The following is a 144,179-nucleotide window of genomic DNA, read 5'->3' on the forward strand; positions in this document are numbered from 1 at the left end:
TTGTCACAGGGTGAGTCTTTGGGAAGACTAAGAGGAGGTGGTGAACCCACTCTATACTGCACAGGACCACTGTCAGATGCACAGCAGGGAGAAATCACAGGCCTTCAGGTGGGTTGCAAGTCGAGTGGATACAGGATTTCACTCCTGGGGCTTCTAAGAAGGCTGTCTGCCTTTTGGGGAAAAGCATTGAGCTCCAAAGAAGAAAGGCATGTGCGATTCAAAGAGCAAAGTGGTTTGTAGAAGAGTCAAAGGGATCAAGGCACCCATAAGGAAAATTATAGGTAGTTTGCTCCATGGCAGAATTTCCCTCGTCCCATAACAAGGGGAACTGCTGATACATAACACTCTTGCTCTTCTTTCTGTCAAAGTATACCATGGTGAGAGAGAGTGCCACCCATTTCCAACATAATAATCTTCTTGACAAAAACACCCTTCTCAATGGCATATCAGGTACTGGGCCTAGTGTTCCTAGTGTGTTCCAGAAAACACCACAGGAGGAGAAGGCAGCTCCTCAACACATCTTACATGATGTTTTGACAGCAGTATCCATGGTGAAGGCAAACTAGTCCCTGAGGAGGTGAACCTCTTGCTTGAGGACTTTAAGAAGATGCCTGCAAGAGTGGCAGCCACAGACATAAAACACTCCCAATGACATGTAGACACTTAAGGTCTCTGTTCAGACCTATTGAAAGAAATTCCATGTGCTTATCTGCTGAGTCAGAGTCAGCGGTGAGGTCTAGAAGAACTACTGCCTATCTCATAGGGGTTGCAGAAGGGTGAAATGGCCCAGTGTAGAAACTTTTGTTGACAAATGGATTTCTAAAAAATAAAAACTTTCAGCCAAGAGGCCTGTCAAAATTCATCTCATTGGAGCATGCCCACTGGGCTCTGTTCCAATGCTTTCACCGGGGGGGGGGGGGGGGGCTTATTCTGCTCTTACTTAACTTCATGGATAGAGACACCATCCTGCACACCACCAGGCAGAAGGGAACAACACTACATTATGAAAACATGAACACAGTCTTTTTCGTGGACTTCACTCAGGAGCTGCAGAAGCTGAGGAAAAACTTTGGCTAGGGACGTAAAACATGATGTTATTCCCATTGCACTTGAGAGTTTGCATGGGTGGCAGGGCACTATGTTTCATAAATGTGGGACTGCTGAATGGTTGATGAGCCAGTAAAATGAAAAATAGAACCAGATGGGTGTGAAATGTGGATTCAGTGGAGCATCCTTACAGAGAGGAGATTGAGCTCTCAAGACAAAGCAGAGAAGCAGATGAAAAGATAAAAAGCCTAACAGGTCTGGAGACAAGGGTTGAGTTCTGAATCAATTAAGGGATGAAGACGTCTCATTTTGCAGAGTTAGATCTAACAGGGCATCCCAGTCAAATAGATCTCGACAAGAAGTTGAAAGGAAAGATGGAGATAAACGATCAGTGACCCTGTTGTACCTCTTTACCCAAGATGGTATGTTTCTGCATAATGATTATAATTATAGACTTAATGCAATAGAAACATCTCTCAAGAAGGAGGGTAGAGTAGTGCAGGTGCGGGGTCTCATGTACACGCCACGCTGTGTTTCACTGCTGTAAAGTTTTTAGCACTTAGTCCCCTGAAACACTAATACTTAGTCCACTATATATTGACAATTGGATTTCTTAAAATAAATTCCAAAAGTTTGGGTGAAAGATGCTTACCGTATTGAAGTGTGGGCACTTCGGGGTCCATCGCATGTGAATGTGTGGAATGGCACTGAGTTAAAGTGGGAAGATAAAAAGTTGAGAGGGATTATTTTTGATTAGCTTCTTCTCCTGCTTAGGGACAACTGGTGGTGGACGTGTGGCATCAGATCATGAAAATGGGGACAAGACACCAATGGTACTGTGAGACAGTAGGATGTAGATTCTTAAACTGTGTTCCAAAATGTGGCATAGTGATGACAGGAATTAAATTGCTGTTAGTGGAAGAAGATCCCAGAGCCTTTATGGCCTCGGGGACCCCATTACCCAGGGCCTTAGGTGAGTGCCCCAGTGCCCACTTTGGGCAAGCACGGGCGTCTTGAACCCCCCGCTTTAGCAGCAACAGCGGGGGTGGGGTGCTTTATGGGTCTCTTATCTGCAACTTAACAGGTAAAAATGTATAATTATCACTAAAAGAAAGAAAGATAGGCTGATAGAAAAGGGAAAGGAAGATTTTCAAATGTATGCATGGGTAAGTGAAAGGATGAATGATGATGAAAGGGTGGGTGGATGAAAGGATGGATGAGTAGGTGAAAGGATGTTGGGTGAAAGCATCGAAGGATGAGTGTGTGAAAGAGTGGATGGGTGGATAAAAGGATTGATGGATGCATAAGTGGGTGGGTAAAAGAATGGGTGTGTGGATGAAAGGAAAAGTGAGTAAAAGGATGGATGGATGGATGGGTGGGTTAAAGGTTAGATTGGTGAATGGGTGAAAGAATGGGTGGGTGAAAGGATGGCTGGGTGGGAGAAAGTATGCAAGGTTAAACGGATTGTTGGATGAGTGGGTGAAGAGATAGGTAGAGGAGTGGGTAAAAGGATGGGTAGATGAGTGGGTGAGATGGTGGGTGGATGAAAGGATGGCAGAGTAAATGGAAATCTGTGAGGATGGAGGGTGGATGAAAGTTGGAGGGATGCATGGGAATCAGAGAGGATCGATTGATGAATGAAAGGATGGGAGAGGAAATGGAAAACATGAGTATGGGTGGGTGGATGGGTGGATTGAAAGGATGGCACAGTTAATGGGGATCTGAGAGGATGGATGGATGGCAGAGTAACTAGAAATCTGAGTGGATGAATGGACGGGTGAGTGAAAGGATGGCAAAGTAAATGGTAATTTGAGGGGATTTATGGATAGCATAGTGCATTGAAGTCTGAGAAGATCGATGGCAAAGTAAATGAAAATCTGAGTGGATAGATGGAAGAATTGATGGGCACAATGTTCAATTAATGAATGGCTAAGTCAAATGATGGAAGTAGAGGTGAATATGATGTACAGATTGATGCAAGCATTGATAATGGATGTTTGTATGGGTGGATAGATGGAATAACCAATGGATGGATGGAATGGTGAATGAATGAAGGATGAAAGAATGAATGAATGAGTGAATGTAAAGAAGAAATGGTGGACATCAGCGAGTGGATGGAAAGGAGAAGAGATGAATAGACTGATGTTTGGATGGTAGAGACAAGAGACTTCTAGGGAGGTTCGGGCACACATGCCTTGCTTGCTTGGTGTCATCAGAGCTTTGGTTCAAAGTGGGGGGGGGGTATTTTAATTTCCTGACTACTCCCATGCCCACAAGACACACCATTGAGGGTAGTGGGAGCCCCAGAGCCACTATGGGCCCCCTCATGCACCCATTCTGGGGGCATCAGGAGCCAGTATAGCTCCCGCCTAGTGAGAGCAGGTGTTTTTGCATGCTTTAGCTGAGAGAGAGCAATCTGTGTTTGTCTGGCTGCAAGAGCATGGGCAGGGATATCAATGTCTGCTCCCACCCAGCGGGAACTCTTTTACAACTCCCCCCCCCCGCTGGGAACAAACAAGTCTTCCCTGCCTGTGCTCTCGCTGGCAGGGATACAGTGTCCCTGGAGTGGGCTCCCTGTGACACAATGCAATGAATGAGACAGCCCCAGAGGGTGGGGTCCCAGGGAGCTTTGTTGACTGCATGCCCCTCTTCCTTTTGAAAATACCAGGCCTTTAGAGACTCAGGGAGTGGGAGCACGCCACATTCCTTTTTTTAAAAGCTTGGTTCTGGGGGTGGGATCCATGGGCATTTAAGATGCCCCAGGAGGGGGTCCACTTTCTCCCACCTCCTATAGCATGCTTATGTTGGGCCCCAGTTGATGGAATTGGGGAGGAAGGCTGCCTTACACTCTACTTTTTAATTAATGTGATGGGCCAGAGAAATGGGAGTCACCAGGGCAAAGATCGGCTTGAGATGGGGACCCAGGCATGACCACCTCCCCAATTCACTTTATATTTTGACCCCCATCCCTGGCCTACCTTGGGGGTCATATTAATCTTTTTAAATGGCGTACATTTTGGGTTTTTTCCCCCACCATGCCGTAGGAGTACTACAGAATCGTGGCACAAAAAAAATACTTCTTTTGGACAGAAGAAAGGTCTCAGTCCCTCTGCACCGCTTATCCCCAAAAGGTCTAGGGGGCAGGGTATGTCTACCCTGCTCCCTTATAGTTTTTTAATTTTACTTCTCATCAGGGCAAGTCCTTTAATGGCTGCTGCAACATTTTGTTCATGTTGCGGCCAGCCAGAGTGCTCCCTCCTACGGGAGCCTCACTCCCCCTGGGCTGAGAAGGACCAATGGATAAGAAATCCCACTCCGCCAATCAGAAGTCTGTATTTTCTTGAGTTTAGCTCATGGTACTCTCACAAGAGTCCCTCAAACCAAACTGTCCAGATTTACAAATATTGTTTCAGCTTAATTTCTCGTAAACTTCTGAATGCACTTTCACAAAAACAAAAAAGCATGCTTTTCTGGCTCAAGATCTAGCTCCCTGCCAAATTGGGTGCACCTCTGTTTAGCCATTTTGGCTGTGGCCCTTTTCAAAAATCCCTATGAGAATTAATTGGGGATTTTGTGTTTGGGACTCCCTACCCCCCAACTCTGCCCCACGCCCCCCTTGACGAAGTTTTTGAAAGTTTTGTGAAGATTCTACAAATGTCACTAAAGTTACTAGCAAACCAAAAAAGACATTTCCTAAACAAACTCAGACCTAAATATAACTACACAGTGGTGACTGCCATTGGGTAAAAAAACATTTAAACAAATACATTTATATATATATTCCTTCACCAAACTTTCCCCACTGGGCCACTCAGGGTGGTTGCTTTTTACCAAACACGAGAGGGGAACTTGCGTGCTACCCAGACACTTCAACATGCATTTGCAATGCAATAGGTCTGGCATTACTGAAAGTTTGAGCTATTGGCGTTGCATTATTGTTTGCAACAGCAATAGCTCAAACTTTCAGTAATACGAGACCTATTGTTTTGCCAATGATTGTTTATCGTAAGGCCTGAGTTTAAACTCGGCAGAAAGGGAAAACCTCTTGGGCGACTGTGCCAGAAAGGATACATGAGGTAAAACCTCACTGCGTGAGGACTGGGATGAGGAAGGAAGAATTGAAGTAATGGAGATTACTGATTACAGGTATATATTCCGAGCACTCCACACCGCCGTTACTGCTGCACCGCTGTTGGTCTCACCGCCGTCCGGCCCCTCTGGGCGAGGCTGGAAGATGAACTTGTGAATCACAGTGATCTGAGGCGTTGTCTGCACATTCCTCGCCGCATTCCTTCCGAGTGGAATCTCCCTTCCTTGGCAGGCTCGTGTGATGAAAGTTGCTGCTTCTCTCTCCAGCGTGTAGCTCATGCACACGCACTGATGTAGACGCGCAGGGACAGGGTGCGCAGATGTACCGCCAGAGCGTCGCTGTAATGAAGAATCAGTCCGTTTACGCGTCCTGTCCTGACTCGCACTCGTGTGCAGTTTACTCAGTGGCGACCCAGTGTGCCATTGGCTCTAATCCAACGAAGGAAATGCAGCCTCCTCGCTGTTTGAATTGTAAAACACAACAATGACCGGAGTACAGGGTTCTAAGCCCCGGTGCCACTGCACCTGCTTCACCAACGGAAGCTACTCCCCTGGTTTACCAGACCCAACTGTTATAAGGTGCAGTTAATTGTATTGTCTAGTGCAACAGCCGCGTGTGTTTCTCCCGTTCAAATCCAAGTCACTTTTAGAAAATGTCAAACGGAATGACGTGACTAGCCATGTTTGATGTACAGTAAAAATAACATAAAAGGCTATACCTGCCACATAGCCCCAATGTCATTACCAAATAACCAGTCAGTTGGCAGTGAAGAAGGGTCAATCGTTCATTAAGCAAAATACTCTATAGAGGAGCCTCTCTAACCCTCACCCATCAGGTGCGCGAAGAAGACTGCTGGCTTACAGTCAAAACCAAACATATATACTTTCAGTTCAACACATTAAGTCACAGTAAATGGAAAAACTCCACTCGGCCCTTGGGCCCCAAGGAAGGACCATATATGGCACCCATGATTGGTTCAAACCTTTACTATTTATTATTGGGAAGGTCAGGAGGGGTGACTCCCTTTCGTCCTGGTGCCCGGGATGTGGTTCTGAAATTCTGGACCCCGCTGTTATCCCGGTATCGAGATGCAATACCTGTGCCACAAAATATCAACGTACCATGACGAATTTGGTGTCGACGGACCGGTAATGATTAGGACATCATCCCTATACATTTGCGTCATGATTGAGGGATGCCAACACCCCTAAATCGTAGTTTCCGTCCCGACCCTTAGACTCCATTTTGTGAACGACATCCATCTTGTGTCTTGCCCTCATGATAAGTCAATTGAGTAAGGTCGAGCTTGATCTAAAAGGACACGTCCACCTTCCCTGACTTCTCCCTGACCTGTCCCAACTGACTCCATTGCCTCCAGCCGAACCTGTTTGGGCAGCTCCTCGCCCAGTGGCCAAATAAGATAGCATCAATGCATAACATGCCACAAACCATTCACTACGTACAGATCATGTTTTCTACACACACACGCACCTGTCCACGTTCCTCGTTTATGGCCAGTTTTATGACTAGGAGGTACCCTGCTTTATTGGGGTTTCATCGATATCTGATGGGAGTTCCGGGCCTGGCCGGGTAATCCGTCACAAACTGGACGTCTAAAATATGGGTTGGCCTACATGACTTCGCTCTTTGTATTATTGTAGAAATATGTGTATAACCATATCGTAAACTCAAGAATTCTTGCTTGCAGCTATTATTTCTGTATATAAGGAGGAAGCTGGTTCTGTAAAAACGAACAGTCTCCTGGGAATACGCGACCCGGGTTGTCGTGTTTCTAGGACACGTGTTACTTGGTAGCTGCCAATAAAACTCGATCTCTGACTTCAACTAGAAGACTCCGTGTTTCTGTGGTCCGGAACAGGGAGAACTCAGAGGTCTTCGGGTGTTATCCCCTGGCACCACCGGGTTCCTAAAAACCCGTTACCTCAGTTGGCGCCCAACTCGGGGCGGTATCAAGCGGCGACGGTCCAAGCCAGATGTTCGTGAGGAGCTTCGTGTGAAAATTCCAGAGGACGGCCAGCCACTTCAGCGACCCCTGTATGTCAACGTGGTTCCGAAGGTCTTTGCTGCGAGGTTCCCCGCGTCCCAACGGCTACGAAGGACTGCTGCCCTGACTATCGCCCTGTTTTGGACCCAGTGATCCTTGGTAGAGCGAAACGATAGACGAGTCTTCTAGTGACGTCATCGATCTTCAAATACTTCAGTTAAGTATAAGTGGAGCGTCTCCCAGTCCTTAGTTTGATCCTTAGTTTTTGGTATCCTTGAGATACGTTTTGATTTGGTACTTGCAAGCCCCAAAGCCGAAGGACTCGTGTATTCACGAGAAATATCGTAATCGATAAATCCTTTGAAGTTTGAAGCTAAACTAGTGAGCAAAGATGCCTTGTTTTAGCAGATTTGGAAACTTGTTTTGTCTTGGTTGTAGTAAGGACTCCCGATTAGAGGATTCTTATCCAGTTCCTCCGATTGGAACTCCAACATATGAGTTATACGTAAAACATGGCGTAGGTCCTATCACATATAATGAAGTGTGGATAAAATACACCCGCAAGGATGGTGTTTTAAAATGGCCCCAATATGGTAGTTTTGACTCCGAAATTTTAGATAACCTCGAGGTCAAATTGTTCAAGAAAAAAGCCCAGCCGGCGATGTTTGACTCTTTTCGCTTATGGCGCAAAGAAGCCAAACAGAAAGAAATAAAATTAGCAAAAAGGAATAAAAGAGGTATGTCGATGGTGCAAGCTGCCGTTGCATACAAGGATAACGAGGAAGAGCAAGAAAGCGAACAAATGCTTAGGAGCAAGAAACTAGCAGTAGATAAATGCTACCCAATGTTACCTCATAAGGGACAAGGTCAAGAGGAAAGATCCGAGAAAGATCCATTGATGTCCCACTTATTAAACTCACCACCGCCGTATGCGTTAGACGCTACCGCACCCCCAAAGCATTTTATTATACCGCGCTCCGGCGCACGAAACACAGCTCTTGCACACACGCCAGCTACTCTTCAGCTGGTTCCTACTTCTCCGGCGCAGCCTTCTCAAGGGCCGCCGCCTCTGCTACATACTCCATCTACTTCTACTACTTTGCCTACCGCTCCAACTGTTCCCTATGATACTACGTCTGCCACTGCTTCAACTTCCTCTGCTATTGCCTCGATTTCTTCTTCGCATCAGCCTGTCTTTTCTGACGTATCTGCCCCTCCGCAAGCTTCTCCTTCTATTAGACAGAGAGTGGCAGGTACTGTCACTGGTCTGCTTTCACCTTTCTTTGGGCCGCCTAAAACGACCCCTAAAACAGAACGTAGACAGTTACGTAGTCAGCTGCCTGATTACGAGGAAAGAGAAGTGCTGAATGAGCTAGCACGCCAATGGATTACGAACACTGTTAGATATGATGTTCAGTCTGTTATGGAAGTTTTCCGTCAATGGGATGCACCCACTCAGAGATACGTATTCGAAGAGATGTGTGTATATCTGTGTGAAGATTTGGAGACAAATGATCCCAAACGCAAAATGAACGAACTATGGCGTACGCGTTTTAAGTTCCATGAAGGTATGATTATAGGTGCCGAAGTTGAGGAAGCGATAGATTTATTGTTCTCTTACCGGAGTAAGGGAAACGCCTCTAGATCATTGTACGAAGACAACGTATCAGGTAGAAAGAAAGCGAGACAGTACCCCATGAGAGAGGTTCCTCCGGTTTGGAGGGAAGGTGATGCGAATGTAAACCCACCAATTCTGCCACATTTCCAGCGTGTATGGGTACATGTCCCCTGGAAAAGATCCGAAGTTTTAGCACTCAAGCAGACATTACCTGATCCCCGTAAAAATCCGACTGGGTATTATAAGGAGTTATCGCAGACTGCCAGCTCATGTATAATGAATTTAGCGGATGTAGATATGTTGTTTGGGAATGTTGTTCCACATCCTTTATGGAGTAAAATCCGTCATACGGATCATGATCGAGAACTAGGTGACTCATGGGCTAATATTACCGCTATAGATGCTAGACAAATAGGTGGTTCTAAACCTGAGCCGTTAATAGCCGAACTTCCCGGTAGGATTATCGCGTACATGAAAACATTAATGCCTGAATTACGCGTAAATTGGGACAAGCTGTCTGCGTGCAAGCAGAAGAAAGATGAGAATGTGTCTGACTTTTTCATGAGATTTGAGGAGATTTTCACGGATCATAGTGGTCAGGATATGGCTACCGAGGGTGGTCAAAGATTGTTTGTAGACAAATTTGTACATAATCTGCTTCCTGAACTGTGTAATAAACTGAAAGATTCAGAGAGTGCTTGGGCTGTCTCTACGTCAGCACAGATTTTAGCTACAGCCCAGTACTATGAAAATAGGCGCAAAGACGAGCTAGATGAGGTAGACAAAAAGACGAAAGATTTAAAAACTAAAGTTCTTCTCGAGCAGGCCTATCCGCCTCGTACGGCTAGTCAGCCTAATTATCACCAACCACAGCAGTATTCGAGAAACGCGCAAGGAAACGAGTTTTCCCATCAGCGTCTTCCGTATGGCCCGAATCAATGTGCATATTGCAAGGAAGAGGGTCACTTTAAAGGTAATTGTCCGGCTCTTGCGCGACGTTTTAACGGTATTTCAGGTATAAGGGGTAGAGGTGTTCAACATGCTCCTAGGGGTAGGGGCCGTGGAAATTTCCCCCAGAATACAACTCCTTTTCCGCCTCAGAATTCCATGAACAGCTTTGACCAACAGAATAATGCATCGTCTAGGTCAGCTCAGTACTATGCTGACGACTATTACACCGAAAACGAGAATGAGGGAAATAATTGCTAGGACCGCCATGGACAAAGAGAGGGAGTCGTTTCAGTTCCAGTAGATCAGAATGGACCTTATGTCGAGGTGATTACCTCAGGAGTGTCAGAGCCATTTCTGCTGGATACTGGTGCTACAAAAAGTTCTATCATCTTTCTGTTGGCCCATGTGAATTAGAAGCACCCCTCATTCTTACAACAGGTTGCGGTGAAAATTTGTTAGGTTTGGATTTGCTAAAGAGGTTATATGCGACTCTGTACTGTTCTCCCTTGGGAGTACAACTTACCTTAGGTAAGAAAGTCATTTCTCCAATGTATTTGTCAAAGGAAAATATTCCAACTGAATTGTCATCTCTTCCGGATATACTCTGGGCTAATGGTTCCAATGATGTAGGCCGTTTAGAGATAGCACCGTATGTCATAACATTGAAAGCCAACGTTGGGTTGCCACGTACTCCCCAATACAAAATATCTAGCGAATGCGAAAAGGCGTTGTTGACGATTGTTTATGATCTGATCGAGAAAGATGTCATCGAAGAAACAACAGGCAACGTTTGTAACAGTCCAGTTTTGCCTGTTTTAAAGCGTACCGATCCTTCACAGCCCCCTGTGTACAGGTTTGTGATCGACCTCAGAGAAGTGAATAAGGTGGTTATACCACAGTTTCCAGTTGTCCCCGGCATTACTGCCTTGTTGACAATGGTTCCAGCTTCAGCAACTTGGTTTTCGGTGATTGACCTGAAGAACGCTTTCTTCAGCATCCCGATTGCTGAGGAGAGTAGAGATATTTTCGGCTTCAATTTAAGAGGACGAAGCTTCCGCTTCAAGTGCGCTCCTCAAGGCTACTGCGAAAGCCCATCAATATTCAGTCAGGCCCTGAAAACACAGCTAGACACAATTATTCTACCTAATGGGTCTACTCTGATTCAGTATGTCGACGATCTGCTGATCGCTGCAGACACTGAAGAAATTTGCAAGCGAGCTACATTGTCCTTATTGCGTCACTTATGTGACATGAAGCACAAAGTCTCTCTTTCAAAACTGCAATTTTGTCGACAAGAAGTAACCTACCTAGGTCACATCTTATCGAAGGAGGGAAGGAGACTGACACCAGAAAGAATACAGGCAATTGCAGAACTGAGTGCCCCAAGGACACAGAGAGAGGTTCGGGCCTTCTTGGGCATTACATCATACTGTAGACAATGGATACCGAATTTCTCACTACTAGCTAAACCCTTGCTGGCACTACTCTGTAAAGACACACCCAATCCTATGCCCTGGTCTGAAGATTGTCAAACAAGTTTCCACGAGTTGCGTGATGCATTATGTTCGGCTCCTGTGTTGGGAAACCCCAACTACAGTAAGCCTTTTACATTATATGTCCACGAGAAGGAAGGTTGTGCATTATCAGTCCTAACACAATACTTTGGGGACAAACAGCGCCCATGTGCATATTTTTCGGCAACTCTAGATCCTGTGGCTAAGGCACTACCAAGTTGTCTGAGGGCCACCGCCGCAGCGGCTGTCTGCATTCGACAGTCCGCTGGGTTAGTCATGAATAATACTCTGATCGTTATGGTCCCGCATGCAGTAGACATTTTGCTAAACAGGACAAAGACACAACATCTTACTAGCGCTCGACCATCCAGTTACGAACTAACACTATTAGCGAGTCACATTCACATAAAGAGGTGTGATACACTCAACCCCGCTACGCTACTACCTATCTCGGCAGAGACAGACGAGGTTGAAAAACATGACTGCTGCTTTAGGACAGAAGAAGAGACCAAAGGGAGAGTAGACTTACAGGACACTCCCCTTCCTAAATGCAATGATACTTTATGGGTTGATGGTTCATGTTTCAAGTTGCCGAATGGGGATACGACTGCAGCATATGCCGTAACGACATTACACACCATTATAGAGACCGCGCTCATTTCCCACAATTCCGCACAAGCCGCAGAGCTTCTCGCACTTACAAGAGCATGTGTGTTGGCGAAAGGAAAGCGAGTGAATGTGTACACTGACAGCCAATACGCCTTTGGCGTGGCTCACATTTTTGGGAGATTATGGCGTGAACGTGGGTTCCTGACGTCGCATGGTGCAAAAATACAACATGGTCAGCTAGTTAATGAGCTCCTCGAGTCACTGACCTTGCCACTACAAGTTGCAATTATAAAATGCAGTGCACACAGAAAAATTCAAGACGATGTTGGCCGTGGGAATGCATTTGCAGACGAGGTTGCGAAAGAGACTGCAAGGAACACAATGAGTCGGATGTATGTTGTAGGTCCCGCTAGATGGATTACTGATGTGGGGATGTGTGAGGACACCATCGAAAGCGTGAAAACTATCCAAGCCGAGGCCACCGAGAAAGAGGTGAATGAATGGAGAGAAAGCCAGGGTAGATTAGATACGAATGGTTGTTGGGTCGAATTGTCAGAACACCAGCGATGGCTATTACCTAACGCATATGTACTTGCAGTGGTAACAATGGCCCATGGAATTGCGCACATCAGTACGAAAGGAATCTGTAAACTATTGGCCCCAGTATGGCAGAATAGTAATATTCCAAAATGTGCAGAGAATGTGGTCAGAAACTGTATGGTGTGTTTAAAGCACAATCCCGGTAGGGGAACCCCAACTCCAGCTGGTCATTTTGCGCCTCCAACGTATCCGTTCGAGGTTTTGCAGCTCGATTTCATCCACATGGAGAGGTGCAACAATCTGAAGTATGTGCTCGTTGTTTGCGCTTTCTCCAGGTGGGTGGAAGCGTACCCCCTTAAGGACAACACCGCCTTGTCAACTGCCAAAGCCCTTGTCAAGGAGTTCTTCCCTAGTTTCGGTATGCCTAGAATCGTTTGGAGTGATAATGGAAGTGAATTCGTGGGACGTGTGATGAGGAGAGTGTGTGAGTGTCTAGGCATACACCAGAAATTCCACGCTGCAAATCACCCCCAATCAGCTGGATTAGTGGAGTGCTACAATGGCACGTTAAAACTCAAACTAGCCAAAATCCAAGCCAGTACAGGCCTTAAATGGCCTGACGCCCTGCCTCTAGCACTCCTGTCGACCAGAATGACTGTCCATTCAGATTAGGACTTAGCCCCCATGAAATAGTGTTTGGCCGCCCAGCCAACGTCTGGGGCCTGCTTGACTATTTGTGCGAATTAACAACTAAATTGCGTGTTTTACACCAACAGGTTCACAGTTCCTCTCCGCCAGCCTCTGATGATCCAGGTCACTCCATCGAACCAGGCACCTGGGTGCTGGTGCGGAATTTTCAGCGCACGAACAACGAACAGCCCAGGTGGACCGGACCATACCTTGTTCTTCTGTCCACGAGATCAGCCGTTCGGGTGGAAGGAAAGAAGAACTGGATCCACGGGACCCATTGTAAACGGGTCCCTCTGCCCCTTCCATACGACCGGTGGGTCAAGGAAGGAATTGCCGACTCCGAGACAGAGTCCATACCTCGCTTCATCCCTTTCAGCGATGCACGTTTGAAAGGAACTGGTACCGAAAAGGAGAGTGATTATATTTTACAAGGACTTGTACCACCGTCAATGCAGTTGGACACTACAGAACCTGAGACATTGTTTGAAGACAACACCGTACCTGGGAAAGAACGATATAATCTAAGGTCGAGACAAAGAGACTAATAAAAAAAGGCAACTTAATGCGATTTTCCTTTCCCCCAAGAACTATTTTTGATTTTTCAGCTCTCTCGCCCAGGGAACTTGCTCATTTTTGATTTTCGAACCGCCATCCGGTTCTGCTGCTAGGGTCGCGGTTGAAGTCTGGGGAGTGCAGCTGGGGACGTTTAGGTCAACGGTTCTGGTTGGTCCAAGGGAGTTACCCCGGACTGAACGGAGCGCACTCCCTGGCAGAATCAATCTCCCACCGCGGGCAGCAACTAGAGGATGGAGTTTCCATGGGTAGAGAGACCTACCAGATTCACGAACTTTGAAAGACAATTATGCACAGTACTGGCCAGAAAAAGGTTTCTGATAATATGTAGTTTAATGTTGTGCAGCATAACAATGTTTTTGATTGGTTATACTCTATTCACATTTCAAGTTACCTTTGCAAATGACACTCGGCCAACACCTCCTCCTACTATCTCTCCACACTCCTTTCACCCTCTCCCTGAACACGAGTCTGCCAGAAGACTCGAATTTATAAATAACTCATTCATCCAACTCCTACACCAACACCAGTCCATAATGAACACTTCGAACTGTTGGATATGCGGACTCATGCCGCACACAACTGATAAGGGTATCCCATACTTCATCCTGCCATTCAGTTATTATGGTTCTCTGTGGGCTTTCCAGACTCTGTTCCTGTTCGCCCTAGAACCATACCCGCCCCGTTCCACTGAGAGCGATTCCAGCAACAAGGCACTAGTGGCAGGGATAAGAAATATGAGTAGGGATATTGACACATATCAAGCGATTCCAAAGATGAACTCACTCCATACAGTCGTTGGAACGTAACTAAGTATGGGGATTCCTTGAGTAAGGACAGCAAAGAAATCCCACCCAGTTTGGATAGTGCCCCACCGAGGTCACTTATGTCTGCAAGGTATCGTCAGGGATCCTAAAGCACAATTAGGAAAGAGCGTATGCACGGAAACATATGTATTTGCCTCCCGAACTTCCCCTCTATTCTTGGCAGCTAAAGGCACCTATTTCGTCTGCCATGACCAAGCCTATACATGGTTGCCCCCTGACTTCTCGGGCACGTGTTTTATCTCATTTCTGCTGCCACCCACCTACACGGCCAGGGCAGATTACCATCGGACAAGAACAGCTAGGGGTGTCGTGAGTAAAGACGACACTGCGGGTCAGGAATTTGCAGACTTCGCAAAGGGTTTTCTCCCATTTTGGGGGCCTATGGTGAACAGCAGGAACATTCGCCAGTTATCAAGGATAGTTGAATCCGCCGTGACTGAAACGGCCGGAGCCCTTGGCAACTTAACAACTGAGCTTCAGTCGGATCGACTTATGACCCTTCAGAACAGGGTTGCCCTAGATATCATACTTGCGGACCGTGGTGGTGTATGTAGAGTGATCCAATCCAGTTGCTGCATTTTCATCCCTGATAATGCACCGACAGTGTACCAGGCCATCTCTAAGCTACACGAAATATCTGGTTCCCTTCATGTAGAAAAAGGGGATTGGTCTCTGCTAGGGTGGTTCTGGGAACTGATCACTGCCTGGGGATGGAAAACACTGATCTTCATTGGGATGATCTTAGCGCTTCTGTTTATGTTCTGCCTGTGTGTACAGTGCGCTCCTGCACTATGTGGCATTTGTGCTACTCCATGTGTAAGGAAGCCTGTGTCAAGGGACGAACTGAGCAACAGAATGATGCTACAACAGCATCTCCACGAATTCATTTATACAGATTTGGACTCAGATTAACATGAGTTATTGCCTTATATGAGGGCAAAAGGAGGGTCTCTGGTTTTGAAATTCTGGACCCCGCTGTTATCCCGGTATCGAGATGCAATACCCGTGCCACAAAATATCAACGTACCATGACGAATTTGGTGTCGACGGACCGGTAATGATTAGGACATCATCCCTATACATTTGCGTCATGATTGAGGGATGCCAACACCCCTAAATCGTAATTTCCGTCCCGACCCTTAGACTCCATTTTGTGAACGACATCCATCTTGTGTCTTGCCCTCATGATAAGTCAATTGAGTAAGGTCGAGCTTGATCTAAAAGGACACGTCCACCTTCCCTGACTTCTCCCTGACCTGTCCCAACTGACTCCATTGCCTCCAGCCGAACCTGTTTGGGCAGCTCCTCGCCCAGTGGCCAAATAAGATAGCATCAATGCATAACATGCCACAAACCATTCACTACGTACAGACCATGTTTTCTACACACACAGGCACCTGTCCACGTTCCTCATTTATGGCCAGTTTTATGACTAGGAGGTACCCTGCTTTATTGGGGTTTCATCGATATCTGATGGGAGTTCCGGGCCTGGCCGGGTAATCCGTCACGAACTGGACGTCTAAAATATGGGTTGGCCTACATGACTTCGCTCTTTGTATTATTGTAGAAATATGTGTATAACCATATCGTAAACTCAAGAATTCTTGCTTTCAGCTATTATTTCTGTATATAAGGAGGAAGCTGGTTCTGTAAAAACGAACAGTCTCCTGGGAATACGCGACCCGGGTTGTCGTGTTTCTAGGACACGTGTTACTTGGTAGCTGCCAATAAAACTCGATCTCTGACTTCAACTAGAAGACTCCGTGTTTCTGTGTTCCGGAACAGGGAGAACTTAGAGGTCTTCGGGTGTTATCCCCTGGCACCACCGGGTTCCTAAAAACCCGTTACCTCAGGGAGTGTAGGCACGGCACCTCCAGGAATGCGCTTATCGCACCCAAAGCCAGATGCGACCTTGAGTCCCAGGATAGAGGGATAATAGTTTACCTTCAGCTGCTCTCAGTAACTCAAATGAACTGGGACTCGACAACTACTGGAGAATAACACGTGATCACAGCTTGTGTTCTGACACTGAGGAAAGAAGATGGCGTCGGTATGGTTCTTAGCCTGCTCTACTAGTATGGAACATAACTCTAAGAATAAACCTTTCCTACCGGCTAAAGCATACTTGGGTTATGTTGTGTACATATTAAGCAAAGTGGATATATAGATACATCATGCTACCACGATATTATGTCCGATACTCCCCATGTATACAAAATCTAATTTTTATCCCTCAGAACGGCCCTTTTAGTATGATGTAGCTAACTAAAATTATTCAGTCTTCAAATATCCCTTCATCAATCTGCATTATAGCCTTTTTTTCTTGCTGAACTAATTGGGCTTTTACCGCTGCGGGGGAAGGACCAGCCACAGAGGAGGTGAGTTTAGTAGCACAGTAAAAGCAACATGCGGGCCCACATTGTATGCAAAGGCAACATGTGAATATGATACCAGCTATACCTGCCAGCACCATCAGAATCTTCCATCCCCAATTGGACAACAGACCCCAGAACCAACCAGAGAGGGACCAGGTACCAGTTTCCGCATGTACTTCAGACACCAGTCGATGTAACTTTTGAATGTCCAAATGAACAGAGGGGGCGGAATCAGGGATATATACGGAACAGGAACTGCCGATCACGCAGCATGCTCCTCCTTGATCAGCCAAGATAACATCTAAAATAATACGATTCTGAAGCAAGACGCGTCTCGTTGCTTGAAGCTCTACAGTTAAAATGGTTAATATGCCAGCAGAAGTGTTAATCACCCTTTCAACTACTCTGGATAAACGCCGTACTTCCTTACTAGTGATTATAGGTCCCCAAATAGGATATACTCCCTTTACAATATCGATGAAATGCTGTTCAGGGGTATCTGTTTGGTCTACGTCAGTGGTATCTATGTCTCTTTTATTCCTGGTAAGTGTCAGGTTTCGTTTATCTAAACGATGATCCTTGTGATAATTAGAAGGGGCTATATAAACTGGAGGGTACAAGAAAGGCAGGTAACAACGGCCGATCCAGCCGCGGGAAAGCCAAGTATAGGCATTTTCACCATAGATTTAATCTACATTAGGGGGAGTCAACCATAGTGGACTACTAAAGGTACGTAACCGATAGGTATAATTGCATCGACTTTCCCCTACCGAGATGGACCCTGCTCCCTGAACACAAAATGCAGAGGTTCTATTTAATATAGGTACTGGAATGGCCCTATCATCTGTAACATTTCTTTCCTTGAATTGTTGAAAATACAGGGTGAAGTTGAACTCTGCAAAACCCAAAATGTCATTCTTTAACCAGGTGATGTTTTCATGTGTCTTATACATATTCATACACACATTTGGATCTAAGGATCCCTCCCCATCATTTCCCTTTGGCTCACATCCTTGGTGTATTTCAATATATGCTAGAATCATCTCATAATCCTTCTCCGAATATCTTTGAGTATCTACTGTATAATGCATATACATCATAGAGAGTAATTTAAACCAAGCTTCACAACTTCCTAAATAAGACAGGGGTAAAGAATTTAAACAAAGCGTGCGTGTGCATAAATAACAGAGGGCAGAAGGCCACAAACCCAACAATTCGTAGTATTGGTAGCATTGTGTGTTTGATGAAGCATTTCAACAAATTCATTTTTCGTCTAAGTCTGATGGTGCCTTTCCTTATGTGGGGCCAAGGTATAAAATACATCTTCCGGAGGCGGGGCAATGGTTCCTAAGACAGTATGCATAGGGTGGTGAAATTCTAAATATATAAACACTCTCATCAATATTATTAACAAGGTCGCTATAATGACCACAAATGCGACTTTGACACGTTGGGTCCAACTAGAAAAGAAAGGCATATTTACAGGGAGATGACGTGGTGCAAAAGAACACTCCTCTTCAGGGACAAAACGAGCAAAAGAGTATATGCTAGCTAAAAGTCCAAAAATAAATTTGGGCAATGCAGTCCAACCTGCCAGACGGTGCTACTTTCCTGCGTCCGTCTAGAGCCTAACAGGCAGGCTCCTATCGTTCATCACAATTAAAACCAAGGAACTTCTCACGTTGGAGTTATGTTCTCAAACAACCCTTGAAGAAAACACAACCTGGGTTTTTTTAACAGAAAAATTCAGTCTTTCTTTCTGAACAGAGCAAGCAAATGTTCAAGGCTCTCAGCGCGTTCAGTCCAGTGTCTCGCTCAATACCCCAGAAGCGTATCTAACAAACCCTAATACTCAAGTCTCTCCATATCTCCTACCATCTTCACCTGGGATATCGTGTTGTTTTCTGGGCCGCAGGTTGTATCGAGCATAGCCAGGCGTTTCCTGATCAGGGAACAAAACAGAGGATGGTGAATCCACCGCAACAGGGATATTACGAGCCTCTCGTTCAACTGAAGGGGCAACAGAATCCGGGGCAATCACTTGTGCAGATGACAAAACCCCTTCTGAGCCAGATGCTCCTTCTCCTTGCCCTTCTCCAACTTCCTGGGCATCAGAAAAAGGAACAAAGCGAGGGGCTCATTCACTTTCCTGGGTCAAAACTCCTTCCTGGTTTCGCTGATCATAAGTAAGCGGGAGGGGCAGTTTCTTTACGTGTGAGACATGGATCAAATGTCTCTTGGCGTTCACCTTAACCGCCGTCCACGTGGCCAGTAGAATCTGGAAGGGCTCAGACCAACGAGGGTCCAGACTGGATTTCCGCTGATAGTTACGGACCAGATCCCACTGTCCTGGTTCCAGGCGATATCCGGGACCCTCCGGCAGGGGCTCTAAAACTGCTGCAACCTGTTGATGAATAGAACGAAGATCTTTAGTCAGGGCATACAGATAATCTGTCATCATAGGGTATTCAATATCACAAAACGTTCTGGGTCTCGGGACCCCCCAAACATTGGCAGGGCGCCCAAAGATCACCTCATAGGGAGATAAGCCAGAGAGAGAATGTGGGGTAACTCGTATTGACATCATTACAAACATGACTGATAAGATATGCATTAAAGTGACCCCCGTTATCACTCCAGATCACCTAAGGCAATCCATAGTGTGGGAAGTACTCTTTTATCAGAGCCTTTGCTGTTGCCAACGCAGTTTTGTCCTTGGTCGGGTAGGCCTCCACCCATTTACTGAAGGCACACACCATGACCAGGACATACTTTAGATTATTCACACGCTCCAGCTGGATATAATCCATTTGGAGCACCTCAAAAGGCAAAGATGGTGGTGCAAAATTTCCACTCAGAACAGGTTCCCTACCTCCAAGATTATGTTGTAAACAAGCCATGCAATAGTGCACCAAATGAGCAGCAGTTCTTGGGATATTAGGATTATTCCACGCAGGGTCTAGAAGTGCACAAATACCCTTTGCCCCAATATGTGCTGAGTCGTGTGCCATGGTCACTACAGCATTCACTAATGCATTGGGCAACAACCATCGCTGTTTCTAAGATAAATCAATCCAGCAATCATTTGCATCTAATTTCCCCACTTCCTTCTCCCAGTGAGCCAGTTCAGTGGAGGTAGCTTCTTTCTGTATTTCTCAGACACTCTCCATTGTATTGTCAAACATGTCCGTCTCCACCACCCACCTAGCAGAAGCAGTCACGAACATTGAGGTCATTTTGGATTTTGCAGTTTCTTTAGCAATCTGATCAGCAAAAGCATTACCTTCACCTAATGCATCCACCACTGTCTTATGTGCACTACATTTAACTACGGCCACCATTTCTGGTAACGTCAATGCTGTCAGTAATCGTAGAATCAAAGGGCCATGTTGTATTCTCTGACCATGGGAAGTGAGAAAACCCCTTTCCACCCACAGTCGGCCGAAGCAAGAGGCACGCTGAAGGCGTATTGGCTGTCTGTGTAAATATTTACTCTAAATCCTTCACTTAACTTACAGGCCTGAAGCAATGCCACTAACTCAGCTGCCTGTGCTGACTGATAGGGTACTCGGAAATAAGTATGGGCCCAAAATCCGTTCCGCTCGTGAAATTTGCGGATTTTCGGCAATTTTGGGATCCGCAAATCTCGCGAAATTGCCGCAAAATTTGCAAATTCGCTCGCAGGTGGATTTTCTTTTTTTTTGTGACCTGGAGGCTGCTTTCTCCTCATCTTCTGCCCTGCTCGCTCTCTGACCCTTACAAGAGGCATGTGAACACGCATAGAAGCCCTGTGTCACTCTCTGCTGTCATGAGTTTCTCGAGCGCAACCCCTGTGTAGTTCCTGTGACCAGGAGGCTGCTTTCTCCTCACATGCTGCCCTACTTGCTCTCTGACCCTTACAAGAGGCATGCGAACACGCATTGAAGCCCCGGGTCACTCTCTGCAGCCATGAGTTTCTCGAGCGCAACCCCTGTGTAGTTCCGATGACCAGGAGGCTGCTTTCTCCTCATCTGCAGCCCTGCTCGCTCTCTGAACCTTACAAGAGCCATGTGAACACGCATAGAAGCCCCAGGTCACTCTCTGCAGCCATGAGTTTCTCAAGCGAATCCCCCGTGTAGTTCCTGTGACCAGGAGGCTGCTTTCTCCTCACCTGCTGCCCTGCTCACTCTCTGACCCTTACAAGAGGCATGTGAACACGCATAGAAGCCCCGGGTCACTCTCTGCAGCCATGAGTTTCTCGAGCACAACCCTCGTGTAGTTCCTGTGACCCGGAGGCTGCTTTCTCCTCACCTGCTGCCCTGCTTGCTCTCTGACCCTTACAAGAGGCATGTGAACACGCATAGAAGCCCCGGGTAACCCTCTACAGCCATGAGTTTCTCGAGCGCAACCCCCATGCAGTTCCTGTGACCAGGAGGCTGCTTTCTCCTCAACTGCTGCCCTGCTCGCTCTCTGACCCTTACAAGAGGCATGTGAACACGCATAGAAGCCCCGGGTCACTCTCTGCAACCACGAGTTTCTCGAGCGCAACCCCCATGTAGGTCCGGTGACCAGGAGGCTGCTTTCTCCTCATCTGCTGCCCTGCTCGCTCTCTGACCCTTACAAGAGGCATGTGAACACGCATAGAAGCCCCGGGCCACTCTCTGCAGCCATGAGTTTCTCGAGCGCAACCCCTGTGTAGTTCCTGTGACCAGGAGGCTGCTTTCTCCTCACCTGCTGCCCTGCTCGCTCTCTGACCCTTACAAGAGGCATGTAAACATGCATAGAAGCCCCGGGTCACTCTCTGCAGCCATGAGTTTCTCAAGCGCAACCCCCGTGTAGTTCCAGTCACCAGGAGGCTGCTTTCTCCTCACCTGCTGCCCTGCTCGCTCTCTGACCCTTACAAGAGGCATGTGAACACGCATAGAAGCCCCGTGTCGCTCTCTGCAGCCATGAGTTTCTCGCGCGCAACCCCGTGTAGTTTCGGTGACCAGGAGGCTGCTTTCCCCTCATCTGCTGCCCTGCTCGCTCTCTGACCCTTACAAGAGGCATGTAAACATGCATAGAAGCCCCGGGTCACTCTCTGCAGCCATGAGTTTCTCAAGCGCAACCCCCGTGTAGTTCCTGTGACCAGAAGGCTGCTTTCTCCTCCCCTGCTGCCCTGCTCGCTCTCTGACCCTTACAAGAGGCATGTGAACACGCATAGAAGCCCCGGGTCACTCTCTGCAACCATGAGTTTCTCAAGCGCAACCCCCGTGTAGTTCCAGTCACCAGGAGGCTGCTTTCTCCTCACCTGCTGCTCTGCTCGCTCTCTGACCCTTTATACACAAGAGGCATGTTACTTGACACACATAGAAGCCCCGCCCGTTTGACCCCGCACCACACACTAGCGGTATCAAACGTCTTCCCGCCCTTTCCCAAGTATGATGGACAGCTCACTCAAGGGACCTCGGCGCCTTTTGGTGCGGTGGCAAAGTTACAGGCACACATGGTCAGTGGCGACAAATCTTCTGGCCCTTTACGCAGCTGCAGTGTAGGGAAAGTACAATACATTTACCCAACGAGGTAGCACTTACTGATTAGCCAGTAGAAACTACTCCAGATGAGTAGAGGGAAATCGCAAAAAAATCCGCGATTTCGCGGGAAAATCCGCAAATTCACAGACTTTTTTGCGATTTCGTGTGAATTCGCGGACCGCAGATCCGCAAAAATCGCCCATACTTACTCGGGAAGCCTCAACTACGATATGTAAAGTAGTTATCGCATATGCAGCAGTCGTCCTGCCATCTGGTCATTTGAAACAAGAGCCATCGACATACAATTCCCCTTGAGGGTCAGATAGAGGAATGTCTGTGAGATCTACCTGTCCCTTCGTTTCTTTCTCCGTCCGAAATATACAATCATGTACATCTTTTTTTTTCTCGTCCGAAGGGAGGGGAAGTAACGTGGTGGGATTCAGAGTGGCACAACGTTTAATCATAATATGGGGAGCAAACAAAGCCAATTCGTAGCCTGTAAGACGCGCACTCGTAAGGTGCTGGGTCTTTGTTTTGTTCAGTAATGTATCCACAGCGTGCGGTACCATCACTGTGAGGTCAGTATTCAGAACTAGCCCTTCCGACTGTTGAATGGCCACCACGACTGCAGCAGTTGCCCTTAAACAGCTAGGAAGCGCTCTGGCGATGTTATCCAACACCGCTAAGAAATAGGCACAAGGTCTCTGCTTACCACCAAATCCTTGTGTCAACACAGAAAGCGAGCAACTGTCCACCTCGTGTACATAAAGCACAAAAGGTTTTCGGTAATCAGTAGTACCCAAGACGGGTGCAGAGCAAAGCGCAGATTTCAAAGAATCAAAAGCTTTCTGACATTCATCAGTCCAGGGTAGAGATTCCTGCACATCTTTAGTAGTTAAGTACAGGAGAGGTTTAGTGAGAAGAGAAAAATTAGGAATCCACTGGCGACAGTAAGAAGGTATGCCAAGAAATGCACGAACATCACGCTGAGTACGAGGTATAAACATGTTAGAAATGGTAGTCACTTGCTAAGGGGTTAGTCTCCTCCGCTCTTTCGACAGTAGATGACCCAAATAGGTCACCTCCTGTCGACAATATTGAAATTTGGAAGGAGATACTTTATTACCATTGGCCACCAAGTGAGACAATAATTTAACAGTGGCTGCTTTACATCCTTCTTCAGTGTCGGAAGCCACCAACAGATCGTCAACATATTGCAAGAGCACATTACCAGGAGGCTAGGCCAAATCATCCAATAATGCTTTCAGAGCCTGACTATAAATACTAAGACTCTCAGTGTACCCCTGGGGAGTGCGACAAAACCGGTAGCTGCGACCAGATAAGCAGACCCCAAAAATATGACGGCTATCAGGGTGAATCGAAATGCTAAAGAAAGCATTCTTTAAATCAATAACGGGGAAATATCTAGCAGTGGGAGGAATCAACGTGAGGATAGTAGTGATGTCAGAAACCACAGGGTATTGCGGAACCACTATCTTGTTAATTTCTCACAGGTCAATTACAAAACGGTAAGTATCAACATGGTCAGAATCGCTCCTGACAGGGGCCTTTTTCAAAATCGGTAAAAGGGGACTGTTGCATATATTGGCAGCCATTTCCTCCACCACACCATTTTCGATCAAACCTTGTATGATGGACAGCAGAGCTTTCTCGCCTGCCGGAGAAATCTTGTATTGAGGTCTCCGCGGTAAACGAGCATTTTGTTTCAAAGTAATAGAAACGGGTGGAATCTTTAACAATCCTACATGTGTGTCTCCTGTGGCCCAGAGTGTCGCTGGGATAGCAGCAAACTCAGGAGAGAGGGGTTCATTTTTAGGGAAGCACTACAAAGTATGTTTACCAGGGGATTGGATGGTCAGATAAACACCATCAGGGGAACAATGAATCTGTGCATGCAATTTCTTCAACAGATCCAATCCTAATAGATTCTCCCCACAATGCGAAGTCAACAGAAACAGAGAGTCCACTGTAACCGGACCAATTGTATACCGAATATGTTTAGAAATGGGGCTCACCACCGGAATTCCAGAAAATCCTACTGAAACATTATTCTGCCCGGACAGAGCAGCCCCTGGGACCAGCGAACGAGAAATGGAACTATTTATTGCACCCAAATCAACTAAAAAGTTATCAGATGTCCCCATCAACCGCCCTTGCACATAAGGACCTTGCTAATCAACGGGTACTGACACCTGGCCCCCACTCTGTCCTTGGCTGTCCTATGTATAAGCATACCCTTCGGTCCCATCAATCACACAGTCTTCGTTATAGTACTGCCTACCTCTTGGATGATCAAAATAATTATTTTTAGCTTCACTGTGCATTGTCTCCTCTTTCCGCATATCACTCCGATCCACACCACCTCTACCTCTTCCTCTCCCTCTTATTGCCCCATTCTGAGCCAGCAACAACGGACACTGAGACCGCCAATGACCTTCCTGTTTACAGTAGGCACACTGGTTTATTCCTAAATGCAACAGCTGGTCCTCCGCCTTGTCCAATTCCCGCCCCCCCTTGAAACGAACCCTCTACTACCTCTCTCTCTGCCTTGTCCCTTGATGGCTTGCTGTAACAACACTTGTGTCTTAAGATCCTTTGTTTTCTTTTCCATCTTATCCTTACTCTCATTTTCCCTATGTTCGTAATACTGAGCCATACTCAGTATAACCAAAGGTGTAGATGTGGTCCAAGTACTCTCAGCAGCTTGTAGCCGCGCAGAGACTTCTGGTAACAGATTTGTCACGAAACGATTAACAAATAATCGTATACCATCCTCCACTGACAAATCTTGCCCACTAAAGTCAATAAATACACATTCAAATCTAGTGAAGGAATCCGAAACACTTTCGTCCATCTTTTGTTTACACGCTGTCAATTAGTCCCATTCTACTTTACGGGGCGGGATTAAGGAATGCATATAGGTAATAATCCGACCCGGTAAAGCCAATAGTTCGATCCTTATCCCAATCTTTAATCTGATCCCAAGTCCCGCCCAACTCTGCGGAATGGTCATGAGCATGCACCTGACGCCACACGTCAACGGGGACTAGTAACCCAAAAAATAGCTCTATGTCAGCTAAGGTCATAACAGCTGAGGAGGCCGCTTCTGTAAACTCCTTATAGTAAGCCGAAGGGTTCTTTAGGGGGTCGGGCAGTTGTGACTTTAGCGAAAGGACTTTGCTCCTTTTCCAAGGGGTATAAACCCATTGTTCTTGAAATCGTGCATCCACACCAGGTCTAGTTTCTACGTTCTGATTGTTTTTAATTCCGGTATCTCAGGATGGAAGATAGGATGGACTTCCCTCATAGGGTGCTGAGAGTCTCAAGTTGAACATTTCGAGTGCATCCGCTCTCGATAATTCAATAAAACCTCGACGTTCCTGTACACTTCCTCTAATCCTAATTCGAATTTATGAGCCCGGTCCTGAATGTCATACATCACTTGTGGGGCCTTACCTCCCGGGAAACACTGCTCCCATAGAGAAATAAGAAGTATGGCCATGTGCTCTAAGGCATGCTGCTGCATTACGGGTTCATAATATCGAAGTGTACTCCATACATCAGCTAAAGTATAGATAGGATTGTGCATCCACTGGGATGACAGATTCGCAATTGTCTGCTTTTCTTCTAGTCCTACCGCCGAACGAGTAAACAACTTCTGTGTGCCAAGATCCCCCAGAGCACGAGAGGGAGTAGGGTCAGCTAGAGTTGGGGTCGTGCTCGAGGACTGGGAAGCCCAAGCGGAAGTTGGTGGAGACAAAACAACTGTGAACATGGTTGGAGATGGCAATGCATCGGGCCATAAAGTAGCCGATCCAAATGCTGAGGGAGATAAAACAGAGGATGTTCCCAGAGGGACGGGGGAAAAGGAAACAACAGGCGCAGAAGCCATTGGAACCGGAGCTGGAGTTAAAGGAACCTCAGGATATATGCGTTGTGGAGCATAAGGGGGAGGTGGACGCGCATCCAATAAATCCTCTATCTCATCCACTGGCTCAGTACTAGTTACGTAGCTTATATCCACTTGTAATCTAAATTGTCTATCTGCACAATCTATTCCTTTTTCAGTTTGAGCCTTATCGTAAGCTATGGCTTTCTGTGTAATCGTCTGACCACCTTTCATTTTACCTAACTTTTCCTCCCTGATGCGCCTACGCTTTGCTTCCTTCTGCCACATATTTAAAGAATCAAACTTTGCCTGCCAACTTCGTTTAGAAAACAATCGATCCTGCAAGAAATGTATCTTTTTCTCATCAAAAGACCCGGTTAAGGGCCATTGCAGCTCCACATTGTCTTTAGTATATTTATGCCATAGCGAATTAAAAAGAATGGGTGAAATACCATGTTTAACATACATATCAGAACTTAGGCTGCCCTCTGGCGGGGCAGGTTGACTTTCATCCAAACGTGTGCCTTTCCGGCGACAACTCAGAAAAGGGGGTGGTGATGAACAGAGTGTCTGAATTAAGCAGACCACTCTTACCCAGTCCAAAGATCAGGGCTTGATCCATCACCGTTATTTAGCTCACTGCCCCATCCCAGCTCAGAACCTGGCTATATGCAAATTAGTATGTCCCTGGCCCAGTGCATCATGGGAACAGGGCAGACCAAACTACCAAGCCAATTCTTCACCAGAAAGGAGACAAGCTACCGGGGACCGGTTTCTGGCATTTCAGCCTCGTCGGACGGCTTGCTTGAATCCTGATGGAGCAGTGAGCAAGGGACTCATGTCTGAGTATACCCTGCCACACCTATAGTGGCCAAAAACGATTCAGAAAAGGGGGTGGTGATGAACAGAGTGTCTGAATTAAGCAGACCACTCTTACCCAGTCCAAAGATCTGGGCTTGATCCATCACCGTTATTTAGCTCACTGCCCCATCCCAGCTCAGAACCTGGCTATATGCAAATTAGTCTGTCCCTGGCCCAGTGCATCATGGGAACAGGGCAGACCAAACTACCAAGCCAATTCTTCACCAGAAAGGAGACAAGCTACCGGGGACCGGTTTCTGGCATTTCAGCCTCGTCGGCCCGGCTTGCTTGAATCCTGATGGAGCAGTGAGCAAGGGACTCATGTCTGAGTATACCCTGCCACACCTATAGTGGCCAAAAACGATTCAGAAAAGGGGGTGGTGATGAACAGAGTGTCTGAATTAAGCAGACCACTCTTACCCAGTCCAAAGATCAGGGCTTGATCCATCACCGTTATTTAGCTCACTGCCCCATCCCAGCTCAGAACCTGGCTATATGCAAATTAGTCTGTCCCTGGCCCAGTGCATCATGGGAACAGGGCAGACCAAACTACCAAGCCAATTCTTCACCAGAAAGTAGACAAGCTACCGGGGACCGGTTTCTGGCATTTCAGCCTCGTCGGCCCGGCTTGTTTGAATCCTGATGGAGCAGTGAGCAAGGGACTCATGTGTGAGTATACCCTGCCACACCTATAGTCGCCAAAAACGATTCAGAAAAGGAGGTGGTGATGAACAGAGTGTCTGAATTAAGCAGACCACTCTTACCCAGTCCAAAGATCAGGGCTTGATCCATCACCGTTATTTAGCTCACTGCCCCATCCCAGCTCAGAACCTGGCTATATGCAAATTAGTCTGTCCCTGGCCCAGTGCATCATGGGAACAGGGCAGACCAAACTACCTAGCCAATTCTTCACCAGAAAGGAGACAAGCTACCGGGGACCGGTTTCTGGCATTTCAGCCTCGTCTGCCCGGCTTGCTTGAATCCTGATGGAGCAGTGAGCAAGGGACTCATGTCTGAGTATACCCTGCCACACCTATAGTGGCCAAAAACGATTCAGAAAAGGGGGTGGTGTGGAAGGGTATACTAAGATGTGAGTCCCTTGCTCGTTGCACCATCAGCCAACAAGCCGGGCCGACGACGCCTGAAATGGCAGAAACCGGTCCCCGGAAGCTTGTTTCCTTCCCAGTATAAGAATTGGCTTGGTAGTTTGGTTTGCCCTGTTCCCATCATGCACTGGGACAGGAACAGACTAATTTGCATATAGCCAAGTTCTGAGCTAGGATGGTGCAGTGAGCTAAAAAACGGTGATGGATCAAGCCCTGATCTTTGGACTGGGTAAGAGTGGTCTGCTTAATTCAGGCACTCTGTTCATCACCACCCCCTTTTCTGAATCAATTTGTCCACCATATGCGTGGAAGGGTATACTAAGATGTGAGTCCCTTGCTCATTGCACCATCAGGATTCAAGCAAGCCAGGCCGACGACGCCTGAAATGGCAGAAATCGGTCCCCGGAAGCTTGTTTCCTTCCCAGTATAAGAATTGGCTTGGTAGTTTGGTTTGCCCTGTTCCCATCATGCACTGGGACAGGAACAGACTAATTTGCATATAGCCAAGTTCTGAGCTGGGATGGTGCAGTGAGCTAAAAAACGGTGATGGATCAAGCCCTGATCTTTGGACTGGGTAAGAGTGGTCTGCTTAATTCAGGCACTCTGTTCATCACCACCCCCTTTTCTGAATCATTTTGTCCACCATATGCGTGGAAGGGTATACTCAGATGTGAGTCCCTTGCTCATTGCACCATCAGGATTCAAGCAAGCCGGGCCGACGATGCCTGAAATGGCAGAAACCGGTCCCCGGAAGCTTGTTTCCTTCCCAGTATAAGAATTGGCTTGGTAGTTTGGTTTGCCCTGTTCCCATCATGCACTGGGACAGGAACAGACTAATTTGCATATAGCCAAGTTCTGAGCTGGGATGGTGCAGTGAGCTAAAAAACGGTGATGGATCAAGCCCTGATCTTTGGACTGGGTAAGAGTGGTCTGCTTAATTCAGGCACTCTGTTCATCACCACCCCCTTTTCTGAATCATTTTGTCCACCATATGCGTGGAAGGGTATACTCAGATGTGAGTCCCTTGCTCATTGCACCATCAGGATTCAAGCAAGCTGGGCCGACGACGCCTGAAATGGCAGAAACCGGTCCCCGGAAGCTTGTTTCCTTCCCAGTATAAGAATTGGCTTGGTAGTTTGGTTTGCCCTGTTCCCATCATGCACTGGGACAGGAACAGACTAATTTGCATATAGCCAAGTTCTGAGCTGGGATGGTGCAGTGAGCTAAAAAACGGTGATGGATCAAGCCCTGATCTTTGGACTGGGTAAGAGTGGTCTGCTTAATTCAGGCACTCTGTTCATCACCACCCCCTTTTCTGAATCAATTTGTCCACCATATGCGTGGAAGGGTATACTCAGATGTGAGTCCCTTGCTCATTGCACCATCAGGATTCAAGCAAGCCGGGCCGACGACACCTGAAATGGCAGAAACCGGTCCCCGGAAGCTTGTTTCCTTCCCAGTATAAGAATTAGTTTGGTAGTTTGGTTTGCCCTGTTCCCATCATGCACTGGGACAGGAACAGACTAATTTGCATATAGCCAAGTTCTGAGCTGGGATGGTGCAGTGAGCTAAAAAACGGTGATGGATCAAGCCCTGATCTTTGGACTGGGTAAGAGTGGTCTGCTTAATTCAGGCACTCTGTTCATCACCACCCCCTTTTCTGAATCATTTTGTCCACCATATGCGTGGAAGGGTATACTCAGATGTGAGTCCCTTGCTCATTGCACCATCAGGATTCAAGCAAGCCGGGCCGACGACGCCTGAAATGGCAGAAACCGGTCCCCGGAAGCTTGTTTCCTTCCCAGTATAAGAATTGGCTTGGTAGTTTGGTTTGCCCTGTTCCCATCATGCACTGGGACAGGAACAGACTAATTTGCATATAGCCAAGTTCTGAGCTGGGATGGTGCAGTGAGCTAAAAAACGGTGATGGATCAAGCCCTGATCTTTGGACTGGGTAAGAGTGGTCTGCCTAATTCAGGCACTCTGTTCATCACCACCCCCTTTTCTGAATCAATTTGTCCACCATATGCGTGGAAGGGTATACTCAGATGTGAGTCCCTTGCTCATTGCACCATCAGGATTCAAGCAAGCCGGGCCGACGACGCCTGAAATGGCAGAAACCGGTCCCCGGAAGCTTGTTTCCTTCCCAGTATAAGAATTGGCTTGGTAGTTTGGTTTGCCCTGTTCCCATCATGCACTGGGACAGGAACAGACTAATTTGCATATAGCCAAGTTCTGAGCTGGGATGGTGCAGTGAGCTAAAAAACGGTGATGGATCAAGCCCTGATCTTTGGACTGGGTAAGAGTGGTCTGCTTAATTCAGGCACTCTGTTCATCACCACCCCCTTTTCTGAATCATTTTGTCCACCATATGCGTGGAAGGGTATACTCAGATGTGAGTCCCTTGCTCATTGCACCATCAGGATTCAAGCAAGCCGGGCCGACGACACCTGAAATGGCAGAAACCGGTCCCCGGAAGCTTGTTTCCTTCCCAGTATAAGAATTGGCTTGGTAGTTTGGTTTGCCCTGTTCCCATCATGCACTGGGACAGGAACAGACTAATTTGCATATAGCCAAGTTCTGAGCTGGGATGGTGCAGTGAGCTAAAAAATTGTGATGGATCAAGCCCTGATCTTTGGACTGGGTAAGAGTGGTCTGCTTAATTCAGGCACTCTGTTAATCACCACCCCCTTTTCTGAATCATTTTGTCCACCATATGCGTGGAAGGGTATACTCAGATGTGAGTCCCTTGCTCATTGCACCATCAGGATTGAAGCGAGCCGGGCCGACGACGCCTGAAATGGCAGAAACCGGTCCCCGGAAGCTTGTTTCCTTCCCAGTATAAGAATTGGCTTGGTAGTTTGGTTTGCCCTGTTCCCATCATGCACTGGGACAGGAACAGACTAATTTGCGTATAGCCAAGTTCTGAGCTGGGATGGTGCAGTGAGCTAAAAAACGGTGATGGATCAAGCCCTGATCTTTGGACTGGGTAAGAGTGGTCTACTTAATTCAGGCACTCTGTTCATCACCACCCCCTTTTCTGAATCATTTTGTCCACCATATGCGTGGAAGGGTATACTCAGATGTGAGTCCCTTGCTCATTGCACCATCAGGATTCAAGCAAGCCGGGCCGACGACGCCTGAAATGGCAGAAACCGGTCCCCGGAAGCTTGTCTCCTTCCCAGTATAAGAATTGGCTTGGTAGTTTGGTTTGCCCTGTTCCCATCATGCACTGGGACAGGAACAGACTAATTTGCATATAGCCAAGTTCTGAGCTGGGATGGTGCAGTGAGCTAAAAAACGGTGATGGATCAAGCCCTGATCTTTGGACTGGGTAAGAGTGGTCTGCTTAATTCAGGCACTCTGTTCATCACCACCCCCTTTTCTGAATCATTTCCGGCGACAACAGCGTCCAAAACATAATTTACTAAAACATGGTATAATGATGGTTGACAATTAAATCTCATTCAACAAACAATCTTTCAAACATGGCCATGTTCACACATCCTCACCATTATCACTTATTCTCAGAATCAAACGTGGACAAAACGATACATACATATATACTCCAAAAAAGAACAATTTTCAAGGATTAACGTAGGTTCTCAGGGGAAGTAAATGTAATCATTCAAAACAGTTGGAGGTGCACACCTGGGGAGAGGGGTTGGCCTAACGGCTAAGGCGCTCGACCTCGGACCTGGGGAACTTGGTTCGAGTCTCGGTAACGACGCCAAAAAACCCCCTGTGATTCTGGGCAAATCACTTAATCTCCCCGTGCCTAAAAAATGAAAGTGTCCTCATGTAACGTAACTGGTGCTATGTAAAGCGCTGTGATAACTGATTCGGTTTGGTTCAAGTTCGCGCTATATAAAACTCTAAAAAAAAAAAAAACCTGATAACCGTCCTGCTGACATGTGGTAACAAGACGTCAGCGGTTCTTTCATGTACTTGCTTCCCTGAGAAATGGATCCAGAAAGAGAACAATCCCACGAGTGGTGCGCCCACGTGTGCCACAGCGAGACATGTGCTTTCAATTATCGCACCCGTGTCTGGGCACGATAATTGAAACCACATTACGGCCGGTGCTTGTAACAGACACCAATAGGCCATGGGCGGATCAATGCTCCCGCCTTTGGTCTATTACGTGCCGTCTTAGTGAAAAACACGCATGCAAAGCCCAATAGCGTGCCACAAAAGGAAAAGCACATGCTTGTGCCTGTGCCATTCCTAGGTCAGCTTCTCAAACCCATTTTTACCTACTAAATGTCTTGTGCTGCGCGAGCACTGCTGCATACTGCGGGCTGAAGACGGCTGTAATGCCAGAAACCGGTCCTCGGAAGCTTGTTTCCGGTCCAGGGAATGCATGGCTTGGCAGTTCGGGCTGGGCTGTTCCCATGAAGGCACAGGGTCAGACTGATTTGCATATAGCCATGTCTGAACTGGGGTGGCAGAGTGGGCTAAAGAACGGTGATGGGTCAAACCCAGATCTTTTGACTGGGTGTGAGTGTTTGATTGGTTCAGATGCTCCGTCCATCACCACCCCCTTTTGTACCGCTTTTGGCCGCCATAAGTGTGGCAGGGTATGCTCAGACGTGAGTCTCTTGCTCACTTTGCCACTGGATTCAAGGAAGCCGGGCTGAAGACGGGTGTAATGCCAGAAACCGGTCCTCGGAAGCTTGTTTCCGGTCCAGGGAAGGCATGGCTTGGCAGTTCGGGCTGGACTGTTCCCATGAGGCACAGGGATAGACTGATTTGCATATAGCCATTTCTGAACTGGGGTGGCAGAGTGGGCTAAAGAACGGTGATGGGTCAAACCCAGATCTTTTGACTGGGTGTGAGTGTTTGATTGGTACAGATGCTCCGTCCATCACCACCCCCTTTTGTACCGCTTTTGGCCGCCATAAGTGTGGCAGGGTATGCTCAGACGTGAGTCCCTTGCTCACTTTGCCACTGGATTCAAGCAAGCCGGGCTGAAGACGGCTGTAATGCCAGAAACCGGTCCCCGGAAGCTTGTTTCCGGTCCAGGGAAGGCATGGCTTGGCAGTTCGGGCTGGACTGTTCCCATGAGGAAACAGGGTCAGACTGATTTGCATATAGCCATGTCTGAACTGGGGTGGCAGAGTGGGCTAAAGAACGGTGATGGGTCAAACCCAGATCTTTTGACTGGGTGTGAGTGTTTGATTGTTTCAGATGCTCCGTCCATCACCACCCCCTTTTGTACCGCATACTGCAACGCTAGGCGCGAGACCTAAAAAGGATTCTGGAGCACTTGCGGGGTCCTTCAAGATCTTTATTCATTGCAATAATTTCGGAATTACACGTTTCGGCGTTTTTGCCTTCTTCAAATGCCGTTCAATTAGGTCAACTTGAAACACTGCCTAATATTTGCTAAAATGCTGTGTCGACCATCATCATTGTTCGGCCCTCGGCCAATGAGAGAACCAAAGTCCCAATTTTTAGTAACACGTTTCTCCTTCCTTTGTGACCTTGCCACCCCATCCACGCTTCAATCAATTTGCATGCGAGCTCTAATGCCCCAACACAATTATATTCCGTCTTTTTCTTTCCCTTAGGCCTATACACCTGTTTCGGTCTTATCTAAAGGGTTAGGTTATCTTGCTGCCTCCTAAAAATCGTAAAGGGGAGATTGCTGTATTATCGTCTGTTTGGAGAGCCTGCCTCTGCCTCGCTTGAATGGGCACATTCCTCACAGTAATGAGGTATTTGTGTCACACATTGTTGATAGAATATCTTTCCGAGTAAGTTCAGCTTCATCTTTAAGCACAGTCGCCACTGTACGCTTTCCTCTGACTCCATACAGGTGTTATCTACCTCTCAATCCTGTAGAAAGTCCTGTCTATCCATCTTACTAAAGTGTTTTTGTGGCATTGTAACACTGTAGCTGTCTGCAATTTTAGTGCTTAGTTAGATCGTAAATGAATCGTGTCTCCTTCACAAACAATAGCAATAAAATGCATTGCACTACTAAAAATCTTTTTAGTATAAAAAAAAACATAACTACAAAAATGGCCTCAACAGTGAATATTTCTTAAATGCAAATACTTTTTCCGAGCTTTTGACGGCAATGTTTACATGGTGTTTTCTTTTCTTATTTTTATTTTTGTGACATAGGGTCGCAGTAACGAAATACTAATAAATAAATATATCATCATCGCATTTGCTTGCAAGATATACCTATTGACATTTCCCATGTTGTGTTACAGGCATCTCCAAGTATGCCTCTGATGTCTTTGTTATATGGCACAAATCAATGTCATTAGGGGTCATTCTGAATACAGGAAGGAAATAATGTTCTCCCCTGTCTGGTGCTCTGAGAGAATTTGACAGTGGGAGAAGTGAAATTATACATAAGAGAGACACTTTCTGAGCTGTGGAAAATGTCATGACTAATGACAGTTCAAAGTTGTTTCAGTGTATTTTTCTGTGGAAAATTCACATTCCTTAGCCCCACATACATTTCTTATTTCCCACTATGTTTTGAGATTTTTGTCAAAATCCCACAGATGTTTTACATTTTTTGAGATTTCTGAACGTTTTTGTTTAATCTGAATCTGAATTTCCAGAGAGAATGCTTGCAAACGCCCCAGAATAATAGGTAAAATGTCTAGGAAGTTGTTGCGAGGCCTAGGGCCAGAATGTAATGTGGGACCTTTTGAATACTTCTTCCATTTTTAAGGAGTGCCAAAGGCACCTATTTCTAAATATTTTTTAAACAAAGGTACCCCAGTGAAAGAGAAAACATGGTGCATGATGCCATCTAAATGTGTGACCATGTAAGCCTCCTCATTATTATGTAAGACGGAAAACTTATTTGCAGTATACCTATTGGTGGGCGTAACATGCAGAATTACTTATGAATTTTGAAAGATTACGCAAGAAGAGTAATTATTTATTTAGCGCGGGGCGTGGCTACGCGGGCGAGCGGAATGGCCGCCTGAACGTAGAGCTCCGCCGAGCGGGCCGCAACCGGGGCCGTTTCCAGGAGATCCGACACTGCACAGGGGTCGGAAACTGCGAGATGCCAACCCCTGACACCGCCTGATGGAACTGGCCGGGATTGGAGGCCGGGGGACGGCGAGAACGGGTGCAGCTGCGGAGGGGTGGTGAGGCCTCTCGGGCCTCGCCGGACGTTACCCTGCTGCGCCGGAGCGCCTGGTGAGTCCTCTGGGTGGCCCCTTGGTTCCCCCCCATGGCACTGGGGTTGCTGTCGGGATCTCCCGGGCCCGCTGCTTGCCCCCGGTGGTCTCCAGTAGTGGAGGAGAGGACCCTCGGTTCGGGACTGGCCCTTGCGGCCTAGTCCGGCCTTGGGAGCCGGGGCCTCGATTTTGGTGGCTGCCTGGGCTGCGTGGCGGAGGGCGGGGGAGGCGGGCGGCGGGCCCTGCATGTGATTGGGGGGTGACGATGGGTGCAACCGGGGGGGCTCTAGGGCGACTTCCAGGCGGCCCCGCATCCCTGCATTTGGTGGGGGTTCCACATCTTCGCCCCCACCACCAACACGCTTCCCCGACTCGTGCCTGTCCCCCAACACGCCCACGTACAGCGCACTCTCCAGCCCTCGAATGCAGCAACCGGCCACCAACGCTACACGCCTGTGCGCATGCTGGAATACCATGAGAAGTCTGTATGGCCTTGGTGACTCATTTGACTGTGCCTCGTTGAACTAAATGCTTGGTCTTCCTGCTACGCTGCCATTTGCTGCCTTGTGACAGTGAGGGTATAGACTTGCCTGCTGGTTCACTGTTGCCACCACGACCCTCCACTGGCCCTACCTACTGCAAGAGCTCGACCTCCAGATTGGCTCCAGGCTGCCGTGTCACCCCGGCATAGGGGCCCCCTGGACTGCGCTGTTCTGCCTTGGCGTCCCTGCGACCTCCACGGTGCGGATAGCGCCTAACGCGGAGTGGTGTTTACGACCCCTGATCCATTTGTCCCGGTCTGTACACCTCGCTTGCAAGGTGCCCTGTAACTGTGCTCAACGTTCTTGCTGGTCGCTGTATCTTGACGCACTGGTGCTTGTCCACCGCCATTTCCATCATGGGTAAACGAGATCTTAACCAGCGGAAACTTACCTTCGAAGCGGCTGCCCTCCGTACAGTTGAAGACCCACCCACACATGCTGCGGACGCTGAAGGCCCAGTGACAACGGGAGACACCGCTGGTATGGTCGCCGAAATGTTGGGTGAAATGCGTGCTGGATTTAAGGCCTTGGACTCCCGCTTCGACACTCTCGAAAAAAAAAATGGCGGACATGGGCGCGAAGATTCAATCGCAGGATCGGCGCCTGGATGTAACTGAATCCAGAGTTTCCGACTTAGAAGATGGAGCTGCGTCGACGCTGAAAAGATTGGAACGCGTGGAGAAGATCCTTAAGGATGTTGCTATTAAGAACGAGGATTTAGAAGCACGCAGTAGGCGCAATAACATTCGCATAATTGGTGTTGCGGAGACGACGGCGACCGGACGCTTTGACACGTTTGTGGAACATCTCTTGATCGAACTGTTTGGCAGGGACACATTCACGGCTGGCTTCATAGTGGAGCGCGCACACAGATCGCTGGGGCCTCGCCCTAATCCGGGGTTACCACCCCGGCCCATCATAGCCAGAATCATGAACTTCAGAGACCGAGACGCGGCACTAAAAGCTGCCAGGGAGGCTGGCGAGGTGAAATGGCAAGGCGGAGTGCTATCCTTTTACCCAGACTTCACAATTATGGTCCAGGACGCGCGCCGAAAATACACTGGTGTCAAAGCCGCTTTGCGCAAGTTGGGGTTGCGCTACGGAATGCTGTACCCTGCCAGGCTCAGAGTAGACGTGGATGGCAGGTTTCGTATTTTTGACTCCCCCGCTGAGGCACAGGAATTTTGTCAAGCTTACAAAAACAGAGGGTCGCCTAGGTCCTCAGGCGAAGCACAAAAATCTCCGCCACACACTGACTCGCAGGCTAGTACTGACCTTTTTGCGGAGAGCGGTCAAGGCTGAATTGTACCCCTTCTCTTTGGAATGGCCGTTCCTTTCAGTATTCTGCGCCTAACGATGATGTAATTTTTGCAGTGTTTTCTATACTTGTTGAGAATTGAATGTCGCCCCGGCCGGGGTACCCGCGTGGCGGAGCGTTGCCACCCCCCACATGGCACGAGCCGTATTGTGCTTTTCTCTTAGTTGGCTTTTACTTTTCGGTTGTATTACTGGACCATTGCATTTGTCGGATGATATTGGTGTTCTTATTCGGGATGGGAGATGCCTCCTGGGGCTTAAGGAGAGGCTGGGTGGTGGGAGGGTGGGAGGGATTGTTTTATTCTTCGGTTATAATGTTAATGACATTGCACTGTTTTTATTCATGAATGATGCCTATTTTGCGGGAGGGAGGCGGCTGCTGTGCACACACTTGTTTCATTGTGATTCCTTCGGTTTTGAATGGCTAAGGTAGGACAGCAACCTGGGCCTTCCAGACTTACCCTGATGTCATGGAACGTCCGAGGTTTAAATAACACGACAAAACGACGTCAGGTCCTAAACTACGCAGCGCGACATGGGGTTGATGTATTGTTTCTACAAGAGACACACTTAGTGCGGAATGACTGCTCCTCATTTGCCAGGGGTTGGGGCGCCTACAGGTTCTTCTCCGGCGACAGCAGATATGCGAGGGGTGTGGCGATAATGATACATAGGCGGGTCCCCTTTGTGCACTCAGACAGTGTAATTGATGATGGAGGCAGATATGTCATTGTTACAGGGGTACTTCTTGGCTTCAAGATTACCTTTGCTGGAGTGTATGGTCCCAACTCAGACTCCCCTGCCTTATTCCAAAGTCTCCATGATGCCTTGCTACGCCTGGACACCGATATGTTGGTGATAGGTGGAGACTTTAACTTATTGATGAACCCTGCCAGGGATAGCACGTCTTCTTCCCCAGACTGCAAACCCCGCTCACGCGCGGTACTGACAGACATGTGCACACACTACCCGCTCATTGATATTGAGGCTCGTTTGCACTCTAACACGCCCACTTATACACATCAATCTGGATATCACAACACTAGCACCAGGATCGACTACTGGCTCCTTTCTTCAGGAGTGGCCGGTTGGGTGAAGGATCATTCGACACTCCCACGCACGTTGTCGGATCACTCTCCTATTGTACTGACCCTACTGGTTCCCAGATTGGGGGGATACGAGAGACAATGGCCTTTCCCCGGCAAGGCGTTATCTGACCCGGTCTTCCAGGAAGACATTCGTACAGCGATAGAGGAGTATTTTGAGCACAACACGGGCACTGTAGACACTTGGGCCACACTGTGGGAGGGATTCAAAGCCACTATTAGAGGGGTTTGCATCACTAAACACGTAGGGGCCTTGCGCGAGATTCGGGCCGCCATGACACGTATCGAGACAGACATATCCAAACTGGACAGAGACACACTCACGGACACCGACGGTAAGGTAGAGGCGAAGAGGTTAGAGCTACTGCAGGAGTTCAGGGATACTGCAGATAGGGAATTGAAATATCTAGGCGCACAACACTCAGCTAGACAATACGGAGAAGGAGACAGACCTGGCAGGCTCTTGGCTCGATTGCTCCGCCCTCCCCGACAGGCCTCATACATCTCTGAAGTGGTGGATGACTTGGGCGTTCGACATCAGACCACCCCTGCCATCTGCGAAACCTTTTTATCCTACTACAAAACATTGTACACCTCCACTCTAACAGGGGATCATCGCGACCCAGGCCCCTATATCAACGAGATCTCCATGGTATTCCTGGAGAAGTATATGCAGGATTTCCTGGCTATGCCTATCGATCCGGACTGCGTCATTGAGGCTATAGATGCATTGAGGGGCTCCTCGGCACCGGGGCTTGATGGCTTTTCGGACGACTTTTATAAAGAATACAAAGAGGAGCTGGTACCCCGCTTGATAGAGATGTATGCGGAGGCACTCGAAACAGGGGTTTTGCAACCCACGCTCCGAGAAGCTGTCATCATTCTACTCCCTAAGCCGGGCTGGGACCCCGCGAGGTGTGGCTCTTACAGACCCCTTTCCCTACTTAACCTAGACTACAAGATTTTAGCCAAAGTCCTCGCAACCCGACTGTCTTTACTGATGGAGTCTATTATCTCGCCAGCTCAGTCTGGATTTGTCCCCCACAGATCCACCTCCTTTAATCTCAGGACGTTGTTTTCGGTGCTCCACAGAATAGACCCAGATACACCAGCGGCTGCGGTGTTTTTGGATGCCGAAAAGGCGTTTGACTCTTTAGAATGGCCCTTTTTTCTGTCTGTCATGAGACGGATGGGCATGCCGCCGCTGTTCGTCTCTACGGTCGAACTGCTTTATACCGCCCCTAGGGCGCGGCTGCGCCTTAATGGCACTGTTTCTGATAGCTTCCCTCTCTCTCGGGGAACCCAGCAAGGATGCCCCCTGTCCCCTCTGCTATACATCCTGGCCATGGACCCTTTGGTGCGGCACTTTCAGGAACACCACATGCACCGTGGGCTCCAGTTTCGAACGGGTCCGCTTCTTATTTCCCTATACGCGGACGATACCATTTTATATGTCAGATCCCCGGAGACGAATCTGGCGCCCCTGCTTCTGGAGATCACCCGCTTTGGGGAATACTCCGGCCTTCGTATTAATTGGCACAAATCTGACATCTTTCCACTCACCCCCTCCACTAAACGCTGGGACTGCCCGTTCCCGCTTGAATGGAATGCTGATTCGGTGAAATATTTGGGTATCCACATTCATTTAGACACGGTATCAATGATTCGACTGAACTATGGCCGGGCGTTGGACTTCCTGAAAGATAATCTGGCACATTGGCTTCGCCTTCCTTTATCGATGGCTGGCCGTATTGCCATAATTAAAATGATCGTGCTCCCCCGTTTTTTATATCTCTTTAACAACATTCCGATCCCACTCACTAAAATCTTCTTCACCCAACTACGCACGTTGTTGCTACGGTTGGTGTGGGGAGACAAGAACCCGCGAGTTTCCTGGCGAATCCTGACACTGCCTTATGAAAGAGGAGGCTTTGGAGTGCCCGATTTTTATCTTTACTACCTGGTCGCGCAATGCGCTTATGCACATCCCTGGTTCCACCCAGACGCTCGGATTCCATATCTGCGGCCGGAGGCGGACTTGGTATTGCCGCTTGCCCTCAACACGGTACTGCCAAAAGGCTTACCCCGAGACCCGCAAGACATACAGACTGTTTCCACTACATCATGGGCTTGGATGCAACTGCGGAGACTACTCCAGTTAGACGTGTTGTATTCTCCGGCTCTTCCACTACCGAACCCACACTGGTTCCCAATCACAGCTGAAAAAGTGGTTTGCAACACACTATCCAAATATCAGCTCACCACAATAGGGGACCTGTTCCCAGACGGACATGTCTTTTCAGTGTCAGAGGATCAGCGGTTCACTGACCGGACGTTTATGGATTCGTTTGTATTGACCAGAGTGCGATCCATGCTACGAGCACAGTTCCCCTCGTTCCCACTACCCCCAGATGACATGGCTGCCCTAACCTTCTTACTCCAGTCCCACACAGGCGCACATATGGTTTCTAGGCTGTACGGACTCTGTGTGGCGGCCCTTCCTGCTTCGGACGCGAGGGTCCGTGCGGCATGGGAAACCGATTTAGGTAGAACTATCTCGGATGACCAATGGGCCGCTTGTTGCCGAGCTACTAAAGATGTCTCCATTAATAGTAGGCACAAATTGATACATTTCAAGTTTTTGAGGCGGTTGTACTTCACACCGGACCTGGCCCACAAAATCGACCCAACCAGACCTCATAGCTGCCCCAAATGCAAGGCCCCGCATGCCGACTTTGCACACCTTACATGGACTTGTCCCAAACTGCATGACTACTGGCTACAAGTACACCACATCTTAGGTGACATTCTGGAATGCGAGCTGCAGCCCATACCCGAGATTGCACTGCTTGGTTTTGTGGTTGAGTTCCCCCGCGCCACGCGGAAGCTGGCTGCCATAGGCTTCTTGCTGGCGAAAAGGGAAATTGCTTTATTATGGGGGTCCAGACGAATCCCCAACTCCAAGGCATGGTTACGCAGTCTTGCCCAATGCAACATCAATAGTGTGGAATATTCCACGCAGGTCCCAACAGCTTCACGCCCAGCTGATATCTGGGGCCCATACCGACAGTACGTCAGCAAATTAACGCAAGCTACACAATCCCAAGCTGCCAGTTCTATTGTCCCGGAAGGGGTGGGATAGGTATCACTAGCATGACAGTTGAGCTTTGCCTGTTGCGTTATGAGGGTCTTGTCATTAAAACACTACTGGGACGGGGTGGGCGGGAACTGCCGATTCCATGGTTAGTGATGTTTGAGAAAGGGGGGTTTTCTTCTCTATGTCATTGCCTACTTGGCCCCTATTTGATGATGTTGCACAACTGACATCTCCTCATATGTCATTTCCTCGGTCATCGTCTGCCTCTACATCGTCTGCCTCTACTAATGCTGTTACCACCTTAATAATGATTGTTGTGTTGCTGGTCGCTCTCTTCTCACGATGGCATATTCATTTTCGTTATGTTTGAAAGCATGTATATCTCTTTACGTCATTCTTCCACATGTGCGATTCCACTGTAGAACTGGAAAAAGGAAAATGAGTCTTCTAGAATGTGTTGCACCGCCTGTAATACTATTGGTCACGTCCTCCAGCTGCTTATTTTGTATAATGACTGCTACAGTTCTCATTGCACTTTGTTTACTATGTGCTTGTATGCTTGTACGGACCAATCTGATGCGAATAAAGAGATTTAAAAAAAATAATAATTATGTATTTAGCGCTATTTCTTAGGGCACAGATGCCCATTTGTATCTAAAATGGGAACGAGGTGCATTTTGTCCCAACAAATCGCACTAAATGTAACAGAACACTAATAGCGAGCATGAGAAGCCACTCCCTTTTGCTAAATGTACTCTTGGGGTAGGATTTCCAATTTTTTCCCAGCATTGAGCGCAATTTGCCTAGTGCTCCCTAATGGATGCGAGGATGCATTTTGCACAAAGAAATAGTTCTAAATGCAGCAGAACGCGAATACCAAACCGAAGTGGGCACTTGAGCTTGCTAAATGCGCGCCTGCAGTAGAATATTTTCCCCCGAATTACTCTTAATTACGCAAGCAGGAGTAATCACAAACGTTCGGGAAATTCCGCATAAAAGAGAAACACTTAATTACCGGAATTACTTAGATTACTCAGGCATAATGGAAATTCCTCTCAGTTCTAATAAAACCTCTATAAATAAATGTTGCTAAAGGAAAGTGGGGCCCTGGAATGCACGGGGTTTGGGCATAATGCACCCTCTGTTCCACCAGTGGGGGCAAATGGCATGAGGAATAAGGCAACCTGGGCAAAAGAGGTGAAGCTTCAGGGGCAGTCAGTGACACAGGATTACAACATTGCTGGCAATAACTCAGGTATTCATTAATGTCAATATCAGATAAGGTCTGAGCTCGGCGGTGTGTGGGTCACCTGCCTAATATATATATTAAGGGAAGTTACTTAAGACCATTCACTCAATCTTCTGCCTTGTTTCCCCTATAACTGAATGCAGCACATATGTGTGCACTGTTAGATTTGCAAAAAATGAGAAGAGGGCCAGATAAAGATGGTGTGTGAGTGGTGGTACTGAGGTATGAATATGCAGAAAGACTGCAAAGATGGTAACCAAAGAGAGAAGAGTTTGAAGGGGCCAGTGAACCTATATCACAGGTAGCTCATTTTCCACACATTCCGGAATTTGTTAAATAAACACAGTGAGGGAATTTCGAGGACCTTTTCTTATTTTTTGCATTGGTCTGGAATTTCGCTGTCATTCTCTTTTTCCCTCACCATTTGAAATATATTTCTACAGTTTTCATGTATTTTTCTTAAGATTTGAAAAGCCTCTGGTAAGACAAGGTGTATAAACGAGTCATAGATGAAAAGTGTATCAAACATATTTTGTTTCTCGCCTTTACTTACTCCATTTCCTTCTGTTCGCCCCTGCAGAAACCATTGTTTCTTTGTGTTCATAGATTTATGTTTATTAGCATTGGAGCGCTTTACATGAGCACCAGATTACATTACACAAAATCACATTCTTATTTAGTATTTGTTATTAAGCGAGGTTAGATTAAGTGATTTGCCCACAATGACTGGTCATTGTACCGATGCCAGGACTCATACTGGGTTCCCCAGTTCCAAGATCCGCAGCTGTGCCGGTTAGGCTACATTTCAGTATCCACCCCTGTAGCTGATTTGCATTGCTATGTTGGATTTGCTACAAGTGTGTGTTTGTCTCCTGGCCCCCACCTATTCATTTGTCTCCTCTGATTGACACTGGCTGTGGCCACTTTGCTCAGCCACTTCCGACCCTGACACTGCCCACAACCTCTAGTATTCTCTTTCACATCTCATTTAAGACACTTTTAAATCTGTTATGCAAACAATCACTGTTAGAAACGGGGTTCTAGTTGCCTAGGGTATACACCTAAGCCAGGCAGAACCTGATTAATCACAGAGTCATGCCAGGCTTTTGCCGCTGCCGCGCGACACGCAGGGGAGCATGGGCGGGACAGCGCCCTAGTCCCACACGACGGGCGAGCAGAGCTCGTAGCGCGTCATCCCCTTTGAGCCGCCCACCTCGCCAACAGCCAATAGGGAGGGCTCGCCTGGGGAAAGGGGCGTTCCTTCAAGTATAAATCAGGCCCAGCAACTATGCTCTGCCTCTTTTCCCGCGCCTGGGTCCTTAGGCTCTGCGCTGATGTCTCGCGGCGGGTTTCGTATCCTGAGATTCCGGCGCGGCTCTAGCGCTGTTTTGCTCGTCGTGGTTTCGCGGCAGGTTTCGATCCTGAGTCTCCGGTGAGTGTTTGTTTATTTCTGTCCCCGAGCCTGCATGCACGGGGGCTGTGAGCTGCCTTTTGGGGCACTGCCTCCCCGCGGGGCTCGGGAATCAGACAGAAGGGAGAAATAATGTTTTGGAACAGCGGGGTAGGCGCGGAGGGCGCTACGAGTTGCGCTAAGATTGTAGTGCTTTGTATGCTGGTAGTGTCTGGCGTGTGTATGGTGGCGCGGGTCGGGAACGGGGGTTGGAGCGGGGCCTCTTTCTCTTCCTAGCTCCCGGCACGCCCCTCCCCTTCTCCTGGTAGTTCGGCTACTGCTATCTTATGCCGGAGCGCGTGGGGTATGGACAGTATGGGCAGGCGACGGACTGAGTTTTCTTGTTGCGCTAGGTCTTAATCTTTAAGACATCTACTCCGTCCGGAGGCTGATTTTCTCCCCTCGAGGCGGGATGAGTTTTGGCCAGTGCTCGCTTACAATTTGTTGTCTTGCATAGATCATCCCGGACCGTCTCGGGTTTCGTAGCGTATCCGGATGCACTGCACACTGGAGGGGGGGATCTCTCCTGGTTGCAAGCCGCACCTAGACTGGCCGTTTCCGGGTGCCGGTTGCAGTTCGTGTGCCACATGTTCTGTTGTCATTTTCTCTCTTACTCTGCCCGCTACTAATCCCGGCCTCATGCTGAGCGTCGTGCCTCTGGGTCCTTTTGGTGTGTTTTCGGGCTTTCTATACAGGGGTTTCTTGGGGGGCATGAAGTAAGTGTTGGCGTTGTCAAGTTTGTGCGGCTGCCTTCCTGACTCCGGGTATCGATCATGCCGAGGCTTTTGTACACATTGAGTCCTGCTTTGTGCCTCAAGATAGTCGCGTTAGCTCTGGGTCACTGGGCCCATTTGGCAAGCCATTGAGGGTTGGCCTGATGTGCCAGGGCCCCCATTACGGGGGACACTAGCAATTTCGAATATGGCGCCCACATGTACGAGGCCCCGCCTCCACCCTCGGGGCCACGAGTAGTTTATATATGGCGCCCAATTTTAAGTAATGCCCACAGTGGAACAGAGGTGTTTTCGGGGGTAGCGTGTTGGTAGTATCTCTATTAACTTTACTTAGAGTGCAGTAGCTGGCTTTGTGTACAGAGGAGGGCTACATTTTTCCTGTATTGTTATTTACTCACGTGGCTCCCTCTGCTGTTGGCAAGGGTTAGGTCGAGCTCGGACTGGCTGATTTCAGTGTGTGTTTCTCACTTTATTGTTGTTATTTACTCACGTAGCTCCCTCTGCTGTTGGCAAGGGTTAGGTCCCGCAGTGGAACCAAGGTGTGTTCGGGGGTAGCGTGTTGGTAGTAACTCTATTAACTTTACTTAGAGTGCAGTAGCTGGCTTTGTGTACAGAGGAGGGCTACATTTTCCTGTATCGTTGTTATTTACTCACGTAGCTCCCTCTGCGGCCACAATAGAGCGAAACACGTGTTCGTGAAGCAATTGGCTGAATCTGCCAAGAAACAATATGAAGTGCTTTACAAGAAAATGCGAGAATACATTTATTTAGCATAGTTTATACATAAGAGTTCCTTCCGGCTCTCAGACCAGCGGATTTGGCAGCACGTTTCCCATCAATTTTACAGCTCTGAATTTGTGGTTTTCTTCCTGACAGTATTATTGTATACTTTGGCAGACCTCTTGTTACTACCAGATTCCAGATTGTGCCTTAGGTCGAGCTCGGACTGGCTGATTCAGCGTGCGTTTCTCAAATTTTCTCCGACGCATTACTGCACAATTTTGCGGACCCCTCCCCAATTAGATCGGGTGCGCAAACATGTAGGATCTCATGTGCCCGTAATTTCGCCTCCAAGGGTTGCACTGCTGGTACGAGCGCCCAGAGGGTTCTGTGCTTTGACAAATATAGGGGCACCAGTCTGATCTGCTATAATATCAATTAAGCATTTGACCACCAATTCTACCAGCCAAACAACAAATTCGTCTTTCGTTTCCTCGGCTAGATATAGAATTTGTGGAAAGTCCTAGCCAAAGTTTCGGAATGACCAATTATATTCTATAAACTCGACTTTGCTGCTACTTGTATACCATGTCCCGGCAAGCAGCGATACAGTGGTTCGTTTGATCCGATCGCGCAGCATAGAATTCTTTCACTGATACGGGCAGGGAATGGAGTTTACTGAGCCCAGCAGGAACTGAGACCTAGTCATGTGGTCACCCATTGTCAAGGCCGCTTATGTATATTCGGTTCTCGGGGGCGTCGGGGGAGAATGCACGTGATGGTCGGTCACGTGTTTTGTATGCAATTTTGGTACTGTCTGGTTGAGTAACATGACTTCAAAGCCTTGCAGCTTCCTGGGTCATCTCTAGGGCAGACTTATCATAAGGTACTACTACGTCATTGCGCTCTTACCTGTACAGGTGAACAGTGCGCATTGTGGGGTGGAAGCTTATACATTGGGCTGGGACAATCTGAGCTTGCCACCCTTGTGGGTGCAGTGGTCAGAGCGGCTGCAGCGGATAGATCAGAGATAGTCGGGCAGTCCGAAAGAGGTGGGTGTGAGGCTCCGTTTCAGGGTCCGGGATTTCATCGGTTGGTGGGACCGTATCGGTGGGATGCTCGCGCGCCGGGTTCGGCTTGGGTCTCTCTTCTGCTCGGGAAGGTAGCTTTCCTCAGTATCGGTGCCGATCAGTCAGGTAGGCTGGGTACACCGGTGCCCTACCTGCGTCATGTTTTGGGAGCTATCTTGAGCCAGCTGGAAGTAGTATATAAGTATTAGTATATAACAGCGAACACAAGGCGTAGCCTTTTGTAGTGTGGACTGTATGTTGGATACTCCACTAGGCGCCCAGATATTGATGCCGTTTAGTGAGTCGCTCCGTGATGCATGAAATTTCTGCTTACTTGGTAGTTACTAGCACGCGCAACACTAAAACGATGTTTCGTGCTCTCAAACAACACACATTGTCATACCAGCCATTGATAGGAAAGGGGAACTATTGTGTGTCGATGGGTCACTCACGGACAGCATGCACTTAATATTATAAAGTTAAAGTCGAGCCGTTTAACAACACCTGAATTTCTAAACTTGGTTCCATCAAACCCGTTTTTTGACTGAGTTGTGATTTACTCTTTGCCCGTGACTCACAAAGCTTCATTCATTGCAATATAATCTAACTTTAAGCTGATCTTTAGCACGTTTATATAATTAAAAGCAGCAACAACGCTTCCCCAGTACGCAATTGCTTGATTTATCTTTAGAACCGTATCCTTATTATGATCTACTTTAATGCTCTGTTGTCCTATATTTTTATGTATGACTTCCACCCTGCTCATGAAGTGAATGTGCAGGATGTTGTTAAATAGGTAGGGAAGCCCTTTAAAAAATCGCATAAGCCCTTTGATAAAAGCGCAGTAATAAATACCCATCCTGCTCATGAAAGGATGAGGCGATGCAAACTAGTGGAGTCTCGATGAGCGCAACATCTAATGTGTTGCACTTGTGAACAGCTATTGAGCACTGAAATATCCTTACTAAACAATATTGCTCAGTGAGCCGTTGTCTCATACTTTTGGTTTCCCTTAAATGTGAATCCATGCAAGTGTCATGTCATTATGTTGCCCATTGAACAACCAATCACCTTTTCACACACCTTCAATTCATAAAAAGTGATATTGACCCTCAAGTTGTTCTGTTTCTTCATTGACTTATATTTAAGCAGGATGTGCTTAACTGATGTCGAAGGCCCATGTCTTAGCACCCAGTCACACTGAAAAAGAATGGAATTTTAAGTTCATACATGACTGGCCTCCATTCAACAGAGATTTGAAGATCATATCCTTCAAGAAGCCCATGCAAGATGTCAACCTTTATTGTAGAAAGAGGGCTTTATCATGATAATCAACAAAAGAATATTTACTGCAGTATTTTCCTCACAAACCACAAAGTGGAAGACTGCACAATTTACTGTGTAAGTGCAGTGTAGTTGTAGCAACTTATGAGGGTAGAGCAGACCGTTGCGTTTACAATCTACATGTTTGACATGCTGTTTAATGTACAGTGTCTTTTCGAGGGTAAGGTGAATGTGTCCTTTTATGTTTAAATGAAGCCGAGCTACAGCTTACGCATTGTGGGTATTGTTTCTGAAAGACATTGTCATGAAGGTCATAACCGGCCCATGTTTAGTATCAGAGGCTGGAACCCCAGCCTTAGCAGCGAACGCCAGCCTTAGTGCGGCGGTACTTTTATTCTCCGAAAGGCAGTGGAAGGGTTTACCAGTCAACGTTTTTCTTAATTCAGCCCCAGTCCTGCAAAGCTGCTTTGCTCCATTTGTATCCCTCTCCCTCACCAAATGAAGACAGAGTGGTAAGCGTATTGCAAGTGTAGGAGGAATAATTTTAGACTGCTTTATCTGATATCTCAACTGGTTTGCTCTTTACTGTTTCTCCCTGGTCCCTTCCAGTCCCCTCTCAGGAACTTCTGACATGCTTGTCCATAATCGCAAGGATTTGAAGCTGCACCTCTGGAGCAGGGACGCGAAGGTCCTCTCGCAAGCGGAAACACACCCGCCAACGATGATAGTTAGTTTAGGTCCTGAACACTAAGGGCTCCAGCAGGAGTCACAGCCACTTGCGCGCAGGGTCGACGAACATGCACCCTAATGGGGCAGTCTTTCAATTTCTTGAGGTCACCGGTGTTCATTTATTTATTTAGGCGTTTTTATATAGCGCAGACTCTACCCGAAGGCGTGAGAGCGCTCCACAATAGGAACAGTAGACGACAGGTGAAAAACTGATAAAGGCAGACGTGAAGTTCATGAGGCAAAGCGACAATTGTGAACAAACATAATAGGCACTTGTTCAAGTAGCAAAGGCAAACAGCATTGAGAAGTAGCATACAGTGTTACAAGTGGAAAGTGACTTGGGCAAATACAAAAAGAGTACCACACACGTGCAAGGATAATACTGCTATAAATGGCAAATACTTCACAGGGACCACTGCTCTTCCAAAGCAGGATGGGAGCGCTTGGAGGTAGCATGCACATGATAGATGGACATACATTGCGTAAGTGGGTAATGCAGCAGTATACATGAGAGGTTACATGAGTTGGCGAGGGTTACAAGGGATAGGAGTACCACCACCTGTTAGGTGTACCTGCCAGGCCATGCTATAACCTTCCTGGTAATGACCTTGCAGTGTTTAGCCAGGACAGACACTGTCATAATTGTTGCGGCTACTATGTTCACGCAGCACGCAGCAAGTAATTAATACTGATCACAGGGTGATGTCCATAATGCTTTCGCTTTGCTTGGTCACATAAAACAGCATACGCTGGCTCATCAAGCAGATAGTAAGAAAGGTGTACTAATATCACAATTTAATTTGGCCAAAGACAGCATACGTTTGCTCATTAAGCAGATAGTAAGAAAGATGTACTAATAGGACATTTTGTAATAACACCCTTAAGTCACTGAGGGGAGGGATAGAGCCTGGAAGAGATGTCATGGCACTGAAGGCCTTTTAGCAATTATACCGTATTTACAACATTAAACGGGAAGGACGATTTGACGGTAAATTCTCTGTCATAAAGACTACCATGCCGTGCCCGCAATACGGTTACATGTTACAAAAGAGTACTAAACACAAGTACAAGGATAATACTGCAGCAAAACGGCAGGGACTTAGGAGAGACATGCCTTGACTTTGTTCAACCTACATATAAGTACAGGCACTGTAAGATTGCCAGATGTCTTTCGCTGTCCTTCTACTTACCCAAATAACGTTTGATGAAGCACTATTCATTCCCTATAGCACTACTCTCCCATTGCAGGCTGGTAGAGCACTTTTAGTAACATGCACATTACATGTACAATACATTGCATAAGTGGCTAATGACAGCAGTATACATAGTGTTTCATGTGACGGCGAGGGTCACAAGGTACAGGAGTCTCATATCCTTCACAGTCCACGGTGGGACGTTAGAAGGATTCTAGTGTTATGAGCTGCAAGTAACAAGCTACAACAATTACTAATCAGTCTTCTGCATGATACATGAGGGCTTTTCACTGCAGGCATTAACGTTATACCTGCCATACCCATCTCTTTGGTTCCTGGGACCAATATCACCGGTCTTCCATTAGCATCCATAAAATATTGCAAATAACATGCAGAATGCAACAGAGAAGCAGGGCTAAGCAAGGATGTTCAGCTCCTCTTGTAGATATTGGCAGGTAAACAGCCTAATCAAACTGCAGGATTCACAAGAGGTGGAGGGCCCTGGGCCAGGTACACTATTAAGAGGGCGCCCGAGTCAGTGAATTATGGGTTATTCAGGTCCCAAGGTGGCAAGATCAATGTTGTGGTAACTAGTCCTGTGAGAGTGAGACCTGCCCTTGTAGCACAATTAAGTGCGGGCAGGTTCAGATGGGGCGTTACCATACGATAACCGGGTATCCATTATGTAATAAAGGGATTCCCTGCTCAAACGCCGCGTCCATCACTCTTTACTTCGGACCCAGCCTCCTGTGAGCCGCCACGCCTCGCCGGACCCGCTACGCGGGTCCCGCTTCGCGGTTCTCAGCGGCTGCTACCTCTAAGGGGCATCACTTGTACACCAGTAGACCGGCAGGGCTGCGAGGGTAGAGCGGAGGACTCCGCGGACCAGGAGTCCCCGCGCGCCCGATTCCAGCTGGGCTCCTCTCCCTGCCGGCCCGCCCCCTCGGTGTATCTTGCAAAACTTACAAAAAGGAGCTAGTAGCCCCGCTGCGCGGGAGCGCGCGGGAGGGCGCCGGGAGAAGCCCGGGAGAAGGGCGGGACCGTCTGTGGCCATCCGGGGCCGATAGAGGCCGGGCTGGGCCCATTCTCTAAATCCCAGTCTCCAATACGAATAAAGCAATGCCCTCGCCATCACCACGTGAAACTCCATCAAGGGAGGGAGCCTCCAGTACAGGGACTTTGGACAATTATTTTAAGTCTGCCAAGGGAGAGGCGGGTAAAGAAACCTCACTAGAGAAACGTAGGGCGGAGCGTAGGCGCTCCATAGAATCCATGAAAAACAGATCCCTGACTGAGATTATCCCCTACCCTATCTCCCAAGAGGAAGGTACGCCCCCTAACAGCCCAAATCCCCTGACCCTTGAGGACTTTCCCCTCTTACTTAGGGAAATTCCCTACACCTCAGAGACGGTGCCCGGAAAGCATGCAGACCCAATTCCCCCAATATTATCCGTTACCTCGGTTAACCTGGTAACCCAAACTCCTCCTATGCAAATAGCTAAGAAGAATAAGCCAAAACCAAATGTTGTGGTGGAGGTGCATAGGCCTCCGCCTAGTAAACGTACTAGGAAATCAATAGGGGGATGGGGGAAACCTAAACTATCTCATCTTGATTTTGGCAAGAAACACACTAACCCACTCCTACCGGGGAAGGTTGATGAGATTGTGCCTACTACTCCACCTCCTAAGGCTCAAAGCCCCACCATAGTTGTTACTAATAAGGATCTAGAGGCTAATACATTGAACAAACCCCCCCCAATTCCATCTATAGGGAGCATCGAATTTTTATTCCGCTCCCTCCTGCAGCCCATTAGCGATAGTTTGAAAAAAGTTGAGATTAGGCTCACTTTATTAGAAACATCTCTTACTACCCTGAACACCTTAGTCAGTAAGCAAACTAAGCTAGTGGGAACTCATTCTTCTGTAGGGGACCCTTCAAGAGTAGGAGTTCCAACATCTGCCAACAAACCCCCCCCCCAGAGTGCGCCATCTGCCCCCCCTTTTCAGCCACTTATGGCTATTCCATTCCAGGCACAGTATAACAACCGAACTAATGGACCCGCACAACCAATAGACCATGCCCCTCAAAGATCTCAGGCAGAGACCAACGAGCGATGCCAGGAAAACGGTAAAGCCACCCCACATTCTCCGGTCCGGCCAGCCCCAAGACCACGGAGGCCAGATCTTCCGCCAGAAGCCAATAGCCTAACGGTGGTCCTAGCAGGTGCCCCCCATCTAAGATCAGGGGAAAATGAAGATTACCTATCCCTTAAGAAAAAGGTCATCAAATGGCTTAATTGGAACCGACCCCTACCATCTCATTTTAACAATGAGATTATTATGGTTAGAAGGGTCCCGTGGTTAGGGAAGACCAGAAAAACCATAATAGGGGACTGTATTCTGGTAACTTTTAAAGATCCGGGCACTGTGCTGCACATTTGTGAAGGAGTAAATAGATCACTGGATTCCACCATTCAGACCCTCCCAGTATCCTTCTTCTTCCCCCCCATTCGCATGCATAAGGCCCCATTGCATGATGAATGGACAAGGGTGGAACGTAGACGCAGACACAAGGACCATACACAACGCCCGCATTTCCAACTGCCGGACACACCCTATTTTCATTTTAATCGTTTCAATTGTTTGAACGGCCTGGATGGGGTTGACTGACTCGCTGTACACAAGCCAGTTACCCGGGATAATGGCTCTTGCGGACTTTCTGAACCTCCTACCGTGGCTACTGGCATAACCTCTGGCCTATCGGACGATCTAGTGGCTCCTGATAATGGCATCAGTGGACCTTTCCATCTATCCGCTGATAATGTAGATACAGCTGAGGGAAGAGGCAGGGACCTCTTGCCTGTGGACAACGGTTTGCTTAGACTCTCTGAGCCATTTGCCCCTACTCCTGCCCTTGCCTCAGGCCTTCCGACGGAAGTGGTGCCCGGAACTTTCTCCCCCAACCCCTATGGCATGGCAACCGATACCCCTGAACATTTGAAGTTAATTTGCTGGAACATTGCGGGTTTGGCCAACAAACTGGGCGAGCCGGATTGGGTAAATTACATCGAGTCTGGTGACGTTTGTATGTTCCAGGAAACCTGGGCCAGAGAGGACTACGGGCACCAAGGCTATACATCATTCTTCATTCCAGCAAGGTGGGAAGGCAAGGGCCGTCCGTCAGGGGGGCTCACGATGTGGGTCGCATCTCATTTGGGTTGTGTGGCCAAACGGTGGCCGTTTAATTCCGAAGATATCCTTGTGGTCTCACTACTATGGCCAAACAAAGCTAAACTTGTGCTGGTTAACATCTATTCCAGGCCGATGGGAATGGCAAAGGAATCACCAACCATTGATGAACTTTCGAACTTTCTATCTGAACTGCCGAATGATTCATACTATGTGGTGGGTGGGGATTTTAATTCTCACTTTGAGCCACTCCCCGGCCTTCTGGAAGGGTTTTCATTGGAAGAAGATGCTAGGTGGGCAGTACCCGCGGTGGAAGCACCTCCCTCGAAAGCCTGGACCCCACTAGCACTACAAATTACTGCCCTCACCCTAAGGTTCGGAATCAGAGCCTGTAATGGGCGAATGAAATCCGACATACCTAGTAAAACTACCTACAATAGACGGGGGAGAGAGTCCCGCTTGGACTACGTCTTGGCCCAACTAGTGAGGTGGACGACATTTCGGGATTTTAGGGTGATGGAAAGGATCGATAGTGACCACAACGCCCTTGAGCTCGACCTTGTTCATCCAGGCCCCCAAGCCTTAGTGCCTACAGTGGACGGGAATAAACCCGCGCTTCTCCTGGATAATAGCAGGAGAAGAATCAGGTGGGAGCACCTGGTTACAACCAAGGATAAACTCCCTTTGCTTTATGCTGAGATTATTCCGATTTTGGAAACCATGGGGAGCTATGACATCGAGGCAAACAATATAGACTCCCAGACCAAATTGTATAAGGCCCATGAGGACCTTAAAAAAACTGCAGCACTCCATTTCACTAGTAGTTCACGAAAGCCAAGGGAGAGGTGCCAAGGCAAAACATTGTGGTACAATCTAGCATGCAGACGGGCTAAAACAGAACTTCTTGGAGTAATTAAGGAGGGTATAGGAGGGGAACGCCTGAAACAAAGCAGGCGAGCCTTTAAAAAGCTTCTTGCCCAGGCTAAAGCAGAATGGGAGGAAAACCAGTGGGAAGTACTCACAAAGGCTTTAGCGCTTCAAAATCAACGCCTGTTCTGGAGGACAGTGAACGGGGGGTCAGGGAGCCTACAATCGGCACTAGAGCCTAATATAGCACCTGGGGTGTGGCAGGCTCACTTTCAGTCCTTATACAGTTCTGAGCCGGGAGAACTTCCTGCTGCTATTGAGGTGGACGGGCCGGCTGCCAAGGGGAGCCAATAACACTGGGTGAGGTCACTGCTGCCATCTCAGGCCTGGCTTCTGGGAAGGCGCCGGGACTGGACAGCTTACCGGGGGACTTGTTTAAACAGGAGCCCACTGTCTGGGCGCCTTACCTCGCCGCCCCTTTTCAACAGTGTTCTCGGTGGGATGGAAATCCCTAGTACTTGGCTGGGGGCAGAGGTGGTCCCCATTTTTAAAAAGGGCTCGCCTCTCCTCCCTGCCAACTACAGACCGATTAGTCTGATAGACGTACCACAGAAGCTGTTCGGTAGGGTTTTGCTGAACAGGCTTCAGGATTGGATGGAGGAGGTGGGAGCCCTTAGTCCCTACCAGGCGGGATTTAGGAAGGGGGTATCCACAGTGGACCAGGTTTTTAGATTGAATCTAATTTATTGGAAGACAGCAAAGTTCGACGGCGGCAGTTTGTACACAATTTTTGTGGACTTACGGGCCGCCTTCGACCTGGTGCCCAGGGGGAAACTTTGGAGCGTCTTGGCAGAGATGGGTGTCCCCCCAGATATCCTGTCAATCTTACAGAGGCTGCACCACAGTAACTATGCCCGCGTGAGGTGTGGGAGGTCGGGGGAACTGACTGATAGATTCCCCATTGGCCGAGGGGTAAGACAGGGCTGTGTGTTGGCGCCGACCCTGTTTTGCCTTTTTGTCAACGGGGTAATCGCCCATCTCAATGCCACCGACTATACTGACGCCCCCAAACTAAACGGCAGCAGGGTGCCAGCAATTATGTTTGCAGACGACACCCTGTTGCTATCTAAAACCCCTATGGGTATACAAAGGATACTCGATTCCTTCGTGGCCTTCTGCCTTGATAGAGGGCTAGAAATTAATGCCACAAAAACCAAATTCATGGTTTTGAACCCGAGCCAGAAACTGCGCCCGAATCCACAACTGGGAGCCGTGCGGCTCGAGAGAGTAGCCACCTTTGAATATCTTGGTGTGACCCTCAACGAAACCATGACTTGGGGATCCCACCAGAGTAGGGCAAACCTTAAACTTATACAAACCACTGGGGGCATCGCCCGGATGATGACCGGCTCGTCATACCGTCCATTGGGGGCTCTAATCCAGATATAAAAGGCCCAGGCTAGGGGAGCGACTATGTACGGGGCTGAATTGTGGGGTCACATGCCCTGCCGGAGCCTGTCACTAACAGAAAATAAGTTCATAAGACAGATAGCCGCACTCCCCCCGAGTACCCCGCTCCTTCCCTTGAGGCTTGATTTAGGGTTACGACCACTAGCTGACGAGATAAGCTTGAGACCCATAGCCTTCTGGCGTAGGCTGTGGAGTAGCAATGATCTCGCAGACTATAGGGCGGAACTGGTCGAATTACTGAATCACCCCAAGGTGCTTAGTATTCCCTGGGTCAAAAATATTCAAGCTACCTGTATGGAATTAGGGCTCCCTGATTTATGGACTGAGCCGGCGATGGTAGCATCAAACATCTCCAAGAGGTCCCTGGCGAATTTGTACCATGAACACAAATGGGCAAGGGCCAAAGCTACCCAGCCAGACGGGTCCCTATCATCTGTGTTCTTGCAAAGCAAGGATCTTTATAGGTTTGAGAAGGCATTGGATCCTATCTACCCCATACTTGCTAGAAAGCTGTTCCTCCAGTGGAGATACGGCACATTGCCCTTCCGGTCCTTTACAAGCTCCTGGTCATCGTCTTCCACCACAAAGCACTGTCCTGTATGTGCCGATAAGGAGGAAAACGACCTGCATGTGGTCTTCTTCTGCCCAGCCTACAAGGCAGCTAGAAAATACTGGCTCCTCCCCTTGATAAGGAATATGGGTGGCAGGGAATATGCACCAATGTACAGGATTTTAAAATCTGATGTTACCGGCCCAACTGTTTTTGCACTTTCCAAATTCTTTACCAATGTCTGGCATACGCGTAATCGCTTCTTAAAGATGTTGGGTAGTGCTTAGAAATTCTTCTCTTTTTTAAGATGCTTATGCCTGTACAGGAGCCTTTTAATATATGTATCTAATGTTTTATCTGTTATGATGGAGTTACATGTGTTTTTTTTATCTGTACTGTGTATCTTTTATGACCGAATGGTCGAAATAAAGATTGGAAATGAAATGAATAAAGCACTTTGAGGCTAAAACCAGAACAGCACCCTGTGTACAAAGGTGTGTTTTTACCTAAGGGCGTGGCCTAAGAACAGTATCTACGCAATCCCCATTAGAGGTGCGGCTTGTGTAACTAAGGGCGTGTCTACGCAATCCTCATTAGAGTTGCGGCCTATGTAACTAAGGGCGTGTCCTAAGAACGGTTTAAGATATCTCCATAGTGGTGTGGCAAAGGGGACTATGATAGAGGTGCACGAAACAGCGTCAGAAAGTAGCTAGGTGGGTGGGGGGGCTCTGTCATCGACGGGGGCCTCCTCCAGAGCTGTGGCGGAGTACAGGGCGATCTGGAAGCAGATGGACAGTAGGGGTACCTCTGCGGCAAAAGGATACAGTCTAAATACCTCTGCCTGGCACAGTAAGGGTGCCTGAGCCAAGAACCTGGAGCCGAAGGGGTTCCAGGAAACAGCGTCGGCGCCCCGTTAGTCCTTCGGGCGGTCGGGGGGCCTGAACCGACCAGGGGTGTGCCTCATCGCTCCGCCCTGACAGGGAGGGCGGGGGGTAACGAAATAAAATGGTAATTTACTGCACCGTCTGAGCATCGACTGGCCGTGCAAGATGGCTCCTTAGGCATGCGGGTCAGCGAGGGGCTGCCGCATTGGATCGCCTGTAAGATGACCCACCTTATGCTACCTGTTGTACGAAATAAACCTGCAACAGTGCTTTCCCACAAATATGTCTCGTGAGTTTTCCTTGGTATATAAGTGTTAATGTGCGCAGAGCGGAGCGAGCACTGGCGGTGTGGGCACTATGCCGCTGCCGCGCGACACGCAGGGGAGCATGGGCGGGACAGCGCCCTAGTCCCACACGACGGGCGAGCAGAGCTCGTAGCGTGTCATCCCCTTTGAGCCACCCTCCTCGCCAACAGCCAATAGGGAGGGCTCGCCTGGGGAAAGGGGCGTTCCTTCAAGTATAAATCAGGCCCAGCAACTATGCTCGGCCTCTTTTCCCACGCCTGGGTCCTTAGGCTCTGCGCTGATCCCACCCTGAACCCTGACCCAGCTGCAGAGTGGCGGGCTAAAGTTGTGAATTTGTTAATGGTCATGTTTTGTGTTGCAGGCGGAGTCACAGGGCGATCTGGAAGCAGATGGACAGTAGGGGTACCTCTGCGGCAGAAGGATACAGTCTAAATACCTCTGCCTGGCACAGTAAGGGTGCCTGAGCCAAGAACCTGGAGCCGAAGGGGTTCCAGGAAACAGCGTCGGCGCCCCGTTAGACCTTCGGGCGGTCGGGGGGCCTGAACCGACCGGGGGTGTGCCTCATCGCTCCGCCCTGACAGGGAGGGTGGGGTGTAATGAAATAAAATGGTAATTTACTGCACCGTCTGAGCACCGACTCGCCGTGCAAGATGGCTCCTTAGGCATGCGGGTCAGCGAGGGGCTGCCGCATTGGATCGCCTGTAAGATGACCTACCTTATGCTACCTGTTGTACGAAATAAACCTGCAACAGTGCTTTCCCACAAATATGTCTCGTGAGTTTCCTTGGTATATAAGTGTTAATGTGCGCAGAGCGGAGCGAGCGCTGGCGGTGTGGGCACTATGGCTGTGTGACTCTGGTGAGAGCGCCAGCGTGTGGAGGCTCAAAATTACTTTTAAATCTCTTTAACTTTTAGAAGTGTTGTATTTTAACTATTATTCTGCTTGCTGCACTGTTGCTATTTTGCACATATTTTACCTGATTGCCGCCCGCTCCGGTCCATCTCGGCTGAGTGCCGCTGGTATGGAAGGCGTGGCCTACTCACTCAGTACTAAACTTCCGGTTGAGGGGCGGGACTTCCCACCCGATCCCCTTGATAACCCAGATGTGTTTACGACCGAGCTGAGTAGACTCTGGTGAGAGCGCCAGCGTGTGGAGGCACAAAATTACTTTTAAATCTCTACCTGTTAGAATTGTTGTGTTTTAACTACTATTCTGCTTTGCTGCACTATTGCTATTTTGCACATATTTTACCTGATTGCCGCCTGCTCCGGTTCATCTCGGCTGAGGGCCGCTTGTATGGAGGGCATGGCCTAATCCAGTGGTTCCCAAACTTTTTTGACCCGTGGCTCCCTTGACCTAATTGCCAGTTGGCCGTGGCTCCCCACCATTTTTTTACCGGCGCACCGGGGTGCCGCGGCGCACACTTTGGGAACCACCGCAGAAGACCTTTGTACTCTCTACCATTCCTATGTGACTCTTAGAATGTATCCATTTGTATCTCTTCCTTGAGTGACTTTACAACCTGTACATTTGCAATGTTTTCTATTTGTCTCTTCCCTGTGTGACTTTACTACTTGTACATTTGCAATTTATTTCTGTTTTTTTTTTTTTTTTTTAAATATATTTTTATTGCAGAATCAGGAACAACCAAGATCAACAGGCCAACCTATACACTGATGGCCCTCAACATTCAGACTGATAGTAACACAATACACAGCCGATTAGCCCACATCCCGGAGGCTGGGCGGCGTATCAATGAATCAGTTCGCTGGAGGCACCTCAGTGTGCGCCCTGGTCGGGCCATAGGTTGAATGCAACATATCGTGTCTGCTTTTACCCCATAACAACCTACTCGCCCCACTCCAGCCAGCCCTAGGTCACTCCACCAGCATTCCTCCAAATCGTCATGACTACTTCCCAGGGCCACCCAGTTCCGGGAGGCTGCCGCGGGCCGGCAAATCTCCCCACCCATGATTCCTTCCCAATGTCCCCCCCCTCCCCACCAACTGCTGCTAATGCGGGCTCCAATATTCCTCTCCTGCTCTAGGGTGCCAACTACCAGGAAGTTCTGACATTCAAACAGTCCCATGGAATCCCGTCCAATACCTAATCGGATCCCTCGCCTTCAGTTAAGTAGTCCCGTAAAGCCTGCACCACCAGCTCCCAGGACCGTGCCAGTTCTAAACATTTCTCGTTACCAGTTCTAGTCGCCTGACGCATCCTTAGCACACTCTCACAGCCCGACCATTTCAGCAACTCATTCCTCCATCGCCGCACAGACGGCCCCTCTTTAGACTTCCAGTGCCAAGTGATTTCCCGCTGTGCCAGTATTAAACCCAACCCAATGAATTTGCTCGTCACCTTGGTCTTTTTGGTGTGCGGGAACCAAAGAAGCAGGCATGCAGCCATGTCAAAATCCACCTCCCGATCCGTAACCGCTTTCAGGAGTTCCCCCACCTCAGACCAGTAATTCCCTAATCTTGGGCACCCCCACAGCATGTGGTCCAGATCTACCGCAGGCACCAGACATCTGGGGCACATGGCGTCAAGCACCTGGAAGTGTCGACGCAACCTCTCCAGGGTCAAATATGCCCGATGAATAACGAAAAAGTGCACCTGTTGAAACCTCGCGTTCCTCGTTCCTTTCCAGGTCCTGTGCAGCACCTGAGCCCATACGGCGTCTGGGATTTGTTTACCTATACTGGCCTCCCATCGCGATTTCAACTCAACCAAAGGCACCAGTCCCTCGTTTAACATTCTGTTGTGGAGGCAGGTCACCGCCTTGACGGTGCCCGCGGCCATCACCACGTATTGGCACACCATCGTCACCTCCGGTTCTACCAGTCCAGATCCCCAATGCCGCTGCATCGCCGCGGCAACCGCCGCATGCAACAGGAAGGTACCACTCGGCAGGCCGAATTTCTCATGTAAAGTCTGGAATGGGGCCAGCGTCCCGTCCACATAGAGGTCTCCCACCATCTGCAAACCCAGGTCTTCCCACGCTAACAGTTGGGACCAATCACCGCCATGCGGCAAGGCAGTCAGCATTCCCAGCGGAATCTCCGGTGCATACGGCCGGCGCTTCCCAGCCCTCTTCAGGTGCCTATTCCAACACAATCTAAGCGTCCTCTCCTCCATCGTAAGATCCCTATCAGCCAGTCTCTGTTGCATCACGATAGACGATAAGACATGTCTCTGAACGCCGATCCCCCGGCCGCTATCTGGCCCCCTAAATTCCCTAGCCACATTTTGAGTCAGGACCTGGAGCTGCGCCGCTAAATAGTATAACTCAAAGTCGGGGACTGCCATCCCCTCCTCACATTTGGGTCTCGTCAAGGTGGTCAGTGCCACCCTCCGGCGACCCTGGCCCCAGAGAAAGCCAGTCACCAACGTCCTCAGTTCCCTAAAGACCCCCTGCGGGATCCATATCGGCAATGTTCTAAAGTAATAGAGCAACCGCGGGAGAGCCACCATTTTCAACAGCGCAACACGACCCAGCACTGACAGCGGGAGGGACGCCCAGAAGTCCATACTACCCCTTAACGCTCGGATGCAGCGCCCCACATTCCCCTCAAGGAGGTCCACTGCGTCATGGTAGATGCGCACTCCTAGGTAAACAAAACAAGAAGGTTCCCACACTACCGGTCTCGTGAGCAGCGGGCAGAGCGCGGTCTTCCGCAATGGAAACACACAGGTCTTGGTCCAGTTCACCCTGAGGCCTGAGAGCCTCCCGAACCTCCCCAACATGTCCACTGCGCCTTCCAACGCCCTCCCAGAGTCCGCTAAGTACAATAACAGGTCGTCGGCATATAACGAGATATAGTGCGAGTCAGGACCCTGTGCTATTCCCTCGTAAAGAACGCCTGATCTAGCCTGCGCCGCTAGCGGTTCCATAGCCAGGGCAAAGAGCAGAGGGGAAAGCGAGCAACCCTGCCTCGTGCCCCTGCCGACCGGATAAACCTGAGAAACCAAGGTCCCCAGCCGTACCCGCGCCTTAGCCGAGGAGTAAAGTACTCTTGTCCAACCCCGGAACCCCTCCCCAACTCCGAACTTCAACAGCACGCCATCCAGAAAATCCCATTCCAAGCTGTCAAACGCCTTCTCAATATCAACCGTCAACACCACCGGGCCCTGTTCCGCCTCAGCTGCACTATCAATAACCCCGATCAGCCGACGAACATTCATCGAAGTGCTCCTAGACGGGATGAAGCCCGCCTGGTCCCTATGCACCAAGGAGGTCATCAGCGGTAGAAGTCTGGTAGCTAGGATACGACTCAAGATCTTGTAATCTACGGTTAGCATAGACAATGGACGATAAGAAGAGACATCCAATGCATCCCTGCCCGGCTTCAGCAGCGGCACCACCAGCGCCTCCCTCATCGAGTCGGGCAACCGCCCCAATTGTCTCGCTTCCTCATATACAATCCGCAGCCTGGGTGCTAACACCTCCATAAATTTAGCGTAGAACTCGACCGGCAGTCCATCTACCCCAGGGGTTTTGTTCCGTGCCATATGACCAATTGCCCCTCTGATTTCCGCCAGGGTGATGGGCCCCCCCAGATCCCGGGCTTCCTCCCCATCCAGTAACGGTAAAGGAATTTGATCTAGGTAATCACCTATCTCCGTGGCCGTCGCCTCGAGGTGGCTGGCATACAGTCCCGTATAGTAAGATTGGAAGCGCCCCAAGACCGCTGACTGCGAATAGACCACCTCCCCGTCCTCCTGTCGCACACTCAAGACCGGGCACCCCCTAGGGTTCGGATCAGCCAGCTTTGTCAGGAGCGTGCCCACCTTATCCCGCTCCTCATGCACTTTCACAGCATACAATTTGTAGTCATAGCACCGCAATCTCTCTGTCTCAGTCCCCACAGTCTCCTTGGCTTGCAACAATCGGTTCTGAATCTCCGGCCTCTCGTGCCTCTGCTGTTCCACCCCTCTCAACACTTCTTCCGCTTTCGCAAGGTCATTCAGCACTGCCCCTCTCACGGTCAAAAACCGCCCCATACACACCCCTCTCACCACCACTTTCATTGCATCCCATTCAATCGCTCTAGCCGCTGTCGACCCAGCATTTTCCTCAAAATAGCCGTCTATGCCCTGGCGGACCGTGTCGCAAAACACCGGGTCCTCCAGCGTCTCCGGACGCAGCCACCACGTAGGGACTGCCGATCTCGCCAGCTGCCATTGCATAGAGAGCAACAGGGGGTTATGGTCCGAGATGGTCCTGGACAAATACTCAGAGCCAGTTACCACCCTCGCCAATGAGTCGCTACACAGTACTGAATCCAGTCTAACATGTAGGTCATGCAGCGTAGAGAAGTAGGAGTAATCTCGAGTTTCGGGGTGTTGCGCCCTCCACACATCCACCAGACCCCACTTATCCTGCCAGTCCCGCCTATGGGTCGCTAGTCGGCGCACTGGGGAGTCCACTAAGGGCGGGTGTGATCTGTCCATCAGCACATCAGTAATGGAATTAAAATCCCCTGCCAACAGTACGGGGCCTGCCAAATAATACGCCAGTGATCGCGATAAACCCTCGAAGAAACGTACCTGATCAGCGTTGGGGGCATAGATGTTACACAGCACCACCTCCCTTCCATGTAGCCGTCCCTCCACTACCACATAGCGACCCTCTGGATCTATCCTCTGACTCGTGACTTGGAAAGGCGTGCCCGCCCTAATCCATATCAATACCCCTCTGGCGAATGCCGAATAAGTCGTGCCAAACACCTGACCCCTCCACCTCTTCTGAGACGCTCCACATTCCTGCTGCGTCAAATGTGTCTCCTGAAGCATCGCTATTTGAACGCCCCGCCTCACCAGGTAGGCGTGTACCTTGTGGCGCTTCACCATAGTCCGAATACCCCGGACATTCCATGTGATACATTTCAGGTTAGGTAACGTCCCCATAGAGCATCAATCCCAACAGTGGCGCACGCCAATAAGTGTGACCCGCATTGCAGCAATGGTGTATCCCCTTCAAAACACGTTCCCCAATTCCCCCCAACCCCCTCCCCAGGACAGGGCCTAATAACCCAGCTTCAGCCCCGTTCCAAACCTGAAACACCCAACACATCACACTAACCTGTGGTCGTCACCACAGAAGACCTTAAGGGTCTAATGAGGGCTATGGAGCCCCTAACCAGGACGACAGAGCAACCACCCCGCGCCCGTAGCCCCACACTGCTAGTGCAGCCCCATACCTGGCAGTCAAATAGAGGTCAGGATCGTTCGCCCCTTCAGGCCACCCAGAAATGTTCAGCAGCCACTAGCATCATCCATTAAAGATACCATCCGACGTCTGTGGGGTGACCTCCGGTCCCAGCCCTCCACCCACTTCTGAGTCTTCGTCACCGGATTTCTCTCCTTCTCCTTCCGATGCCGAGCCTCTGGAAGCGTCCTCTTGCTGCGACCCCGTAATGCTAGCCGTGGCCTCCAACGCACTCTGTCTATCGGCCAGCATTTGTGCCTCCCGTTCGGCTCGCTGGCGCCTATTCCTGGAGCGGATGCGCTGGGACTTCCTGACCCTGACCGGCTGCTGTCGATCCCTGGTAGGCCTGTGTGTACGATCAGTCCCTGCACGATACAGTTCCAGCCAGGACCATGCTTCATCGGGTGTTTGGAAAAAATGAGTCTTGTCATCAACTATGACCCGCAGCTTGGCCGGAAAAAGCAAGGAGTATTGGATTCCTTCTTCTCTCAGCTCCTTCTTCACCGACAGGAAGGAAGCTCTACCCCTCTGTACCTCCTGCGTGTAATCCGGAAAAATCGTCACCTTGCTGTTATCCACCTGGAAGGGCCCCAGGGATCTCGCCCGCTGGATCAGCAGATCCCGATCTTTGTAGTGCAGCAGTTTGACCACCATCGGTTGGGGTGGTCGGCCCTCCAGGGGTGGCCTGGCGGGCACCCGGTGCGCCCTCTCCAGCGAGAAGAAGGGGGACAGGCCTTCCGGCGCCACCACTGTTCGAAACCAGTCCTCCATGTAGGACACTGCGTCACCTTTCTCAATCTTCTCCGGAAGCCCCACCACCCGCACGTTGTTCCGTCGGTTGCGTCCTTCCGCGTCCTTCCGCGTCCTCAGCCCGCCTCTCCAGGATCGCCAGTCTACGAATAACGTCCTCAATTTTATGTTCCGCGGTGACCACTGCCGGTTTCAGCTCCTGGAGCAGTTGTTGGTTGATTTTCACTCTGTCCGAGAGCTTGGCGTGGTCCGCTCTCAGTAGGCCAAGACCCGTCGCCACCTGTGCTATGTCCTGGTGCAGTTCATTCTTTGTGGCAGTGATCGCGGCCAAGATAGCATCAAGGCGGAGATTCAGGCGTTGTTCCTGTGGTGATGGCCCTGCCGTGAGATCGCCCTCCACGTCCCCAGATCCCCCGCTTCCACGCTCAGGCGGCTCTATGACGCCATTTCCCTGCGCGGCCATCCTGAGAGCGGGAAACAAGCAAGCAGCTCCCACTGAAGACAGCCGACGGTGGCGGACCCTCCGGACGTTCCGGTCCTAGGCTCACCCTGTGACGCCCAATGGTATATCCGAAGGTGCGTTACTCTCCGATGTCCAGGCCAAACACGACCATGCGGGGCCAGCCTCCCCTCCTCCACTCTCAGCCGTTAGCCTTCAGGCCAGAGGTGCACGCCGCGCAGGCCCCTCAACAATCACAGTGCGCCTCCACTGCTCCCCAAGTCCAGGGAGCACAAGCCCTCCCGAGATGGCGGGCAGCCGGAAGCTCGTGTCCCCGGGCAGGTCCAGCCCTCCGTCCCCGGCAGCAACGTTAACTGTGACTCAGCCAGAATGATCAGGCGCGCCCGCCGCACCAGAATGGGCTCCGTCCCAACCCGCTGTCCCTGCAGAGCCTGCAATATTTAGCCCATTTCCCACGCTAGGAGAGGGTCAGCCGTGAGCGGCGGGAGGTGCCTCCCAGATTCTTCAAGCAGAGGTAGGCAGCTGTTGGCGCAAGAGAGCAAGACAATCCCCTGGCAAACACTGGGCTGATAGTGGGAACTCGCACCAGGCCCCACTGCAGGTCCTGCTACTCCTCGCCGGGGAGCGTTCTCATCCCCAGGCGCATAGCGTAGTCCCTTTCGGAGCAGTGCACAATGTCCTGAACGGAGCCGTAGAATTCAGGCCACCTCGGCCTCAGCGCTCGTTGGGGCCGAAAAATTAGTGCGCAGGCCCAGCGCGCCCCTGCCGGCCACCGGGCGGGCCCTGCACCGGCGATCAGTCCGCCAGCCGCCGCTCGGCCAATCCGCCCCTCGGGACGCCCTAGTGCTGCGGGCGGCTCCCACTCCAGCGCTCCGGCAGCTCTTTGTCTCCCACTGCACCTCAGCGGCCTCCGCCGCGGTGTTCGCAGTGGCCTGGCGGCCCTTCGCTCCAGCCGCGCCTCCGCCCGCCCAGCGCAAGCCGGGGCCCAGCTCTCCAGCCGGCCGGGAAATCAGGTGGGGGAGGGGCGCCGCCTACCCCCGTTCGCCGCGTCGGTCTCCGCTGCTGCTCTGGCCCGCACCTGCAGTCCGCCTCCCGGCTCACCGCCTCGGAGCAGCCCTCCAGGCGCCTTTCCTCGGTCTCGCGCCTCCTCACCGCTCAGCCCTCGGCGCTTTCAGTTATTCGGCGCCGCCATCTTGCCGTCTTGTTCTGGCCAGACCAGGCCAGTCGCCAGGTCAGCCCACACTCGGCGACCAGGGGCCAGTCGGGCCCAGACGCAGTCCACTAGGTCAGCGACCCTCCAGGACCTCAGAGTCCGCCGTCAGGTGACCTGGGGCTCGGGTTTTCAGGAGAAAGTACGGGACTTGGCGCGGAGCAACTCGCTCACGCAGCCATCCCGGTCGGCACTTAAACCACGCCCTGCAATTTATTTCTGTTTATATCCCTTCCCTGTGTGACTTTATAACTTGTACATTAGCAATTTTTTTCTGCTTGTATCTTTTATGTAAGGCATGTAATCCTAAGTCCTTATGTATCGCAACTGGTTCTTATGTAAAGCGCTCTGACACCTTCGGGTAATGTTCACGCTATATAAAAAGAAAAGGTGATGTCAGAAGTCATTAATAGGCAAAAAGCTTCATCCAGTATATTTATGACTACAAATAGAGGACATGATGACCTAAAAAGAATTCCTGATCCATCTTCATGCATGAATACTAAAGGTTATTCTTAAAATATGACACTCCTTGACTGGATTAGTCATTCACTATAACAAATAGGTGCTCATATGTATGTTACTCTTGTAACACTTGTAGTTATTTGCTTGCTGTGTTTATCTCCTGCCTGACACACAGCGCCATCTAGCACTAGTCCATCTTTAAACCATGTCTGGGGTCGGCTCACTGCTGCTGAGGAGGGGAGCCTGCAGAATCTGCGCCGATAATGGCCTAGTGACAGATTCTGCAGGCTGTGTGAGTAAGGGCTTTCATGTTCCCAGTGGCTTTGATCACTTAGACTCTAAGGGGCCGATTAGGATGGCGGACGGAAATGGGTACTGTCCGCCATGGTGGGGGAAATTTTACTCCCGGCAGCGCCGCGGAGAAACCGCGGTTGGGATTAGGATATTCATGTCACGAAACTCCGACCGCGGCGGACGGAACACAACCAACACCGTCCGCGGTGGACGGAACACAACCAAGTCCGTCCGCGGCGGACGGAGTCCAATGAACAACCACTGCCGCGGACGGAAATGACCGCGGAAAATAAAACATGTACCGCCATCCCTGAGAATACTCCGTGGCCGCAATTAGGATAAATCCGCCCGTACAACGGAACTCACAGCCATCCACGTCCGCGGCGGAAACAATGCAACGAGAACCACAGCATCAGGGCGGAAGGCCAACACGCACAACATCCCTAGCGCCTAACAAATGTATGAAAGTGCACCGCAAGTCCTAAGCAAACATACGAACATTGACAAGGCCCCCCCCCCCAGCACAAGCCACCATGACACGTCCCAATTATCCAATAATGCACACAAGTCAACACGCCCACCTACCACCTGACTGCCAACAACCATCGAGACACGACTATAAAAAGACACCCCCACACAACCACAATCCCTTGCACCACAGCATTGCTGCCAGCAAGAGGGCCATTCGAGACACTGCGAACTCACATAAAATCACATAGAAGACACCCACCCACCACCCTACCACACAAACACCCACCACACAAATCCTACACATCACACACCACACACCTGCACCTCCCAACTCACTCAACTCACACACTGAGCACCACACACCATGGCACCCAAAAAAAAACCCAAATTCACGGAGACAGAGTTGCGGGTAATGGTAGATGAAATTATCCGTGTGGAGCCCAACATCTTCGGGGCCCAAGTCCAGCAGACGACCGTGGCGCAAAAGAACCACATGTGGGACAGGATCGTCACTCGTGTGAATGCGTCGGGGACTGTGCCGAGGACCAAGCACGACATTCAGAGGCGGTGGCATGACCTTAAGACCAGGGTCAAGGGCATCCGAGCGAAAAACCACGCCAGAGCCAATCTTACTGGCGGTGGCACACCCCCGGAGCCCATACCCTACACCGATTGGGAGGAGAAGGTGCTGGTGATACTACACCCAGAGAGCCTAGACGGCCTTGACGAAGGAGAAGAGACTGGTGAGTACAAACCAAGCACCACGATCAGCACGACATGGTCAGGCTCACACAACTGAGAAGAAACATCCCCCACGCCCCAACCCATGCACGTCGGACACCAACACACTAACATGTCCATGGCTCCCAACAGGCCCCCATGTTCACGGGGAGGGTGGTGGTGGTGGTGGCGGTGGTGGAGGGTGGGGTGTGTGAGAGGCCCAAACTACAACTCCCAACAGGCCCCCATGTGCACGGGGAGGGTGGCGGTGGTGGAGGGTGGGGTGTGTGAGAGGCCCAAACTACAACTCCCAACAGGCCCCCATGTGCACGGGGAGGGTGGCGGTGGTGGTGGAGGGTGGGGTGTGTGAGAGGCCCAAACTACAACTCCCAACAGGCCCCCATGTGCACGGGGAGGGTGGCGGTGGTGGTGGAGGGTGGGGTGTGTGAGAGGCCCAAACTACAACTCCCAACAGGCCCCCATGTGCACGGGGAGGGTGGCGGTGGTGGTGGAGGGTGGGGTGTGTGAGAGGCCCAAACTACAACTCCCAACAGGCCCCCATGTGCACGGGGAGGGTGGCGGTGGTGGAGGGTGGGGTGTGTGAGAGGCCCAAACTACAACTCCCAACAGGCCCCCATGTGCACGGGGAGGGTGGCGGTGGTGGTGGAGGGTGGGGTGTGTGAGAGGCCCAAACTACAACTCCCAACAGGCCCCCATGTGCACGGGGAGGGTGGCGGTGGTGGTGGAGGGTGGGGTGTGTGAGAGGCCCAAACTACAACTCCCAACAGGCCCCCATGTGCACGGGGAGGGTGGCGGTGGTGGTGGAGGGTGGGGTGTGTGCGACAGGAAACAGAAATGTCTACAAATCAATGTAACCATGTACTGTCCACATTACTGACCTGCTCGATCTTGTCCCTCAGGTGATCGTCAACTGACTGGGGAAAGCAGTACCCGGCCGCCAGCCTCGCCTCCCACACCTACAGGACTCTCTGCCGACGACGACACAGGCAGCTCCGGGGCGGAGGATGGAGCGGGACCAAGCACGCAGCCAGGGCCATCTGGCTCACAGGGACTCCCGGGACCGACCAACGTCGCATGTGTGACTCCCGCGGCACCCGTCTCTGTGATCTGCACAGTCCCCACCACCACCAGTACCACCAGTACCACCAGTACCACCACTACCACCACTACCACGAGCACCACGACTCCTGCCGGTGCCACCCAGCATGACCCAGCGCGCAACGCTGGTCCAACGGCCCCACACACAAGCAGGGTGAGTGGGCCACAAACACAGGCAACGGGACAACTGCCAATCAGGCGACCCACACACCGCCGGTCAGAGGAGGGACAGCTACCCGAGCCAGTGGCACAGTCCCTACAAGCTCTTGCCAGGTGCCAGGCCTCATACGACCGGTCCCAGGCAAACGCTGATCGTGTTCACGAGGACTCAGTGGACAACACCAACAGCCTGCGCGAGATCTCTGGCATCCTTGGCCAGATGTTGGTGATCATGGGCCAGCAGGCAACGATGTGGAGGGAATGGGTTGCCCGGAACAACCCCCCCCCTCCTCCACCATGTGTGTCAGCGCCACCGCCACCGTCACCTCCGCCTCCCCCGTCGCCTCCGCCTCCGCCTCCACCGCCGCCACCACCACCTGAGCCCCTGGCGACGGATGTGGCCCATCACCAACCTGCCCTCCCAGCTGCCTCTGTACCACCTCCGAGACGGAGGGGGCGTCCGAGGCAGGAAGTTGCTGAGAGCAGTGTTGGAGCGCCAGGCACACGCTCCAAGAGGGGACGACCTTGACAATGCCACTGCCTGTGCCAGACATTCACCCTGCAAACCATCCTGTCCCACATAGACAATCATTGCCACTGGTCTGCTGGACTAGCCTGACACCCCCCAATGTGGTGTCAGCACGGACATTTCATCTGCCATTACCTACAACTCCAACTCCCTCCCTCCCACTTACTTGTATATATTCACCAGCACAAAAGCACAACCTGTCAATAAATTGCATTTACTCACACAATGATGTTTTGCCTCCATGTTTATTCACATGATTGCCATCAGATACAGACGTAAACAGGTACAGGGATCATAGTCGCACATGATCATGGCGCTGCGGGAGTGACCTAGAGAAAACCAGAGACAGCAAACACACGTCAGTAAAGAGATTCACACACATCACAACACAATGCACAGCAACATTACACAAACGACAACCATCACACAAGCATGGGATGGGAGCACACACATCATGGACACTCCTATGTCCAAAGACATGAAGACACACATGTGCAACCATCACAAACCACACCCAGCTGAATAACCCCATATCCACACAACACCAGAAAACATACATGAGGCATTGTCAACCGCCACTAGAGGTAGATACTCACATTCAAGGGAAGTAGCGATCAATGAGCTGGCGCCTCTGGTCCACACCTTCCTCCTCACCACTATCCTCATCAGTCGACATGGGTGGGATGGGAGGCCGAGGAACTCCTTCGTCTTCAGGGTCCAACAGCAGTTCAATGTCATTGCGTACTGCCAGGTTGTGGAGCATGCAGCAGGCAATCACGATCTTGCATACTTTTCCTGGTGAGTAAGGCAGTGCCCCTCCGGTCTTATCGAGGCACCGAAACCTAGACTTCAGCAGTCCAAAGGTACGTTCGATGACTCTCCGTGTCCTTCCATGTGCCTCATTGTACCGCATTTCACCCGCCGTCCTCGGATTACGTAGGGGACTGAGGAGCCAGGGCCGGTTTGGGTAAGCCGAGTCGCCTATGTAGGGGGATGACAGAGACAAACATCAGAACAAGATATGGTGGGTACCCCATGCAACACAGAGATCACAAGAGTCCCCACTGCACACTCACCAACAAGCCACGCTTGACCGGGTGGCAGATTTGCCATGAGTCGTGGGACATTGCTGGTTCGCATGATGTGGGCGTCATGTGCGGATCCAGGAAATCTTGCACACACATGGGAGATGATGTTGCTCGCCAGGCACACCACCTGCACGTTCAGCGAATGAAAGTGTTTCCGATTCCTGAACACTTGTTCGCGTGCCCGTGGTGGAATGAGCGCGATGTGCGTGCCATCAATTGAGCCCACAACGTGAGGTATGTGGCCCAGTGCATAGAAACCAGCTTTGACAGCTGGCAACTCTTCCGGACGTGGGAAATGTATGTACTCATCCTTGTACAGCATCATAGCTGTTAACACATCCCGAAGAACCGTGCTGAACATTGCCTGTGACATACCCCCGGCACCTCCAACTGTATACTGAAATGTGCCAGTAGCGAAGAAATGTAGTACCGCCATGACCTTTGCAGTGGGTGTAAACGAGCCAGGATACGTTCTACGTGGCTGCAGATGAGGAGCCAATTGAGCCACAAGCTCCAGCAACCGACGTCGATCCAGCCTGAATTTCCGAATCACCTCCTCGTCTACCATATCCTCCAGCTGAGTGTATGGGCGATGCACATTTGGAGCCCTCCTGTGTGGGAGAGAGATGTAACTTAGGTCAACGTACAAACGACGCATACGTGTACAACTCCATCACATGTGTACCTTACTGACATAACTCCAGTCGTCACCCTAATGTATCGTAGACACATCACAGACACTCATGCAACTGCATGCACACAAACGATAGGTTTACACACGCCATGTCATCAAGCACAAATGCCACCACCAATGATGATGTGCATACGGTAATGACATGCATGGTGACAGAACGTATAAATCACATACACGGAATGCATGTGTACCACCACCACTGTAGTCACCTCGACACAACAATAAACCGACAACAGATGCATGAATTGGCCACACAGCCGTGATGTACTGTGTAGTTGTGAAGATGTAACAACGTCTGTAGGGTCAAACCCGACGTCAACACGTACGAATGCACATCTGTTGGCCATTGTGTGCCGACCGATGTCCATTGTATGGACACACATGCTATATTGTATGACATATGACCTTTCACAATCACGCTCACATCCCTCATGACGCAACTGCACACAACACATCACGGTGCAGCGTCTGACAAGATCACATATTTGGCGCCGCCATGGCGGTGCTCAACTTCCGCTACTTCCCAAAGGCCGAATGCGGCCTGCGTCCCTCTTCCCATTGGCTGCATGTGCAGGGACCGTGACGGGCACACATCGGCAACCGCACGTGCAAGCTTCAGGCACGGATGCTTCAGTTGCAACAATGTACTATCACTGGCGCCTCCATGGCGGGGCACGTACACAGCGGGGGAGGTGCAGGCCTATACACCCTGCAGATGTACTCAATGGACATGCCAGTTCATGACCCCCCTTACAGTCACCTTGCATCATCCACCGTACACCGGCCGGAGCGGCCGGCCCATGAACAACCGCCGTGCCCGGCCATGAACAACCGCCGTGCCCGGCCATGAACACAACCGCCATGGCCGTGCCCGGCCATGAACAACCGCCGTGCCCGGCCATGAACACAACCGCCATGGCCGTGCCCGGCCATGAACAACCGCCGGTCCCGGCCATGGCGGTTGTGTTCATGGCCGGGCACGGCGGATGTTCATGGGCCGGCCGCTCCGGCCGGTGTACGGTGGATGATGCAAGGTGACTGTAAGGGGGGTCATGAACTGGCATGTCCATTGAGTACATCTGCAGGGTGTATAGGCCTGCACCTCCCCCGCTGTGTACGTGCCCCGCCATGGAGGCGCCAGTGATAGTACATTGTTGCAACTGAAGCATCCGTGCCTGAAGCTTGCACGTGCGGTTGCCGATGTGTGCCCGTCACGGTCCCTGCACATGCAGCCAATGGGAAGAGGGACGCTGGCCGCATACGGCCAATCGCAAGTAGCGGAAGCTGTGCACCGCAACAACAGGGCCAGTCATTGGCCCATTTCACGATCACGCTCCCAGGGCTGACCAATTGCTGGCGACGTATGCCACTGACACGTGCTGAGGGCCCTATATATGTGTCTTGGCCAACATGAAACTTCCTACCCTGGGGACCAGTGCTGCCTGTGACCATCACCTCGACCTGCTGCTGCTGCTGAGCTGACCACCGACTGCTGCCTGTGACCATCACCTCGACCTGCTGCTGCTGCTGAGCTGACCACCGACTGCTGCCTGTGACCATCACCTCGACCTGCTGCTGCTGCTGAGCTGACCACCGACTGCTGCTCTAGTGCCATACTCCGTGATCTTGCCATGTCGAGAGGCAAAGAGATCCGGTCTCGACCCTTCACCGCCGCGGAGCTTGATGTCCTCGTGGACGGTGTACTCCGCAACTATGGACGCCTCTACGGCGCACCGGGACGGGTGGTAAGTGCAGTGTGGGACATGTTGGTGTGCATGAGGGGGCCAAATGATCAGGCCTATTTATATCTTAGCTGTGTAGTGTGGGCTAGACATATGTTCCTGATTGTGCATGGCTGCTGACAGTAACGTCTTGCCCCTATGTGTGTGACAGGCCACCTGTCCACTGACTTAAACCCTTTTGTCTCCCATCATGGTAGGTCAAGCTGCACCTTCGCAAGGACCTGTGGAGGACCATAGCACGGGAAGTACGGGCATTGGGGGTGTGCAACAGACGACATACACACTGCCACAAACGCTGGGACGACATTTCCAGGCTGAGCAAGAATGTAGCGGAAGTAACACTGGGCCTGATTCCAAGGACGCCCCGTCTGGCCCGACGCTCCATGACCCCTCTCATGCACCGTATCATTGCAGTGACGCATCCTGAACTGGCCGAACGTCTGAGTGCCGATCAACAGCAAACTAGCGGTGAGCATACTGTCTGTGTAGGAAACTTGTGAGTGCTATGCATGTATTGGTGCACAGACACACCATTGAGTTCCGTGTTGCGTATGTATGCCTGTGATGGCATTTTGGTCCCATTGGGTGGTACTCATTTGACATCCAGGTCCGCCATGTTGACACGCCACTTGCTTAGTAGTTGAGTGTTAAAGCACATCCCCTAGTGGTCCATGTCCCCATGGCAGAAAATGTGAGGATGACTGGTAGGGGTGGGCCATGTGCAGGCTGAGGGCTCATGAACCTTTGTCTGCTATGTGATTTGGCTATCCTGTTCCTTCTGTACGTGAGTGTGCCCATGACTCACACATCTTTTCTGTGCATTTCAGCTTTGACAGAGGACACTCAGCCACAGACGGTGGAGAGTAGCCGAGGAAATGAGTCCGGCTCAGACTTCGCACACACGCAGACTGACACGGAGGAGGCCAGCGCCGGAGAGGGGGACAGGACCGTCCCTGAGGACTCGCATGTGGAGACACCATCGTCCTCCTCGTCGGACACTCTTGGTGAGCCTGCACTGTTGTCACAGACTGGGAGTGGGCACTCATCACCTTCTGTCGGAAGACAGCACACAGGGCCCACACTTCCGCCAACTGCACCATGTATTGTTCGTGGCCGAAGGAGTAGGGGGAGCAGAGTGGCGTTCGGTGCAGGCACCGCTGCCCCTGCCACGGTGAGCCAAAATGCACTGTGTGCTGAGGCCGTTGATCTGCTGCGACAGCTGTGTGTGGGTCAGACCAATATGACAAATGCTTTCCAGGATCATGATAGGAAGTTGGGGCAGGTGGTGGCATTCATGGAAGGGATGCATGGCGATCTTGCAGGTCTACACAGGACAGTGCAGTCATTGGCAAGCAGTGTGTCGTCTGCAATAGTACAGTCGAATGAACAGGGTGCTACTTCTGTTTCCCCATCTACACCGCTGGATGTCTCAGGGGGTAGTGATTATTCAGAGCAGGACTCAAATACAGGTTATTGCACTAGAAGCAGCGTCAGACAGCACGTCAGGGCACGCAGGGCACAGACCCCATCCCCTAGATCAGCTAAATCTGTTCACGTAGACGACGTCAGATGCACTGGAGTACACACACAGGATCCACAAGTGTTGTTGGGGGACATGCCTTCCGGAGCTACACAGGCATTCAACACGAAAGGTACTCCGAAGGCAAGGGATACTCACATGTCCATGGACTGTTCCTTGGACAAGGCCAGTCAGAAGACAAAGGCACCTACTGAGAGCAGGGAGACTCCCAAGAGCAGGCCCACAGCAGTGGATAGGAACACTCCCAAGGACAGTGAGAAGACTAAGGCACCTACTAAGAGCAGGGAGACTCCCAAGAGCAGGCCCACATCAGTGGATAGGAACACTCCCAAGGACAGTGAGAAGACTAAGGCACCTACTAAGAGCAGGGAGACTCCCAAGAGCAGGCCCACATCAGTGGATAGGAACACTCCCAAGGACAGTGAGAAGACTAAGGCACCTACTGAGAGCAGGGAGACCCCCAAGAGCAGGCCCACATCAGTGGATAGGAACACTCCCAAGGACAGTGAGAAGACTAAGGCACCTACTGAGAGCAGGGAGACCCCCAAGAGCAGGCCCACATCAGTGGATAGGAACACTCCCAAGGACAGTGAGAAGACTAAGGCACCTACTGAGAGCAGGGAGACCCCCAAGAGCAGGCCCACATCAGTGGATAGGAACACTCCCAAGGACAGTGAGAAGACTAAGGCACCTACTGAGAGCAGGGAGACCCCCAAGAGCAGGCCCACAGCAGTGGATAGGAACACTCCCAAGGACAGTGAGAAGACTAAGGCACCTACTAAGAGCAGGGAGACTCCCAAGAGCAGGCCCACAGCAGTGGATAGGAACACTCCCAAGGGCAGCGACACACACAGGGAGCAGGTGTCTGCTGGAGGCAGGTGCACCACAGACGACAAGTCTGCTGGCAGGAACAGGGCGGCGAGCAGGGCACAGGCTACATCCAGAGACAACACTCCACCTAAGGATAAGGCACATCCTACGGACAAGGCATCTAGCATGGACAATGGCGCAATCAAGGACAGGCATACTTCACCCCTGGCTGCACTGAGGCTGATGTTTTCTACTAAACGCCAAACTGATGTCTCCGCGGCGGAGTCCCCCCATACCTCCACTCCCATCCAGGCCAGTCAGAAGCAGAGGAGGGTGTCCCCTGTTGTTGCATCCCCCATTACACATCATTCCGAGTCCAGGCGGCAGGCACAGAGCAAACGACAAGCAGGCTCCAGCACGTCCCCCGAAACCAGATCCCCGGCAGCAGTTGCTCCACCTATACTGGGTGGTGATTCTTTGGAGTCCCCACCACTTGGCAGTCCTGTCCTGTCCAGGGTGCACTCACACCTCCCTAAGAAACGCAGACACACACCATTGACACCTGCAAACCCCGATTTGGCTCTAGGTGAGCTATCCCCAGCTCCCAGGCCCACCCTGCCTCCTGGCCCATACAGCCCTGTGGCTCATCATTTCAGTTGTCCCAGTGGCGCCGGTGCAGTTGACTCTCATGTATCAGATGGTGGCACAGTGTCAGTTGTGCCCTCTCCTGTTGCAGGTCCTGGCAGTGTATCTGGGTCTATGGCTCACGTGTCAGTTAGAAGATCTGTGGCTGTGTTGCACACTCCTGTTTCTGGTGCTGGCAGTCTGTCTGGGTCAGTGGCTCACGTGTCAGTGACTACATCTGTGGCTGTGTCTCACACTCCTGTTGCTGGTGCTGCCAGTGTGTCTGGGTCCGTGGCCCATGTGTGTGTCACTCGGGCTGTGGCTGTGTCTCACACTCCTGTTGCTGGTGCTGCCAGTGTGTCTGGGTCCGTGGCCCATGTGTGTGTCACTCGGGCTGTGGCTGTGTCTCACACTCCTGTTGCTGGTGCTGCCAGTGTGTCTGGGTCCGTGGCCCATGTGTGTGTCACTCGGGCTGTGGCTGTGTCTCACACTCCTGTTGCTGGTGCTGCCAGTGTGTCTGGGTCCGTGGCCCATGTGTGTGTCACTCGGGCTGTGGCTGTGTCTCACACTCCTGTTGCTGGTGCTGCCAGTGTGTCCGAGGCAGGTAGTTCACGCAGTCCCCCCTGATTCTGTGATGTGACGTGCTGTACACTTCACTCAAATGTTAATTCACATGGTGTGTCCATTGAGAACTGCGTGGCACTCTTGTGGTCCCTGTGACGGGTTGGTAGGGACACGTAGTTGTGCTGCCTCTGATGTACCTGCTCTGTAATGCACAATGCCCTGTTGATGCTCTGATACTGCATGCTGCCCTCTCGTTACCTGCCTCTGATGTACCTGCTCTGTTGGCCACACTGCCCTGTTGCTGTTCTGATACTGCATTCTGCCCTCTCATGTGCTGCCAGTGATGTGACTGTTCTGTGCAATGGACTGTTGATGCACTTGGCCCCTCTCACGTGCTGCCTCTGATGGAGCTGTTCTGTGCAATGGACTGTTGATGCACTTGGCCCCTCTCACGTGCTGCCTCTGATGGAGCTGTTCTGTGCAATGGACTGTTGATGCACTTGGCCCCTCTCACGTGCTGCCTCTGATGTACCTGCTCTGTACTCTACAATGCCCTGTTGATGCTCTGATACTGCATACTGGCCTCTCGTTACCTGCCTCTGATGTACCTGCTCTGTAATGCACAATGCCCTGTTGATGCTCTGATACTGCATACTGGCCTCTCGTTACCTGCCTCTGATGTACCTGCTCTGTAATGCACAATGCCCTGTTGATGCTCTGATACTGCATACTGGCCTCTCGTTACCTGCCTCTGATGTACCTGCTCTGTAATGCACAATGCCCTGTTGATGCTCTGATACTGGCCTCTCGTTACCTGCCTCTGATGTACCTGCTCTGTAATGCACAATGCCCTGTTGATGCTCTGATACTGGCCTCTCGTTACCTGCCTCTGATGTACCTGCTCTGTAATGCACAATGCCCTGTTGATGCTCTGATACTGGCCTCTCGTTACCTGCCTCTGATGTACCTGCTCTGTAATGCACAATGCCCTGTTGATGCTCTGATACTGGCCTCTCGTTACCTGCCTCTGATGTACCTGCTCTGTAATGCACAATGCCCTGTTGATGCTCTGATACTGGCCTCTCGTTACCTGCCTCTGATGTACCTGCTCTGTAATGCACAATGCCCTGTTGATGCTCTGATACTGCATACTGGCCTCTCGTTACCTGCCTCTGATGTACCTGCTCTGTAATGCACAATGCCCTGTTGATGCTCTGATACTGCATACTGGCCTCTCGTTACCTGCCTCTGATGTACCTGCTCTGTAATGCACAATGCCCTGTTGATGCTCTGATACTGCATGCTGCCCTCTCGTTACCTGCCTCTGATGTACCTGCTCTGTAATGCACAATGCCCTGTTGATGCTCTGATACTGCATGCTGCCCTCTCGTTACCTGCTATGTTGTACCTGCTCTGGTGCCCACTTTGCCCATGTTCACGCATACACTGTGATTTGACCCCTATTATTTGACAATAAAGGTAGTCTATCAAGTCTCGTGGTCTGTCGTTGTCATTCCTGCTTGCGTCCTGCTAATGTGTATTCGTATATGCTTCTCATCAGTGGTTTCGGTAACATGACACTCCCCCTCCCTACGTCACGTCCCTTGCTGGTATTCCCCTCCAGACAGCCAATGGTTTGTACCTTACCTGCGTCGTCGTCCATAGTAGGCCATGACTAGGACGTGGTGGATCGCGAAGAGCATCGGGAAAGCGTGTAGCGCCGGGTCCATGGTGGTGGTCAGCTTGCGGTGGGTATCTCGGCTGTGTCACCTATGTTCGCTGTGGGGATTCCGCCGTGTTAAGACAGGTTGTTTTTCCGCAGCGGTTTTATGTGTGTTTTCCGCCATCTTGATTTGGGGGACGGTCTTCGACGTCAGTGCGTACGGCGGAGCGTTTGGATGTGTTCCGTCCGCCGCGTGGTCGTGTGTAGTTGGCCGGCGGAGCGTGTTTTTCCGTCGCGGACGGAAATTTGACACGTTTTCCTATCCTGATATGGCGGACGGAGTATCCGCGGCAGGCGGACACGGAAAAGGCTTTTTCCGCCTACTCCAGGGCCGCGGTGGCTCTTCCGTCCGCCATCCTGATCGACCCCTAAGTGTTTGTTTTAATCGCGCATAATTATCTGGTGATCTGGCACTCTGGACTTCTGACATCGCTGCACAGGGGGGGCCTAACGAGGCCAGATGCTATCTTTCCCAAATAGTGCGGCGGCGCCCCTGGCTACTGATAACGGCGCACCAGGGCGCCGCGGCGCACAGTTTGGGTACCACAGGCCTAATCACTCGGTACTTCACTTCCGGTCGGGGGGCCAGAACCCGATCGTCCGGGGAGGCAAGGGAGGATTATATACTCAGGAGAGGAGTTACTCAGGCTAGCCAAACCTACAGACACATTATGTAGACATAGCATAAATGTTGATAATATGAAAGCGAAATGCGAGCCCTGTGACACACACCTAACTCCTAGACTGAGTAAGAACAATGGAAAGTTGCACCTAGCCCTACTAAACTGTTGGTCCCTAACTAAACATAAATATGAGATTCTTGACATGCTTAGGGAACAGGCATTGGACGTTCTCTTCCTGACCAAGACGTGGCTTAACGAAAACTCCACTCCAGATGGTTTGGATGCAATTCCCTATGAATATACGCTAGTAAGGCAGGACCGCATGGGGAAAATAGGTGGCGGTATTGCCATAATATATAAATCAACATTGAAATGTGAGATAAAAGAAGCAGGCCTTGAAAACTGCGAACCATTTCTATTCACTCTAGCAGCAACGGACGATAACACCTTAGCAGGGCTGCTAATCTATCGTCCACCAGGTCCATCATCTCAATTCATTAAAAGCTAAGTAGAGAAGATAGTACACCCAGCTCTACGACACAAGAATTTTGTGGTATTAGGTGACCTTAATATACATTTCGATAAAAAACATAACCCAGAAGTGAATACAATATGCAAGGACTTATTGACACTTAACCTAAAACAAAAAGTAGAAACTCAAACCCATCAAGGAGGTCACATCTTGGACTCCATTTTCTCAAACATTATGAAGATAAAGGTATCCACTCCATGGCCAGTACCCTGGTCAGACTACTACCTTATTCAGTTTACTGTACCCTCTCATAAGAAGAAATCAGAACAACAGCTTAAGGAAATCACTAGCATAAAGTGGAACAATTTTAACCCCTCCACTTTCACCATAGTACTGATGGAAAAAAAGCTTACGTTAGACAAGGACATTAACCTAGCTAACAGTGATCTTGAATCATGGATCACTGAAGCACTAGACAAGGTAGCTCCGTTGAGCACTAGGATACCTAGAATACAAATGCAAATGGCACCTTGGTTTAACAACGAATTAAAGTTGGCCATAGTAAATGTAAAAAACTTGAGCGGAGCTGGAGGAAGGAATAGTGTGGTACATCTAAAAACACCTACAAAAGGGAACTAGAACACTACCATGCAATAATTAAGAAAACTAGGTGTACTTTCTATACAGAGAGAATCGAAAAGGCGAACAACTCCTCCAAAGAAATGTTCATTATACTTAAGACCCTTCGAACACAGGAAATCAGAGAGGACTTTATCGCCTCTACTGAGAGCTGTAATAAGGTGGCAGATTTTTTCGCAAATAAAGTCACTGGTATATATGATACTTTTCCGGCAGAAGCACGACTAGGAACAGGCCTAGCCTGCGACAGTCAGACCAAGTTTGCAGGGCAGACACTGGACGAACTTAAGATCCCGGACATAGAGGAACTTACAGACATAGCGAAAGGAATTAAATCGGGATCTCCGCTGGACCCAGCTAGACCACAAATAATGATGGAGGGCACTACGGTAATTATGCCTTATGTCTCTTAGCTTATCCTGCACTCCTTCCAAACTGGCATTGTGCCCATTAAATGGAAACAGGCCATTGTAAGCCACTAAAAAAAAAACATTATTACATCAAACAGTGCTAGAAAATCTACTCCCGATCTCACTACTACCGTTTGTTTAGAAAATAGCAGAAAATATAACAAACAAACAGCTAGTAGACCATATAAGTAGGAACAGGGAAACATCCTTTACAACGCAACTTTTACCACGCAGTGCTTTCACGAAGCAACTTTTACAACGCACACCATTACAACGCATTGCGCTGGGGGGCGCTCTAGCATAGGGAATAGGTTTAATGTACTATCCAACACCTTCCCTACTATCCACGGGGACTGGAGTTGGAATACTAAATTAAACAATTCACTATCCAGCGCCCCAAAGCACTATGCGTTGTAATGGTATGCATTGTAAAACTCGCGATGTAAAAGCATGCGTGGTAAAAGCATGCGTTGTAATGTCGTACATCCGTAGGAACAATATCCTGAATCCATCTCAATCAGGATTCAGGAGAGCTCATTCCACGGAGTCTGTGTTACTTTTGGCCTCAGAAACCCTGAGAAAGTATGCAGACGAAGGACAAAAGGCCGTCATGATTTTATTAGATCTCAGTGCGGCATTTAATACCATCTCCCATAAATTGTTCATCTACAGGTTAGCGACGTGTGGCGTCAAAAAGATGACACTAAGAGGGTTGACCTCTTTCCTTTCAGCAGGAAGCTTCCAAGTTGCACAACAACATTTTTTATCTGACAGCATCTCTTTGTCTCAGGGGGTCCCACAGGGCTCCATTCTGAGCCCTACCTTATTTAAAGGTACGTGGGATCACTGTCAGAAACAGTAGAGAAATATAATATGTCCATTGTCTCCTATGCTGACGATACGCAGCTTATCGTGCTGCTCTCACAGAATAAGGACCAAGCAGTTTTACACTTCTCAGAATGCCTAAAGGAACTAGCAGATTGGATGTCTAACCACTGCCTCAAGTTAAATGGGAAAAAACAGAGGTACTGATAGTTGGTAGAACACCTTCCATCTGGTCAACTGCACAGTGGCCCGACACATTAGGCCAACAACCTACCTCGAAATCAATAGTGAGAAACCTCGGATTCTGGTTTGACTCAGAGTTGACATTTGAGACTCAAATACAAAAGATAGCGGGTAAATGTTTCGGGACCATGCAAACGCTGCGGAAAGTATTAGATCTCCTACCACCAAATGCCAGGAAAACCATCGTACACTCGACAATAACATCTCAATTGGACTACGGGAATGTCCTGTACATTGGAACTACTAAAAAGGGTCTGTCTAAATTACAGAGAGTGCAAAACACGGCGGTACGCCTGGTACTGGGCCTAACGAGAAGATCTAACACTAAGAAAGCCTTGGAAGCCCTTCACTGGCTTCCTCTGGAAAAGAGGGTAGTGTTTGAGGCAATGTGCCACTGCCACAGCATTTTGCAAAAGAAAGGACCCACTTATCTGCATTCTCTAATCACCAAATATTCACCAGGACATAGCTTCAGATTATCAGAAAAGGCTCTGGAGACTTTACCAAGAATCCTCAGAGCCACACTGGGTGAGAGTTCATTTAGACATCGCACAGCGAGAATCTGGAACGGCCTCCTGATGAACTTAAGAATTGAACCATGTGAAAACTGAAAATAGTTTCCGTAGGGAGCTAAAGACCTGGCTGTTTACACAACCTACCCAAAGATAAGACCTGTAATGACCACTCACCTTCACAGACCTGGTGTGTAGTAATCTATTTTTTCTCAGAGTTAGCTCTCAGTGCGGGGACACACCGGTGGTGTAACCATGTGCTCTATAAATGAATTAAATGAAAATAAATTAAATGAAGCAGGGCAGACAAACTCCACAATGTGTGACAAAAGACTATATGAAGATGGCTTTGGATGCAGGTCCTGGCCCACAGCCCGGCTATCCAACCAACTGTCCAAGGGTAGGCAACCGCCACTGCACATGGCTGGAAGTGGGGGGAGACAGTGGGATTGGCTGCAGGGTACAGCCTGTATCCAGGTTAAGAGTTTTAACCCTCGCAGGTGGCCAACCCACAATGTACATTGCCTACAGCTATGGAAAGCAGGTTTGATGACAAGGCCTGGGTTTAAATTGAGATAAACTCTTACATGGATTAATGTGTAAAATAACTTTTGTGGACTTCAGATTTTTTTTTTAAGTGGGTCTTTTCATATATTTTTAGTTTTTTTCTGTTTTTTTCGCTGTCTTCTTTCAGCTATTTCTCAATTTTGAAATTGTGTTCACCTAACTACACTTTAGGTTTGCTTTGCGTGCATTTCAGTGAAAATATGAACAGATGGGGTTGTTCTCCTTAAACATCTGCTGCAGCACCTCACTAAAATAAGTGTTGGTGTTCCTGTGTTCTGGCTTATGGTAGTTTGCACAAAACCTTTTCAAATATTTTTCAAAATTTGACTTCATAGTTGAAGCACAAATGGAGTACAAACCTAACTATCCTTTTCTCAACTTTAGGTTCCAAAGTTTACATTTTATCCTCAGTGATTTTTTCTCTCCCGCGAGATATATAACAAACACTCAATCTGTACTGCTGTTTTTAGGTTTCGCCCTGGCCGTAGCAACTGTCCTACATATGGGGCTTTGGTCCCGCCTCTGTCTTCCATTGGCTAGCTCCATAAATGGAGGCTAGCCATTGGAAGAGATTGGCTGTCAATTACGCTTTCCCCGTGAAAACGCGATTCGGGGGCGTTTCCGTGTGTTTTTTTAAGTCCCGCCCTCTCCTCTTCCCATTGGCTGGAATTTTACCTTCCAGCCAATGGGAAGGGGAGAGCACGAAAAACACGCCCCCGAATCTCCCGGCCGGGACACCCCCGTGACGTCATTCCCCGGGCCGCGCTGTGATTGGCTGCCGGCCCGGGACCTGACTTGTTTTTTATTCATTTGAATTCTGTTACTTCTAGTTTTGTTTATTGTATTATAAAGCAGGACTAAAAGTCCCATATTTTAAAAGGAAAAAATGTGGAATGGATAGCACATCAGGCATGATCCTGATAAACAGCTACGTTTCTAATTTAAATGTTATAAAAGTTTAAAATCCCGTATTGTTTTAACATGAATTTGAGTATTACTTCGCTATTTTGTGATGGGGTGGTCAGTGGTGAAAGAAAAATGAGTTACTCAGCAGCGAACGTGGAGTAAACAAGGGTTCTGCATGTTAGGTAACGCGCGTTGGGTAACCTTTGCTCAGCACTGGCGGAGAACTTTCCCACACCCTTCTTGAGCAGCTACTCTTAACGGTCGCTCTAGAAACGAAGTGCCTGCGTCTGCTTCTGTAGCCAAAGCCCGCTGTTTCCTAGCCGCCGTGAGCCAGCAGAAAGCCACCAGGTCACTCTACGGTCTATGTTTGAGACCCCGCTGCCTCGACTCCTAGCTGCACTGTGGGTCTGCAGGGTGACGGGCGCCTCTCGCATGGGAGACAAGAGCTCCAAGTCACAGCTTCCAAACGGTCCGGAGCAAGCGCTGAGAGGCCGCGCTCAAAGCATCAAAGTCTCAGGTACGACGTGACCGAGGAAGGTTTACAAAGGTGTGGCAAATATTAACGGCTGCGAGCGACGCGGTAGGCACACTGGCACGTTACGGATTTATTGCCATTGGGTGTAAACAAAACAGCTCAGCGCTGGCACAAGAAACGCTTTGGTATGGTGAAGCGAGCGGCCATATTAGAAAGAGTTTACATGATACAAATGTAAAGGCAACACTAAGTGGAAGTTAATTTGACACTTGTTCATGGGATAGGAACCAGTGCAAATTGTTTCAGATAAAGTGCATTTCTGGATATTCCTAGACATATTTGCTTGAGATGGACGATATTTAAATGAGGGGTCATTGTGTAAAATTTCAGGCATCCTTGTTAGTCCGTTTTTACTTTTGATATACACTCGTTAGCGCCAGACTTGTTTCAAAGGTGTACGCATGCGCGGTAGCCGTAGAAGTTAGCTAAATTCAGTATTTGGGATCTGGCCCAGATCACCTGGGGTTATATTATTAATTATGTGAGCTGTGGCGTTTGTTTGTGTGTTTACCCTGGCCGGATTCCTTCGTGTTTTTCTGGTTGACGGTTGTATGCATGAGCAAATATGCTTGCCATGTGTCAGAATACAGCAACCATTTATTGACCGTTTAGTTTTGCACGTAAACACAGCTATTACAATATGTATATTTTTATAATTACTGTCGATATTTGATATCACGTTAAAGAAATGTTCATATTTTTTATTTAAATGACAGATGTTTCTGCTAGTATATTTAAATAGTTTACATGACATTCCCTTTAATCTCCTGAATAAAAGTCTGGATGGCTTGATGGGTAACAGTGGGAGTGGCCTGTTTTTACCACATCATTTAAAATATACATATAATGGGATTTGCTCAGCCCAACTGCACTAGATTTAGCCTCCCTCATTGAAGAGGATTTCTTGCATATGACCTAGACATGACACTGAAGATGTAAGGGGTGGGGGGTCAAATCTAATCAATATATGCCATATATATATATATATATATATATATATATATATATATATATATACAGCCGCTTTTGCTGATGGAGTGTGGGTGATGGTATGTGTGTGTATGTATACTTTTGCATGTATGTGTATATGTGTGAATTGTACTGTGTTTGAATGAACGGTGCTGTGTAGCAGTAGGATGCGGCACTGGGCCTGCTGGAGGATGGGAAGGGAGCCAGGTGGGGCAGTGCTACCACCACCTGTAGTGCATCCATGCTATGCAATTGTAATGTTGCCCTGTAGATGCGTTTGTGATATCCGAGTCATAAGCCCACAGCATTCGCCTGCTTCATAGTGCCACCCTATCGACCCCCAAAAAAGACAGGAAGGTACGAGCCCACCCAGTCCTGCACTCAACCAATGCCACCCCACCCCCAGTGCAAACGACAGAAGCAGTCTCCATCCCACATTGCCATTAGATTAAGCTAATGGCAATGTAAATGACAATGCCATTTCTTTATCTGTTTTCAAAACCAACACATAAATACAAATTGTGTCATTTAAAATGCCAATAGCTCTAACTTTTCCAAAGGCGAAACCATTGCATTGTAAATGCTTGTTTAATTCCTCCTCAGTCTCCTCTGAGCAAATTACTATTTCTTTCTATTCTTGTTTTACAGAAGCACTTAAAGTCTCCAGATCCTCCTCTTCAGCTCTCCCTGCCCTGGATCAAATGTAAAATGCAATTGTGGCACTCATTAGTAAATGCTAGGGCCTTCTACTCTTCTCAAAACGGAGGCTGTGGCTCATGTTGCTGAGAAGCATCTATTTAGTAAAGAGGTGAAAGGATAATTAAGCTTTTAACCAATGCAAACATTAGAATGATTTTAAGTTGCCAGAAAGTCTCCAGACACTAGTGCCTACCAATTTTCATGCTGATTCATAAAACTTTAAAACTGTGCCAAAAGTATTAGCAAATGTTGATGTATGTTTCCACTTGAATGTACTGCCAAAAATCTTGACCTGCCAACAGAAAACATACCATGGAAATGTGCGTTGAATTAGATGCAGATGTGTTAATGGTGTACCAGTTATTAGCAAATGAACATTTGTCTGACCCTTAAATATGGCAGCCCCCTTTTTATATCTTCGTGATACCTGTGATTTATTAACTAGGCTTAACTTGCACTACCAACAGAGAACTAACTAAACATGGTCATAGTCTGCTGAATTTTGTGTGAATTTGTCAAAACTTACACAATAAACAAAAAATTTTTTTTGATACCCCTTAATTTTGCCCTCCGTTGACTAATCTACATGAAACTCAACATACAAAGAGAAAGTTAAATATGCTAAGATTCCCTTTTTTGTGACTATCTCGGAAAAAGCACCAACGTTATTGTTAAATCAAAGAGTGTTTTGATCCTGCCCCCTTTTACCATTGCATCCCTAGTTGAATATAATTAAAATCTGATATCTAAGCACTAAGCAGAAGTTGTTAACAGCCTGCCAAATGTCATGTATTAAAAAGTGTCACATATATCACTAAAGGATTATGGTTTTAGCCCTTGCCCCTTTAACTTTCCCTACTTTGATAGCTCTGCACGAAATTGACATACAAACAAACTATAAAATGTTCTAAAGTTCTGCCAAGTTTTCTGCGGATTTATCAAACAGTAAACAATTTTTTGACTACCTGCCTAGATAGATCTGCATAAATGCATCTAGCTACTTAAGCATGCTAAACACCTGCCATACTTAGTGCAAATTTGTTAAACCGCTCTAAGGTTATAGGCAAATCAGAAGACTTATCAGTAACACTAATTTCTTGAGAACTAATGAACGGATTTACACCCTACGAAGCAAAGACGCTCATCTGAGTTAAGTTCTAATAAGATGTCAAGTTTGATGTAGTTCCGTTCGATAGCTTTTGCTGTTGCATGAAGCGAATTTTCCTTTGGGTGTTCAAATGCAAAACGCTCTTCTTGCCCCCCCCCCTACGCCCCCCCTCCCGCTTTTATTTCCACCTCAAGGCAAATCTGCACAATACCTAACCTGCTGCACCAGATTAACTTTTTTCAAAAATTCATGGAAATTATTCATATGGCCTGGACTGCCGGAGGAGGAGTGTAACACGCAGCCAGCATTGGGACACCTCAGAGTGTATGATAAGGCAGATCACTGTATCTGCAATCACAGCGTGGGACATGGAAAACCCGACATGGACCATTGCAGGAGTGGCGAAATCGGAAGCTGAGAGAGGTTGGGCTTACAGTTCTTTACTCCAATGAGGAAAGACCTAACTTTTTAAATACGAGCCCCCAGGCAGAACATTATCCAAGTGAAGCGGGCACTGAGGAAAGCCGCAAGGCCGAAATGCTCATGCCCAGCGTTTCACCATAACAAGACTTTTGACTGGAAGCCTTTTTGCAATAAATCCACCTTTGCCCACTGAGCATGTGTCGGACACGGTCCTTTGGAGTGGGGTTGGAATATATATATACATATATATATATATATATATATATATATATATATATATATATATATATATATATATATATATATATATATATATATATATATATATATATATATATATATATATATATACATATACATATATATATATATATATATATATACATATATATATATATATATATGTATTTATATATACCAGCCACAAAGCCTTCGGAAAGAAGTCAGACCGCACTCACGAGTGAAGGCAAATGGTTATCTTACAATGACCAGTGAATTTTTCTTCCCTATCACCGCCCCTTATGTCTCGGGACCCAATCAAAATAACGAAATTCATGAACTGCAATACACCTTATTTAGTATACTGTTTAATTTGCCAGTGTAATTTGAGGTATGTGGGGAGCACTATCCATCCCTTAAATCTACGTATCTTAGAACATCAAAGAACGATCGGCAAATAGGATTCTAATTATCCAGTGGCTAGACATTTTGGTCTATATTCACAAGAAAGTGTGCTAAACATCACCGGAAAAAGCTAATGCACCTTTACACATTGCAGCGGATCGCGGGAAAATATCCCAGGTTAACGTGGAATTCACAACAAGGCAGTAGCATGCAAAGTCTGCCAAAACCGTGGCCCATGTCCGCGATACAACCACCTCGACTGCGATAAATACACAAACCTCAACGCGAAAAAAACATGGATGGGCCAAAGGGCGATGAGGAAAACAGCGATAAGCAGCGCCAGGCCTGCAATGCACACATGGCAGGTGGGAAAAATCACTATAAAAGTAGGAAAAACACCCAAATACAAAATGACCAACACCCAAGCACCATGGAGCCAGCCGGAGCAGGCGCAGAGGACGAGTGCAACCCCACAAGCACCCTGGACGACCAGCCTGGGACCTCGGAACAGGGAAGGGCAAGGACAAGAAGAAGAGGAAGACAAAGTTCAGTCCGCAGGAAAACAGGATCCTGATTACAGAGGTGATGGAACACCATCAACAACTGTTCGTCAACTCCAACGTATCACTGGGAACAAAAAATGGGATATGGCGGAACATCGTGGACAAGGTGAATGCCGTCGGAGAGCACAGGAGGTCAATGGACGAGGCCAAGAGGCGATGGATTGACATCAAGCGAAAGACCGAGGAGAAACTCGTAGCCAACCAGAAGGCAGCAATGCAGACTGGATGTGGGAGCCCAGCGACACAGCTCGTGCTGGATGACATGGAGGAGCTGGTGTCAACAGTCATCAGTGTGAAGACTGTGGCCGGAGTAGGGGACCGGGCACTCCTCGACAGGACACAACACAACCACAACAAGGTGTGTGATCACCAGGTACTAGAGGGACGGGTGGAGAGGGCCACAATGGCACCCATGCACAATCAAGCAGAGCAGAGTGCACACCCACAATGACTCTGGGTCATGGCCCTGATCCACACACTGTCACCATGTACAATTTATTTATTTATTTTATTTATAGGTTTTTATAGCGCTATGAATAAACTCCCGAAGGAGTATCTCCGCGCTTATGACACCTAGAGTGGAGAGCTTAGATGGAGCTGCGGGGAGATATTTTAACACTTTAATACCAAAGGTCTAGTAAAAACCAGCGGATAAATGCTTAGCATAGGCTAAACAGAAAAGTTTTCAGACATTTTCTGAATTCTAGATGACTCCCACACTGTTTTAAAGAAAGCGGGAGGGAATTCCAAAAGCTTGGGCCTACCACAGACAAGGTCCTACCTCCTTGCCTTGCTTTGGTGATTTTTGGAATGTTCAACAACATTTTGTCTGAATGTCAACATGTACCATGCGGCTACATACATGTGGACACATTATAATACACTATCTCACCTTCACATTGCATGGGCACCTTCAACACCCCCTGCAGAGCAGTCCCAGACACTCTTCACTTATGACGAGGAGGACACCACCAACATCGACATCTAAACACTCCAAAACATCATGGACATCATACACAACTCACCTCCAGGATCGGGGCAGCTCAGCTACATCGAAGAGACCCCACCCACTACCCAAATCACCCAGCAGGAGGCACCCACAGCCCTGGCACCCTCCCAAGATCCCCAGGAACAAACCATGGCCTTCCAACGCCATGTGCTGGAGGGCCAGAGGGAGACGGCTGAGCAGGTGCGGGTGGGGTTTGGCCTCTTGGCTGCCAAAATGGACGCCGTCCATGGGTGTCTAGGGACCAGCTCCAGTCCCTAACGGACACCCACGGCCCGCTCCATGGTCTCCAAGGAGCTGTGACTGACATTGCTGGAGTCATGATGCGGAGAGAAGAACACCTGTCTGCTCAGACTGGCTGCAGAGATTCCAGCCGTGAGCTGGCACACATACAGAGGCTTATGAAGGACATGGTACGAATGGAGGCGGAAAGGATGGATGCCACCGAAATATAGCTGGGATCTACCATGCCCTGCAGATCCTCATCATGGCATTGCTGCCACAAGGCATGGCGCTCATAAATGCTGCTGCCCCCACACCGTCCACATCTCCGCCCCCTGGTGTGTCAGTGCCTCATAATGTGGCGGGCGTATCCACTGTGGCACCTGATGTGCCACTGTCACACAATACGGTCGAAAAGCCACTTCCGGCCCCTGATGTGTCAGTGGCACACAGTGCCGCAGCTGGTATTGCAACACCCACAGGTGGTGCAGAGCCCACATACGGGGACGAGGATATGGATGGGATTGTTGTCAGAAGGAGGCAGTAGCAATCATTTCCGCCACCTGGCCTGTTTCTGCTTGTTGTCGCACATGGCCTCATGACCTCCCACTGACCCCCGATACACTCCGCTACACTCACCATGGACTACAACATGGACTGCCATATCCTGCTTGATGTTCAATGACACGGCAACCAGACTGCGGACTGTTCCCTTCCTCTTCCGCAGTACCTGTCATCCCCGGATGAACTCTGGCTGGCCTTCCACGGGCCCATATTGTGTGGTGTGCTTGGCATGGCCCTGCACACCTCCAGCTGCAACACTCCACTGGATGTGCACTAAACATCCAGTAACGCACTGCTGTGTCATGTCTTTCATCATTCCTGCATGAATGTATGGATGGAAGTGAGGACAGTGATTTCCCTTACGTCAATGATGCTAATCTAGTGGGATGCCTGTCACTGTGTGCTACTTGCCTATTGTGTCCCAGGTGCTGTGGACACTACAACAGGGACACACGCATTAGTCACTTCCTTGTCCAGACATGGACTGAACCACGCCCAGAGCCCCAAAGTCATTGTTGCAAGCCCTACGCTGGTCAGGTGTAAGCCAGGCCAGACCACTCCGCTGACGCTCCGAGGGAGGCCCACATAGTTACCTGTCGCAGGCGTACTCGCTGGTGGTGTGCAGGACACTGGTCTAGTTGTCAGCATGTCTCGGCCACTCCATGAGGGCAGGTCTGCACATACACCACACCTATCCGGAACTGGCATCACAGGCCATGTGACCCCGCAAATAATAGGGGCCGACAACGTCACATTTCCCTCTGTCCATGGTGACTGGATGACGGACGCTCCACAGTGCTCAATCATAAAGGGCCCATGATTTGCTGCGCACAGGGTTGGTGGCACCCTAGGCCTTGCGGCTGACACGGGCCTACCACCACGTGGCGCTGACTGGCTTAGCACAGGGTTGGTAGTAATTACTGAGCGGGTATGCAGCCTGCGATGATGATGTGTGCACTGATGTGGTCTCCACCATTGATGACTCAGGACTCAGCGTCATGTGTGGGACATGCTGAGCCGCGAGGCGGATCCGCATGATGTGGACCATGGTATGGTGGAGTGACAGGGGCCTCGAGCTTGCACGGCTGTGCAGTGTGCCTACTGATGGACACACCGGTGGCAGCAGGTGAACAGTGGGGCCTGTGGGCGCATGGGCGGTGGTTTCTCTTTCTCTCCCCACTCTCTCTCTCACTCTATCTCCCTTCCCTCTCTCTATCTCTCTCTCTCTCGCCCTTCCCTCCCTCTCTCACTCTATCTCCCTTCTCTCGCTCTCTCTCTCTTCCCTCTCTCTCTCTCTCTCTCTCACTCTATCTCCCTTCCCTCTCTCTCTCCCTTCCCTCTCTCTCTATCTTTACCTCCCTTCTCTCTCTCTCCCTTCCTTTCCTTTCCTTTCCTTTCCTCTCTTTCTCTCTCTGGCTCGCTTTCCTTCTCTGTTTCTCTGTATCTCGCTCCTTTGATGTGTGCATGACACACATCCTGATTTTGTGCTTTCTCTTCCAGGCTGTGTCGTCCAGATTGTTCCTGGTGGACCCAACAGGAGTCTTCCGCATTGCTGTTTTGTGTTGTGTTTCAATAAAGTTTTTGGTTGTGACTTTCCTGCTGTGTGACTGTTTCTCGTTCTTCTGGCCACACGTGTGTATTTATCTAGGCACTGTGCGTCATTGTGCATTTGTTGTGGCTCTTGTGTCGTGCACGGTATTGTGTGTCCTGGGAGGGCGGTGGGGGGGGGGCCTGGAGTGGTTGCGGTGGTTGTTGTGCACCTCATGGGTATCCGCGTTGCATGATCATTGTCTCCATGGCATCTGTGGGTCTTCAGGTGTGACTCTTCGCTGGGCCCCACCTAATGCTGCAGGTAGTCGTCCTGCTCAACACCAGCAGAAGGCAGGTGTTAATTCCCTGCTGCTACTGTGGCTTATCACCTGTTTGAATGTTGTGTTGTGGTTTTTGCGTGTGTTTTTTTGTGTGTTTTTGCATGGGAAACCCCACTCTGCATTTCATTAGGGTTAGTTGGTGGTGCCCACCGTGGGGATACATTTTGGGGCAGTTATCGCAGGAATACTGGTGATGTCTGCAGTTTGCACCAGCTTGTGAATGGGGAGTTAAATCTATCTCCACATTTGTTGTGTTAGGGTGGGGATAAATCGGAGTTGAGTCCTTGTGAATATCCCCGTTTGAGAGCCATCACCAGAGCAATAGAAATCTGCTCACATTTTTCTGTGTGGATCACATACCACGAGACATAAGGGGCAGTGATAGGGAAAATACATTACAAAGATTAGAGTTGAGATACCTAGTGGATATGTTAACAAAGGTGCCCTAGAGTGGGGAAGAGTTGGGGGTGCACCTCTAATGGAGGAAGAATCAGGAAGGACAAGAATATGTGAGAGACTTTGAATAAGAACCAAAGGATTAAAGAGAGCAGAAACCAATAGTAAAGGAGGAAAACATGGGACAGGAATGATAGTAGGAGTGAAAGTATAAAAGTTATAATTATTCCTGGGATTGTTGGAACTAATGAATTTAAGAGTAATTGTAGTATGTCCCTGTTTTAATTAATGATAAATGTGCACTCTAACTCTGGTGAGATGAATGGTTGAATTATGGAAATTTGAAATTGATTAAGAACAGAGATAGAACAAGAAAGTAGCGCTGTAACCAAATGAAATTAGATGAGAATTTGTCATCATGTAATCATATGGCATAATGAAATGCTCATTTATGCAATAGAAAACATGTAAAGGGAAATTGTTTTATGAAGACGTTGCTTTGAATCTCATCGATCTCAACATTTGGGTTCATGCAAAATAATGAATCGTAAAAATGCATACGTTAATGTAAATATTACCGTTAAAAGATGGCACAACTTTTTCCCTTGCCCTTCTATTAACTGTGATAGCTGTGATGGAAATAAACGAGACACAGATGCGGAATTTGCCGAAACTGACAAAGACATACTGGCGAAACGCGTTTTTAAGTAAATTACAGTTAAATCCTTATTGGATTTGACTCTCCCGTTAGTTCTGGTCATTATTTATGTGCAGCATTAATTTATATATATAATATATATATACACACACATATCAGACATGCCTACCCTCCTGATTCAGGCGGGAGACTACGGATTTGAAGGCTAGTCTCCTGCCTCCTGAATTAAGCATCCAGAATCCTGATTCCACAGAATGCAGCAGGGTTTACAGAATTATCTGCTTTGGATGCTTAAAATACCTCAAAGTTTAACTAAACTGAGAGCTCAGACTTGCGTTTGCTCTCCAGCCTTTGTTTTCCTCCCCACACCCCATAGTTATGAGTATATTATTGCCTGAGCCAGCCCAAAAGCTATTGGTTTAGAAGTGAGCTTGGGCGGGCCCAGGGTTCAGGACTACAGAAACAAATGTATTTTCCTGCCTCCGAGTCCTACGCCCTACGTAATAGTATTTCTGGGCGGGCTTCAGCACTGCAGGCATCTCTACTGAGTCTGAGAGTGAGGCTTGAAGTACTGCACTGTTGGTAAACTGTTCCTGCAGGCCAGTGCACAATATTGTCAAGTTCCCTCTGCCTGCTTTGGCATGCTCCTGACACAGGTTAAAGAAAGGTAAGGAAAAAAAATCATTTAGTGAAAGTGAGAAATAGCCTTGGGAGACAAAAATTATTTTAAACTTTGTTTTCGCTTGAACACTTTGTAAAGCTACCTACATTAAAATGTTGATACCAGACTTCATTCACACACGCTTTAATCTCCCTCTCCAAAAATTACCTCAGACACCAAAGCTTAATGCTTTGGCCTCAATTCTTGAAGAGGGAGATAGGAGCACGTGACAAGAATTGACATTTTTAGCAGTTTTACATATTATTAGTGCACCTAAAAACAGAGTCTAAAACTCTTTTTTTGTTAGTGCCAAAAATTAAATACTGATTTTCCCTATACTCATGATGTGGTGTTAGGGCCAGAGTTGCAGAATTAGAACTGGGAAACCAGTTTCAAGTCCTGGAGTTGGCTCATCATCCTGTAATTCTGGGAACGTAACCCTATAAACAATGAGTGGTGACATTGTGTAATGTAATTTGTGCTCATGTAAAGCACTCCAGTACCTTCAGGTCGGTTCTGCTATATGAAAAATGAACAACAAGGTAAAAACAAAGCATTAATATAAGTAGATTGTTTAGTGCCTGATGTGTAAACGGCTTGTCCGTTTAAATTGTGATCTAAGACAAATACTTTATTTCACCCAATGCATGTAAAATTGTATGTCAGTGATTTTGTTATTCCCAGGTTTCACAACATGTGAGCATATTTAAAATGCGCTATATTTTATTGTTTGTAATTTCATCTGTGTATTTATTCCTTTTATATAGGGTAGTGTAGGTTTATGTCATATTTAGGGTGATGGTTTTTCTTCCATTTCTTCCATTTCTAGGTGAATTATGTTTAAAATGTACTTTATTAATGTTTGCCTTTCTGCTGTAAGTGTTATATCCTGTCTGCATTGGTTTTCAGAGTGATTCTCTTGCAGTGCCTGTGAGTGGCTTACTCCAAGGGTTGGCTGGAGTAGAGTTGAGCCTGTCTGGCAGTTGTACCTCTTGAATAGATGTGGGTGTAACTTATGAGCTCTGGGTCTGCCTTACACTTTTGTAATAATGGTTATAAATGTTCATGGCCCTCCTCGTTTCCCCTTACTTTTTGTACTTTTCCCTTAATTTCTCCCACTTTGTAGTAGGTATTGTTCATTTTTCTGACACTCCCCCACCTAGGCTACTCCCAAACATACTACAAAGTAGTATGTCTACGAGGACCTGAGTTCTACTTGTAGTGGTAGGAGTCCTCTGAGAAATACAGCAGATTGAGGTGAAAATATACAGCCTGGATTTTGGCAAATAGCACTTAGTTATTTGAGATGTAGTACTACAATAGTATTATTCTGAAACTCGCAAATTGCCTTGTAAATCGAGCCTATTGTTTATAGTTTCAACAGTCGTAGTCTCCATGGCCCAAACGTACATTTTATCATTGACCGTCAGAGGTAATTGGAACAATTAAAGGACAGTCGCACAAAGCAAATGTACGCCTTCATCAAAAGCAGTTCTGAATTACCTTCAGTTGGCGTTCCCAGTCTAAACACTAAGGGGCCCATTAGGATGGCGGGCGGACTTTGTCCCCCATGTGCACCCCCCAACCCCAGGAGTCCCTGGGGGCCCACAACGGGCCCCCACAAGACATTCCCGCATGCCTTTCCATGGCGGCGTTGCTGCCACAGAAAAGCATGTCCCCGCCTTCACCCTAATATGGATGGCGGTGTCTAACAGACACCGCCACCATATGAAACCCTTTTCCGCCCGGTCAACTCCTTGACCAGGTGGAAAAGTGGAAGACGCTCTTTTCGTCCGCCGCGGTCCCCCGTCGCCATAGTAATATGGCAGGGGCGATCCGCCCGACATTCTAATGGGGCCCAACACTCTTTGAAGTGCAGAGTGACTCTGAAGCTACAGGCCCTGCCACACGTGATGCACCTCTGAGAAGCATACACACTGAATGCCAGCGCTGGGCCTAGCTTCAAAAACATAACAATAGAAATGTTTCTGACACTAGGCCCTGCTGGCAGACAGCATGTATATTGCTCAGAATTGTGTGGCACTGACAGGGCCTAGCTTCAGAAACATTTCTATCTACATGTTATATGACATCCCTTTATTAATGTAATAACTGCACTTTCACAATTGCTTTATTAACCTTCTTGCTTCCCAAATTTGCTTGAAAATGCACCATGTACCCACTCTTTTTTCAAACTTTTCTCGGAGAGAATCTCCCCTATCCCCCCTTAAGACGTTCAGGCTTGCTTGCCACGGTGCACTACGACAGAAAGTGTATGCCTCACCACTTTAAAATGTCACCAGCCACCACTGCCTATGATTCATTTTGTGTTACGCCTGACACGTTTCGTGTTACGCGTTATTCAGGTCTTTCCACCTACGCATATTTCTCCCTCTTATCAAAGTTGAAATGTTTGCATGTATGACATATATATATATGTGTGTGTGTGTAGTGTATATGCATATATGCAGAGTGTTGTATGATATTTATCACCGCCTCTCAGTTGTGATGCCCCTCCTCTCATCTAAACAATGGAAATAAATAGCATGTTATACTTTGCGCTTGTGCATATATGGTTTATGCTGTTGCATTGTTCATGTGTATTTGTTTTTAACCTCAACCAGGATGCAAGGGGTTACATTTGTACAGGAGGGTGAAATGTCAGTGAGGAGATACATGCTTATTTGGAGTGTTGTTTCCATGTGTAAAGTAACACGCTATTTGTGAGGCAGAAAGGTGTTTTTCGCGTGTCAATTTTGCTTTCCTCTTGTAATAAACACACATTTTACCTGCACACTGTAGTAATAAATGTGTAAACATGTTAATTACCCCCAGGTCCCTCCTGTCCTCGTCCCCTTCATAATAAACAGTTGAGATAACCTATCTTACAGACAGAAAAAAGAAAAGCAGGAATGCTGATACGCCCCTCCCTCTCCCTATAGCAAGTACATAAGGGTACAGTACCCAGCATGCCTCCTGTTCTTTTTTCTGTCTTCGACATGTTTTTTCTGCAGTTCCAGGAGCCGGTTGGCTCCTGGTGCCTACCTGTTGCTGGGCTTCGGGTGGAGCTGGTCTCTTCAGGGTTTCCCCTTCTGCCGGACTCGAGGGGTTCCCTGAGTCTTCTTCCTGCCTCCCATTGGATTTTGGACGCGTGAAGGCTGGAGGGAGTGTTCGGCCGCGTCTCTGTCCTGCTGGGCTTGCTCGGAGACGCGGCGCTATTTCCTGTGACTCCGGTGGTGCGGCGGCCCTCGCGCGGCTGGGGCGCTTCCTGCCGGGGTTTGCCTGACTTCCTTTGTGTGGTGCAGGAAGTCAGGCGTTTCGATGGTCGGCCGGCGGCGGTGTTGGTTGGAGGCTTGCCGGCCCTTCCCTCGTGAGTACCGCGTAGTGTTTTTTTTCTACTTTCCTCTATTTAAAGTGCTGTTCCCCATACGGTGACTGCATTGCTTTGCTGTTTGGGCATTTTGTGGTGCTGCTGCTTGATACCCTCTGTGTGTGGAAAGTCCTGTGCGTCTCTGCTTGGGGCGCCTTGGCTGATACTTTCCTTCAGCGTTTTTCCTGCTGACCTTGAGCAGTCTTTGGTGGCTGTCTGGTTCTGCTGGGTTTTTCATCATGGGGAAGCACTCGAAGAAGAGCAGGCATGTGGTGGAGTCCTCATCTTCTTCTTCTTCTTCGTCCTCTCCTTCTCCTGCGAGGTCCAGGCATCGTGCCCATGGTGTTGATGCCAGATTGAAGAAGCTGATTAAGGAAACGTTGTTGGAGATGGGGGGTCCCCGGTCTAAGGGGTCGCGCTCCCTGTCCAGGTCTGGTGGTGTTCCGCGCCCTTCTTCTTCTTCCTCTTCTTCCTCTGGGTCGGAGGATGGTGATCTGGAGCATGATGTTGTCAAGGGCAAATATGTGGATAAAGATATGCTGCCGGATTTGTTGGCCCATGTGAAGGAGAATATGGGGTTTCCTGCTGACGATGTCCCGGGTACTTCTGGAGGGTCCTTGCTTCGTCAGTTCCGGTGCGCTGCGCCTGCAGTTTTGCCTGTCCATCCTTGTGTCAGGGAGGTCTTGGATCGGGAGTGGAAGGATCCTGATCGTATTCTGCTTCCTCGCTTTATGGCGAAGCTCTATCCTCTTCAGGATATGGCGAAGGATTTGCCGGACTCTGTTCCTGTTGATTCTTTCGTGGCCAGTCTGGTGGGTCGCACTTCTTTGGCTGAGGATGCTGTGGTGCGGGATCCTGTGGACAAGAGGGTGGACGCTTCTCTGCGCAAGGCTTATTCTGGTCCACATCTGGCTCTGAGGGGGGCATCTACGGGACATATGTTGCTCAGTCCCTTCTTTCTGACTTGAAGACTTTGTATGGGTCCATGGATAATGCTACTGACTGTTCTGCTGTCCTGGCCCACATTGAGCGTCAGGTGGAGTTTATCTCTGACGTGTCCTTCGATGTGGTGCGTGCTTCTGCCCTCTCGGGGGGTGCGTGCGTGGCTGCACGTAGGAACTTGGTCCTCAAGGATTGGAAGACTGATTCGGCCCAGAAGTCTGCTGCGCTGCGGTTGCCCTTTCAGGGTTCCATGTTGTTTGGGGCTGAATTGGAGGGCAAGCTTCATCAGCTTTTCAAGGAGAAGAAACATTCCTCCTCTTTCAAACTGCCCTCGGCTGCTCCGGTGTTTTCTAGGCCTAAACCGTTCTTTCGCCCCTCTTCTTGCAGACAGTTTTCCAGGGGTCGAGGTCGTTTTCAGCCTGGTCGGGGTCGGGACAAGAAGGCTAAGTCCCCCCCTGCGAAGCCTCGTTCCTGACTATCTGGGGTCCGAGGTCGGATCCTTGGTAGGTGGTCGGCTTCGGTGGTTTCTTCTGGCCTGGATGTCCTCCTGTTCAGACTTATGGGTCCTGGACGTGATCCGTTTGGGGTACCGTGCGGAGTTCTCCAGCCTGCCTCCGGACTCGGGGGTCCGTCCGACTCCTTGGCCGTCCTGCCCGTCCAGACGTGCGGAACTGTCTCTGGGGGTTCATTCTCTGTTGGACAAGGGGGCGGTTCAGGTGGTTCCTCCTGGGGAACTGGGTCGGGGGTTTTACTCCATCATTTTTCTGGTGCCCAAGGTGACTGGAGGGTTTCGTCTTGTTCTCGATCTAAAGGCCCTGAACATGTTTGTCATGCGGATTCCATTCAAGATGGAGACTCTTCAGAGGGTGATTCCCCTGGTTCTACGGGGTCATTACATGTGCACTCTGGACCTTCAGGATGCCTATTATCACATGCCTGTCCATCCTCTCTCCAGTCCCTTCCTTCGCTTTTGTCTTCTGGGGGTCCATTACCAGTTTGTTGTTCTTCCTTTCGGCCTGAGGTCGGCTCCCAGGGTGTTTACCAAGGTGGTGGCTCCCTTGGTGGCTTTCTTGCACCTCCAGGGGATGATGGTTTATCCATATCTGGACGACTGGCTCCTGCATGCTCCCTCCGCGGAGCAGTTGTTGTTGGATCAGAGGTTGGTGTGTGCGGCCTTGCGGGACCATGGGTTCCTGTTGAATCTCCCCAAATGCCGGCTTCCCCCGTCTCAGGACTTGCAGTTTATCGGGGCCCGTTTCCACACGGATTTGAATCGGGTGTTCCTGCCGGTGGCTCGTGCTGTGACCCTGTGTTCCCTGGCCCGTCGGTTTCTGGTGGGTCGGTCCTTCCAGGTCCGTCTTTGGTTGCGCCTTCTGGGCCTGATGGCGGCCACGGTGTTCACGGTGCCTTGGGCACGTTTCCATCTTCTCCTCTGTGGTCCTACCTGCTGGCTCGGTGGGATCCCTTGTCGGGGACTTGTCCCTTTTGGTTCCTGTGTCCCTGTCGATCCTTCCTGCCCTGCGTTGGTGGTCTCTGTCGTCTAGTCTGGACAAGGGCTTGCCTCTGCAGTCTCCTCCTCCGGTGATCCTTACGACGGATGCCAGCGCTCTGGGCTGGGGGGGCCACTTTGGGGTCGGAGTGCCTTCAGGGTCGGTGGTCCCTTCTGGAGGGTCGTCGGTCTTCGAACTGGCGGGAGTTGTCTGCGGTGTGTGGGGCTGTCCTGGGGTTTCGGCTCCTTCTGGTGGGCCAGCATGTGTTGGTTCGGTCGGACAACTCAGTGGCGGTGGCCTACTTAAATCACCAGGGCGGTATCCATTCTCGGTCCCTGAACGCGGTGGTGTCCCCGTTGTTTTGCTGGGCGGAGTGCCATCTGTTGTCCCTGGTGGCTGTACATGTCCGGGGGGTGGACAATGGGGTGGCGGATGCCCTCAGTCGGTTTTTTTCCTGCCTCCCTGGAGTTGGCCTTGACTCCGGTGGCCTTTCGTCTGGTGTGCGTGAGGTTTGGTCTTCCCTTTCTGGACCTCTCTGCTTCCCGGCTCAATGTGCAGCTTCCCCGTTTCTTCTCCCGGGTTCCCCAGGAGGGGTCTTGGGGAGTGGATGCTCTGTCCCTTCCTTGGCCTCCCCGCCTGCTGTACGCCTTTCCTCCTCTGGTTCTGATCTTTCGCTTTCTGTCCCGGCTGTTGCTGGAGGATCGGGAGGTGGTGGTGCCTTTCTGGCCCCGCAGGTCTTGGTTTCCCACGCTGATGCTGTTGGCTGTTCAGGGTCCGTGGTTCTTCCCCTTCCCTCCGTCTCCGTTACGGTCCTCTCCGATGTTGCCCCTGCGGCGGATTCGGCTGTCGGTTTGGCGGTTGAGAGGCGGGGTGGCAGAATAGGGGTTTCCCGGAGCATTTAGCCTTGGCTTTTCAGCAGTCTCGGAAACCTTCTACCCTTCGGTCCTATGGTAGGCATTGGGGCAACTTTGAGCGTTGGTGTCTTGGCCTGGCTTTGTCGCCCTTGGTTTGTCCTTTGCCGGATGTTCTCCAGTTCCTTTGGGAGGGGTTCGAGAAGCGTTTGTCTGTTTCTACTCTCCGAGCTCAGTGGGCTGCTATCAAGGCTTTTCGGGCTCCTTGGGGGAATCTGCCGGATGGGGATGGACTGGTTTCCCGTCTGTTGCGTAGTTTTTCTAATTCCCGCCCTGTGGTACGTCCTTCTTTTCCTCTCTGGGATCTTCCCTTGGTCTTGAGGGTTCTTGTTGCCGCTCCATTTGAGCCTTTGGAGGAGGTCGATATCAAATTTGTCACCCTGAAGTTTTTTTTTTTGGTGGCTATCACTTCTGCTCGTCGCCTGGGGGAGCTGGGTGCTTTGATGGCTCGGGAGCCTTTTCTGTCCTTTTCTGCTGATGGGGTGGTTCTTCGTTTGGATTCCTCCTTCGTTCCTAAGGTTTCCTCCCAATTCCATCGCTCTCAGGAGCTGGTCCTGCCTGCTTTGCTTTCGGCTCCGGTGGACGGGGACGACCTCCCGTGGTCCTTGCTGGATGTTTGCCGGGCTTTGCGGGTTTATTTGGATCGGACCCGTGACTTTCGGCTTTCTGACTCGCTGTTTGTTTCTTTTGGTGCTGTCTCCAGGCGTTGCCGTGCTTCTTCTTCTTCCATTGGGCGTTGGTTGAAGCAGGTTATTGTTCTGGCCTATTCCCTTTAGGGTTCCCCCCCCTGGCTGGGGTTCAGGGGCGTTTTACTAGGGGGATGGCTGCTTCCTGGGCGGAGGTTCGTGGGGTGTCGCTTTCTGAAATTTGTAGGGCCGCCACTTGGGCTTCTGCTAATACCTTTGTTAGGCATTACCGTATCCAGAATGTTCTGGGGGATGACACTAACTTTGGTTTGGGGGTTCTTAGGGCTGTGTGTTCCTGATTCCCCTTGTTTCCTTCTACTGTGCTGTTATTTGCAATAAATTGCTGGGTTTGCTGTGCAGTTGTGTCCTGGTGGTTTGTTGTTTGATGATGGCCGGTTGCTGCTTGGGTTTTCTCAACTGTTTATTATGAAGGGGACGAGGACAGGAGGGACCTGGGGGTAATGTCCTATTACTTACCGGTAATCTTCATTACTCCTGGTCCCGTTGTCCTCGTCCCCTTCATACCATCCCTCCCTCCCTCCCAGGCTTTCCGGCCCTCATCTTGGGCTTGGTGGTTCAGGAGGCATGCTGGGTATTGTACCCTTATGTACTCCCTATAGGGAGAGGGAGGGGCGTACCAGCATTCCTGCTTTTCTTTTTTCTGTCTGTAAGATAGGTTATCTCAACTGTTTATTATGAAGGGGACGAGGACAACGGGACCAGGAGTAATAAAGATTACCGGTAAGTAATAGGACATTAGTGCAATTGGTCTAAATAACAGCTATTGGGCCACATTTATTTTCACTACCATGATATAAACAGATTGAAACCACGCTCAGAAAAGTAGGTGAGCACCAATAACACTTTATTTGGAACAAATGTGCAAATAAACACAGGTTTGTACTTTTAATACTATAGTTGAAAGGGGTTATTATCACAGTAAGGGTAACTAACTTGAGAAAACAATGATTATTGTGTCATAGATTCTATTCTGGAATCACTTTTCCCAAGAAAACAAATAGGGCCATGCTAGGAAGGTCGTATTGTGAGTTTATTTCATTGCAGGGATTAACCTCTTGTGTTCCTAATATGGTTTAACGCCTTTGTCATAAACCATCCATGCAACATGCTACTTATTAGCATTGTTTAGGGAGGAGAGGGGCAGCATGACCCATTCACACTCAACAATGGTAATACATACATTATTTCACATTGTACATCCTCATATGTAGTATGCATGTGCAGAAATGCAAAGCGAAATATGCTATTGTCACTTTTGAGTGCGGGAGGGGCTAAGCCTCGAATGGGTTGTGAGGACCCCCACCCAAAAAAACCTCAACAACCGTAATAGCAGGGTGCATTCTTCGGATACACAAATATGGTTTATGCCATGACATTGTTTCATGTTCATTTGTTTTAAAAAAGATATATAGCCAAAGTGAGGATGCAAGAGGTCAAAACTTTGCAGTTGGTAAAATCACATTGAACAGGCTTTGTGACTATTAGAAATATGTCCAGGTGTTAAGTAATTGCAAAATGCAATATGTGAGTGAACTGTGTTTTCCTAAAGTCAAGTGGTAAGAAACTGTACTCTGACGTTTGTACTGTAGTAATGAATGTGCGTTTTGTAGCAGAGAGGAACGAAAGATTGTGGGGCTTATTTGCAAGGCCTTTGCGCCACTTTTGCGTCACTTTTCCCATGTTAAAAGTTACGCAAAAGTGGCGCAAGGGGCTTGTAAATAAGCCCCTGTGTTTTTGGGGCACCTTCAGTTTCCCTGCCACGGAATAGACACCGTACATACATTTTTATATAAACATGCGCATGTTCTTTTTCAAATGTTTCCTGTATTTGTAATCAAAATGTGGAACTTCATGTAACTTTCAGTTTTATGACAGCTTAAACTGTGAGTGAATCTGCTCACATACTTGCATTGTTAAGAAAATGGCAATCCTTCATTGTTATTTATTTACAAAACGGATGCATTTATAATCTGAAAGAGGGGACAAGCATCGCTAGTTCATTCAAGCAATCCAGGCGTCTTGCCAACTATTCCAATTAGATACTTTCGGGTTATAAACATGCAGGTTGCATTAAGAATTTTCATTAACACTATTCAAAAGGAAAATTGACATTCTGCAGCTGTAAGAAATTTATTTCACAGCAAGAGTTCGATTTAATTTCACATTAGGCTGGTAATCGTGTTTATAGGAGTCCATGTTGTGGAAACTTTCTTTTGTAACTTCGATTAACCAAGGATGAAAAGTAAGTATAATGAAGATGAGAAGATTAATATTTAATTTACTGATATTGACTGGGAACAATTGATCAAGTGACAAGGAACAAGAATTAGATATGTATGGCCATAGCAAACGAATTGTTTGCCAACATGATGGAGCAACAGGGTTTGGAGTTTCCTGGGTCCTTCTGACTGATGCTTTTTGAGAGTTTTATTTCCCTTGTTACACGAGAGATAATGGTGTGCTTCTGACTAAATATCAATATTTGTTGACTTTAGATTTATTTCCTATTACAGTTGTTACCATCCTTTTGCCAGCCTTCTTGGGAGCTTGGACCTGATTTCATGACCAGTGCCACCCAGTGCTTTATTTGTAAATGAAAGAGTGCGGTGCCCGAAGCTCTGTTCAGAAGTCCGAGGCCGGTGTCGGCCTCTTTAATCCACTACCAAACACTCACTGCCCCTTTTGTTCTTGCAGGTTCCTGCTTTCTCCCTTTGTGACGTTTTATCCGTCTTTCTCTTCCCCTGTCTTCCTGATTTGTGTGTTTTTCCCTCTCTTGGTCTTGGGAAATATCTGATGAGGACAAATAAGTGCTGGTCCCAAAAACATAAGTGATGGTGGCCTCCACCAGTTACCACTGGTTCAAATTAAGCACTAGTGCCACCTTATGAGCAACAGATCTGGGCAGCCGCGGCCAGTGCAGGTATGAGCGGTGGGGCCCAGTGGCCGGGGGGGGGGGGGGGGGGGGGATTCTGACGGACGATGAAGAGGAAAAATCAAATAAATAATTTCCCCTCGTCATTTTCTGTCGAAATCCACCCCACCGGGCCTGCCCCTCTTACCTGCACAGGCCGCGGCTGGATCTGGGTAAACCATATCTTAAAGTGACACCCATGGTCCTTTGTGGGGTATGCCCCTAAGGCCATTTTCTGCTCTGTGCTTGGTTTACGCCAGGGTTTTCAGGTCTGGGCACCCACACTCTTTTTGAGGACTGGGACTCTATTTTCAGCATCGGAGAGATGTAGAGTGAAAAGAGTTATGAAGAAGGAAGAGTAAGATAAAGCAGCGACAAAAGGAGAAAGGAATGATGGAAAAACAAAAACGAACCAGAAAGAGGAAGACAAAACATTCTAACACTCCCAGGTTTCTAAAAATAACCCCTCTCTTAAAAGCTACTTTAAAATAATGGAGCAAGCAGTAAAATCTAAGGAGGATATAGGAGGCCAATCAGGAGCAATGCTTGAAGCAAAAGTTGTAAGTGCCGAGGCTTCAGAAAAAGGAGGGGAGGGGCTGGAAGAAGTAGAGGCAGATGCCATAGAAGCTGAAGCCGAAGCAGGGGGATCTTACCAAACTGATAGCGTGACAGCCTCCCCTACTTTATTCCCGAAGAACAGGTATGCAGTGCTCGAACCACCCCCCGATGAGGAGGGTGTAGAGGCCATGATACAATCGGATCTTGGACATAACGCTACTCCCAGCTTTCCATCATTAGACGTTCAGGCACCGAATGCTCCTACAACCTCAGAGAGCCTAGCTCCGGGCATACCTGCAGACCAGGACTCTCTATGCCCAGCGACCCATTCTACCTTACTAACCCCCCCTGCAGCCCTAACCGCACTTCCTTCCCAGTCCCTTCCTTTCTCCACTATTTCCACTGCTTCCTCTACTACCTACTCCACTGTTTCGCATAACCCGGTCCCACAAACCATAGGCTTGCCGGCTGTGGCTGAGATTGAGGGGGATAGACTGGGTCTCCTATTTCAGTCCTTGAGGGGAGACTTACTTGACAAGTTTGAGATTTCAGAGAGCATTCAGAGGGGATTGTACGATAGGTTTGATGCACTAGAGGCTAGATTGGAGGGATTAGCAACTCGAACTAGCCTGCTGGAGAGTAAAGTCACTACACTTGCGGAAACGTCGATAGGGAACTCCAAGGACATTGATGCTCTTAAGGCACAAAACCGTACTCTCAATATGGATGTGTAGAGGTTGGAAATGCAAAGCCGGCGGAACAATCTTAGGATCCTCAAAATACCAGAGGGAGCAGAAGTTGAGGACATCAAGGGAGTTGTGTGCAGGCTGTTATGAGAGGACGTACTTAAGGACAGGTCAGATATTGACCTAGAAGCTAAGATTCAGCGGGTGCATAGAGACCCTTTTAAGTTGCATCCAGACCGTAAGGCTCCTAGAAAGATCTTAGTCTATTTTCAAACTTACACGGTTAAGGAGCTTATTCTCAGTAGAAGTCTTGCACGTTCCTCTCTCCACTATCATGCTAACCCCTATCAAATTAGATCGGACATAGGGGGAAAGACCGCTCACAGGCAATGGGAACTGGGCTCTAGGATGCCGGAACTTCGCTCCTTGGGAGCTCAAGTCCAGATGAAATTCCCTGCCTTGCTCAAGATAATGTGGAACAATAAGATGTTCAACTGTAGCCACCCAGAGGAAGTGGATGAACTGCTTTCAAAAATGAGGAAATAGTCACTTCCAGGATGTAATCAATTGCCCGTCTGAGGGTAAATGGTTACTAATCAGTACATGCCGTTATCGACTGGACAGTAACAGAATGGGACAGTCTTCTTTTCTTCTTTTCGATTTGTTTGTTGATGGGGGTAATGAGAGGGGTGGAAAGGAGGGAAAAAAAGGATAATAAACCAATAATAGGATTATTGAATGAAGGAAATGCAAAAGAAAGAAAAAAAAAAAAAGAGAATGTAACAAGTTGAACTCTAACACTGAACGGGGGGAAAAAAAGGGTGGAAATAAAACAGTTTTTTGGTGGTGTTTCACGGTACGGGGCCCCCTAAAGCGTCCTTATGCTGGATAGAAGGGGAGGGTTCCTCGGGGGGAGGGATGGGAGGGGTCACAGGGAAGCGGGTAAAAACTACTTTAAAAAGTCCTCATTTGCCATAAGTTCTAATGTTGTAAAACTGGATTGCGAACACAGGTCACCATTAGTTGTAGGTGCGGTCAGGTTAGATAATGGCTCTTAATATGGCATCTAGCAATAAATTCCTCTCTTGGAACCTAAATGGATGGAAGTCGCAAGAAACAACATAGAGTGTGCGAATTCTTAAAAAATATTGAGGCACATGTATATCTTTTACAAGAGACCCACCTTGAAGCAGAGGCATGCGGTCAAATATTTGCGAAACTCAGTTGGGTTCAGGAAATCCTATGCTCTAGGCAAAGAGGTTCCACCAGAGGAGTAGCCATAATTGTGCGTGCGAATAAGGGAATAAGGGTTCATAATTGTGAAACCGATCAGTATGGGCGATGGTTGGTGGCAGTCCTCTCCATTGGTAGTTCTATTTTCCAATGTGCTGTCTATTACGGCCCTATTGATGACAACCCGGGCTTCCTCCAAAAGTTGGAGGAGCATATGATACAGAACTCGACCCCAGTCATATTGGGAGGTGACTTTAACCTTATCTTGGACCCCCAGCTAGATTGTACTTCAAATGCCAAATATAATACACCGAATAAATCTCTTTTAGCTTTGAGGAACATCATGAAGGATTTTACCTTACAGGTTGCCTGGAGAGTCAAGCATGGTAGCCACAGGGAGTACTCATTTTATAGCAAAAAGTATAAACAATACTCGAGATTAGACTATTTTCTTTTAGACCGAGCTTTTCTGCCTGATATTGTCCTAATTTCACATATTCCTACAGGATTGTCAGATCATTCTGTGGTTGAATTAAAAATTAACTTTAAGGCTAACCCCTCAGAATATAGGTGGACTCTAGATAGAACTATACTTCTAGATGATGAGATTAAAATTAAAATTAGAGAGAGTCTGTCAGAGTTTTTCTTATTTAATGTTGGTACTGCCTCAGAACAGACAGTCTGGGACACCCTCAAGTCGTACCTGAGGGGTATCCTAGGTTCACATATGGCTCTAAAAAGAAAACTTGGAAAAGAACAAGATATTAAGGATTTAGACCTGATTAAGAAGAAGGAACAACAGCTTCAGTTAGCGGTAATGGAAGACAGAAGTAGGATCCCAGCCCTGGAAAAAGAGCTCCTGCAGTTACAGACAGGCCTTAAAGCACGAGCGGACAAAATAAATAAAGATAAGTGGGAAGTAAGTAAGCTCTGTAGTTTTGAATATGGAGAGAAGTGTGGCGCACTCCCGGCATGGAAAGCCAGGAGCGAGAGGAACAGGAACAACATTAGTTCACTAATCCAGCGAGATTCCGGGCTACCCATAACAGAAGACCTTGAGATCAGGAGAGAGGCTAGAGGATTCATGGAAGATCTATATTGCGAGGAAAACAGGTGTGGGGTGGAGGAACTGGAAAAATGGTGGGCCCTGAGAGAGATACCCCAGCTGAGTGAATCCAGTAAAGCTTTTTTACTTACGGAGATTAAGGAGGGTGAGATGCAGGCCCAGTTAAAAAATATGTCCAGGAATAAGGCCTCTGGTCCGGATGGCCTGCCAGCAGAGGTGTACAAGGATAACTTGGATGTAGTTATACCCCCACTATTGGTACTCTTTAATAAAATTTTCTTGGAAAGGGAGCATACCCCATCCTCTTGGTCAGAAGCTACAATCACCCTGATAGCAAAACCCAATAAAGACCCTAAAAAATAGAGGCATATAGACCTATTTCTCTCTATAATTCTGACCTAAAAATTTACTCTGGCATACTCGCATCTAGGCTGGCAAAGATAATCAAGTCAATAATCCACCCTGACCAGAGGGGGTTCATCCCAGGCCGTCAACTTAACGAACTTACGTTCCAAGTTGTGGGAGCAGTAGACATGGCAAGGGATAGAGGACTGCCGCTCGCCATCGTTGCGATCGATGCAGCAAAAGCCTTCGATCAAGTTAACTGGCTATTTCTATGGAAAACCATGGCAAAGTTCGGGTTTCCAGATATGTTCATCAGAGGGATTGCGACATTATATGGGGTCCCCGGGCCAAAGTTTTGGTTAATGGCTGCCTAACTGAATGGTTTAACATCTCAAGGGGAATGAGGCAGGGTTGCCCCCTTCCCCCCTTTTCTTTGACATTTATATCGAGCCCTTTGCTGTTCCCTGAGATCAGATCCGGTAATCTTACCGTTCAAAATGGGTGATCTGGAGCTTAAGACAGCATTATATGCTGATGACCTTCTTCTCTACACGTCCAACCCTGCAGAGGCCATTCCCAGATTATTCGAATTGGCTGAAGATTTTGGTTTAGTATCTGGGTATAGAAATAATAAAGATAAAACAGACATTATGACTTGGAACAGCTTAACCCAGATACCAGAAGCCAAATTAAAAATCAGATACTTGGGAATTTTCCTTACCCAAAACTTAGAAGACATTCCGAAAGTAAGTTGGCAGAAGGTGGTGAAGGAAGTAAGGAATCTACTGACTAGATGGAACACTCTACCCCTTAACATCTACGGTAGAGTGAACCTAGTCAAGATGATTATCTTGCCAAAAATTACCTTTTTATTTAACTCCATCCCTCTAATCTTTAATAAAAAGGACATTTCAAGCCTCCAAGGAAGGATTGGCTCTTTCATCTGGGCGACTAAGTCTCCTAGGATCACCTGGAGGAAACTAAGAAGGGGACTGAAATTAGATGGACTGGCTCTTCCCGATTTACTTTTTTATTGTTATGCTTTTCAGTTTAAGAACTTTAGACTTCTGGCAAATGAGTTGGACTCTTCATCCCATGGTAGACTTTTTCAGGCTATGCTATCGGACTTGTCACATGGTTTAGACTTCTTTCTCTATAAATATGGGGATCAGAAGTTTTTTAAAAAGGTTCGTTTGAAGCTTTTAAGGACAGCACTCAATACCTGGCAGTCAATGCATAAAACTTTTGACATACCCTACTACCACTCACAAGCCCCAATTTGGGATTCCCCTGGTACACCGGATTGCTTGTTAGATAGACTGGCTCTCCCTTTGAGAGCGGCAGGCCTTACGAAATGGGGGGACCTGTGTAACAACTCGGCTCTATTAAGTTGGGAATCCTTATCGAACATAATAGGGGGCTCCATTACAAGATTCAAATATTATCAGTTATCTTACTGGTGGGGGAGGCAGCGTTGGGTTAACGAAGAGGAGATCACACTTTTGGCATCTATTAATAGGGTGGGGGGATGGAAAGGGGAAGTTGCGCTCTGGTACAACACACTTGTGGGAGCAAACGACAATCTAGGAGCTGAAACTATCAAGCTCTGGGATAATCTTATGGTGCAAAATCCAGGGGAGGTGCTGAAGGTGTGGACTGACTCATTTAAACTTTCACAGAATATCATAAAACCGTCCAACCTTAGAAGGAACCACCTGTACACGCTCTATAGGGTTTACTGGACTCCAGCGAAGCTCGCTAAGCTCTCAGCAGAAGTATATTTTTGTCCAAGATGTAAGTCTCCAGCTGCAGACGACAGACACATCTTTGTTGACTGCCCTCAAATTACGAGTTATTGGAGTGAGGTGTGTGAGTTTCTAGAAGAGGTTATACTATCCCCCATTACCTGTAGCGCTAGATTGATTTTTTTTGGCCTTCCCCTTGATTATGATATTAGAAAGTGGACTGTACAGTTTATTTTTTACGTCATAGTTATTGCCAGGAGGGAGATCTGTAGGGAGTGGAAGTCTGTAAATCCCCCCAGATTCGTAGACTGCTTAAGAAACATCATGGCGGTTTGTCGTTTAGACACGTTATGTGGTGGTGAAAGTGCCATTAAGATCTGGTCTGCCTTAAACGCATGGTCTGAGAGATAATGAGTCCAATGATTATGCCAGAGGTTAGTGGTCCTGTCCTCCCTAAGTGGCAAGATACATCGAGAATGGGAGTTGGATCAGGTAACAACCTACCTATGGGCAATCTCCACTGGCTATCCACAGACTTAAGGGAGGAATCGGCTGGTTTGTGACAGTGGCCTGGAGAAAGCCCATCTAGAGTTGATATTTTCTGGTGGCATTTATGAGGACAAAAAAAAAAAAAGAAAGAGGAAGACAAAGAGACAAGCAGTGTAGGAGGCAAATGGCGGAATCAAGAATACCAGTCTTGGTATTCGGCATCCGGCACAGTGCCAGGGCCCTCGTCAGGAAGCCATCGCAACATGCTTCATCCATTGCACTGCCAGCGCTGCCAATGACAGTGCCTACTCAGCTACTAACATCACACAGCTACAAATTAGACACGTTAGACTGTTTTAGGCCCCAAAATCTATAAAAATGGCTTGGGCAGCAGGTATTTGTTGTTTTTAGATGTATAGTAAATTAATAAACAACTGTTGTTCTGTTCATCTCTAAAATACACACTCAAGGCCACCATGTGTAAGCTGTCATAAGTAAAACACACAAGATGATGGACGGAATGTTGCACAATGGCAAAACATTCACCCCCAGTCACAGATCTGGGTTTAATCCATCGTTATTTTGCTCACCAAGCCACCCCAGTTCAGACATGGCCATATGCAAATCAGTCTTGACCCTGACTGAGGGTGAATGTTTTGCCATTGTGCAACATTCCGTCCATCATCTTGTGTGTTTTGCTGTTCACCCTAGGTGGTAAGGGCATGCTCAGACGTGGGTCCCGTGGTCACTACGCCACTGGAGTCAAGCTATCCTGGCTGATGACGCTGATAGCCAGAAACCGGTCCTAGAATGCTTGATTCCGGTCCAGGGAAGACATGGCTTGGCAGTTCGGGCTGGACTGTTCCCATGAGGCACAGGGTCAAGACTGATTTGCATATGGCATGTCTGAACTGGGGTGGCTTGGTGAGCAAAATAACAATGGATTAAACCCAGATCTGTGACTGGGGGTGAATGATTTGCCTTTGTGCAACATTCTGTCCATCATCTTGTGTGTTTTGCTGTTCACCCTATGTGGTAAGGGTATTCCCAGACTTGGGTCCCGTGCTCACTACGCCACTGGAGTCAAGCTATCCTGGCTGATGATGGCTGATAGCCAGAAACCGGTCCTAGGATGCTTGATTCCGGTCCAGGGAAGACATAGCTTGGCAGTTCAGGCTGGACTTTTCCCATGAGGCACAGGGTCAAGACTGATTTGCTTATGGCCACGTCTGAACAGGGGTGGCTTAGTGAGCAAAATAACGATGGATTAAACCCAGATCTGTGACTGGGGGTGAATGATTTTGCCACTGTGCAACATTCCGTCCATCATCTTGTGTGTTTTGCTGTTCACCCTATGTGGTAAGGGTATGCCCAGACGTGGGTCCCGTGCTCACTACGCCACAGCAGTCAAGCTATCCTGGCTGATGGCGGCTGATAGCCAGAAACCGGTCCTAGGATGCTTGATTCCTGCCCAGGGAAGACATGGCTTGGCAGTTGGGGCTGGACTGTTCCCATGAGGCACAGGGTCAAGACTGATTTGCATATGGGCATGTTTGAACAGGGGTGGCTTGGTGAGCAAAATAACGATGGATTAAACCCAGATCTGTGACTGGGGGTGAATGTTTTGCCATTGTGCAACATTCCGACCATCTTCTTGTGTGTTTTGCTGTTCACCCTATGTGATAAGGGTATGCCCAGACATGGGTCCCGTGCTCACTACGCCACTGGAGTCAAGCTATCCTGGCTGATGACGGCTGATAGCCAGAAACCGGTCCCAGGATGCTTGATTCCGGTCCAGGGAAGACATGGCTTGGCAGTTCGGGCTGGACTGTTCCCATGAGGCACAGGATCAAGACTGATTTCCAAAATGCCATGTCTGAACTGGGGTGGCTTGGTGAGCAAAATAACGATGGTTTAAACCCAGATCTGTGACTGCGGGTGAAGGTTTTGCCATTGTGCAACATTCCGTCCATCATCTTGTGAGTTTTGCTGTTCACCCTATGTTGTAAGGGTATGCCCAGACTTGGGTCCCGTGCTCACTACGCCACTGGAGTCAAGCTATCCTGGCTGATGACGGCTGATAGCCAGAAACCGGTCCTAGGATGCTTGATTCCGGTTCCGGGAAGACATGGCTTGGCAGTTCGGGCTGGACTGTTCCCATGAGGCACAGGGTCAAGACTGATTTGCATATGGCCATGTCTGAACTGGGGTGGCTTGGTGAGCAAAATGACGATTTATTAAACCCAGATCTGTGACTGGGGGTGAATGTTTTGCCATTGTGCAACGTTCCGTCCATCATCTTTTGTGTTTTGCTCTTCACCCATGTGGTAAGGGTATGCCCAGACGTGGGTCCCGTGCTCACTACGCCACTGGAGTCAGGCTATCCTGGCTGATGACGGCTGATAGCCAGAAACCGGTCCTAGGATGCTTGATTCCGGTCCAGGGAAGACATGGCTTGGCAGTTCGGGCTGGACTGTTCCCATGAGGCACAGGGTGAAGACTGATTTGCATATGGCCATGTCTGAACTGGAGTGGCTTGGTGAGCAAAATAACGATGGATAAAACCCAGATCTGTGACTTGGGGTGAATTTTTTGCCATTGTGCAACATTCCGTCCATCATCTTGTGTATTTAGCTGTCATAAGTGCCAGTATTGACAATTAAGTGCCGGTGCCGAGCTCCGGAAACCATCGGCTCAAATTAAGCACCGATCTGGCAGTGTCAGTGGTGGGCACCTAAAACTCATTTGGTCCCCTGCAACCTGGCCTGGCCTGGCCATGATGTGTGCTTCTTCACTGACAGAAACCTCTGGACTATTCATTCAAATCTCTATGTAACGTAATACCAGAGAGAGAGCCAAAGGGAGCATCCTTGCTTTACAGGACACCAAAACAGGATTTGGTATTAAGTGGAATCGAGAAACCAGATGACACTAACAGGCACACCAAAATTCATCCCCATATCCAAAAGCATTGTTAGACATCCCATACTGATCATACTTGCAAGGGTTTCAGCCTACTAATATATATGAATGTCTTTTTTAGTTTTAGAGTGCATTTCTGCCAGTGGTGTAGTCCAAAGCACTGATGATAACCTTTCCATGGCTCTTGCACCTGATGCATAAAACGCCCTTCCCACCACCTGAGACAACATCCTTTAGACTGGAGAGGGAGATACATCTGCTGTTCTGGGTTGGGGCACAACTGAGAGTAGCACTGAAAACCCTGTGCGGGTCTACATAAATGGTGAGGCTGCGCTGCCACATCTAAAGAGCGGCTTACTGGGTTTTCCAATCGCATGCAGTCTGGGACGGACTTGGAACACAAACCTGCCCTGGCAATTGAGTTGGGCCGGTCGCAGAGGGGTGCACATGCAGCTGCTTTTTTTACAAGGGGCCGATATTGCAGCTTTGCTGAAAAAACAGCACCCGTTGACAACAACAGCACCCCAAGAGTCCAAAACTGGCCCCCACCCTGGCGGCCCACCGGGGAAATGCCTGGTGCCCGCTATGGCCAGTCCGGCCCTACATGAGGTGAACAGTTGGATATACTCCCCTGTCGATGCCCCAGCAGCAGCCCCAGACAGGCATATCATGAGGGCACCAACTTAGGTATGCAATACCTTTATGGGGGGGTATATATCTTACACATGCGATAACACAACTCCACTAGATAACATTAAGGTACTAGTCCAAGTAGGTATCTAAAAATTAGGCAAGGTGCAGAAAACATGTGCATAACGTAGAGAAAGCGGAAATCATTGTGAAGGCTTAGAGAGTAATGTGTAAGCTGGTTGTGCCTGAGAATAGTGATGCACAGTTGGAATTGTAAGTCTGGGTATTGCTCTTGTGTGACTGTCAAGGTGTGATCCTATCAAGACACAATAGGTGCCAAGGGAGCGTGGCACAGCTACCCGCAGTGGGTTTCCCGGCGCTTGCTTAGGGAACCCGTCCTGGTATTCCCCTGTGAGATATCAGGGTATCCACAAGGTGAAAGTCAGGCATCCCGCCGCGAGGGGCCATTGTGGAGATTAAGCAAGCTATTGCCCAGAGTCGCAGAACGTGAACCCGAGAGTCGAGGAGGCACCGGGGTGAGAATTATTGAGTCCGTGGAATTTTTTAGCCCAAGACCCGCCGAGGCGGGGAATTGAACCCTGGTCCAGGACCGATCTCAGCTTCCGGGTCTGCTGCCTCTAACCCCTGAGCCACACTTCTCCACTCCAAGCTTCTAGAGCCCCGCTTCGAATCCCTCATTTATCCTGCGAACCACTGTAATCCTGCACCATGGTAACACACAAGATGAGGCAGCAGGTTGGCGAATTAATGGAGCTGCCAGTTCCAGATCAAGAACCTACAAAGATGCAGATTGTCATCGGAACGGGCACTCGAGGCCTTAACAGCAGGCGCCCGAGGCCTTAGCAGCGAGCACTCAGGAGGCGGATCGCCGGAGGTAGCGATCGCTACTGATGCAGAGGAGACTCACGTTTCGGCACCAGCCCCTGTGAGGAGAGCGGAGACGGCTGGAGGCCGGCGCACGGCTCGAAGGTCCCCGCGAGCTGGAGACCGGATGGAGTTGGTGAGCGCCCACTGCCAGCGCGCTGCCTGGAGACCTGCGTGTGCGGTGGCCTGGGATTTCGCACCCCCGACTCCCTGCACGACGGAAGACTGCGTCTGGAGGTACGGAGCCATGGCAGAGTGAGCCGCTGAACGCTGGTGCAGATGTGTGCCTGCCCCTTGCTGGGAACAGTGGTAGGGTGAGCGCAGTCCCCTCAGCGGCGCGGCAGACGGGGGAGGCGGAGGGATAAGGCCCCCCATGAGCAGGAAGGAAAAACCTAGCAGTTGCATGGTTGGCCTCATCTGCAGGTGGCATATTGAGTGAGGGGAGCAGGAGCACAGTGAGGAGTGCAGAAAAGTGCAGTGAGGCCCAACTGGTGGCTGGGACTCTCTGGCAAGGCCGCAGGTGCATAACATGGCAAGGTCAACAACAAGGCGGTCTCAGAACCGGGACGGCAAGAAGAAGCCAGCAGGGGGCTCGTGGGGAGCTGGGCTGTGCCCGGGTTGCTGTGGAGCTATTTGACAGGCTTTGGGAACAATTTGCCTGCGCATGAACGGTGGTGCAATAAAGGCACAGAGTAGACCCTAGAGCGCCGCACCCTCGTCCAGTGCATAGCCCCAAAGGTCCTGCGGGTCAGATCGGGCCCAGGCCGCAGTAGTGGGGGGGTAAGGACGACACCAGGCGGTGACACAAGCACAAGGCACAGACTAGGACTCCCCCAGGGGCCCCCAGTGTTGTGGGCTATACTTTCAAGTGAAGTCCAGGGCACAGCGAGACTGAGCCGTGGGAGAGATATCGGGTCGCACCGAGAGCGTCCTACAGATGTCGCACCCCTTGGTCCCCCCTGCCCGTGCCCCGCCCCAACTGAGCCTCACGTAATGCAGTGGTTGGTCGAGGCCTCAAGAATGCGACTAAGAGCCGAGGGGTGATATCACGCTGGATACCTGCCGCCACCTGCACCTAAGCCGCCTCCCTGGACCTGGGGCGCTGTGACACGGGGTAAGCATACCACGCTCAAGTGAGTGGACCTGGATAGTGACCGTTACTGGACAACTGTCATTGCTCACCCTGATACCACTGTCGATCCAACACGCAGCCCTTGACGCAGCTGAATACCCGACACTTCCAACTAATGCTTTCGGCACAAAAGTTAGCTATGGGCCATCTGTGCACGAATGCACAACCTAGCCAATGTACGCTCTGGCGCCCCAGAGACAGTGCACATGGAGGGGGATAATGTCGGAGAGACGCTGCAAACAGCAATTTCCATCAAAATGGACTCAGTACTAGCAGCAGTGTAACAGATAGGAGACACGCTGGATCACACAAGGACCTCTTTGGAGTCTAAGATAGACAAAGTCACCTCATACTTTACCCTGTTGCGTGCTGATCACAATAAGCTGGCAGAAAAGGTTCACTCGCATGATCATTCCCTAGCAGAACTTAAACCCATCGCACAGAGCCATACAGCAGCCCTACAAGACCTGCTAGACCGTATCTTTGTTTTATTTTTATTTTTTTTTATTTTATTTTTTTAGTCCTCTTATGCCAAAAAAATATATTTTCAGAGTAAGTTGTTCCAACCTACCCCTGGACTATGCAGGGCTACCCGTTCTTGATCTCTGAGAATCTTTATGGATGCTCTTTTTGCAGACACCCAATACGTACCTCACGGTACTGCCAGATATATATTCAGCTCAGTTCTTCCAAATTTCCAGACCCATGAACTGATCTTAGGGTGATCCATTCTGCAAAAAGGCATAATCATTGGACAAATTCGTTCATAACCTATTCAACCAGTTGATACATGGAATCCAAAAATGTTTCCTTTTCTTCCAAGCCACCTTATCCAATCTGAGAGTATGTCTGATTGCTCTAATCCAGTCTACATATAGCGGTGCAGTTGCACTCACCCAAAGTTTACATATTTCTCTACGCGCAAGAATAATTAAATAAAGAAATAACTTATTAATGTCTTGAGGAAGTTCCTCATAATTGGAAGGGATTCCAAAAAAAACTAATTGTACACTAACCTGTATATCATAATCAAAGAGCACTTTCATACCTTCTTCTATTTCAGACCAAAAATTCATAAGCGCAGGGCAGGTCATAAACATGTGAAGATCGTCTGCTTTTTCCAGATTACACTTTGGCCAACATGGAGTGGGCCCCTTGGAAAATTTTGCGAGCCTGGCCGGAGACCAATATATTCTATGGAGAGAAAACAGGTGATTGCGCTTTAAATTGGCAGGTGATACTATAACATGTAGTAAATCAAAAGATACTTGCCATAAATTCTGCAAGTCGACATCCAAAACTTGATCCCTCCATAGTTGTTCCGGGAGACCAAACTCTCCATCTTCTCCTTCCTGAATTGTCCAGTAAAGCACTGATGTTTTTACTTTTCTTGTTCTCTTCAATAAAAGTTCCTCCAGAGCCCCCTTGGCACCTATATCCACTGTCATGGCTTGGGCCCAACTTCTGATTTGTAAATATTTAAATTTAGATAAGTTTTTGTCCGTAAGATCAGAAATCTCCTCCCAGCTCAAGAGGTCCCCTTACGGGATTAATTGGCCCCAAAATTTGATATTTGCGCTCTGAAGTGGAATGGATAATGAGTCTTTGGTCCACTCTGGAGAACCTGGTGAGTCCCAAATTGGTGCCATCGCAGAATAATATGAAATGTTCAACACCTTTCTTACTCTGGCCCACACATATGCCATATCTCTAAGGACCTTTAAACGCACCTTCTTAAAAAAACGCGTATCACCAAACTTAAACAGAAAACCCCTGAGTCCCTCCCTGAATCTCAGATAACATAGTCTGAAACAACTGTTTCGGTCCCTGCTGGAGAATCAAATAGCCTTATTCCTGCCTTAAGTAATAGAGTCCAGGCATATATTCTCAGATCTGGTGCACATAGCCCACCTTTGCCTTTCCTTCTTCGTAGCTTTTTCCATTCGATCCTTATACCCTTTGAGGCCCAAATAAATGAGTTCCATTTAGCTTGAATCTTACTTAATCGGACTTCCTTAAAAGCAAGTGGAATATTTTTAAATATAAATATCATTTTAGGTAACAGCATCATTTTAACAATGTTGACTCTTCCAATTAAGGTCAGAGGGAGAAGTGACCAGCTTTTTAAAGAGTCCGCTATTTCCCTCTCAATTTTTGCGAGATTTTTATCGGCCAGTTGGTGTATATCCTGCGTGATTTGTACTCCCAGATATCTGATTTCATATTTTAGAATTGGAATTAAGGTTAAGGATGTTATATTCCAACACATACATTCTGATTTAGATTGAATAATCTGATATCCAGAAATTTGACCGAACTGATCTGCTGCACTATATATAAGGGGGATTGCCATAATGGGGTCTGATGTATATAACATCAAATCATCCACATATAAAGAGACATTTTTCTCCTAGTTATTGTGTTTAAATGGTAGACTATTCTGATCTTGTCTGATCTTTTCAGCGAATGATTCAATGTATAGATCGAAGAGCAAGGGTGAGAGAGGACACCCCTGTCCTGTCCCTCTTTTAATTTTTATGGGGAAAGATAGGCTTCCATTTATTAATATTCTAGCTGTTGGAGCTTGGTAAAATGCAGCTATTGATCTACAAAAGTTTCTACCCAAATTAGACCTTTCTAGTACTTTAGCCAGAAATTCCCAATTAACGCGGTCAAAAGCCTTAGCAGCATCTAATGTAATAACCGCTAGTGGAATTTTATGGTGAGAGGCAACATCAATTGCACCTACTAAAGCTTGTATTAAATCTTGTATAGAACGACCTCTGACAAAGCCCTTCTGATCTAGGTGTAGTAGGGAACCTGCTACCCCATTCAATCTCTCAGCCAAGATTTTTGCCATAAACTTATAATCTGAATTAAGAAGAGAGGTTGGCCTATATGAATCACACTGTGACGTCGGCTTCAATGGCTTAAGGATAAGAACAACTATAGCTTCATTCCAGGAAGCAGGAATTTTTCCGCCTTCCTCAAATATAAATGTAAAAAGCTTCTGCAGAACTGGTGTGATTACCGGTGCTAAGACTTTATAGATCTCAGAAGGCAACCCGTCCGGACCCGGGGCCTTGCTTCTTTTAGCAGAGTCAATTGCAGAAGCTATTTCGGTCAAGCTAATCTCTCTCTGTTTATAATCTCCGATGTCTGGTCATCAAGACTGTGAACCTGATATTGATTAAGCCACTTCTGGATTAATTCTTGATGTGGAACTAAACCCTCTTCATATACTTCTTCAAAGTGATGGAAAAAAGCCTGTTCAATATCAGCACTGTTCTCTGAAATCGCATCAGTATTACTCAGCTGTACTCCTTTGATATTATTATTCTTCTGTTCCTTTTTCGTCTTCCAGGCTAAGAGCTTCCCGCTAGCTTCGCCATATTCAAAGTGTGCCAGATAGCTAGCCTGCCCTCGTTTCCTCAGTGTTTCATCTAATATCTCCTCCAGCTGCAATTTACATGCTATCAGATCTTCTTTAATATTGACTCCTGCTTCTAAAATAGGATCAAATAAAGCTCGTTCTAGGACCTTAATGATTCGATCTGCGAAATCTTTGCCCTGTATGCTTTGTGTTTAGCAAGTTGAAGTGCCAATAGCCGTCCTTTCAAAAAAGCTTTATATGTATCCCAAACGACCGGAAGTGCAGCTGTACCTAAGTTAAATTCAAAGAACTCATTTGATTCAACAAGCAACTTCTCTATTACTTCTTCTTCCAAAAGAATACTCCTATCTATAGTCCATCTTTTGGTACACTGTGGGCCTGACAATTTAAGAGTTAAAGTAACGGCGGAATGGTCTGAGATATGCGCACCTAGATGTTTTACCTCCTCCACTTGCTCACATAGGTGTTCTGCAATAAAAAAAAAATCTAATCTGGATTTGTGACGCAGTTTCTTATTATGGAATGTAAATTCTCCTTTTGTGTCATATTTCTTCCGCCATATATCATTCCAACCAAACTGGTGGATTGCATTTAATAATACGGATCTAGTTTTAGGGTTATGAGAGAGCTTTAATTTATATGACTTATCCAATTGTGGATCAAGTACTAAATTAAAATCCCCTGCAAAAATCACAGGATCCTCAAAATCCAAAAGCTCAACCAAAAGTTCTTTAAGAGGGAGTGTATCATCTAAATTCGGACTATAATATTCTACAATTGTGAATTTATAAGAATGGTATTTTATTTTTGCTATGACCCATCTCCCTTTTTTATCAGATCTTGAGAGTAACAACGTAAATTCCGGATTAGATTTAATCAGTATAGCCACCCCTTTATTAGAAGTTTGCTGCTAAGTGGATATTACATGCTGTATCCATTTTTTCTTAATACACATGTCTTTTAATTCTTGTTCGGTAGAGTGAGTCTCTTGTATAATAAAAATATACTCAGGTGCATCCTTTAAATATTGGAATATCCTCTTTCTTCTACATTTGACCCTTAAACCATTTACATTCCATGGCATAATCTTAATATAAGCCGACAAAGCTATCCTATCCTGTGACATTTTTTCTTCACTGAGTATGAACGACTAAGTATCAAATTTGGTGATTTGGACATTTGTTTTTTTTTTTTTCCCGAATGCCCCCCACCCAGTGCCCATGCCTCCCCCCCCTGTACAGACCTCCCCCCCGTGCTCCCCTGGAGAACCCCCCTTCTTTCTCTTGGCCTAACTCAGGCCATTGAGGCTCCTTCCCTGGGTGTCCGGATACTATTAAATGTTGGTATAGCTAAAAATACAAAGCTTAGGATGTAATGATAATACTATGGCGTGTAATATTATTTGCCTTGCTCCCTCTTATTGTCATCCGTGAGTAGTTGGAGATATTCTTCTGCCTCATCAAGCCTTTTTAAGACTTTCATTTTATTTTTGTACATCACTTTTAGGGATGCGGGAAACTTGAGTTGAGCAGTAGCGCCAAGTTGTTTAAAAGGATCAAGTAGTTTACCAAGCTCCCACTGCCTAGATGTTCTAATTGAAGATAAATCAGATCTAATCTGATATGAAAAGCCATCTACCAACAAAGAGCTACTTTTTAAAGCCCTATTAAGTATCTCTTCTTTTAGGGTGTAAGTCAGAAAGTGAACTAAGATCTTCCTGGGTCTACTTTTATTTGGATTCAGTCTGAATGGGTCCCTATGGACTCGTTGGATGTCTCTCATTATTTCTTCTTCTGACAACTCAACCTGGATCGTTTGTTTTATTAATTTAGCCACAAACTCTTTGATATTTCCCCCCTCGGCCCCTTCGGGGACTTTCAGGAGGCGCAAATTATTCCTTCTTTGCGCATTTTCTAAGGACTCCATCTTTTCTTGATACCCCTGTTCACGCTGTCTGAAATATTCAAGTTTTCTAGAGTGTTGGGTAGCAAGCACTTTGAGGTCTGCTACCGAGGACTCCAGTGCAGTAGTTCTGGCAGCGAGTAAATCAAATTTTCTTCCAGCTTCTCACAGTACAATTTTATCTCTTGCTGGTTGTTCTGTGACGCTAAGAAACCACTTTTAACCTCATGGCTAAGGGCTTGTAACATTAATATAACGGACTGATCTGTGGCCGATATATCCGAGGGAGTTGATGGTATATCAACCTCACTATTGGTATTAGTTATTGGAGTGGAGGCCTGTCCTTTCAACTCATTTTCTTTAATTTCAGAACTTTGCATTGTGTTGTGTTTTAAGGTCGCTGTCTGCTCGAAGCCTTGAGATGCTTCTAGATCTTCTAACGGCTGATATTTGTTAAATGTTTGTAACTCCCTTAAAGGCTCCACTGTTGAGGCCCTATCAAAATGTTTAAGTTCCAGTACTGAGGGCACTGATTTAAAATAAGCCTTCAATGACGGAGGAGGTTTAACCTTTGCAACAGGCTTCTGTGTTTTAGCAGTGCTCTTTTTACCAGCCTTTTTTTGAGATTTCACCTTAGATTTAGCCACCGCCGATGATGGAGTATCTATAGAGCCATTTAAAGCAGGGTGCTTTCCTCCCTTACTTCTGAGCGTATACCCAGAAGCCTGGCGTCCTTGAGTCTCTCTTCCTGGCATACGAGATGAGAATACTGATGACACTATCTCACCATCAACTTTATGCCTATGTTTTCCCCATTCAGGAAGAAAGTTTCGTAGCCCAGTGCATTGTGGGTTAAGTAGTTTCAATTGCGTAGTTCCAGAATCACCCCTGGAGTAGGAAAGCCTATACCCATCCCTTCTCCCTTTCCTAAGTTCATATTCTGCCTTAACCCATCGAATAAGCCCCTGTTGCACTCTTACCTTGGGGTTGACGAAGGTAGTTCGTGTTGTAGGAATAATAACGGCTTTCGCCGCCTCTGAGCCGAAATGCTTCTCCAGACTGCCTTAGCGTGCGAGGTACACACCGAAGAAATGCAAGGAGATCCAATCTGATTACCGTCTCCACTTTCCCTCTTCTCCTTTACTTCGTTCCACATTAACCAAACGGCGCTACGTCTGCTCCCGGGTACTCAGCCCGTCACCATGCACTCCAAGCACTCCAGGTTCCCAGCCCCGCCTTCCTCCGTTTGCTTATCGTCGCGGTTCCTCCGTTCGTTCGTTTGTTGCCGCGGTTCCAGCTGCGGCTCCCAAGTACGAACAAGACAGCAATCCGCCCAAAAAAAGAATTATTTCAGTGCCCTCGATGTTCTAAAGATGAAGGCAGTCAAAATATAACTTTTTTTCCGAAGCGCTCACATCTCGTAAAGCCACCCGGACACCCAAGCCTCTGGAGCCTCCCGACTAGCCGCGTCTGCTAGCAGCCATGTTCTTCGACTGGGCGGGTCACCCACATCCCAACTGCTAGACCGTATCTTTGTGTTAGAAGACAGAGTGGAAGATGCGGAAGGGCACTCACGCCGCAACAACGTCCGAGTAGTGGGCCTTCCGGAAGGAGAAGAAGGATGCATTCTGGAGGAATACCTCAAGCGCTGGCTCAGGGAACTGTTGCTAACCGGCGTGCTGTCGCCGCAGTATGTGGTTGAGAGGGCGCACGGGTACTATCCCATAAACCTCCCCCGGTAGCCCACCCACGACCATTTCTATTCAAACTGCTCAATTATAGAGACATATATGCGGTACTGTGGGAAACCCACAAACTTGCAGATATCAGAGTCCAAGGCAGTCAAATCATTGTGTTCCCAGATTACACAGCACAGGTGCAGAGGCACAGTAGCACAGGTGCAGCGGCGCAGTAGCACCTACACAGCAGTGAAGCGTCAACTCCACGATTTGGATATCCACTACTCCCTTCTCTTCACAGCCAGACTCAGGGTGGTCGCGAAAGGTGCCTGTGGACAGGGCCCAGGCCACGTATGGACAACACCCTGGTGCGGCCTGGCAGGAGAAGCTGCCGCTGTGGCAGGCGAGGAGACCCCAAAGGTGCAATCTCGTTTGTCACTGCTTCTGACTCTGAGCAGAGGAGAATAAAGAGGCAAGATGCAATACAAGTGACCGCAACGATTGGGGCCGCGGTACAGCGCACGGACTGTGACCTTCTGGATCGACAACCGCCAGTGGTTTAACCAGACGACCTCGACAGACCACACCAACCAGATGTCATGCCACAGACATCAGATGACATAATATGACTGTGTGCGAGCCTCCCTGAAATAAGATGTTAAACAAACATGTGCATAGTGTTAGAACTAGGGATCTCTAGTTGGCTGAGGTAGGTACCTTAGTCCAAATAGGAACCCTTGCTTCAAGTCAGGGAAAGGAGGGACACCCTCTTAGATAACCCCTGCTCACCCCCTGGTAGCTTGGCACGAGCAGCCAGGCTTATGCCCAAGGCAATGTGTAAAGTATTTGCAACCACACTCCCAGTAACACAGTGATAACACCACAAATGGACACCACACTGGTTTTATAAAAATAGCGGTATCTTTATCAAAAGGAATACGATGAGACCAAATGATAGAAATCCAACATATGCATATTCGTAATATTTCACTTTGCTGGTTATTAGGCCAGCAAACACTTGTAGGTTCTTGCAGTATTAATGAGCAGTTCACGATGATCTAATGCAGTCGTAATGCAATGCTATGCAGTTCGTAATGCAGTTCGAAATGTAGTAATAAGACAGTCCTTAATGCCCGCACTAATGCAGTTCGTAACGCAGGAATAACGCTAGTCGTAATGCAAAAATAATGCGGTTCGGAATGCAAGAATCAGGCAGTTCGTAATGCAAGAATAATGTGGTCCGTAATGCAAGAATAAGGCAGTTTGTAATGCAAGAATCAGGCAGTTCGTAATGCAAGAATAATGCTATCAGCCAATCTGCACAGTCAACTCGGGCCCCACTAGGCCCCATCAGCAGAGACAATGGTCGTAAGCTTAAAGGGGCGGCCCTGGTACTGCTGGGCCGGTGCAGGCCGCTCGGGGACGCAGCGCATCTAATGCGGTGCAGGGGGAAAGAGATCCAAACACTCCTGCACTCCTCCTGCACGCCTCCACAGGCCACACACGCTTGCGGCTCCCGGCTGAAGTCCAAGGCTTACCTGGGGAGTGGGCTGCCTCTCTCTCTCCCCCAGCTCGTCGGACGTCCTATTGGGCAGCCTCGATGACGTTGCGGGTGGTTGTTAGACAATGCTGTAGCCAGACAGGTTACGGCGGTGCATTCTCCTTCGTTGACGATCTTGGGCAGATTCCTTTTGGTGAACAACGATCCCTTTCACCTTGCAGCTTCCTTAGCTTCAGGAAATCCTTTAGCACGTTGCGGCTCGGGCCGGCGGTGGCGATCCTCACTCACAGCCTCAGTTACGATGACAGCTCCGGCCACAAACAGAAATACAGCAGTGTGGATGATGTTTCACGCTGCGGGGGCAATGCCGTCATGGGCTCTGGAGGTGGCGGCGAGCTTTATTCACACCCTCAGTTACAATGACGGCTGGGGCCACAAACAGCAATGCAGCCGCGTGGACGATGTTTCACGCTGCGGGGCAATGCGGTCATGGTGCACCTCGTAAACAGCACCACGTACCACACGGCAGTCTCAGGCATGCAAAAGCACACAAACCAAGCGTCGCTGAGACACAGTTAAAAACTTTGATGTTCCTGAGTTTCCACAACAGGGGACCAGCTCTCCTCGGTCCCTTGGGGACATGCTATTTCAGGACACAGCACACAGCAAAGTCCTCACAAGCAGGGGGACACAGCACAAAGCAAAGTCCTTTGTCCTCTCCTTAGTCAAATCAGCAAACTGCAGGCCAGCCCTAGAGCACACAGCAAGGGCAGTCCTTCTCTTCAGTCTCTTCAGCTTCTTTGGCAGAGGTTCCTATTGATCATGAACTAGTTTCAATCCTTTTTCAGTCTAGATTTCAGTCTTGAGTTCAGGGGTTTCAGCTCTCACATTTATACCCCTAAAAGCCTTTGAAGTCTTTGTGTTCAGGAGGCTCTGAGCCCGGTCCAAACCAGACCTGGGTGTCTTCCTGCCAGTGCACACCCTCTTCCTTTGATAGTGAGAGTCTGAGCCTCATACGCTCAGCAGGAGGTGGAGCCATCCTTTGGAGGCAGCAACACAACCCTCTTCACATCCAGGGGGCTACTCCTCCCCCCACATCAAATGCAGGCCAGCCTGTTGCTGTCTCACATATTCCTCTCTGGTCTCAGGACACTCCCAAGACCCTGTCACATCCAAACCCAGACGGTCAAAACACAAACAGGCAGAGGCACCCAGGATGGTTTAAGACAAGACAACAGCCACTTCTAAAAGCGTGGTTTCTAAACACACAATTTAAAAGCCATCTTCACAAAAAGATGTGTTATTAAATTCTGAGTTCAGACACACTAAACTCCATCTCTCCATCTTATGTCTATGGGAAGATATGCTGGAAATATTTGACACAGCATTCCCCATTCTGTCCTATGGGCAAGATGGCCTTGCAACAATGAAAAACAAATTTGGCAGTATTTCACTGTCAGGACATGGTACACACCTCTGTACATGTCCTACCTTTCATATACACTGCACCCTGCCCAGGGGGGTACCTTGTACTGTGGAATTTTAGTTCGTGTATTGAACATCATCTACGCCATCTTGCAGACCCACGCACGAGCATACACGGCAGCCATTTTAGGTACCATGGTCTCCCTGTTCACGATCACTCATCAGCGCACTTCCCTGACCCTGCAAGTGTCCCCCATGCACCCTGACTGCCCCCGCTCTCTCATGCACAAGTCATGAGCCCTCCCCTCCCATGACTCTGTCCCAGGGAATCGCACCCCGCGCCTGACCAACACCTCCTCTCCGTCCATGAATACCCCTCCTTTGATGACCCCTTCCTCTGAGCCTGAACGTCACCACGGACCGCTGGTCATCATTTAGCCCGAGGATACAGTTTATTGCCCATTACTGTATGCACTCGCCTTTCCTGAAAGAAGCCACTATTGATCACGACCCTCCACCCCAGAGATTCGATCAGGCGCACACATTCCAAAGGAATCGGCAGAACCCTCAGCTGCGTGATAGCCCCCTCCCAATCACATGAGGGGAAAGAGTCTCTACTGTTGTCATGTGTTGGAATGGGCTGGAACTGGGGGGTGACAGGGATATCGTTCTGATGTCATTCTCATGCTCTACAATGTCCCTGTTGTAATAAAGGACGTTCACATGTCTTGAACCAGTGTATAAAAGACCAGGTCTCAGAGAGGTTGAGAGAGCACCTCGAGACGATACCTTGTTGTCCGATCTGACGTGTTCTACTCCGCCGGAATAAAACTTGTTTCCTGTCTTCCAGTCTCCAGCGCCTGCCTCTTTATTGAATAACTTCGTATGGTATTAGAGGCGTTTTTACGCCGGGCAAATCTAACTTAGGAAACAACTACTGAAATCGCCTGACCATTGTAAATTGATCTTTATCAATTGGCGTCCCAAACGCGGGGCCCATCAGCGACACGTGGATCCAGTGGGAGAGGTCCCAACGACAGAGTGAACGACTGCAACGATCGGAAGAGCTCCTGTCCAATAGACCCTCGTCTGACAGCCGATCATCTGAACTTCACTGATTCCGAGCAGACCTCTCCCGAGTGATCTACGGTCCTGACTGGGAACCACCAGGAGTGCCGCGATAGCAACAGAGAGTAGAGGACGATCGGGCGCTGGAAGCGGAAGACGAGAAACTGTCCATGCAGTCCGGGTAAGGTCGTGACACACGACAAATTGCGAAATTGATTGATTGATTGATTGTTTGATAATACTAGTATTTCCTATTGATTGTTTCTGGGAGATTCTCTATTTGCAAACAAACACAGAATCGCCATACTCTGTTTAGTCTTTGCAGATAGTGAAGGGTAGGCAACGCAAAACTTTAACACGTCGTGCCTATTTTTTTCTCCCCATTGATTGATTGATTGAATCGAGCATTGAATTGTTCAAAGTTGGTTCTCTTAGGAATCTTCTCTGCCTGCAAACGGGAAGAATAGGGATATTCTCTCTCCCTTTGCCGATAGTGAAGGGTAGGTAACGCAAAAATTTAACACGTCGTACCTATTTCGTTCCTTTATTGATTGATTGTTTGCCCAAACATTGACTGTTTTGGGAATTGGTTCTTTCTGGAGGTATTCCCTGTTTGCAAATAGCGTAGAATAGAATATTCTGTCCAGTCTTTGCAAATAGGGAAAGGATAGGTAGTGCAGGCTTTTGCCCCCCATTGTAATCCGTCATGCCTATCTTCTCCCCATTGGCTCATAGTTGGGTCAACCCGGACCGCTTATTAGAGATGGACCATCCAGCTCCACTGGAAGGCACCCCTAATAAGGACATGTTTACTAAGCAAGGACTAGTCGCTATAGCTTATAGTAAGTTATGGCATAAATATACAAAAAGGGATCCTAAAAACCAGTGGCCACTGATAGGTTCTTTTGATGAAAATAAAATAAAAACACTAGAAGCAGCTGTAAAAATAAATAAGGTAACGTCCACTATGCTCGATAGTATCGGCATGTGGCGCAAAGAAGCAGAGCATCGCAGGAAAAAAGAGGAAGCAAAAACAGTGAAAGAATTACGAAAAGCAGCCCATCTGGCCGCAAAAGAACTAGATGAAGAAATAAGAAGAAGAGAGGAAGTTAAACAAACACAAGAATCAGGACTGACAGGCCAATGCCCTGTCAGGACCACCTCTACGCTCTACCTGGAGATTCCCTCCAAACATCGAGCAAATGACGAGTTACTGCTCGGTCCTCCAATGATCTACATGCCTCCTCCTTATGCTCCCTGCCAGCCTCTAGCACAACACTCACCAGTCCAGAGTGCAGTCGAGGGTAACCCTAGCGCTAGTGCCCCGGCTCTTACGGCCTTCGCACCAGCCACATTGGTAACAACACCAGATGAACTTGAGACTGGCAAACAGTTAACAGCCAGACCAAATAGGTTGAGCAAAGATGAGCGGGATGGAATCGACCAGATAGCAAAAACCCTGGTAGAACGGAAGGAGAGTGAAGAATATACGATGAATATGCACAACTCACATGCCGGTAGTCACAGACGGCATTTTATTTTACGGTTCAGCTACCACACTCTGAACGCATATGAGGATAGGTACCAGACTAAGGGTCCTGCTAAAGTGACGGCTCTATATAGAAGGGTTGATGTCGGAGATGGGGTTGAAAGTGATGTGACGGACCTCTTCATGCAAACGCTTGAGGTCTTCCGCCACCTCGCGGAACAGAAACCAGAGGTCAAGATCACAGTCCCTGAGACGAGTGAACCCTCACTAGAAGCAGCCAACACCATGATGCCTATCAGAGAAGCTGCCCCCTATTGGGTTCCCCCAAGAGGTCAAGGAACAAACGATGATATCAACCATGCAGATGCCAAAGGGAGGGTTGTGTACAACTGGGTTTACCAACCATGGGATCGGCAAGATATTTTAACTTTTAGACAAACCCTGCCCGATTTAAGAAAGAACCCTACAGCATTCTATACCGAATTAGGCACAGCCTTGGGCTCAACCATAATGACTCTAGCGGACATGGATTTGTTTTTCGGGTTGTGTCTGCCGGCTGATGTGTGGAAGCAAATCCGGAGAGCCGACCACACAGATCTGTTCGGACACACCTGGACAAAACTCGATGAACTAGATAGGCAGCGAGAGCCCGGACAGAAACCTGTAAAAGACATATTGGAACTCCCTGACAAAATAGTGCAGAAGCTGAAAACGTTGATCCCAGAAAAGTAGGTAGACTGGTCGATAGTCACGGCCTGCCGCCAGAAACCTCAGGAGGACGTATCAGAATACTTCTCACGATTTGAAACAGTGTTCTCCGACTACAGTGGCCAAGACATGACCACCGCAACCGGACAACACCTATTCGTGCAGAACTACGTAAAGGGGCTATCGCAAGAGGTCTCCCAAAAGTTACAGACTAGCGAAAGTAGTTGGGGAGCCTCTAAACCTGCAGCTATCCTTCAGATGGCTCAGTATTACGAACACCAAAAGAACGAGAACGAAAGGGCAACTGAGAAAAAGAAAAAGGACCTAAAGGAACGAGTAATGATTGCACAACTACAGGGAGTGACCACAGGGAGGGAACGGTATAGGGGGAACTACCAGTCAAATGCCCCTAGGAATTCGGCCCCTAGAGACCGCAACCCCACCCCTGGCGCTCCACGAACCGACCTTGACGAGAACCAATGTGCATTTTGTAAAGAATTTGGACATTGGAAGTCTCAATGCCTAGCCCTTCGGGAACTGATTAAAAATAAAGAGACAAGGGACATGGCAAATGGCCCCAAAACTGGAGGGCAGGGACGAGGACAGACTCACGACACCACCAATGACCGATCTGGTAGATCAAACACATTTGACCGCCCCCGACAGAATCAGTGCCAACAGTCCGATGGCTACAATGATCACGACTCTGCATAGGACTGCCAGGGGCAAGGGAGGGATCCAGTCGAGCTCTGTGTTGACCAGCAAGGTCCTTATGTCACTGCTAAGGTCCTGGGTACAAAGTCTCCATTTTTGGAGACACTGGAGCGACACGTAGTGTGTTATCAAAACGACTGATTCCAAGGGCACCCTTGTCTGGCTCACACATTACCTCGATAGGTTTCGATGGGACGCCCTCCACTAACCCCCTGTCTGTACCTATCTCCTTTGACCTAGAAGACAATCCCACTGACACAACGTTTCTGCTCTCCTCCAACTCCCCTGACGCTATTATGGGTATTGATTTACTGAAGCATTTCCGAGCTACTATTAGGTGTTCCCCGGATGGAGTCCGAGTCATCCTGTACGACAACCCGAGCATGTCCAGACCCTACCCCGCACGACATATGTACGCCATAACCGATGCTGACCTATCCTTGCTCGATTCGCTACCCCTGCACCTATGGGCCAGAAACGACTCGGATGTAGGACGAATGATGATCGATACTGTACACATAACTGTTCGACCAGATGCAATACTCCCGAAACTCCCACAGTACCGGATATCGCCCGAAGGCGAGAAGGCATTGGTAGCGATTATTCAGTCCTTGGTAGATGCAGGAGTGGTAGAGGAAGTGGTTAGTAATGTCTGCAATAGTCCTATCCTACCCATTGTTAAGAAGCAAGACGAGGGGGATGAGAAAGCGTACCGCTTCATCATCGACCTGCGGGAAGTCAACAAAGTGGTGGTGCCACAGTACCCCGTAGTCTCAGACATCGCCACCATTCTGACCCTCATCCCGTCCACTGCCACCACCTTCACCGTTATAGATCTTAAAAATGCATTTTTCTCTATCCCCATCCATCCAGACAGCCGTTATCTCTTCGGCTTCACTTTAAAGAACCGTTCATACCGCTTTTGTAGAGCTCCCCAGGGCTACACTGAAAGTCCCAGCATTTACAGCCAATCCCTGAAAAGGCAGCTGGACGCCGTCCAGCTACCAGATGGAGTAGTGTTGATCCAATATGTCGATGATATCCTTTTGGCGGCCGACACCACTCCACTTGCAATCACAGCCACCATCCAACTCTTGCACTTTCTCGCGGAGAATGGCCACAAAGTCTCCAAAAAGAAACTGCAGTTCTGTCAGTCCCAAGTAACATACCTAGGTCATCTCCTGTCCAAAGAAGGGAGAAAACTTACACCCGACCGAATCCAAACCATCCTAGACACCCCTATTCCAAAAACACAGAAGCAAGTCCGTTCATTAGTAGGCCTTACTTCTTTCTGCCGACAATGGCTACCAAATTTCAGTCTCATTATAAAACCCCTAATTTCCCTGTTGGCCAAAGATGTTCCGTTCCCACTCCCGTGGACCCCCGAATGCCAAGCATCCTTTAAGGAGTTGCGAGATGCCCTTTGCTCGGCACCCGTTCTAGGAACACCAGATTACTCCAAGCCCTTCTCCCTCTTCACTCACGAAAGGGAGGGATGCGCATTGTCTGTTCTAACTCAGCCCATCGGCGCCAAACAGCGCCCTTGTGCCCACTTCTCTGCCACTCTTGATCCAGTCGCCAGAGCTCTACCAGCCTGCCTTCGAGCAGTAGCTGCTGCTGCTGTCTCTATCCGACAGAGTGAGGGAATTGTACTTTCGAACTCTCTCACAGTATTAGTACCCCATGCAGTTGACACCCTTTTGAACCAGACCAAGACTCAACACTTGACTAGTGCACGACTGACAGGATACGAATTGACTTTACTTGCGCCCCACATCACCCTGAAGAGATGCACGACATTGAATCCTGCTACACTGTTACCCTTGCCCGAAAATGACCCCGATGTGCCCCCTATACACGACTGTGTGACCCTCACGGACGAGCAGACTAGGAGTAGAATTGACCTCCGAGACATTGCTTTCACAGATCCTGACGGAGAACTATGGGTAGATGGCTCCTGCATCAAACTCCCAGACGGCACCACTTCTGCTGCCTCTGCGGTAACGACTGCTCGAACAGTAGTTGAAACAGCTTGCATCACCCAACGATCCGCACAGGCAGCAGAACTAATTGCCCTCACACGAGCATGTATCATAGCAGCAGGAACCACGGCGAACATTTACACGGACAGCCAGTACGCCTTCGGGGTAGTTCATCATTTTGGGATCCTGTGGAGGGAAAGGGGATTCCTGACGTCCCATGGTACACCCATCCTTCACGGAGATTTAGTCTCCGCCCTGATTGAAGCAGTCCTTCTCGCCACACGATTAGCAGTGATCAAATGTCAGGCACACAAGAAGGTGACAGATTTAGTTGGACAGGGAAACGCACTAGCCGACATCACTGCCCGAACCACAGCTGAGAATAGGGCCACGACACGCATGTATGTGACCAGGTCACAAGCAGAAAAATGGACCAACGCTAGGGAAACGATCAGGGATATCCAATCGACCAGCACACCACACGAACTGACTGAGTGGGCACGGGTGGGTCTAAGGGACGATGAAGGCTGCTGGCGGACAAAGGACACAAACAAATGGTTGCTGCCTGATGCATACTTGATTCCCATACTGACAATGGCACATTCCCCTGCTCACATAGGTTCTGCCCCCATGATCGAACTCATTTCCAAAGTCTGGCATAACGGCAAGATCCCCGACTCAGCCAAACGCCTAGTCCAACAGTGCCTTATCTGCTTACAACACAACCCCGGGAAAGGAACTGTGGTACCCCGGGGAGGGTTTGGGATCCCCGAACACCCCTTTGAGGTCCTCCAGATGGATTACATCCAGCTAGAGAGGTGCCAAGGCTTGAAGTACGTATTAGTCATTGTATGTGCCTTCAGCAAATGGGTGGAAGCCTATCCGACCCGTGATAACACTGCCATGACTACTGCCAAAGTACTATTGAAGGAGTTTTTCCCTCGCTACGGCCTTTGTCGAATTTTATGGAGCGACAATGGCCCCCACTTCATAGCTGAAGTTATCCAACTTATCCTGAAGGGGTTGGGGGTCAAACAAAGGTTCCATGCGGTCTTCCACCCCCAATCCGCTGGCCTGGTTGAACGACACAACGCCACACTGAAACTGAAACTGTCAAAGATAGTGGCCACCACAGGACTTAAGTGGCCAGATGCCCTTCCACTGGCATTACTATCGATGCGCTCCACCCCCACTAAGCACCACTTGACCCCCTACGAAGTTGTGTTTGGACGGCCTATGAACCTCTGGACTGCCCCCAAACTAAACTTTGTCTGTCATTCATCAACAGGTGCAGCAGGCCATCCCCGATGCTTCCAGGGGTCCCGGTCACGATATCCAACCGGGCGACTATATTTTGATCCGGAACTTTCAACGAGCAAAGAGTCTGGAACCCCGGTGGACGGGCCCCTGGCAAGTACTGATCACCACTCGGACGGCTCTTCGAGTGGAGGGGAAGAAGCACTGGCTGCACGCCCATCACTGCAAAAAGATTTCCTCGACCCTGGCCACGACAGACAACGTCAGCACCCAAGAAGAGCTCCTGAACAAAGACCGACCATCACTGAACTGCTATCCTGATACCGAGGCACTTGAACTTGCAAAACACTCTGATCCTACTGTGCCATCTCGAGAAGGGTATTTCCTGCATCGAAAGGAGGGAGCTTCGGCTAAGTAGGCCACTGACTAAGTTAAAAATCTCAGAACGGTGACCCAAAGCAACCAAGGGTTACCTGGAGAGAAGCTAAACTAAGTCTGTGGTTCTGCCCACTACCGAGCACCTTGAAGATGAAGATGATGGAAGCGCCAGATAAGAAGATGATGGAAGCGCCAGATAAGAAGACGTCGAAAGCAACAGGAAATACCCACTACAGGAATCCAAAAACTGACAATTTGCACAAATCAAAGACAATCGCTTTCTTCATTGTCTTCCTCTTTTGCCTCCTCCTCATGACTTCTTTCTGGATCCTGGAGGAAAGCACACCCGCTCACCAAATGTTGCCAACCACTGTCCAGCCAACCACCGTGAAAGAGCACCACCTGATCACCCTTTCACCTCAGCTTCGAGAAAGGCGTAGGGAATTCTGGAACAATTCCTTTGTACAACTGTTGCACCAGCACAACCTTGCTGCAAATGCCACCAACTGCTGGATCTGTGGGTTGCTCCCACATGCTACCGGACACTCCATCCCCTTTATTCCTTCACCTTTCTCAGTTCACGGCTCTTGCCTCGCCTGGTTGATCCTCATGCAAGAAAGCCACAAGGACAACGCCACTTCTGGTCAGACAGTGTCGCACTTCTACTATGGGTTCTGGCCGAACAACACAGGAAAGCCCTTTTGTCCCGCAATTTCAGGTTCAACCTTCCTTACGAACATCCCTGCCAAAGAAAGGGTCGAAATGCAGGTGCTCCACAATCCAGCCAGATCCACCTTCTCCCACCTGCGGAAACAAACGGCTGCCACTCTGACTGCGGCCCTGTCTGTCATCAATGTCACAGGATTCGTATGCCTCGAAGGACAAGGAACGCAACTGGTGGGTCACAGTTCTTGCCGCATCACCAAAACATTGGCCTCAGCTGACCCCCCCTCCTTTGTTGCTTCCCCGAATATGTACTTTGTGGCACCAAAGCTTACACGTGGCTCCCAAAAGGCTGGAAGGGTACGTGCTACATCGCCTTCATTCTTCCTCCCACGTATGTGGCTCCAGCTAACCACCACCGGCAAAAGCGCGCTGCAGACGTTGAACAAGCCGACTCCACCGGAGCCCAGTTCCTGGATGCAGCAAAGGGACTTGTTCCTCTGTGGGGACCAATGGCAAATAGCCGCGCAATCCGACACCTGACTCAGGCATTAGAAACAACCATTAACATCACCGCTGGCATCCTTGCTAACAACACGGCTGAGCTGCAGGCAGTCCGCCTTGTGGCTCTTCAAAACCGTCTTGTCCTAGATGTGGTTCTGGCCGACCGTGGAGGTGCATGCCGCATCATCGGCTCCAGCTGTTGCACCTACGTGCCAGATAACTCACCTTCAGTCTACAAAGCAATCGAACACCTCCACAGACTGTCCTCGGAGGTTCACCAGGAACAGGAAGGATGGTCGCTTGGAGGCTGGTTCTGGGACACTTTAAAGAACTGGGGATGGAGACTGTTCACGTTTTTGCTAATACCAATCATGATACTATGTGGGTGTTGTTTAGGTATTCAATGTTTACCATCTTTATGTGCACTCATTTCCAACTGTATGTGCCCAAAGACTTTGAACTTTAAACATGAGCACATGAGTCCCCTGTACGAAATAGAGGTGCGTGGTCTCATGGGGATTGATGCGAACTGACAAGCTGGCGAGACATGTTAAAGGGAGGACTGTGGAATTTTAGTTCGTGTATTGAACATCATCTACGCCATCTTGCAGACCCACGTACGAGCATACACGGCAGCCATTTTAGGTACCATGGTCTCCCTGTTCACGATCACTCATCAGCGCACTTCCCTGACCCTGCAAGCGTCCCCATGCACCCTGACTGCCCCCGCTCTCTCATGCACAAGTCATGAGCCCTCCCCTCCCATGACTCTGTCCCAGGGAATCGCACCCCGCGCCTGACCAACACCTCCTCTCCGTCCATGAATACCCCTCCTTTGATGACCCCTTCCTCTGAGCCTGAACGTCAGCACGGACCGCTGGTCATCCTTTAGCCCGAGGATACAGTTTATTGCCCATTACTGTATGCACTCGCCTTTCCTGAAAGAAGCCACTATTGATCACGACCCTCCACCCCCAGAGATTCGATCAGGCGCACACATTCCAAAGGAATCGGCAGAACCCTCAGCTGCGTGATAGCCCCCTCCCAATCACATGAGGGGAAAGAGTCTCTACTGTTGTCATGTGTTGGAATGGGCTGGAATTGGGGGGTGACAGGGATATCGTTCTGATGTCATTCTCATGCTCTACAATGTCCCTGTTGTAATAAAGGACGTTCACATGTCTTGAACCAGTGTATAAAAGACCAGGTCTCAGAGAGGTTGAGAGAGCACCTCGAGACGATACCTTGTTGTCCGATCTGACGTGTTCTACTCCGCCGGAATAAAACTTGTTTCCTGTCTTCCAGTCTCCAGCGCCTGCCTCTTTATTGAATAACTTCGTATGGTATTAGAGGCGTTTTTACGCCGGGCAAATCTAACTTAGGAAACAACTACTGAAATCGCCTGACCATTGTAAATTGATCTTTATCAGTGCCTCCTAAACGGGTGTCTGATACGCATAAAAAGGAAAGGTAAGGCCTGACAAGTGGGTGCATTTGTCAGGACAACAAGGCAGTTACCAAACTATGCACAGGCACTGGAGTGGCAGACCTGAGATCTCTTTTTAGGGCTACTTGTGTGGGTGGCAAAACTAGTGCTGCAGGCCCACTAGTAGCATTTACATCACCAGCCCTGGCACACATAGTGCACATTACTAGGAACTTTAATGGTAAGACACACATACCAATTATGGACAACCAATTACCATAACACTTTATACAGGGAGCACTTACACTTTAACACTGAACAGCAGGGGCTAAGTGCCCAAAGCATCTAAGCCAGCAAATCGAAATCCGTCACAGCATCAAAAATAGATGAGGTAGAGGCAAAAAGTCTGGGGTAACCACACCAAGAAATGCCAGGTCTAACACATAGCAACTAGCTTGGCATATCCTACTGAAGTACCAGATAATTCACGTACATGCTGAAGAATAGGGACACTCTATACATTAACACATGCAGAAGCTACATAGCACCGCGACCTGCGACGCACAAGCCTCACATTCATCTGCAATAACGGGTCAGTCGGAATCACTAACAATAATGTCACAATACCTAGGGAAACCCAAATCCGGGTAGTCGCATACCACACACACCCATACCTGACAGCACAGAAGCATAGTTGTTGCCAAAGTTGGGCACCCCAGTTTGGATGAACGTCACCCTTGAGTTCGCCCTTTATAGTTATGCACGTTATAGTTCAAATATGTGCTTTATTTTCAGTATTGTTATCTCGGAGTACACAATGGCCTGCTGTGTCTTGCTCGCCCTTGTTCATGCTAAGCAACGCACTGACCAGATATGACTTGAAAACGTACAAAGTCACATTGAATGTGCGGAGCATGCACACGCCAACGTGCAGATACTCAATTTACTCCTACCTACAGCGTAGGTCCGCTAGCATAGCTTTACTGCAGGAAACGCACATGACACATACCGAGCTGGAGCGCCTGCGCAGGAGATGGAGAGGCCAAATATATGGTACCGCCTACTCTGCCCAATGCGAGTGGTGCCTTAATGTGGATGAGGGCTGGGGTCCCATTTGCGAGTGAGGAGGAAGTGATGGGCACTGAGGGTAGATATGTATTTGTGAAAGGGCGATTGAATGGTCAAATACTAGTGATAGGTTCCATTTACGCCCCAAACCAGTCCTCCTTTTTGGATAAACTAACTGGGGTCCTGGCTAAGTGGAGCGGAATCCCATGTCTCATAGGTGGGGACTTCAACTTGGTGCTTAATGTAGTCTTAGGTAGGTCATTCTCGCCCCTCTCTAGAACTGTGGCTGTCGGCAACGCGCAGGCCTTAGCGGACTGGCTTGCTCAGTGGGAGTTATCAGATATTTGGCACACCCTAAACCCCTACATACAGCTCTACTCATATTATTCTGCGGCGCACGGGATCCATGTGTGTCTTGACCACTTGGTGGGATCACATGCCCTGTTTCATATTGCCCAGAAGGTAGAGTACCTAGGTCGGACACACTCTGATCATAATCCTCAACTGCTGCAGCTCACCTGGGAGGTGGCTCACCCCCCTCCCCGGTCCCCACATGGCGACTCCAACTAACTACGTTGGAAGAGCCAGTGTTCCGTTCATTCTTGGGGGCGGCGATTCTTGAAAACTTCAAAGTTAATGCGGGCACTGTAGGCGACACATTAATGGAATGGGAAGCCTTTAAGGTGACAGTGAGTGGGCATTGTTTGGGGGCCACTTGGAATATACACAAGCAGCTGTCTGACTCCTTTAAAAAAATAGAAGAGGGAGCGTGGCCAGCCATCATGGCCGATCGGACGTGAATCTGACCGGCTCCGTCCCAGGCCCCGCTAGAAACATGCACTAAGGCAATGTTGGCTGCTCCCCGACCACCCCACGGAGCACCCAGGTGTTGGAAAAGAGCTGGGGTCCGCTTCCGTGACAGGGGAGCCCCTGCTGTGCAGTACTCGGGCACCAACATTGTGAGGCGAAGGAGGGACCCTGAGTGGGGGGCCCCACTCCTGAAGAGGCCCACGAGAGGCAAGTCATAGCCCATCCCATAGATCTAGCCATCTTGTGACTGACTTTAAGATGGCCGCCGCTGGGAGCTCAAGGCAGTGTGCAGGCTGAATGAGCAGCTGGGAAGCAGGAGTGTTGCCCCCCCCCTTTACAACGAGCCCTGAAGGGAGGAGGAGGTCCAATGAGTGTCGCGCCTGAGATCCCGGTCAGTGCGGATGGAGCACGGGCAGCACTATACGACGCACTAACCAGGGCCAAGGCAGGTGGGCTTTCATGGCAGCCGCCGCAACCACTGAGGGCTGCAACTTGGGAGCTTCTGGGGGGCTGAAGAGTGGAATCGGACCCATGACTACCCTGAGAGAGGCCCGACTCGTTCAACACAGGAGGAGGGGCGGCCGAGAGTTGACCATAACGTGTGTACCCTTATGCCACCGAAAAATGCACCAATGCAACAAAGTCTCCAACTATTTCGCAGGTGCGGAATGCCTGGAGTGGAGGCGGCCCTTCCTAAAAGCACCATGGCGCTCACAAGAGACTTACTGGCTTCCATAGGGGAGTTCAAATAGGAGCTTCGTGCAGACATCCAAGCAGGTATAGATGCCTCCTTTGATTTTTTTCAGAGCGGAGATGAGATAGAGGTTGGTGACTCTGCAGGCAGACGCAAGGCGAAATACCAGGAGTTGGCTGATCGTATGAAACCCTTGGAAAAAGGCTTGGCGGACCTGAGTGGTCAGTTGCGGCCACCTTACTCAATTGCGAAGACTTGGAAAATCGATCCTGTCCAAGGCCTGGAGGAAGGAAACGAGGGCCCGGACCTGGAAGCATTCATGGTGGTGCTTTTCTCCTCTGTCATGGGGGAAGATAGCCCTGAAGTCCGCTTAGAACGAGTGCACAGAGTAGGTCGGTGGCACCCGGGGGAGAATCGTAGGCCTCATGATATCCTGGAGAAATTCAGCTCATTCAAGGTCAAAGAATTGGTCCTACAAAAGGCGAGGATCACCGATAAGGTCACCTTCCAGAATGCCACGTGCACGCTCTACCAGGATGTGGCCTGCCACGCTTGGGAGAAGGCAGCAATTCCACCCGATCACAGACATCTTGCGAGAGAAGAAGGTAAAGTATAGATGGACATATCCATTCAGGATTGTCTTCCAATGGGACAATAAACATCGACATTGCAGTGACTTGGCTGAGGCGACGAACCTCATGGGAGTCAAGATCTCCTCACCTAACAGTGCAGCATCTTCGGGGGACACTGAGGATGACCTGCTATCTGAGCGACCAGGAGATGGTCCATGTCGGACCGCGGGACGCAGGAGCAAGAAAACTTCGAACTGATATTGGTGAACTGTGGGTCCTGTGACTGGTCTGTCCCCTCTGTCAACGAGGCAGGACAATCCCCGCCACTGGTGCAGTAAGGGGGTGTCAGATGGAGGGCTGATGGGGTGGAGGACTTGCACTTACACTGAAGGGTGTGGAGAAGCCTCCAGGGACAGACTGGAGCAGCTAATGCAGGGGAGGATTGGGGTGCGCTATTTACTATGTTGCTGTAAAAGCACAGTTATGCATACGCCTTAAATGTTGAGGATGAAGGGGCTGGGGGAGCGGAAGTGGTCTTGCTCCTGAAGTTTTTTGTCAAGGGATTCCCCGCTGTGATGGGGTTTCTCCGCTCTCATAGTTCTTGTTCATATTGTTGTGTTACTCAAGTTTGATATCATGATGTCTTTCCACCGCTTTACACTTGCTGGACCGGGGAGAGGGGGGGTGGAGAGTTGAGCCAGGGTGGAGGGGCTATGGGGAAGAGGCAGGTACCCAACCTGATAAGTATGGCTGTTCGTAGTATTTTCTAGACCACAATTTCCAAGTGGCGGCGCTCCAAGAAACACACCTCAAAAAAACTGAGGAACACCGGCTAAAAAACAAAACTTACCCTCTCATTTTTAGATCCTCTCACACATCTAAACCGAATGGGGTGCTGCTCCTTTTCTATGCGGGGGTCCCATTCCAACATCACGTCACAAAATTTTATAAAGCAGGCAGATATCTAAGGGTGCGAGGGGATTTGAGAGGTCGGCACTGCACGTTCGCAGTCATATATGCCCCCAACGCGGGTCAACAGTAATTCCTCCTCTCTTTCCTCACAATTCTGGAGAATTTTGCACGGGGGGAACATAGCCCTGCGGGTGGATTTTAACCTCATCTGGGATCCGGGACTAGACATGACTCATCCAAACAGGGCGGCAGCGGGAGTTTTTGGTAAGGCACTTAGATCACAACTTCAACACCTGGGCTTGGTGGACGTGTGGAGGAAGACTAATCCCAACATGCGTGACTATTCCTTCTCCCTTTCCCACAGGACATACTCCTGAATCAATCACTTGTTTGTGAGCCAAGCTCTGTTCCCTGCGGTATTGCAGTCACACTTCCACCCGATATGTCTGTCTGACCACGCCCCTCTTGAGATGACCCTTAGATGGCCGGCTCCGTGAGCAAAACATGTGCACTGGTATTTCCCTAATTTCCTCTGTAGATATTAACTTCTCTGGGACGAACTCAGAAAGACCATTAAGGACTATTTCGAGACTAGTGATCCCGAGCTCACCTACCATGCCATTACCTGAGACTCTTTTAAAGTGGTCATCAGGGGCAAATATATTGAACTGGCCACTACCCTTAAAAACCAGCAGAGAGAGGAGAGACTCACGCTAGAAGGGGAACTGCGGGCCGCAAAGCAGACGCACAAGGAGGGTACTTCGGCTCCATCGCTACGGGGAGTAAAATCCCTCAAGGGAAAGCTGCAGGTCATATACACTAACAGGGCGGAAAAAAACATCTTGCGGTTGCAGGCCAGGGGATATGAGGGGGGAACAAGGTGGGCTCACTATTAGGCCTGGGCGGTAAATTCCGTTCCGCTCGCGGAATTTGCAGAATATGGGTAATTTCGCGTTCCGCGGAGAACGCAAAATTGCCCAGAATTCTGCATTCCGCGACTTCGTGAAATTTTTTACTTGTTCACGTTCTCAAATGCGTGTTCGCGAGATATTTCCTCCCTAGCACGCAAACAGCGATTACGAAGAGTAAAAAAGCATCGCGAACAAACAATTCCGCGTGCTCGCGGAATTTCTGCCTGTTCGCAGAGATTTTTTACCATTTCGCGGAGATTTGCGTAACGCGATTATGCAAATTCTGCCCACTCCTTCTCACAATTAGCATGCCAATTGAGGGCTAAACAGGAGTGGGAGTACATCAAAGTAATAGTGGATGATACAGGCATCTCCCACATGACGGAAGAAGGGAAGGTAAATGCTTTTGTGGAGTTCTACTGCACTCTTTGTACTTCAGAGGAACCACAGCCACAGGACCAAGCAGGTTGCTTGGACCCCTTGGATCTCCCACAGGTCCCGTCAAGTACCAACGAGGAGCTGGCAAACCTATCTCATCTGAGATAGTCCAGCACGCGATAGATGCGCTCAAATTACAGAAGGCACCAGGACCAGAGAGGTTCACGGTGCACTTTTACCGCACCTTTGCACCGGAACTAGCCCCCTACTTAGCTACTCTGTTTAATGTTATCGCATCTAAACAGCAGGTCACACCCACCTTGGGGGAGGCACTTGTTGCGGTGATAAATAAGCCAGGGAAAGATCACACAGCTTGCTCCTCCTATCGTCTGATAGCCCTTTTGAATTTTAATGCTAAGCTTTATTAAAAAAATGTAGCTACTCGCCTAGAAAACATACTCCCAGGCCTCATTGACGCGGACCAACCAGGGTTCATCAAGGGGCATCAGACCCATGATAACTTGCGGCGCATCATCCATATCATGGAAAAGGTCTGAAAAAAGAGCATCCCAGCGGCTATTCTCCCGCTTGACGAGGAGAAAGCTTTTCATCGAGTGGAATGGACCTTTCTGTTTCGGGTGCTACAGCTCTTTAGGTTCAGTGAGACCTTTATAGGGATGGTTTGCGCCAATTATCACTCCCCAATTCCCAAGTCCTGGTTAATGCACCGTATCGCACTCCTTTAGCCTGGTGAGGGGGATGAGACAGGGGCGTCCGTTGTCCTTCCTGCTCTTTGCCCTTTGTATAGAACCCCTAGCGCATAACTTTAGAGACAATCCTGACATACAGTGTTGTGGTTTGGCACAGATGATCAAAAGATCTCGCTTTTTGCGGACAATGTGCTCCTCCCAGTTATGGAGCCATTGACCTCTCTTCAGGCTATTCAGGAGGAGCTCTCACTGTTCAAGTCCATAGCTGGATTTAGGGTCAACTTGGCCAAGTCCTTCTTACTTTATTTAATTTATCTCAGGAGGAGTGGCGACAGGTAGAGGGAGCGCCGCCCTTCCGCTGCACAGCCAAGGAAATCACCTATTTGGGCACCAAGCTCACCCCCCAGGTCTCGGACCTATACAGGGCCAATTTCCCCCCCCCCCTACTGCAACAGTTAAAAGCCGACTTGGGTAAATGGCGCTCCGCATATATCTCTTGGATGGGCAGGATCAATGCCATTAAGATGAACGCTCTTCCCACTTGCTCTACCTCTTCCAGGGGTTACACATACAGGTAGAAAAGGGTCTCTTCAGGGAGCTGCGACAGATGTTTACTAAATTAATTTGGAAAAGGGGGTGGTGATGAACAGAGTGTCTGAATTAAGCAAACCACTCTTACCCAGTCCAAAGATCAGGGCTTGATCCATCACCGTTATTTAGCTCACTGCCCCATCCCAGCTCAGAACCTGGCTATATGCAAATTAGTCTGTCCCTGGCCCAGTGCATCATGGGAACAGGGCAGACCAAACTACCAAGCCAATTCTTCACCAGAAAGGAGACAAGCTACCGGGGACCGGTTTCCGGCATTTCAGCCTCGTCGGCCCGGCTTGCTTGAATCCTGATGGAGCAGTGAGCAAGGGACTCATGTCTGAGTATACCCTGCCACACCTATAGTGGCCAAAAACGATTCAGAAAAGGGGGTGGTGATGAACAGAGTGTCTGAATTAAGCAGACCACTCTTACGCAGTCCAAAGATCAGGGCTTGATCCATCACCGTTATTTAGCTCACTGCCCCATCCCAGCTCAGAACCTGGCTATATGCAAATTAGTCTGTCCCTGGCCCAGTGCATCATGGGAACAGGGCAGACCAAACTACCAAGCCAATTCTTCACCAGAAAGGAGACAAGCTACCGGGGACCGGTTTCTGGCATTTCAGCCTTGTCGGCCCGGCTTGCTTGAATCCTGATGGAGCAGTGAGCAAGGGACTCATCTCTGAGTATACCCTGCCACACCTATAGTGGCCAAAAACGATTCAGAAAAGGGGGTGGTGATGAACAGAGTGTCTGAATTAAGCAGACCACTCTTACCCAGTCCAAAGATCAGGGCTTGATCCATCACCGTTATTTAGCTAACTTTTCTGAATCATTTTGTCCACCATAAGCATGGAAGGGTATACCCAGATGTGAGTCCCTTGCTCATTGCACCATCAGGATTCAAGCAAGCCAGGCCGACGACGCCTGAAATGGCAGAAACCGGTCCCCGGAAGCTTGTTTCCTTCCCAGTATAAGAATTGGCTTGGTAGTTTGGTTTGCCCTGTTCCCATCATGCACTGGGACAGGAACAGACTAATTTGCATATAGCCAAGTTCTGAGCTGGGATGGTGCAGTGAGCTAAAAAACGGTGATGGATCAAGCCCTGATCTTTGGACTGGGTAAGAGTGGTCTGCTTAATTCAGGCACTCTGTTCATCACCACCCCCTTTTCTGAATCATTTTGTCCACCATAATCGTGGAAGGGTATACTCAGATGTGAGTCCCTTGCTCATTGCACCAGCAGGATTCAAGCAAGCCGGGCCGACGACGCCTGAAATGGCAGAAACCGGTCCCCGGAAGCTTGTTTCCTTCTCAGTATAAGAATTGGCTTGGTAGTTTGGTTTGCCCTGTTCCCATCATGCACTGGGACAGGAACAGACTAATTTGCATATAGCCAAGTTCTGAGCTGGGATGGTGCAGTGAGCTAAAAAACGGTGATGGATCAAGCCCTGATCTTTGGACTGGGTAAGAGTGGTCTGCTTAATTCAGGCACTCTTTTCATCACCACCCCCTTTTCTGAATCATTTTGTCCACCATAAGCGTGGAAGGGTATACTCAGATGTGAGTCCCTTGCTCATTGCACCATCAGGATTCAAGCAAGCCGGGCCGACGACGCCTGAAATGGCAGA

Source organism: Lissotriton helveticus, chromosome 10, assembly GCF_964261635.1.
Source record: "Lissotriton helveticus chromosome 10, aLisHel1.1, whole genome shotgun sequence".
In the NCBI taxonomy this organism is placed as follows: domain Eukaryota; kingdom Metazoa; phylum Chordata; class Amphibia; order Caudata; family Salamandridae; genus Lissotriton; species Lissotriton helveticus.